Source organism: Chelonia mydas, chromosome 12 (assembly GCF_015237465.2).
Source record: "Chelonia mydas isolate rCheMyd1 chromosome 12, rCheMyd1.pri.v2, whole genome shotgun sequence".
Lineage (NCBI taxonomy): Eukaryota > Metazoa > Chordata > Testudines > Cheloniidae > Chelonia > Chelonia mydas.
In genome coordinates this window covers 16,569,559-16,713,737 of record NC_051252.2, presented here as the reverse complement: position 1 = coordinate 16,713,737, position 144,179 = coordinate 16,569,559, and the positions used below count along the sequence as shown (strand labels likewise).

Genomic DNA, 144,179 nt, shown 5'->3' with positions numbered 1-144,179 from the left:
GCTAGAGCAGCAGTGAGTCAACCATCTCTAGCAACTAGACTCATGTGGCCAAGCTTGCAAACTCACGGAGTGCTGTTCTGGAGCCATACATTTTGGGGGCCACATAGAGGGTTTATCTTAGATGTATGTGTGTATATATACACATTAACACTAGGGGTTGTATGATTTTCCATTGCCCTGCACATTGCACAGTCATTTACACCAGCATAAAGTGGGTATAAAATGCTATCAGGTCAGAAGGGTAGGCTTATATACCCACTTTGCACTGCTGGACTGGACTACAAGAGGTGCAGAACAATAGTAAATCAGGCTCATAGTATCTATATCTGTCTGTCTGCTGGGCAAAGGGTACAAACAAATTATTTGTCAAATGTATTTGAAAAATATCATGAAGCTCCTGAAATAAATTATTTGATGATGATTTGAACATCTCTACTTTTTATCAGAGAAAGCTTTGATAAAACTCTGCTACAGTTCCACAGGAGCCTGAGTACCTGTGCCTTAATTTTCTCATCATCCGATGAAACAGGGAAATGATCTCACCAAAGACCTCTTTCCTTGTACTGTTTTTCATGGTCTGCTTCTGTGTGCAACCTTCTTGACTCCCCTCATTCATCCTGCATAGAAATAAAGAACCCAAAGGACTGTTTTAAATGAATGGGCAAAATACATAATGCCTTGTCCAACATGTCAACAACATTACATCATCAGAGCACAAAAATTCACCTAAGTGCCTTCAACAACAAGCACCAAAACCTACCATGCCATTAACAATCTTGGACAGTGCAGCAAAGCAGAGACTGTACAGGCAGGCGCGCCCTGTGCAAAAAGAGCCCTGATGGTCCAGGGCGGACTTCCAAAGGGCAAGCTAGGGATGAGCACTGTGGAACATCATCTGCTGCTTCTCTGAACAGAAGCAACATGTATGGCCACCATCTGCTGGCTAGCACTCAGTGAGAACATCAGCTTGCATGGCTAGGCATAATGCCCTGGAGATATGGTGTGTTGACCAGGTGTCACTCCCAGCAGCCTCTCAATTATTATGAGATTATTTGGCCTGGCATCCAAAAACTCTCACACTGCTGTTGACACAGGGTTTTGTGGCTGCCCGCGCCCTTTATTTCCCCATGCATCAGTTGAAAGGTAAGATAGAGCCCTCTATAACTTAACTGGATCTATGTACAAGGCACATCATAATGAATGTCCCATGGATTCATAACATTGCTGGGAGGAATACGGCATGGTGAGCGTGCTGCTTAACTGGACACACTAATGTACAGTAATTGGGCAAAATGTGTTGTGTTCATCCCAAATTCCAAGGAAGACCTTTAAAAGCTGATTGTTAGCAACATATTTTTACTGCACTAAAACATCAGTTTGATTTCTTTGGATATTCCATGCTGGGCGAAGTGATGCCTACCATATTTACTATAATGGTAGCTTGCAATTCTGTAAAGCAAGTAACACAAGAAATAGTAACTCAGTCCCAGAAAGTCAGCCCTGACCCCATCCATGCGTACAACCTCCCCGATCACATCTCACCTTGCCTGCTTAAGAAAATATTTGGGGCCATCTGCCTGAAAAGTGGTGCAGAAATGCAAATTATCATTACTATTCTTCATAAGAAATGATTCACAGTTCACTGACTCTGAGAGCACTCAATGGTATCAAATAGAGCCTGGGAAAGCGCTCTCCCTTCATTTTATGTCCTGATGTGCACTGACTGGAAACTGCCCGTATGATCTAAGGGTAAATCTCAGCAGCATCCTGGAACTGTGTTAGGCAACAAGCAGTTGGAAATGAAACCTCTGCCGTATCAGCATATGGACTGCAATGTAAAGTAGGGGAGGCATTAAACAAATACACAGTGAGGTGACACAAACCCTTCATTGCCTTGGCCCATTTTTGATTGTGTGAACCTCACCGGAACTGAGCAACCCAGTCGAAAATAACCTTCACCCAAAATAATAATAACCCCACACCTCTCTGACTACCTGCATCAGTCCACCCAGCACCTCAACAAATGGCCTGGGAAACAGATGAGCTTTGCAGTGGGGCCCTCTAAATAACAAAGCCAAGCTCTGCCCAAACAATAAAGGAGTATGCTTCAGAGCCAAGGACCATGCACAGGCAACGGCCTGCCACCAGCCCTGTCCCTGTTAACACAGGGGCAGTTTGCTCTAGTACCTCTGCATGGCAGTGGTACTAAATGGAGAGGCAGCAAAGTGGAGAGCCCCCACTGTGGCCTATTTTCCCAATTTGAGCCCAAGTTTCATGATATGGTACTTTTTGAATGCTCCAGAGGCATGTAATTAGGGGAGAATCTAAGCTTCCATTTTTAGAGTAAGTTTCTAGCCCTCTTGATTGAGGAGGAAAACTTGAAAAACATGGCCCTTGAAAGCTACAACACCAAAAGAGAAAATACCCCCAAAAGTTACTTGTAAGTTAATCTCATGATTTTGGGGGCCTAACTCATTATTTTTGAACATTTAAACTTTGCAATACTAAACCCAGATTTGCTGAATGTGCTGGACTCATTATTTTACACCTGAAAGCCCATCAGAGAGTAGATGTTTTTCAGGTATCCACCGAGTAGCTAAAGAAACAGGTGCAAGGAGGAGTGCCACTCATCCTAAATGTCATGAGAACAACCTCAAACTGGGTGACTGATCCTAACCAACTACTTGGAGATCAGCATTTTCATCAGATCCCAGTGCTTAACAGGATTAAGCCATCGCTTGCTACACAATAAAAAGTCCTAAACTCAAAATATCTTTCAGAGTCACCATCACTTCACCGTTAGAATTGCACACGGGGATCAAGAGCAGTGGATGGAATTTAGAGTCAGAGTGGATATTTCATTTAATCATAAGTCCTGGTGATTGAGCCATTGAGCTAAATAGCCTTGCAGGGGCACATTTTCTAACATCAGTGGCTATGTTGCACTGCAAATTCAACACCCATCTGTGCACAAACCCCTGGCTTAGCATGTGCAAATGCATAGTTAATAGGTAACTGTTAGTGCAAGCACTTGTTTGGCAGCCACAAACTAACCTCTTGATTTGGAAAAGTTGTCCCCATCATTGAAAGTGGATATTATTTTTCCTACATACTAGAGGAAGCTGGTAGAGTCAGGAAAATATGGATACTTAGTCTCTTTCCAGCAAGTCAGTTCCTTACAAACTGACTAAGGCAGTATTCATTGAGAGTATTCAATATAGAACCAAGTCTAACAGGGCTACATTGTGACAGGTGATTCAGCAGGTTTGCAGGGGGAGAACATTCCACTCTGTTGTACGGTCCGAGCATGACCTGTCAGATTGCAGTCTCTTGGTGCACCGCAGGGGGAGGCAGGGAAAAAACATCCCGACCCCAAACTTTGACCTGAAAAGTCCTCATGGGAAGCAGGTCCCTTGGGAAGGAATTGTGTGTGTCCCCCCCCAGGCACTTTCTTTCCCTCGAGTCCCCATGTTGCACTGCAGCTCTGAACATACTGATCTCTGAATAGTTGGTCAGGATCAGGCACCCAGTTTGGGGGACTGCCCTTCTGAAGTTGGGATGATCCCATGACATTCAGGGCAGTGCCTAATGCCATAATCTGACCTACAATAATTTTCCTGGAGACCTATAGGGCAGATGCCCAGAAATCCTTAAAATGGAGGAACATACCCTAGGTTATATTGACAGTGCAGTATCAGACTCAGGGCAAGCTCTTCAGAAGTGAACATTAAGAGCGAGTAGTAGTATGTTCAAACCGGAATTTTGTATTAAGCTATCAGCTCACATTCAGTGGCCTGAGAGCATGTCATTGCAAACCTGGAAAATACCTGATATACTTCATTGCATTCAACCACACAGAAAGAACTTGAGACGAACACTTACCAGAAGGCAGAGGAAAATTGGTGCTTCAGTTACAGTTGCTAAACATCAACACAAACCATGTCAAGTCAACATCTACTTATCACACCTCCTTTAGTGTATAAATATAAACAGTAATGTAGGGTATAGCCTTCCACCTCTTGTGAATTGTGCATACACCACAACTATCCCTTCTTCTAAAAGGCTGTCTGCCGTGAGTTGCTTTAGCAGAGATGTCTCTGCAATCTCACAAAGATTAAAGTACTTCCAAATACAAGGTGCACGCTGACCCAGGAATAAGCTAGGTTTGTAAGCTGCTTCCACTGTCACTGCTTGCCATGGGAGTAGCACCATGTCCCCTGCCACATCAAATCCCATTTCTCAAAGCACCAGCTCCTTCAAAAAGGGGCTTCTGGAAACGTTTTTTCAAGGCTAATTTTAGAGTGCTCAAGCATCCTCTGTGGAAACACAGCCTTTCTGCTGCAGTTCTGTGCTCCTAATCCAGACATTTTACGGCAGGTCGCGTCTCTTACAGAGTTATATTACAGCTCCCCATATCTATTTATTAGCGGACAGGTCACTGGATTGGATCACAGAAGACTTGTGCGCTGTTCAGAACTCACTCTGCCACCCACCTGCTTTGTGACTGAGCAATCAAATGCTCTCTCTGCTTCACCTCCCATCCTTTATCAGTCTTGTCTAATGAGCTTGCAAGCTGTTCCGGGCAAGGCTGTCTCATTCTATATGACTGGACCGTGCCTAGCACCAGCGGGCCCGGATTACAGCTGGGATATCTAGGCACTACTGAAATACAAACAACAAAATAAAAATGTACCCATCATACATCTGTAAAGGAGAGTGCAATAGGCCCAGTGGGTTGGCAGCAAGGACTCCACTTGACACAGCACTGACCTCATGGGTTCCAGAGTAACCTGAAATCTTTGCTCCCTAGGGCAGCTCCAGGACATCACCTCCAGGCTGGGCTTGTACTCAAGGGGGCAAGAGAAGGTGAGAGCTCACTGGGTGTTCACTGCATAGTCACCTTGCATCAGATAGTCTGTACAGTAGTCTGCTCAAGCAAATTCCTGGTCAAAGATGGAGGGCCACATTTCCAGAGGCCTAGAATAAAACAGGGAAAAGCTATCGTCAGTGAATGAAGATGTAGCGCTCCACAGGCCCCACCCTAAAAGATGGCCCTGGAGCCAATGACCAAGCACTCACACAATCCTGGACAAGGGAGGCCCCACCCCGAAAAAACTGTGAATACATTCAAAGAGTTAATGCCTGTGTGCTAGAACAACAACGAAGAATGATTTCTCTTCCAGATCCAGAGAGGCCAATGCACTTGTTTTGGTCCCAGAAATGAATCACCATGTACAGAAAAAAATTCCTCAACACTTGTATGAATCATGCTCTCATCAATAAAATAGGAGAGAAAAGGAGTATTTTGCATTTCTGAAGACTTAAATGCTTGAGATACGTAGGTGTTTGTGCACGCACAAAGGTCCATTCAAGAAGCTAAACAACAGATGATGAAATCAACCAGTGGGAAGGTGCACTGACGCATCCATTTGCTCATACACAAATTAACGAAAAGCAGGTGAACAATGAGCCACCATTTTTCTTCCCTGTACATTTTTGCTGAAAAATAATAATAGCCAGAGTCAGTTCAGCAATTGCCTGCACACAGCTCAGCATGTAGTTCAGTGAATTATTTGGAACATTGCACATTCAGTAAGATCCAACCTGTTTTAGGCTAGGATTTTCAAAACAGCCTTAGGGAACTAGGCACCCAAAATCCATTGAATTTCCAGTATGAATTTTCCTTAGGATGTTCTGAAAACCCCAGCTTTAACTAATAGAAGGAATATTTTCACAATGAATGGTACCCTAAGTACCTGCCTTATCAAATGGGAAGAGTCAGGTTCTACATAGCTGTGGTATCCTTTACATGCAGCTGATGCTGTATTTTGCAAAAACACACATCTGGCTTGTTCATACCACTTTCTCCTTCAATTGATACTAAATATTTTTGGTCAAGTTCTGTGCTCAGTTACACCTGAACAACACAGTGAAGCTGAGGCTGTATGAGAATTTAATCCTTTGTGTTGCTTTAGTACTAAATAAAAAATTTAAACCAATTTTATTTTTTCATTTTACAGTATATTAAATTCTGTCAGCATATTAAGAGGACAAACATTGAGGTGGTGATAGCAAAAATAAAAGTTTTAACTGTTATTTATTTTGGTGCAACAGAAAACTAAAAAGTGTGTGCTACTCTGGAAAGCTGAAGAGAACAAGCCTGCTGTTTTTGAGGCACTTCCCTTGCTTTCATTTCCTAATTTATTTTAAAAGATTTGTTATTCATTTCAAATGTTCCTGGTATTGTGCAGCAATAACAAGGCGAAAACCATTTTTGCCAAATGTAGACCCTTGTTATGGAGAAAAATCCCAGCTACTCAGTTTTTTGTAGTCTGATTTTATACCAAACTCACCCTCATAAAAGCTACTCTTAGCACCCGAAAACAGTTGTCAGTTGAGTTAAACAAGTGGAAAGAAAGGACATGGCAGTTTCCATAAGGATGGAATGAAGGATTTTCCAGCATTTTTTCCCTTCAGTTTTGCTCTTAAATTTTTTTGGGGGGAAGACTACAGACAGAGAAGAGCACCATGCACAAATACACCTTACACAATAGGTACTTAAGAAAATAGCCCACTGTGTTTGGGAGAGTAAATGAGGAATAAAAATATTTAAATAATGTGCAAACAGAAAGTTAGAGATTGGCTCAATCCATAAAGTTCAGATCATGATCCAGACTTTCCCAAAGTTCAAGGATGTTCAGATCCATGTGATCTGGACTTGGGTATATCTCTAGGAAAAAGAAAGAATAAATGATCTCATTACTAGATCCAATACACTGAAACTCTCTTCAACACATAATGTGAACACATTTTATGTTTAGAAATCTATAAACCAGATCTAGTGTCCGTTGAAGGTAACAGAAACGCCCCCACTGACTTCAATGGGCTTTGGTTTCAGATCATGGGTTTTAATTCTCCCCCAACCCCTTCCCGCAACTAACAGAGAGAGGGAGACAGAAAAACGTAAGAGTTTGCTCCTCCTTCTTTGCAATATTCCTCTCCGGGCTACAGACCTCAGCAGTATCCACAAAAGTCTCCTTCCATCTTCTCCCATGTTCTTCTCTGATGGGCATTCCATTGAACCCTCCTTGTTGTTACTATACATTGTGGGCTCAGATGGATTTGATTTTTATTGTGTATGATTATCAACAGTTAATAACAGTGTTTACTTTCAAGCACTTCTTTCCGTTTTTCTGATGTTTTTTATTTGTATGAGGAAGTACCAAAAAAGGCTTGGATGTTCTTTTTTAATATAAAATCTAAAAAAGGCAGCTGTCACAATTCATAACAGATTTGAAGTAAAACCATAATATTGAATGACATATCTCATGATATCAATTTCATAATTGAGCATTAGATAGAACTGAGCACAAACGAATGCAACGGTTTTCCTGCATTCATCACAATAAAGACGATAAAAATCATAGACGTTGCACTTACATTTTTGAAAGTTTCAGTAAACAGTGGAAGAAACTGATGACTGCAGCAGGGCCAATTAAAAGCTAATCCTTCCCAAACCTATCTGTGTGATGCTGTGGGGGAAATGGGCACACAGGGAACCATTTTGAAGCATGAGGACAAAACATTTGTGATTTAATGTACGACCCTGGGAGAAGTTTTCAGTGCAGACTTCTTATGGTACCATGGATTCATTTTGTTTCATCAAATCCATAGCATGATGTCTAAACACGGTCCTCTAATGTATACAATTGCCAGGCAGGGTGGATGAAAACGAGAAGTGATGTTTATTAGGAACAGGGAGTAGAAAGATCATTTATAGGTTTTAAATGCAATGGATGGATGGCCAGTGAAATTATCCATTGCCAAGGCAATTTTCCTCTGCAAGGCTTTGTCCCTTTGAATAAAGACAACCAGTAAAAATGGAGGCAGTCATCCATGATGATACAGTGGCCATTCTTCTCTTTCAAACACTTGGGCATTTCCAGAATTGTAAATTGGTAGAGGCCAAAGTTTATCACGCTGTCATATTTGTACAGAGGAAGCAGAGTAACTGCTTTTTGTTTTCCTGCTCCCAGAAAGTTTAGTATGATTAAAATATAAAATGGTGCCTGGAATAGCCCTATAAAAATGTCCACTCCAATCAGCATTAGAAATGTTCAGATCAAATTTATTTAACACAGTCCTGGAACAACAGCTTCAAACCAGGCTTTCACTGATCTTTTCTCATCATCGTGGGAGTTACCACTAGCTCCATTTCCATGCTTTGACCAATTTTGAAACACTATAGCCAACCCTCTGTTGCTTGAAATACCTCCCTTCCCAACTGCTCAACCAAATGCTCCATTCTCTCTCTCTTGCACTGTTCCACCTGCAAGTGCATCCAGCCCTTTTCTTTTGTTCAGGACTGCTACCACAGCTGCTAACTTATTTAAGGAGCATTGTCTCTGCATTTTGCAGGAGAAAAGAGAGTGCAGAGTCTTCAGATATTACTGAATAACCTTTGGTTGGTTTCTTAAGAGACTGTGTAGTGTTATTTCCTTTACAGGCAGCCCCTTACCACTAGAATTTCTAAACAGGGAGGCAAATACAGACAGCATGTGCATTTGTAAGAAGGGACGCTTTTTCTGGTAAACAGATATACCAGGCAGATAGTTCAAGGATACATAGCTTAAGTAGCTGGATGGAGCAGGAGGGCCTTGATGATACTTTATTGGAGGTCTTCACACAATTTAAAAAATAAATCTGCTTTGAAAATTGCGGAATGTCATGCAGAATTTCTCTTATTTCCACCCATACTGCACTATTTACAATGACACATTTCAATAAACTCAAATCTTTGCAATTCTTCAGCATTAGAGAAACCTGGCTCTTCACTGAAGTCAATGGGAGGCTTTCCATTAACTTCAATGTGCATTATTGGATCAGGCCCTAAAGGATTAGTTGGATTTTTATATGGGGAGGGGGGAGGCCGCAAGAAAGAAAAATTCTGCTCTCGGTTACACTGATGTGAATGGAGCTACTCTCCATTTACCCTGCAGTATAACCGAAAAGAGAATTTAGCTCCCATTTAGAAAGTAACTACAGAATGGAGTTAAAGATATTTTTTTGAAGTGTGTGCTAACCAGTAAGAACCGCCACAAACAGAGCTGGGCCGGAAACTGTTCTCTCCTCTCACGAAACTATGAGATTTCAAAAACTGTCCCATTCTGCATCAGGATGAACTCAAGACCTTTCCAAATATTTAACAAAAACAGAGAGAGCCCAAGACCTACCTCACAACTGGTTATGGGAGCCCTGGTCAAGTCCCTGTTCTGCCTGATTTAGAACAGGACTTGAACCCGGGACTCCAATGTTCAAGGAAAGCGCCATAACCACCATATTACTGGGTAATCTGGGGAGTGGAGAGGGAAGGTGTCTTTTTCTCCTCCATCCTCTGCACATTCCCAAGGAACATTTCCTCTAAACTGACCTTTTGTGAGAAAAGTTTCCGTTTCAATAAGTCAGCATTTTCTAACCAAATTAAAAACAAAAACATTTTGAATTAGTTCTCAGCCTCCAAGAACTGGTCATTTGACCCAAAAATTGATGGGTAAAATTCCTGGTACATCCAATGAGAGGTCTCTGTGATAGAAGCAGCTAGAAAAGGACTGAAGCTTTTCTCCTTAGAACCTACAGCTACCGTGTACTAATAAAGGGCCTGATTCTTACTGGCCTTACTCACACTGTGTTTGACATCAGTGGGACTCCTTGAAGAGGAAAGTACTAACTGTTAGGTGCATGGCAGAATGAAGCAAATGGAATTGTGACCCAAAATACAGTATTACCAAACCAATAATAACCTTAGTAACCTCCCACTGGTTACACAACAGGATACAGATTTCCTGCAAAGAAATAGAATATACTCAAATAATCACCATGTGTTTAGATTTCAGTCTGAGAGACAGACAGTTTGATCATTTGCATTTGTGTATTAGTCTCCACTAAAACAATCAAAACAGGAAAAATAACAAATGGGAAGTTCTTGATTAGAACTCTTCATCTGGTCTTACAGCTGTTACACTAGCAGTTCTTGGTGGCTTTAATAGGACTATTCATGTGAGGTAAAATTACTGATATGACAAAGAGGTTGCAAGATCAAGCATTATATTGCATTTGTGTATTAGTCTCCACTAAAACAATCAAAACAGGAAAAATAACAAATGGGAAGTTCTTGATTAGAACTCTTCATCTGGTCTTACAGCTGTTACACTAGCAGTTCTTGGTGGCTTTAATAGGACTATTCATGTGAGGTAAAATTACTGATATGACAAAGAGGTTGCAAGATCAAGCATTATATTTTTAAAATTTTAAAACCAGGAAAATACATTCTGTTGACCTAGAAACCTTCAGATCTGGATTGGGATTTATAGGTATAGGGCTTGCTTTGGAAAGAATAGGAGAACTTTAGACTGAATGAAAAGCACTTGTGGACAGGAGTAATTTGCAAAATTATGCAACACTTAATAAAATTGCCAGGATTCTGTCCCATTTCCTCTAGGGAAACGTGCAGAAAACTGCACTGAATGGACCAAAAATTGTTCTCTTGTTGCCAATAATTTCCCAACAGACTATTTTATTATTAGATATGTCACATTCATTGAACATCTCTGCAATTTTTACATTTGCCCTTTTCACACACGAAGCCCAGGACTGCACTAACATGAAGACTGAACCATGCTTTCTCCTTTCAAATCACCACTAAGCTCAGCCACAAGGCAAGCACAGATACAGTTTGCTCTGTATTTGACTTGCTTGTATGGTACCTGGCGGTGTGGGTTAACAAAACTGACATGTCCTAGCATTTCTCAGCTAAAACACTGCATTTACTGCCACCTAAGGGAACTGAGTAAGAATAGGGTTGGAAAATAAGAGATCGTACAAAGCCAACGACAATCTTGTCTCTTTTTCTCTGACTGCACAGTCTGTGACTTGAACAGTGTATGTAGAGGTGGTCAAAAATTTTCCAACAGAACATTTTTCTTACAGAAAATGCTCATTAATTGATATGAAAAAGTTCTACAGGAACACATGTGTTTTGTCAACATTTCATTTTGGAAAAAAAATTGAATAGAAGCATTTGCATAAAGCGAACACTTGAATAAGAGATTTCCATTTGTCATTTTGAATGACTTGTTTTGAAATTTATTTTATTTGATATCATTTTATAAAAGATAAAATCAAAAATCAAAATAAAATAGATAAAAAGTTAAAATCAGAACAAAACATTCATTTATTTGACCTAACAAGAATTTTATTTATTTTTGGAAATGTCATTTAATAGGAAATCTCACAATTTTTTAAAATGTCAAAATTGCCCCAGAATGGAAATTCCCAGTTTTGACCAGCTCTAATTATATGAAATAAACCTTCTTTGGTATCTCTGGAGGAGATAAAGCACAGCGGGCTCACGTTGTTCTGTAAAGCTCAGATCAGTTTCAGTAACTTTATCAGCATGGCACATGTTGCTAAAGCTCATACATCATGGATGTACATGATTACGCCTGCTCTCACAATTTTAAAAGTTTGGGACCAGATACTCCCATGTTAGGACAGCTTTACACAACTCTGCTGGCCCAAAGCTATATTAAAGCTAGCTGAAGCTGCCCATAAGAGGATTATCTCATAGCAGTTCCTACACCAGTAGGGTTGCCAGTTTTGGTTGGATGTATTCCTGGAGGTTTCATCACATGACAATAATTAATTAAAGATTAATCTTTAATTCCTGGAGACTCCAGGACAATCCTGGAAGGTTGGCAATCGTATACACCACCAGTCCTTCTTCCTGTAGCCAGTAAAGGGCAAAGCTGTGGGGGAAATGGGTGTAGTCAGGTCATCCTGTAGTGGCTTTGGTGTTTGAAGGCTTTGCTGGGGTGGCTTCTTAGGGCTTCCTTTGACTATGTGCTTCAACCCTTCTTCTCTCTCTCCCGACCCCACCTCCACACACAGACACTTTAAAAACAATGGTTGAAAGCCATGCTTTTCCAGAGGTATAAGCTGTTTTAGTCACTCTCAATCCGAAATTTGGTGATACCACCTTTGCATTTCCACATTATGATGTCAGCTGTTCCCATGACATTGTTTTGTTTGTGCAGCAGGTTGATGATGCTGGTGGGGAGAGCTCAGACGTTAAATTATCCTGTTGCCGTAGTCTCAGACTATGGTCATCAGGCTTTCAGGGCTCCTAAAGCATTCCATTCTTGTAGGAAATACTTGAATAGCCATTGGGCCAGACACAGAGTTAGAACAACTCTGGAGCCCAGTGGTTAGGGAACTCGCCTGGGTTTCTATCCAAGGTCCACTGAATGCTGAAGTATTTATACAAAGGGGAACAGCTTCAACAGGAGAGATTCAGAGAGCCCCACCCCAGAATATCCTATAGCTTGGTGATTAGGGCACTTAGCTGGGCAAAGGGAACCCTGGGTTTGAGTCCCTGCTCTGGAGCAAGGATTTGAACCTAGACGTCCCACACCCCAGGGATGTGCCCCAATCACTGGGCTAAAGTTATAAGAGGGCACCACCCCACCACCACCGCTGCCTCCACCTCCATCGTGTGAGTCTTGCCCCACAAATAAAAACAAGACAGTTCGTTAATGTGTAAATGAACAGTTCTGACATTTCCAAAATTTTCTTTTTTTCGTTTCATATGAAATAATTGGCCAAAAATTGACATAAATTGGTGACATGTTTCAGTTGACTGGAATCTAAATTTTATGGCCAAAAAAAAAAAAGTTTCAGCTGAAAAATTTCAAACAGCCCAAGTCCAGGACACTTCTAACTAATCATGCCAAAACCCTGGCTCTGCTCCTCATGGTCTACATCCGTTTTACAGGCTCTGAGAAGCAGGGTACTGGGTCTTATGTACTTCACTTTCATTTGGCATGAAAGGAAAGGAGATTTAAATCTGTCATGTCTACAGTACCCACCGGATCGATTTATCGCGTCTCGTGTAGACGCGATAAATCGATCCCCGATCGCTCTGCTGTCGACTCCGGAACTCCACCAGGGCGAGAGGCAGAAGTGGAGTCGATGGGGGAGCAGCCACTGTCAATCCTGCGCCGCGAGAACGCGAAGTGATTCTAATTCGATCTAAGATACGTCGACTTCAGCTACGCTATTCTCGTAGCTGAAGTTGCGTATCTTAGATCGATTCCCCCTCCCTCCCGCCCCAGGGTAGACCAGACCTTAGTCTATGTTAAGTAACAAACAAGCTATTTGCCAATGTCAACAGCAGGGGGCCCTTGCAATCGATAAATCCGCAATCACACTTCATTGTTAAATCAAAGAAAACAATTTCAGTGCACGTTCTGTATATGGAAAATATATTCTCCTTAATGACTGCACAGCATCAGAAAGGCCTCTAGATTAGCATAAGATCCAGAGCAAAATCTCTCACTATCAGCTACTGAAATACTAACAACATCTACAAGGGGCTGGCTCATTTACAAAGGTGGCATATATGTTAATATTACTACATGTTACAAAGATGAACAGGGTCATTTCATACATACTTGGCCCGATTCGTTTTTCCATCTCTTTCAGTGTAGCTCAGGGAAACTCTAAATCATTTGACTCGCACTGGCGTAAAATAGATATTTAGTCAGGAGGAGAATAAGAATCATGCTCATTGTATATGGTCACTGATGCTAATGGATCCAGATTAAACAGACTTTCTGCCAGGTGTCTAGACTTCCCCTCCCGCCCCAGCATTTTTTTCAGTCTCCTGTAGTTTTACTTATTTTGCAGGTAAAATCTAACTACAGTACGTCGCCATTAGAAGAAAAATGCACAGAAAGGAGTATTCAGATTCAGCTGAATCACAGCTGCTCAAGTCTGCAAGCCACACATAGATGCTGCAAAGATCAGATACAACATAATATTAGCTGTCAAAGATAATTAAATCTCATGTGCAGGTTAATGCATGCAGGTCAAAGCCTCAATTGAAAAGAGAGCCTGAAGTTGCAACAGAGAGAGAGGAGCATACAAAGGTCTGTGAATGAAGGTATCAGTCATCTACGGAGAAAGTTTTTGAAACTTTTTGGCACATAGTTAAAAGAAGACAAAAGTTTAATAAAGACATGTAACCATTAGGGCCTACGTTTCAAAAAAATCCAAACTCCAGGCCATGAACAGAAATGTAATATACAGTTTTCATCCACAATCATGGTACCTGCCAGCTCAAAGTACTTCATAGTAAGTACCTGCACTGTGAGTGAAATTTACAGTTTCTGTGCCAGGTATATAATCTCTTAAATCCTAGTATTCTGAGATCATAAGCGGGGCATATGCCTCTTATGGGATGAATTCACACTGGAGTGAATTTCACACTTTGTATGTCTAGCTCTGTACATCAGATTTTAAAATTCAGGCCCTTCTAATATACATGAAGAGCCATTACTAGTATTAAAACTGTATGCTCTTTCAGAGGTAGGAATGATGTTCTTTAGAGGCATTGGGATATTTTGTGTTTTTTCCCTGATGGAATAAGCATGAGGGAGAATTTATATCTAGTTAATGCCCACACCTGCCAAACCTCATTCAATTCAGGTTGTAACTGTTTATCACAGATGTGATCTCAACAGGGAGTTTTGCTTTACTAAGGACCACAGAATCAGGCCCTTAGCTGAGTTCCAAACAGAATTAATCAAAAACTTACTTACCCACTTCTAGTCAGGAAAAAAGCCACTCACTTCTACAAATACCTTATTAAAGTTTCTCCACATTCAACAGGCTCTCCTCTCTCCCAGACTCATGGAGACCATTTGACAAATTGATTGCTAGAGAACAGCACCTTTCACAAGCATCAGGATAAAAAAAAAATAGAGAAGTAAACCCCATATAACAAGCAGATACCCTAAAACAATGGAGGGTCACAATTCCACAAGTGCAAGACACAAGGATACTATCCGCACAGACTGAGGACCAAGGCGTATTAACATTTTAAAAAAAAAAAACTTACACTGCTCAAAAATATTGTTAAATAATTTTAAGCTAAACATATTGAGTTTGGATTTTTAAAGAGCTAAGAGAGTCTGTTGGAGGAGGAGAATTCAAGCCATGTGGTAGAACGTACAGCTGAAGTGCAATTTAAGGTTGATACTCCCTCCCTACCCTCTGCTCCATCAGAGTGGCTTTTCTCTTAAGCTGTTCCCGACACTCGCCTCTGAAATGCTTTTGAAGAAAGGAAGAAAAAAAAAAAAAGTACTTGACAGTGCTACCAAGGAGCACAGCTCATGCTCAACTCCCTCCTCTTTGTGTCTGAATAACCTGGCTTGGCAATCCACACACACACACATATTTACTAGGAGCAAGGTTTCTCCTCATAGTAGGTACTTCCTACAGCCCCCATTACTGTAACATCTGTGTGCCTTACAGTCATTAATGCAGCTATCTTCACAATACCCCTCTGAGGTAGGGAAATGCTATGATACTAGCTGCTAGGTGGGTGAGGTGATGGCAGAAGGAATGGAGTGAGGATGAAGAAAAAATGCGGGTCGTCGTCTCTTGCCTTAGATTTAGATGGTAAGCCCTTGGGGAAAGGACCTTCTTTTTGTTCTGTGTTGTACAGCGCCTAGCACAATGGGGACTGGTCAATGACTGGGGTGCTACCATCATGCAAATAATAATAATAATAATGAAGCAAATAAAAATAATTGATAAGAAGTGTCGATGTTTCAGACTGGAACTGGTCTAGAAAGATTTTAACAGCTCAAAATATAAGAAGTTAAAGGGGCATTGCCCAGAATAAAAATGAATGGAGACAGAAATTTACTGAATATCCCTCACATAACCAGAAGTGCTATTGTCCAAATAATTGTCACATCATTGTGCACCCTTGTTAAGACTAAAATGGATTTTTTTCCAGCCAGCTCAGAGGTTTTTTCCTTTAGTTCCATGTGTAATTCTTTAAATAATTACACATGTAATAAATTAGTGAAAATCAAAGAAACTGCCCGTCCTTAGAAAACCAGCTTAATTTGGCATGCTCTGCTGCACGCTTCTAAATGCTCCAGTTCTTTCAGGCCCTGCTTCAACCAGCAGCCGCCTCTTTGTGCAAGTGATCTTTATAAATAACAGCAAATTGAATTTGGCATTAAGTGAGGTGTGAAATTCTTAAGCAGGCTCCTAAAAAAAGGAGACATCAGGGTCATACAGGGGCTGCCATCATGTTTCCTTCAAGCACATGAGCTGTATTTGACAAAGAAATCAATTACAAATTACCAAGAACACAGCACAGTGCAAATCCCTGATCTCTGTACAGGCCTCAATATGTTTTTTAACTGTTGTTTTGAAATCAACTCATTATGTAGATTGCGCTGGTTCTATTTAGCTATTTCAGTTCACCATCTTCACATGGCAGACCCAATCCTCAGCAAGGTGCCAACGCAGCTATGCTGATTTACACCAGCTGAGGATCTGGCCCAGTGATTTGCTTACCATTGCATGGTAGATCATTTTACAATGCTCTCAAGGTGTCAATTCTGGAAACAGAAAACGTTTTCCATTCTGAACACTCCACCGGCTTACTTTCAGTAAACATCTCCCACATATTCACATCACCCTCCTCCAATTCTACAGCAGTTGTGATTAACCCAAGACACTCAGGGAGACCCCTCGAGTATGGAATTTCCACCCCCTTGGTCAATCACCTGCGTTTTACTGACATACAGGGCATGCTGCGTAACCACTATGCTGACTCAGGCTTTTCCAGGCAAGAAGGTAGACGCTGAATGGGATTTCTTTGGCATTTATCCTGACCGCTAGAAGTCAGTTGGCAAACATTACATTTGTTTAATATTTTGCTGATGTTCTAGGATATGATTCATTAGTATCTTTTAATTTCTTTAATTTTTTCACAGCCTGTTGGTTCTTAAAGTATTTCCTGCCTAAACTGCAGCAATGTAGGAATGTACATGGAATGTAGGAATGTAGGAAAATGACACTTTTTCGTATGCTAAAAGCTTAATGAAATATTGCAATTGTAATTAAAAGTTGTATTTTAAAAATATATATCTCTATAGCTCTATAATGAAATATATAAATGAGAGAGATTAGCTAGCCAAATCTTCTGAAGTGCTATCTTTTCCCTAAATATGATTGTACCTCTCTGAGACGTTTGGACCATCCTGACTGACATTTCAAATCAAGATGAATATCTCCTTGGAGCCTGGAATCAGCACTCTGTCTGCACAGAGTTGATTTTTTGTTTGTTTGCTTACAGTAGTTAAGTATATGAACACCAGTGCCTGGGTCAGCATGTCCACTTCATTTCTGAAGTAGTCTGACAGTGGAGTATCTCTTAAATAATGGAACACACATCTGGCAGGCAATTGTTGAGGTTGGCTAAGTTTATACAAGGTCAATTCAACCTCTACATTTCTTTTTTATTTTAAAAATTAAGTAATAAGATGACATGGCTAACTGAATCCCCCGGATAGGCCTCCGGGGGGTTGTTTGAAACAGAGTGACCTTTTTTGGAGTTTTCTATTATTAAAAAAGTAAGCACTTTTTTATGGTATGAATCTGAGATACTTCCTCTTCAGAACATTGCAGTAGCTAGCTTGTGCTTACTGCAGAATACTATGGCATTTCTTTTATAAAGAGGTGGACAAACCGTAAGGTAACATATAATGTGAAGCATAAAGTACATGTCCCCTCCTTTAAACGAGGTAATATATCTAATCCAGTTCTGTATCTTGCAAATTAAGGCCTGATTATGCAAGTCTTCTTTGTGGAAGATTCCCTAATAGGAATAATGTAGGATCAGGCTCAAGAATATATATGGTTTGTGTTTTTTTACTTAGTTCCTTCCTTTCACTTGTTTTTATGGAAGGACAATATTTACAATGTTGAAAACACTGTCCAGCCCGTCAGTGTTCCATTATCTTCTTCTTCAAAACAACTGCTTTTAAAAGGATTAAAATCCAGTGTCTTACTTATAGGTGCAGCTACATATGTTAAAAGAATTGCTTTAAGATATTTTTATAAGCAGCCAACCCGAGAAATGTCATGACAAATCAGAAAGATTTAGTGAAAACTTCATTTATGGAGTGTTAAAATCAGCTTAATCCATACTATAAAAAGGTAGCAGCAGGGAAAAATCCGAAAATCCTAAATCTGCTTTATTCAAACGAGATGAACCTTTATCAGTTTTCATACATCTGTCCAAAGTAGATTGTTTGTGGCAGAGTTGGAAATCAACCCCAGATATCCCTAGTCCCAGTTCAGTGCTTTCAGTACAAGACAATTTTCTGTCCTTTGAGTCTTCAGAATTTAAAAGAGAAACTCAAATACTTTTTACAGTTTATTTTATTCTCCATTGTTAGAAGATTTAAACTATAAACATCCTTTTGCTGCTACTTGGGTAGTTTTCACTTTCTCCATTTGGCAAACATTGATTTTCTATTCGTGTTTCTTTCAGAACACAAGCCAGCTGCTATATCTGATGAAGTAGGTAAAGAAAAGAAAGAAAGAAAGAAAGGAAGAAAGAGGCTGCACTCAAAAGGATGGAAAGCAAACATACAACTACAAAAGTTTTTTTTCTCCTGCTGATAATAGCTCATCTTAATTAATTAGCCTCTTACTCCACCTTTTCATGTCCTCTGTATTATGTATATATATATATATATATCTTCTCACTTTATGTTCCATTCTATGCATCCGATGATGTGGGCTGTAGCCCATGAAAGCTTATGCTCAAATAAATTTGTTAGTCTCTAAGGTGCCACAAGTACTCCTGTTCTTTCTGTCAGCAGGAACAACAGCCCACTTTCAGACCCTCAGCTCCTGCTAGCTCATCCCACTTTGGACTACATCAAATAGCTATTAACTAAAGGGGTCAGACACAACACCATCACAGCTCTGTTGTGTTTTAGTTCCATCTTTGGGAATTAGCTTCATCAATAATCATGTGAGCAGAGATCAAGTAAAGAACAAGTTTTGTTCGTTAAGTTGTGCTCTGTTGGCCAGCTGGATGGCTCCTTCCTCAGCAGAGCACTAAACATTTTCGTTACCACAGACAGTAGCTTCTGTTCTCATTATTTCTTGGCATCAAAGCGGTGGAAGCTTTTTGTGGTGCAGTTTTGTTTTGTGTTTTTTAAAGAGACTTAAAATTCAGAGGACAATCCCAATAGATATCAACATTAAGGTACAAAATCCAAGCTGAGATCAACCAAAATGTTACTTGACAGTATCCCTTATTTGGCTCTCCCCAAGTCTAAAGTGCATCTCCTCAGCCAATTTATGGTACTACCTTGGAAGAAGATCAATCTCCTTTGTGCCAATATCATAATGAGGAAGCTAGCTCCTCCCTTTTTCCGTTTCCCACAATAACTGTTGCTTTCTGCACCAGCCAGCAACTGCCCAGATTATTGCCTCCAATCCAGCCCTTTTGTCCTCTGATTTATTTTAATAACTCTTTAACAAATGTAAAGACCAAAGTAAACATGCCTTTGTAGACCCTGTGGAAAACAGTGCGAGACTTGCACTAAGCTTTACTTACAAAGTATTGAAATACAACCTGGATGCTCACGCAGCCCAGAAAACCATTCTCTCACATATAATCTAAAGCGACCTCTCTCATTAGCTGTGTTGAGTAACACATCCCCAGTTATGCATGGGGAGTCAGGTAAGACCCTCCTTTCACGTGGGAATTTGAGAGTATTTGATACATCTTGTAACAAAAAGTTTTCTTAAAAAGAAAAGGAGTACTTGTGGCACCTTAGAGACTAACCAGTTTACTTGAGCATGAGCTTTCGTGAGCTACAGCTCACTTCATCGGATGCATAGCATATCGTGGAAACAGTTTTCTGTTATTCAAACCATATGTTGCCATGCAGAACAACCACCTTCAGGCATTGCTCACATTATGCTTCCTCCATTTGTCTGAGTGGCCTTGAGACACAGACAGTGCAATCTTCTGCATTTGGAAAGCACCTAGAACATTCATTTAGGAGTATTACTTTTCACTAACTCTATTCTATTCCAAATGTAAGAGAATGCTCTCCGGCAGTGCTAACCAGTTCACCCCATTTGCACCAACACCCAATTCCCTTCTAACTCAGCCACTCAGTGAGTCCAGAACTTTCAATTTGCTATCTTAAACAGGCAGATAAGTCCTTATTAACAAGTTACTTGGACACTCCTTCCCAGCTGACTCCTCCTTCCCAACAGCAAAAAGTTATTTGGATGTGGAATTGCAGGCAGAAATTTATATAATGTTGCTCCTTTGCCAAGCAATAGCAGAATTTGGGGCCTTGTAAAGTATTACATTCATAGTAATAATTCAAGGGAGTTATATTAAACACAGAAAATACTCTGTAAGGAAGGTTGCAACAAAACACTACCTTATTTCTTAAAATCCAGACTTTAAAACACAAGAACCGAGAGAGAGAGAGACAAAGCAGACTGCTCCCTAAGGCAGAGAGGCACAACTCACCCCACCTTGCTCTATGCTGGCTCTTTGTAGACTAACTGCTGCTAGGCCCAGGATGCAGGCTTCCCTATAGAGTTCTCCAGCCTACAAGCAGGACCAGGAAAAAAACCCATTGATTTTAAAGTGACAGCTCACAATTTTAACACAGTTTTCAATACACAACAAAAGGCCGATTGGAACAGCAATTGGTAACATGGAATCAGATATTTTCTTAGTGTAATTTGTTAATTTACAACATATACATGAGTCTGGAAATAAACCAAGGTGGCAACAGACAGGCAACTCCCTTCGGTGGAAACCTCAAGTGAGGCACAACTGCCCTGTCCCCAGAAACAGCTGTCTTGCTCCTCACTCTCTCTCCCAGGGCTCTCAACAAATCCCACCACCAAACCTTCTTGCTTAATGCACAGCCTCTTCTTCCTGCCCCAGGCCCTGCATTTTTCACCTGAGAAACTCCTAATCCAAGTCTGATTATTGAGATCACATGGCCTGGAAAGGAGAGCCTGGGCAGCTACCCTCTTTTTGTGTAAGCGGCTTTGCTGCACACAGCAAGCTGAAAGCCTTCACTGCAAGGGCACTTTAACCAACACAATATCCTTAACAACTCTCTGGCTGTCGATGGCATGTGACTATTTATGAAGAGTTTATTTCTTTGTGCCCACAGATCAGTGACCCCCTAGTGGAAAAGCTGTAACAATAAGAAATATGGCAAGTAGAATTAGAACCTGAACAACTGGACCTTTTTGTCACAGGCCCTTTAATGAGAATTATTTTAAAAACAAAATTCATATTTCAGTCTGGGGTAGCTCTTGAAATACTACCCCAGCTCTTGAAATACAACTTTTATATACTTATAAAGAGATTGAGGTGAGCATACCTGTAGTTATCAGAGTGTGGTCAAAAGGACGAAAATTAAAAAATAACCCAAGGGACAATGTATACACTGAGTTTATTAAAAACTTACCTGAAGTTCAGTCTAACTAGCTGTTTGAAGCAGCAGTTATTCAATAAATACTACGGCTGACATGTAAGTCAAGAGCAAGGGAGAAGCAGCAGATCCTAGTCTAGTTTCTGATCTGAGTTATGCCAGTGTAAGTCCTTTCAGTGGCAGAACGTGGCACTTTGTGCGTGTGCCTGTAGGCACGCATCTGAGGGCATGTGCACAAAGGAAATATAACAGTAGCACTACAATCTTCATCCTGGAATGCTCATGCAGACAAAATTCGCATTGTAATCAACAGGAACTTTGCCTGGATTGGGGCCACCTGGGCAAACCTAGGCACACCACATTCCCAGGGCCACTGTGGTTCTGCCTTCATGACCTCACCCCTATGTCATGGCCCTGCTCCCACTTGGAGGGGCAATGGCTCCTTCCCTTGCCCATGAAGCAGTGGCAGTGCCATGGGGTCCCATAGGAGTGACAGTAAGGACCCTGTACTGGGCCCCTCTCTCTCAAGGCTCTTCCTTGGAAATACTTCCATGTTTTTAGTTTCATCAAGTAAATGCACCCTGGATGCAGGAGCAAGATGGGACCCTTCCCCTTTGGAGAGGTATGGGTAGCAGGGGGCTATTACTTACATTCATGGGTGCCAGGTTTGTATAATTTTTGTTGGCACCCAGAACACATCCAAGCAGAGCTGTCCTGCCCATAGGATAGATCGGAACAATCGCCCCCGGCCCCACGCTTCAGAGGGACACGGGGGCCAGGGCAGCCTGAGGGGCTAATGGGGGGGTCTGATGCTGGCAGCAGAGAGCAACCCGGCCCGAGCCTGCCTCGCCGGCTCCCATCATCGCTTGCGGGAGGGGGTGGAAGCCAGAAAGAAGTGTGGTGGGGGCTTGGAAAAAAGGGTGGAATGGGGGCAGGGAGGGGACGGATCAGGGGCAGGAAGAGGCGGGGCGGAGGATTGGGACGGGGTGGGGGCAGAGCAGGGGTGGGAAGAGGTTGGGTGGAGCAGGGTGGGCTGGGGCCAGGTCGCTCACTGCTTCTGGTGCTAGGCCCCCTCTAATGCCCCAGAATGCCCTGGACCCCGCGTCCCCCTGAAACGTGGGGCCCAGGATGGTTGTTCCAGTTTGTCCTATGGACGGGACAGCTCTGATTAAACATAAGCCCAAACATTAGTGGAGCTGGGACCACGTTCCTGAATACTGGAGGAGCACGGGCACTACGGGCCCATATTACTCACTGCCTATGCTTACATCCTAGCTGCAGGGGTTCCTGGAAGGGTGGAGAGGCTGGACCTGCTTCATTCTTCTTGTCCTGTCACACACAGTTTTCAGGGGTGGTGGCGATGGTGCGGTCCCCAGAGCAGTGCATGCTGGAGTACACCATTGAGATGCATGGCGCAGTTCGCCCCACTCAGAGTTATTATTCCAGGCTGTCTTCAGACTCAGGCAGACATCACTGTTACACTCCACTCAGATTTTCAGGCTTTTCCTTGCAATTCTGAGGGCTAGAAACTTACTTTGTGCCTTGTTTGTTTGTTTGTTTGTTTTTTAATGTGGAAGCTGAATTTCTGGTATATTTACAAGACTTCAGGAGCCCTTGGCATAGGCCTGTAATGCCCATGTCTTGATTCAGCCCTGTGTATAAAGATTGCAGGATTGGGCTCTATATCTCCCTAGTCTAACTTGTTGGAAAGCAGTGTAGCTCATCGCACTGTAAGAGTCAAGGAACAGTCCTGAGCGAGAAAAGCTCTGGGTATAGCTCCCACTGGCAGTCTGCCCAGAGAGCAGCTTCGCTTTCGCTCCCTTAGAACGACAGTGACCACAAGAAACAAGACGTTTTGCTTCACTCACCGAGCAGAGCTGCAGGACAGCCACCGAAAGCATCTCAGGTGCTATCTAAGCTGCACAGGGCCACCCACCACACCCAGTGGGTGGCACCAGGACGCTGCTGGGTCTAGTTACAGTGCTGGGACCACCAGGTGGCAGGCACAACAGAACAAACTTAATTCCGTCTGCAGTGGATTCAGTAAATTACACTAATGACAGACACAACGAATAAACCCTCCAACCACAGTAGGAAGTGCTATTGTTGGTGGATTGTATCTATTTTGGACAGATACCTAAAGAGACGGGACCGTTATTTAACACCTGTATCTTACATTGCTTCTCATACCAATACTGAACTGTGGCCAAATGGAATTGATTATCCAGCTGGTCACATGTTAAGTATGGAATGTGACGCTGCAGTTAGACGGCATTGCTGCTCTGTCCCTGTGTAGGCCATTTCGGAGTGACATTGGCTGGAACTGGAAGAGAGTTGCTTTTCAATTTCATCTATTGGCCTGTAGCAAAGCAAGAAGGAGTAGAGCAGTGGTTCTCAACCCATGGTCCAATCAGCACACAGCTGCAGCCCAGGCGACATCCTCAGGGCCATACAGGTAGTATATATATTGTGTGGATGCAAGCCCACATAACACAGAGCGCTGTATAGGCAGCCCACAATGGTAAATAGGTTGAGAACCACTGGAGTAGAGGAACAAAGGGAAGTGGAGGGGATTATCAAGAGTTGATGAAGGTGGTATCACACTGCTATGTAGGGAAGCATGCAGAATGCAGGCTACCACCATGGAGACTTTATCCAGTGCTGCAGTTTTCTCTTTCAGCAGCACATTCATATTTCTCTCTCTTCCTTCCAGGAAAGCGCTGCTTAACAAAAAGCTAATTTTACACTGAGAGGCAGTATGGGCAGCCCAGCTGGCCATGAGAATAGTGACAAAGGAGGTATTAGATGCTATTGTCTCCTAAACTAGACTTGCCTATCTGCAGGGAAGAAAACAATTTTAAAATGTAGCAAAAGAATAAGCATCGTAGCCTATATCTGGAGGTTTGGTTTAGAATGACAGCCTGCTCCATCCAAGGATCTCACAGTGCTTTAACCAACATTAGTTAATTATCCCTTAACAAACATCCCTAACAGGAAGGTGTTATCCCCTGTATCAGATCGGGAAATTGAGGAACAAAGGTTCAGTAACTTTAATTCCCAAGGCTGTACAGTAAATGACTGGCAGAGCCAAGAACAACACTCAGATTTCTTGACTGCCAATCATGTACTCTAACAGCTAGCGGAGACTTTGGTTGAGGTTGGATAATTACCACTACAGTGGACTTATTAGCTCTAGAACAGGCCAATGTTTTTGCTGCTTTTTAATTGAAATTCAACTTTTCACTGTTGCATTAACAGAACTCTGGAACATTTTTCCAAAAGCAAACGACACTTTCTCCCTTTCTTCCGACCAACTCTGAATATGTGGATTGTATCCATACCTCTTGGATGGAAATCTGATAAAAACAGCCCCTCCCCCGAAATGATCTGCCTCCAGCTAGGATGGAAATGCCACAAGACTAGCCTTTTCCATCACATTTTGTCAATATTCCTCCAGACCCAACCAGGACTAAAAAAATACATCTTTGCATTTCAGTTAGTATTGAATTGAATTACAGCAGAACCTGCAGGTCAGGGCCTCGTTGTGCTAGATGCTGTATAGACATTTAGCCAAAAAGACAGATGGTTCAAAGAACTTGTGTGTCATGACACAATAGAACAAAACAAATGGAATGTGGGCGGGGGGGGAGGGGGGGATGAAGGTATGCATGAAATAAGCAGGTGTTGTGCCATCAGTAGTAGCCATTTCTTACCACCAGACTAGCAGTGTGGGAAACTGAAACACAGAGATGTAGGGAGTCAAAAATAATCAACGTTAGCCAAACAAGGTGGGTGAGGTAATACCCTTTATTGGACCGACTTCTGTTGGTGAGACAGACAAACTTTCAAGCCACACTGAGCTCTTTTTCAGGTCTGGGAATGGTACTCCCAGCATCACAGAAGAGCTCTGCGTGGCTCTAAATCTTCTCTCTCTCACCAACAGAAGTTGGTCCAATAAAAGATATTACCTCACCTACCTGGTCTCTCTAATATCCTGGGACTGACAAGGTTACCATTACACTGCAAACAATGTTAGCCAAGCATTTTCAATTTCAACTCCAAACTAAGGTTCAAGCCAGTTATTTAACTGAATGAGTTAATCCTTTCCACAGCATTTATCTGAAAGAGAAGGATTCTGCAATTCCATTACAAAGAAGGGAAGCATAGTGCATTGGTTAAAGCCCAAGACTGAGAAATGGAAGACTCTACTATGCCATAGACTCCCAATATGCATTTAAGCAAGTAATTTAACCTGTCTGTCTTAATTTACTCATGGGCACAATGGAAACACTTGCACAACTCATTTGTGAAGCTTAATTAAATGTCTGCAAAGTGCTTTGAAATCCTTGGAAGGAACGTTTTGCAGAAGGGCTATGGCTTGTCATTCTAAAGGACAAACATTGTGGCATTTATGGCTCATATAGTCATTGACTAAGCTCATCCTTCCCATTTTTAAAGTTTTAACTAAGCAATGTTTAATGAAATTTGCTAGACTAACTGCTTGTGTTGTCTCTGCTGGTAATGCAAAAGCAAACTGCTGTAAGTACGGTACCCTGAAGGCAGACATTAGGAGTTTCTCTGTTGAATCCAGCAGAGAAGTTTCTTGCATCTCTGTTGAATGCCATCATGCTGTGATTAGTTAATCATTAAGTACATAGTGCTTTTAATTAACTGCCAACTCTGCTTGGGCATCTGTTCTAAAAATCACATCCGATCATGCTTTTCCCACTCTGTGGTTATGGAGCTCTTCAATAATACAATTGTTGCTCCGTTCTTCAGCTCTCCCTGCTGCAAGAGATCTCGTGCCCAGAGAACACTGCAAGGAATTAAAATGTAAATTAGTAGTGGATGGGTTTCTTTGAAGGGAAAAGTAGTAAATAAAAATTTTAAAAAATTCTTCAGTAACTGGTAAGAGAAAAATAATTTTTAAAAGCCAATTTCGATTTTGGAGAGGTTCAAATTTTTGCTGATGGAAAATGTGTGAAACAAGACTTTTATATTTTACTCTCATTACACAATTTTTGTAAATACTATACAATTTTTTTTTAAATTAGGGAAAATTTTCTCTGTTTTTCAAAGAAGACTGATCACAAATATAACAACCTCTGAGCCACTTCACTACACTCAAAGAAAGGAACAAATGTATGGGTCACATGCACACATCCACCCAGTTTACTCCACATTCAGCAAACACACTTCTCCAGCAGCTTCAGCTACATCTTTGCACACTTCACTGTTTTAAAAAAGGCACGTTTTGAGGACATATTTAAAAATGAGTTGATCACACACAACACAACACACCTGGTGTAAACACCTTGGGGAATGATATGAATAGAAGAGGGTTTTTTTTAAAGAAAGCACATATTGGTTTAAAGGTAACATGAAAACTGCAAAACTTGGAGAATGAAAAAGGTTTGGGAAAGATAGCGAGATATGGAGACTTTCACTGCTGCTGTAGGTCTGGTTCAAATCTGACCCCAACTAGTAGTGTAAAAGCTGGCTGTGGCTATTTAACGGCATTTCTGAAATGGGAGAGGGGGGTCAGTCCATTTTCTTGTGGGCATGCATCCAGATTACAACTGGTTCTTAATGGAAGTCTCAAGGAACCAAGGATTTGTGGGTACCTAAACCAAACTCCACCTCTCTCCCCTAGAAATGGTGGGCCAGATTCAGGTGGTGCAAAGTCAACAGAAACTGACGCCATCTCCCTTGCTGAGGGATTCCCGCAGTGTGGTGTTATGGCTAGTGTAGAACCAGCCAGAGAATCAGGGCATTGCAGCTGCCTATCTGCTGTCACTGGACCCCTCCCCATGCTGTCCTACTCCCTCCAGCTCAGGATTGGTACACACCAGCTACGAATTTGGTCTGATAAGCGGTATAATTCCATTAAGCACCCACTTTCTCCAGCGCTGAGCTTGGCCCATGGAAAAGGCTCACAAGTGAAGTGGCCATTGCTGCTTCTCCCCATATTGTACATATTCCATGGTTTATCAGAAGGCAAGAGACACATCAGTATGGCATCCCCAGCACTAAGAACAGGAGGAAGAGGAAACATTATTAAGCTTTAAGAGATTTTGAAGGAGTGGAGTTTTGCTAGGTACATCTATTGTAACGTATAGTAAAACACCTATAGCGCATCAATAGCCAGTGTATAGCAAGTAGGCATGAGACCATTTTGGTTACTGTGACTTAAATGACTGTATCTAGAGCTATTTTTACATAAATAACGCCATTAGAACAGAAGGTCAAAGTATTCTCTTTCTTCTTTAAAATTATTTTTAAAATGTGTGAAGGGGTTGCATTTTACAGAGAAAAGAAATGTTTAGGAATTACATAGCAAACGTGGTTTTCTAATTGTTTCCTGTCTGAACTATATCAGGACGCAGCACTTACTGAGTTCAAGGTGTTTATTGGAAGAGATTGTTTTCTGATGACATCTTAAGAACACTGTCACTTAGGCAACTGAAAGTGTTACTATAGTAACTACATCTTTTACAGCTCTGCTATTGAAGGACACTGACCGAGACATTGAAAACGTGAGCTGGAGATTTGCTAGTTAAATGTTCGCTGATACTGAGCAAGCAGAAGGAATAAAGCCTATTTCAGACACACGCGGTAGCAAACCACTTTAGACCTTCCTGAGAGTTTGAAAATGGGCATTCTTGTATGGGTAATGCAGCTTTGCCTTCAAAAACTGTAATGTTCTTAGAATAGTCCAGGATTTCCAGCAATGGCATTAAACATTACCTCACCTTGAGATAGGCCTAAACCCTGACCTTTCCCCTAGTGAAAGGCTGTTAGGATCTGGGGGATTGCTTTAGAAAAAGCAAACAGCTGCTACATGTGCAGGTTATGAGATCTGGAATTTTGATTCTCTCATAGCTAGGGAGAGCCCATTGGTATGTGAGGACAGCAATTTGCATTCAGCTTGGTTCCATTCCGGGGTAATGCTCTGAAAAAGAAGGGAGTTTGATGTCAGCTGGCTGTGAAGAGTTGTGGAGATGTAAAAGGGGGCATAGGAGTGAAGCTTCTGTTTTTGTCATCAGCAGTGCTGTCCAGATTAGGATTGGGTTAAACCCTCCAGTTCTACACTGCTTATAGTTTAATTAAGAAGTGCCAGGTTTGGGGCAAATGGGTTTACACTTCTTACTAGGTCCAGTCAAACCTTGAAACTTAAAAAAACCCTGAGAATGAAGCCACTGAGTTTCACCATCTCCTTCCCCCTGCAGGACCACCAAATCATTTGCTATTCTAATTATGCTGGTTAGCTGTGTAAACCATATGGTATTGTTTCTGTTACCTGTCTGACTTATGCAACTAGCCAACAAAGCATGAATCGCAAAGTTTTTACAATCAAATACACAGTCAGTCAGTTCTCCTTTGGTAAGCATCCAAACTTAAAATTTGCCATTTGTGGATATTTGTGCTAATAAAGCTTGAACACTCAAATATTAGAGGGAAATATACAGGAAAGGGTCATGAACACAGTCAGATCAAAATTCACTCTTTAATCTGAGTGAACATTGGCAGACTATTTCTCTTTAAAATGCAACACTATAAGCTAGTGTTGTGGGTGGTCTACTGGTCACAGCATATGGCTATTAAGAATTGGGGGGAACTATGCAGAGTATTTCATGGAATTCTTGTTAATGGCAATGTGGTAGGGTTATTCTGAGGCCAGTTGAATTAAATTGTATAGTAAAAATAGAATGTGAGTGTGAATGTAAAAGGTGAAGGATAAAATTCTTCACAGTGAATCTACTGCCACATTTTGCACTAATTAGCCTACTTGCTGGCCGTCTCAGTAGAGAGGTTAGAACCAAATTACACACTTACCTCTGGAGGTGGTCTCTCAACAACAGGACAATGAGATGCAATGGCAAGCAGCAATGTTATAATAAGCCTGTGTTGTACCTTCCTGGGGAGAATGAAAAACTTCCATTTCCAGGGCTGTAAATCCACCACCTTGCCAAAGCACTCATTTAGCTACATTGATCTGAAAGAACTTCTTTTTTAAAAAGAACAGGAGGACTTGTGGCACCTTAGAGACTAACAAATTTATTAGAGCATAAGTTTTCGTGGGCTACAGCCCACTTCATCGGATGCATAGAATGGAACATATAGTAATATATATATATATATATATATATAACACACACACACACACACAGATACGTTGGAAGTTACCATAGGTGTTTCACAGGGCTCAGGCAGTTTTCTTTATATTGCCCCTCAAAAAAAAAAAAAAAAAAAAAAGAGAGAGATTCAGGCCAATGCTACTATTCATTTCCCTGCATTACACTGGGTATCTATTTCCTATTGGCAGTGCAGTGCCTTCCTCAGCAGAAACGTACAACTACCCCATCATCTGTAAGAACAAGGATGTAGAAAAGGCCAATTACCTTTTGAAGACAAGAAAATTACTTGCTTATAATTGAGTTCTCTGAATACGGTGTCCGCTATTAGAGCTACACACATCCTCCCACCACCCCTTGAGAGCTGGGGTTTTATTCCTATTTAAGTTATAATTATAATAATTAGTCTGAAAAGGATCTGGGAGTTGGGGGCTATGATATACCATGTAGACCCCTCAAGGCATATTTTTGTACTAACTCATTATGACCAGGTCCAAACTTTACCACTTAATCTAGTTATTCAGTATCCAAGGTCACACCAGCTGACCCACGAGCATGAATCCTTAGAGGCTCTCACCTTCAGAGAACTACAATTAAAAGGTAAATAATTCCCTAGCCACCCTCTCTGGGAAGCAATGAGATAAGTCAGGGAATGGGATCCAACCACATTCTCATTATTACTCTAGTAACTTACCTAATTGCAATGGTTACAATTTACCAAAACAAAAATGCAGGAGAAGTTACAGTTAATTTAGAATTGGACTGGGCAAGACTCAGCCATCATTTAACTGAGGGGTGGGGCCAACTGTCTGTGGGGGGGTGTCACTCAGACTCCAAGCAAATCTAAAGGTCTAAACCCTGAGAAATCAAATTAATCACCACTTCAAGGTTTGTAAAATTCATGCACTGAAACTAGGTCACAGCCTTCTCCATTATAGAGCCGATTTGTCTGGATATTTCATAATACATTGTATTGATTCAATAATGATTTTAAGTTTCAAAGTATTTGAAACAAAGCTTAAGTTAAAGGGGTTTTAGACAATTTTAGAGTCCGTTACCAGTTATCTAAACTGCAGTTCCTACATTAAAATGTTCTTTAAAATGACATCACGATCTGGGACAATAGATTCCAAGAAATTTTCCCCCACCTGAATTTCCAGAATAGGATCAGCCTCAAGCTGTGCAAACCATTGGAGCAATAACTTTCAAGTGCATAGTAAGGGAGCCTGTGTGATGGGGTCAGAGCTAAAAATAGTTCACTAGAGTCCTAAGGTAGTTAGGTTTCAGAGTAGCAGCCGTGTTAGTCTGTATTCGCAAAAAGAATGTTAGTCTCTAAGGTGCCACAAGTACTCCTGTTCTTTCTAAGGTAGTTAGAGCATCACTCTTAGTGGCAGTAAAATAGCGTTGCTCAAATTTCAAAAATATTCACTTTGTGACTGGAATTTTACAGCAGAAATTAATTTCACCTGCAAATCAGAGACCTCTACCAATATTTGTGTCAACAAAATCAAATCCATCATGCCATGTGTCAGCAATACATTCCATTGATTACAAGCACAAAATTAGAGGCTGGATAAAGGCCCTTTAGAATAGGTGGCTTTTCAAATCTAGATTAGAAGACGTAAGGCAGAAGAAGATTCTATTTTCTAGGTATAGAATATCCAGAATATATTTTATGTCTTCTAGAAAACCAGAGTTTGGTACATGTTGGCTTACGGTCATTATGATGCAATATGTCAAATTTCTATGAGGACATCATAGTACACATTGACATTGTGCTTCCAGATATCTCAAGAATTGTAATTCTTGGACTAACTGAGCACAGTGAATGTCGTGCAGCACATAACACACAAACACCTAGAAACAAAGCTATATGAGTCTTTTTGTTTTGCCTAGAAAACGACAAATGCTGATACTTTATGCTGAAGGTAACCTGAAGTCTTGGGAGCAGCAGGTCTGGCAGCCTCAGCTTGGTTCCCGGCTGCACCCAGTCCTTCCACCCACAGGACACAATTAAGTACAATAGGTAATCTTTGCTCTGAAGCAGGTCCGCAAAATGAATTCTTTTATTCCCAGCCAGGGTTAATATCACATGAGGGAGCAATAGGGAGAAGTCTGCACTGTTATTGTCTGAGCTATATGTTTGCTGGAGATAAATAGACTTCAATTTCTAATGTTGCTGGTTCTGAAACATCCCACTGTTTTTCTAAATTAAATTATAGGGGCACTACCATACTAACAGCCAGGCACATTAACCACAGAAGCAACATTTCAGACCATTTTTAAGTCCTTGTGCTGTGGAATTTGAGGGTCAGGAGGGGAAGCAATAATTTCAGACATTGGTATCTTAATTTGGACACTTAAGTGCTGATATGAATGTACAGTCTTGAATTTGGGTATGTGATAGGCTTTCAGGGACTCAGACCCTGTGCAAAGACGCAGAGCTATTCTGAGGACTCACCCTGGTAGCCAGATCAGGTGAGTCTGTCAACTTTAACGTCTGAAACTCAGCTCTTGCCCAGGGCCATTAAGCTTTTCCCACAGGTCCACTGACCCATGGCCCTGTGGGTGACACCATTTATGGGAGAAGACTCCTTCGTCTTTACCCTTTTGACGGAATCCTAAGGGTGCAGGCTCAACACACTGTTCCTTCACTGCCTATGAGAGGGTAAAGGTTGTTTCATTACCAGATAGTCTAAGACTCAAGTGGTCTAATTAATTAACAGGCAAATTTATTAAGGTGCCAAGTACTTGATTTGTGCTCTTGCCGGCAAATTGTCAATAACATGTCTAAATGGCCATTTGAGAGTAATAGTATGGTACTTGTGTGTAAAATTATAACTGCATCTTCAGGAGTTCTCAAACGTGGCTCTTACAGCAGATTTTTATAAATCAAAAAACATTCCAGGAGAACATATTCATACTAAAGTTTCCCTATGGTAAGTTTCCCCAGGATGATCTATTCTTGTATTTAAATGTCATCTCAGCCAAAGCTACAGAAATTCATGTCCAGATCCTCTCACTTATACTGCCTAGAAAAACCTATACCAGCTGATATTATGAAATACTGAGCATCTCAGACAATGTGATTAAATTCTCATTCAATAACAAATACATTACCCAATCTCTTGTTCTGGTATCTAGCACATCCTATAATCGTAAAAGACCACAAGTCTCTCCATTAAGCCTGCTTTCAGTACACTGCATCACCAACCATTAGTTAATTTCCTCATCCAACAGTTTTAATGTAGGCCGGTTGCTATCGATATCCACCTCCCAGTGGAAACACTTTCCTTTGAGTACCCTGTTTCATCAAGCTATTAGATGTCCTAAAATCCCTTGGAGTCCTAGATTAGTGAATTTGAACTTTTTTTGTATTTTCGTTTTGAGTTTCACCTTTCTGAGAGATGTTGGTAGGTGAATGATTTCTCTGCAGTTTCCAAAGATATATTGGTTTAATTTAATGCAGCTCTGAAAACAGACTCAGACTTCTTCCTTTCCTAGAACAGTTACCATTTGTGAACACTACCAAAGCTCCTACTTTTCCCTTGTTACCTACAATCCCTCATCTCTCGCCTTTCACCCTTCCCCCCTCCCCCCGCATAAAAACCAAAACCCCACACTCGTTATAATCAATCTGTAGCTATGAATTCAGCACTGCAGGGTAGAAGCTTAGAAGTTTGTAGGACTAGTGAAGGAGATATCTTTCCTGTACTTCTTCATTACAATCACAAAAGAGACTAAGCTCTAGTGGTTAGAGCAGGTGACTGGGTTCTCTTCCAGGATCCATCACTGCCTCACTCTGTGGCCTTTCACAAATCACTTAACCTCTCAGTCTACCCTTCTGGAGTACTACTTGTCTAGCTCCCAGGGATATTTTGGAACAAATTAGAGTTTATGAAGCTCCATAGCAAACACAGTGAGCATCATACATTGGAACCTAGACATGGGCCCAGGCCGGATCTTGATTAGTCTGGGGGTGTTTAGATCAGAGGTTTTGGTTCAGGCCCATTTCCACAGAAAACAACCTCTCCCCTCCCCCACAGCACACACACACACCTTTTTCAAGGAATATATTATGCAGTTGGGCTAATTTCTCTATACTTGCCAATGAGAGTTCATTTCTGATGCAACACCTTCTCAAGCTTGGGTTTTGGTCCCAACATCAACATTTGAAATCTGCACCTGGAAACTTGGCATTCATACCCAACTGTGTATGTTCAGCTGTTTGGCTAAGTACCTGATCTGTCCATGTAAGTGCCTAGATGTGCAATTTTTAAAACCTCTCTGAAAACTGGACCCTAAAAATGCAGAAAGTTGTCTATTTATCACAGCCAATGGGCAAATTTATCTTGTAACTTTATGGACACAAGCTATAGGAAAGAAAGCATATATGTGATATCCCCATGGTCGAAGGTGATATTCTTATGCCAAAATGGTGATTTACGGTAATTCAGCTACATGGAAGGAGAAAATGCTTCTAACGTTGTGCATATATTAGGGAAAAATGTTTTCCAGACTGGCAATGGTTCAGCAAGAGATGAGAGGTAAGAGAAAGGACCCACAGTATTATTTTGAAAAAGCTTTTACGATCACATAAACACACTGAGGTCTTTTATAGTGCCCCAAGTTTGCAGTCTGTAAAACACACACTAGTACCCTTTATTAAACAACAGAGTCAGTGTTGTTCTATAAAATATTCCCTTGTTTAAAATACTCTATTTTTAAATTGCCTTCAGTTTTTATATCAGTACCAATCAGATGAACAAGAGTACATTACAAAATTCCAACTGGGTAAGCTAGCTTTGCTCTTTTATTGAGGTCATTGTCCACGTAATGTTTTCACTCTGGTTGCCAGGACATCATTCAAAGGCATTATGCAAGAAAACCCACATTATTACCTCACAGTTCTGTATCCACATTCTGCATCCTCATTAACATAGGCCAGCAGTAGGTGTCTTTACATAGAATTGCTGAGTTTATTATAAAATGTAGGGCAATAACGCAAGCCATTTGCAGTTAATCTCTTTGCAGTGGCAGGCTCAATTACTTCTGAAAGCACACTAGGGGGCTCCCCCCCAGCCCACAAGATGAAAAATGGCTGAAACAAGCTGGAAGGCCATGGATAGTGGTGTAATGGACTGGCTGGACAACAAAAGAGCTAAGACCTTGAGGGTCTCCAATGACAGGGAGTCATTTCAGGTATGGAGAAAGAAAATAAGATACTTATTTCCCTTAAATGTCCAGGCAGTTCGTGGTACAAATTTGTAAGAAAAAAAAACGTTAATGGAGAGCTCTCTCTAAATTAGAGCCATGTGAAAATGGCAGCAGTTCAACAACAATATTCTTATTCTCCTAGACACCTAAGAAAGCTGCTGTGGATTTCTTACCTCTATGAAATAAGATAAAAGATTTAACCTCTCCAGTGAGTCATATAATTTTGCAATGGTTCAACTCTTCTCCCTAAATGTGCATAGACTGCTGACATAATTGTAGAAAACGAACTTGTTAAGGGTTGTGCAATTTCTCTCTTGTCATTCAGCTGAAAAAGATTCGGCGATCACTTGAGACTATGAAGAGCATGAATGATAATCTGATGAAGCAGGAAGAAAGAAAAGTGAAAAGATGGCTAGCAAAACAAGCTGAATTATCACCATCATCGTCGTTGTCATATAAGAACTTATACAAGGTAATGAACTTATTTTCCAAGGGACATATTGCAATACATAAAAACTATATAATAAAAACAAGAGTTGTGATTTCTAAATCAGTGGCTCTGCATGCTGCAGATGTAAGCAGACCATGCTGGTAAGGCAGGCCAGAGGTTGAGAGGGGAGTTCATGGCTGGGGAAAGCGGGACAAGTTAGGTTTTGCTTCATCCTCCAAAAATTCTATCCCACACAGCAACTTGAGTAGCCACCAATAATCCTTTGGGCCAGACCCTTGGCCACTGTAAATTGTCATAGCTCCGCTGACATAACTTGTTTCAATAGCCCCATGACAATTGGCTCCAGCTGAGCATCTGCCCCTCCTCGTATGACCACACTTGAGGATTTCACCAGTTTCCAAATAAATGGAAATTACATGAGCATGCCTCCAAATTCATGGATGCTAAAACACTGCAAAAACAACCATGCTTGGAGAAAGCAAACACTAGTGAATTTTGGCTTCCCATAAGCTTGGCTTGGACATGAATTTCTGGCAGCTGTCTCTAGTTTTGGCATTACACAGCAACAGAGGAGTTTCTCAAGTTTTACTGTATTAACACTACCACTTGGCAGAAAAAGAAAGACCTGGACCCAGAAGATATTTGCAAATGTTAAAAAGAAAAACACAAAAAAATACCCCTTGTACTCGTGGGTATTACTCATTCATCAGTGACTGAGGGGGCAACTGGGGCTGCACTGGGTCAAGAAGGTTTATAAGGTATTTTGTTGTTTTGTGGAGGGGGTCTGGGGGAGTTATTTTTGTGTGTCTACAGTTTATTGGCTGTAATTCGGTAGCATTTGTGGGTTTTAATGTGAATAAGGCACCTGGAGGATAAGACAGGTGCATGAAAACTGGATATAAATTAACAAACCCCTCAGACATTTGGAGACTTGCATGAGAAGAAAGGTTGGAGAAGATTTTAAAAGCAAAACCTATCATTATCCTAGCTTCCCCATCAACCAATAGCGGGGGTATGGAAGGTTATTAAAATATACCAATTAAAATAAATTGACACTTCCTTCTCCTCCATACCCCTAACATTCCACCCCCAACTGTAAATGGGTCCATCCTTCTTGGGGAAGAGTTAAAGAAACCGCTAATTCTTCCCCTTTTTGGCCACTTCATTGCGATTTGTGGGTTGGATTTCATCTGGCTCTAAAGTTTCTAACACTTCAGATCCTGGTGTCCTTAAGCAGTAGCTCAGCATCCCTTGGGAACTGTTTCTGGCATCTGTCTTCTACACTCTCTTGTGAACACAGAAGCAAAGAACTTTGTTGTTGTTGTTAAGCAATATGTCTACCCACTTTCTGTTAATGAAAGGAAGAACATGCCAAGAAGTTACATAGCTTTTCAGGGCCTATTTTTCTGCTATTCAATTTAAAATGCATACTAATAAGGATTATACATCTGTTACACTTATGTTTATCTTAGCTGATATTGGCAAGTTTAAGCACAGTCACTGTACCAGATTGCATATATTAAAGATACACACTGTATACGTTATAGGACATCTAAACCAGCACCATTTGCTAGCTGGGTCTACCTGGGATGAGTTTTTATTGAGAATAAAATAAGTAGCCTACTCTGGAGCAGACTACCCCCAGTCCTGAAAAACTAAACCACCAACTGGATATCGCATAAATCTACTGCGGGACTGTCCAACCTTTGCCACACACAAGGCAGCACTCATCATTATAAACATGCTGCCAGATAATACTACATTAAATTGGAGTTCAGGTTGAGTACGTATCAGCAATTTAAGAGTAAAAGCTATAGGGATGTTGTCATTATCTAAAAAGCCAAGCATACAAAACCGAGGTAAGGTTAAACTTACAACAAAAAAATCCAAACATCTTACAGTTCGGAAATGTACAGTGTAGGCTCCCAACCAACCTTATTTCTGCCCTGCAATAACCATACAATTATGATTAGTACAAAATAGGATCAGCATAGGGGATGAGCCAGCTTTTCTTCACTGGCAGTAGCAACGGTGGGAGAGGCTGACCATTCAAAAAGAAGGCATCTTTGCTGGTCACCAGCCATTGTCCTCCCTCCCACTGAGAACAATAGGAGATGGCAGACATTTTGAAAGAGGGGAATTCCTCATGGAAATCCATGTGGAAGAAAATTATTTGTCACCCTCTGCAGAAATTTTTTTTTGTTATTAAGAATTATGGCAAAATCCTTTTTTTTTTTTTAAAAAGAACACCTTAAAATGTTTCCTGTGCACAAGATCTTAGTGAGTTTTAACTGTATGGGAGCTTTGAAGGTTCTACATTCGACTACTATTAAGACCATTAGAAACAAAAAATGGTCCGACACACGGTGCTAAATTTCTTAAAGGAACCATTTTAAGTTAATTTTAAATTACAAACTAAATTCACTCTATGCTCATGAGAAAGTGCTGTAATTTGTGGTAGGAAAGACTGTAAGTGCAGAATTCAACCACCCTTAACTAAGGACTAGGTCTTCTGTAATATAATTTTTAAAAGTAGATTATACCCCTCTAAAACTTGCTTCTACTTGAGATTTCTCCTTGATAGGTGAATGTGAACTGGTTTTTTGTTTGAGTTCACCAGTAATTAGAACGTGCTTATCACTCAGATACCACTGTTATGAAGATACATATATTGAAGATAACATATTGCATCCCTGCTTTGTCCTGAACCTACAGCTAAAGAGAGGCCAATAATTTGGCTAATCATTCAGCATCTCTGATCTACACCCGTGTGCTTGACAGACGACTACTTGCACCAGCAATTAATATGAATAATAAATATTTATTTTACAAGATACCATCCAGTGAAGCAAACCAAGAGGCAAACCAAGAAGTGAAACAAGTCTCCGAGAGAGGCTCCACTGAAACTCCCTGGAACCAGTTTGGTGACCATTTGCCCAACTTTGTCAGCTTTCTGCGCCTACCAACAAAAAGACCAGGTTGTGGTAGGGAAGATAACATTCATGTCTTTATGAGGCTTGATTTTCTTTCCAGGTTTTAAGCAGCATAATCCGTTTTTCTTATTGCAATAATTAGAGTTTCTCTGACTCTGCTCAGAACAGTACTCCCTCTCTACTTTATTGGTGTAGCCCTGTGAATGGTTCTTTTAGAAATGCATCCCTGAACAGTAAAGTATTAGTTCTTCTTTTTCCTATCATTTAAGTATAATTAAGAGATAATGTCAATGGAACAGAGCCTGGTCACAGGATGATTTCCTGCTGATAGGCAAATGGCAAGGTGAGGAGGCATTTAGTGAAAATTATATTTTATATATCCATATTCTGTGACTTAAATTACTATTATAACTACTGATTATCATCCAAACCATAACAGACAGGTGCAGCAAAGCCAAAGCTACTGCGGGTAAGTCCTCATCAAGGAGAAAAACAATATTTTCATTGTCTTTGAAAATTAGCTTCCTTGATGCCCTAATCAATGAGAAATCTTTTCCCCTAAATGTAGTGCTTTACTATTACGAATAAAGAGGTTAATGGATTTAAATCGCAGTAGTTAAGAGTCTAAACATCAAGCAACTGATGTGGCAAATCCCAATTGTGTGTGTTCTAAAATCTGAAAGGAGAGACAGACATCAAGACGACAGGTGCCCGAGGCCTTGTCTACATGGGGAAGTAGATGTATCACAGACTGAATGACTAACCTATTAACTATATTTTCAGGATCACAATCTTTATACAACATTCACAAGTAACTGAAGCAGCATGGACCTGAACTCTTCTCAAATCCATTTTTTCCTTCTAAGTTTGTATCTATTTTTTGCCCTGGAGTTTTACTGAAAATTATGAGGTCTTCTTTTCACATGTTGTTTGGATGCCCCTTTTATTATTCAATACACTTAAGCATCTCTGACAGCTAATTTTGTCACAAACTCATTTTATTCACCACGTTTCACCACTCCAATTACTCTTCTTGCTAAATCCACCTTGTAAAGAACCTTCCGTATTCTTATAAAAAGCTGTTCAGTATATAGCCAGTTTATCTACAAATAGGTCCCAATATGAACACATTGTGTTCTCTCTCTTTTACTGGATGTACCCACCTATGAGTACTGTACAAAATGCTTCAGGTCCCTTTATGAAACCTGCCACTCAAACCCAATAAAGGAACTCCTAGTCTATTGCTCACCATCACTTAAACCAGTTCTCTCATAGGGTCTGATCCTGCAAGGTGATAAGTGCTCTCAATTCTCATGGACTTCAAACACCAATTTTGTGTGTTCCAATATCTGAATGGAGAAAAGGATATTCCAGTGATAGCACCTTGCAGGATTGAGCCCTTAGTGCACATATTCAAATCCCATTCACAATGGAACCAACTGGATTCAAAAAAGATTTACAAGCAAGCCTCACCCTCTTCATCTGACCTTCTTTTGTGCACTTGTAACTTCGCTCATGCTTATATCTGCACATACGCTTTTCAAGCAGTAACACTACTGAGTGCAGTAGAAATACTTAACATCTTCCTGCTGGGTTTGTAGGTGCAGGTTTTCACGCCTGTATTTTTCAGCTGCTTGTGGGTGATTGCACCGACAACACAGGTCATTTTTGAAAACCGGCCCAGAGTGTCCAGTCTATAGCTAAAGGGAACTGAGTTATCTTCGACGGACTGCATTTTTATTGGGCAATATTCTTTTATGTTTTCATCAACCCCCCAGGAGGTGATGCATAGTCAGCCATGGTCAAGCTGGCCGAGGATGTCTAAATCTGAGGGATAGCCAAGTCACAGGAAGAGCATACCAAACAGCAACGGGACCTGTTAAGACGGGAACTGTATGCTGTAAGCAACAGGCTGAAACTCTATTTAAAATATGCATTACAGCTTTAAGGAGTGGAACTAAACAGAACTTGTACAGGGGTGGGAGGTGCTGATAAAGGCAACAATCAAAATCTAATGATTGATGGTAGGTGGCAAATTGAGAGTATACAGCATAATATCAAGGGGGGGGGGGTCAGTGCAGATCTTGGATGAATATATAGGAGGACTGAGTAATGTACAATAGGGTGATAACAGTGCTTCTCAGTGCTCCAGCATGTAGACCCTGTATTTGGTTCAGATAGTTAGAGTTTAGGAATGGTGTTTAAAATATTAGAGAAAATACAAAGAAGGGCAACAAAAATGATAGAAGAATTATAGAATAAGAGATATGAGGAGAGACTGCAGGAACTAAACTTATATGGTCTCAAAAAGAGAAGACTCATGGGAGCGTGATCACAGTCTATAAATACCTCCAAGATAGTAATATAAATGAAGGAAGGGAATTCTTCAGTCTCTGAAGATAGCAGGACAAGGAGCAATGGCCTGAAGCTAAGGAAGGAAAAGTGTAAAACAGATTATAGCCTCAGCCTCAGTGGATGAATTCACTGTGGTAGGGAGCAATTGTTCTCTATCGACAGAAATGCACCTCCACCTCCCCACTCCACTCGATTTGTCAAGGGAGGGAATAATCACTGCAAAGTCCTCTCAGACTTTACCCCTGTTGCGAGAGTGAACAGCCCCACCGTGTGGGTGTGATATGTTGACTAATTTTTCTCCAGATGTGCAATCAAATATCTGACTTTTAATAAGAACTACATGAAGAATAAAGACATTGTACACGGTATGATTGCCATATGGAAATGTGTTAACACAGCATCATGAATTCTAGCAGAGAGGTAGCATTGTCTCCAAATAGAGGTACACCCTGTTTTCACACAAACACACTTAGATTTCTCTCCTCCTTCTAACAGTATTATTTCAAAGGATATTTTTGCACCTTCTGCAAACAGTGAATAAGATCCAATCCACATACTTACCCAGTGCACTGGGTGGTTTGCCTTCCATATATCTGCTTGATTCAACAGGGAATAAAAACTAAGGGGAGCTGCTCCAAATGAAAATCCTGTCATATGAGCACTCATTTGCTATCTATTTCAGAAGGCTCATCTACTAATCCAGGGATAGGAACAATGAGAATATGTCCCACCTCCTTACATTAGTTATAATTTTACAAGGGAAAGTTCTTTGACATTCAACCAGCCCTTTGTCCTGGGAAAAGCCCAGATGAGAAGGATTCTTTTTATGCTGCACTATAGACCAAATATCACATTTCAGGCGCTTGTGCCATCTTCTTGTCTTTCATCCTCTCTGACATTTGCAATGGTGGCACCCTGCAAGTCCTGTGCATTTAAGAGGAAATATCTACAGACTTAGAGAGGCATATGCGTCCATCAGAACAGAATGAGACCTGCAGGATAGATGAGAGATGACTGCAGAGACCATGATGGTGACCTGAAGTGGTGTGGCTGTCTACTGAAGACGGGGCTGGAGGCAGATTAACACATCAATCCAGAGAGGTGGAGCTGAGATACAGAAAGCCACAATGAGGCAGTGGATCACTATTGATATTCTGCAAAGTCTTCAAATCACTAAGAGTAAAGTAAATGTACGTTAAACCCTTAGACCCCCAAAGAAGTCCCAAGGGTTCAAAGTTGCAGGATGGTAGACAAACAAACGCAGCTTCTCTCTCTCTCTCTCTCTCTCTCTCTCTGCCATCAGAAAAGCACGCTCCCTTTTTCTAATGAGACCCTTCTAGCTTGCCGGAGTCTATATAGACACTTTAAAAGCCCATCATCACATTCCCTGCTTGCCTCACCTCAGTCACTGGCCCAAACTCCTCATTCTGCTCAGGTTGCAAGGTGCTGTTCCTTTTCAGTTATCCTGCCGACACTATTGGTGGGAGGCGGGTGGGATTTTAAGTAGACAAACTGGAATTTGATCCAGATATTGGGGGTAATACCAATGTGAAAAAATGGCCTGGAATCTTTACTGACAAGCGGCTTCCATTTCACCCAAAACTCCACCTGCAGGATCATGGTGCCAACTAGCCTCAGCTAATACGCGGCTCAGTGCTGGTTCAGAGATCAAGTTGCCACCTACCAGATCATCGTTTCAAACTGTTCCAAGGTCTTCCAGGTGTGCACTACCCAGGCCCGATCCTGCTCAAATTGAGGATTGGCTAGATCACAGCTGAAAGTAGTTTTGTTGCAGGCAGTCATTTGCTCTGCTCTAGATTTGCACTTTGTCTGAAGTCTGATTTCTTGCTTTATGTTCGGAACTTTGGTACAAAAAATTCCACTTTAAGGCCTCAACCAAGAAAATCGTTGTAATTGTTAAACAATTATTATTTTTTTAAAAATACCATCCAAACTGGTTAAGTTATAATAGTCTAAAATTAAAAAAATATGGCCAGACATTTCATGTTTGGGTGCTCAGCACCTCTGAAAATCAGCCCTCTTACTGAGGTGCCTGCACATGGATGCTGGTGTCCAAGTTTATAGGCAGCCATGTTTGAAATTGTCGACCTATTTGTTTAAGACTCACTGCCTTGTAAAACAAACAGCTAAACATTCCATTTAGTAAGCAATTAATCGACAGAATGATTCAATTCAGTTTCTTTTTTAAAAGATCCTAAACCACTGAGATGATACAGTAAAAAAAGAAAGATTTACACAATATATTTTGTCTACCCAGTTTTAAAAGGTGTTTTTATGGTTAGGATGCCCCCTCAATAAATTATTGCATGATAGAGCTGAACCTCTGTAAGACAGCAGTGGTTTATTTTTTAAATGTTCTCTAATCACATATTTACCAAACAGAGCACCATTGTCCCAAATGGGGCTCTTGGCTAATATGCTAATAAGATATGGCTCAAATCTGGAGCCAACATATATTTGATTGAGAGGCCAGACATCTTTGTATATACACTTTTTTTTTAAACCAAACACCTTATTTGTGTGTTGCCTATAGACTGGAATATCTTCTGGGCAAATAAGATGCATTTTTAAAAACTCCCTGTGTTCAGTATTTAACCAGAAAGATGTAGCCATTTTGGTCCCTTAGGGAAACAACATACATGTTTCATAACTTTAAAATAATGTTGTCTAACAAAATATTAGGAAATAGGACAACATTAAAAAATTATACAGTCCCACTCTGAGACGGGTTTCAACTAAGTCTCGCATTTGCACTGCAAAGGCTCTTGCAAATTAGGTAACTGCTCATTTAACTCCCTGATTTGCTTACAGAATGTTCACAGCTGGTAAGAAAATATGGCCCCAACGTTTTTCCCAAAGCTAACTTCTATGCTCCCCTTAACTTTATGAACCATGGGCCTTACCCTGAAGACCTCCCTCAGGCAAAGAGTTCCACTAATGTCAATGAGACTACTTGTGTGACTAAAGTCTTCTTGGATAAATAACTTTTACAAGATGAGCTCCTATGAGAGTTCAGATGGCAACATTACTCTTAGCACTGAATTTGCTTCTGTAGTTTTCATTGTTTTCCTACCACAAAGGATATTTTAGAAGGCAGAACTTTGTATTTAATGTACTCTATATGAATCAGAGAAAAATCTCCCGGTTTATGTTCAACCTTATATAGTATTACAATTTAGAAAAACATACTGTTCTTATTTACAAACTAACAGGTAATAGTGGTTACCACTAAAATCTCAGCATTTGCTATCGGATACCACAGCTTGTCAAATTTAGAACAGTAAATAAACAGTGATAATTCTGATATTTTTAACAGCAACCAATGTACATGGTTCTCTCTGAATTAGCAACAACAAAAAGCAGATTTTTTTTTTTAAAAAAGGAAAACATTTACTTGTCATTAGAGTTCTTTGGAGCCTTCATCCTTAAGCAGCTCCATTCCCAAGTAGTACAGATCCAGAAGACCAGGTCCAAAACTGATGCAAAACTAGATTCACTGAGGGCTTGTCTACACTTACCAGGGCTTTGACACATGGCAAGTGATGCATCCATGGTCGATTTCGCAGGTCTAGTGAAGACCCGCTAAATCAACCGCTGATCGCTCTCTCGTCAACTCCTGTACTCCACCTGAACAAAAAGAGCAAGGGGAGTCGACGGGAGAGTGTCTCCAACAGACATAGCATAGCGTGGACCCCAGGGAAAGTAGATCTAAGTACGTTGACTTCAGCTACGTTATTCATGTAGCTGAAGTTGAGCAACTTAGATCGATCTCCCCTCCATAGTGTAGACAAGGCCTTAGCCAATTTCATCCTGGAGATGGCACGCTTCAAACATCCAGACTTGTATTTTATTTTCAAAATATTTTATAATAGTCAACAGGCATCTATTGCCAAGAAATCTATAATCTACTTCTACAGCTCTACACAGCAATTACAATATAACAATGGTCTCAAAATGGAAAATATTTGTTAAGCAATAAAAGAGAAAGGATGGGCCAATGGTTAGAGTGCTAATCTAGGACTGCGGAGCCCTGGTTTCAATTCCTTGCTCCACAACAGACTTTCTGTGTGACCTTGGACGCATCATGTAGTCTTTTTATGCCTCAATTCCTTACCTGTAAAATGGAGATAGTCTTACTTCCCTACCTCACAAGGGTGTTGTAAGGATAAATACATTAAAGATTGTCAGGTGCTCAGCTACTATAGTAATAGGGCCCATATAAGCACCCTGAGTAGAGAGAGAGAAGCCGTTTAATATTTCTGATCTTTTTCAGACCAGAAACACTCCAAGGATTTCACACCCTTCAGTGGAACTGACTTGTCCATGCAGACAGTATCTGCTGGAACTTCCTATGGCCCAAGAGGCAGTTTTTACAATCCTCACCCAACTGCCAGTGTCTCCAAGAAGGACATCAGTGCAAGACAACTTTACATGGATAACAACAGTTTCTCCATGCAAGAGGCAATATCCGTGTTTCCCTCCTTGCAAAAGCTATCGGTAACAGGAGAGAAGTTCTCTTTTTCTAAACTTCATCTGCATGAAACAGCCTCTGGATCCCCAGCATTTGAAAGAAGGTTGAAGGGCATGCTTGAAAGAGCTTGGGAAGAGGAAAAATTCAGACAAACAGTGACTCTGCCACAGATCAGACCTGAAGAATTTTTGAGCTGCAGGTTAGAAAATGTTTTGTGAAAATAGCAAAGAGAACTCCCCCATAGTTTACAGATAAATGAAAACAGGTATAATGGGTATCATTAAGAAGTCACTCTCTCCCAACAACAGCTAGCATATAATGCTGCACAAAATATTTATTTTCTGGAGCTTGCATAGGAAATAACTGCATGTAGCATTTATGCTAGCTTTTGGCAAATGACCTTTTAATGGTGACTAGTAATGTGGGTTGGTTCAAAATGATGATGAATGATAATGAGAAATGCTTACTTCTTTTTAGAACCATTTGAAATATCAAATATCCTTAGTGCTAGAGAGTGCAATCCAGGGAAAGCTTTAAAACAGAGGCAAAAAATAACTTGTAGACATACAGAGTAACCATCTTAACCCTGAAAATCTGCAGTTTGCAAATTATTTCATTTGACTCTAGGTATATAAAAACAAAAATACAGCTCAATGTTTTGAAACACAAATACCTAAAATCAGAAACTTAATAGAGGACCTGATTTCCAAAGGTGCTGAACACCCATAAGCTCCCATTCTTGACTTCAAACCATTTTTACCTAGTTTTCAAAAGTTAGATTTATGTGCCTATTGCTATACACCGCATATGGAAATTCTGACCAAAGTTTTTGAGATACTTGCAAGATACTTTTGCTCTCTCTTTTTTCTTTTATCCAGATACCTACGTTTGTCCCAGAGCAATATTAACACCTTGCTACAGTTGTGTAAGGAATCAGGAGTTCACATAGACATTCATCCCCATATGAAGGAATCTGAAATCGACATCAATACTGTTCTCTCTTCAAACCTCAGTAGGGCAGTGTAGAGCTTAAATTCCCTACCCTAAATTTTACTGTCATTAGATCAGTTTGTAATTTTCCGAAGTTATGACAATAGCACATTAAATGAATTCCCATCTGTTGCTATCCTTTAAAGCTTTTCATGTTTTGATTTTTTTTTTTAAAAAAAATAAGAGAAATCAACTTACACAGTTTTTCAAAATGTTATGGTTAGTAAAAAAAAGACTAATTGGATTCAAAAGATGTTATTTGAATAACCAAAATTAGATCCACTTATTATAATATTGTATTTCACTTACTCCCACTGACTCAGACTGGATTCCAATTGGTTGTCGTTAGATCTAACCCCCTTTTACTACAATCGAATCTCTGATCAACACATTAATAACAAACAAAACCGTATTAGCAACACCAAGCCGTAAGAGGGAACCCTAAAGATAACTGTACCAACCCAGCCATCGGAGTTACACTACATCACACATTCACAATGGCAGAACAACATGCCTGTGGCCTGATCAGAAGCAGCTGAATAGCTTCAGCTCCCCTTTCTTGAACCCTCCGGATTTGGCCCTAATTATACAAAGAAACTAGTTTTTTTACAAAATGGTTTTGTTTTTTTTAATTTTAACTTCCCTCTTCCTCATAAATGTGAGTTATAGTTCCTCTTATACAATATTTTCAGTTTGCTGCGTGCACACACACAAACCACCAAAGAGTTTAAATTGTTGTATGTGAAATGTTTGTTAACATGGTAGGAAATAAAGGAAATAAAATCACCTTCAACAAACCACACTGTGTGTGTCATAAGGACCGTATTCTGGAAGGGCCCATCCTGGAATGTATCAACCTTCCGCTTTGTCTCCTACAGACTTTAACAGGAATCATGGGTGTTCTGCATCTCCCAGGAGTAGGCCCCAATAGTCATGTCAACCAATCACATATCAGTGTTCCTAAATCCTAGTAACCGGTTTCCTGGTTTTGCCAGAGTGGTTGTTCTGCCTCTTTGGGTGCAGATAAAAACCCAACACTCCAGCAGCAGTGCCAGAACCTCTCCTGCCCTGCCTCTTCCCCTCAAAGCCCCGCCTCTTCCCCGAGGCCCCATTCCATCTACTCCTCGTCCCCCCCTATCCTGTCGCTCACTGCTGTTCCCCTCCCACCTCCACACCCAGGTCATGAGGCACTCACCTGTGGAGCCGGGGCTGGGAGCGGCCCTGGCTGAGTAGTGCTGGCGCAGGTGATGACCTGGCACATCCCCCCCCGCAGTAACCAGACTTTGAGTGTCCAATCAGTAGATCTGACCAGACACTGTCAGGTCCCCTGTTCGACCAGATTTTCCAGTAAAATACCGAGCACCTGGCCACCCTACTTTCTATATGGGATTGTTAGTCAATTAACACTTTTAACTGCATGTACTTAGACTGAGCCTGTCAACTTGTTTATAGTGGGTAAAATTTTCCAAGGTGCCAAAGTGACATAAGTGCCTAAGTCTCACTGATTATAAATGGGACCTTAATTGCTTTTGACAATTGTAGCAAGTATTCAGAACAAGTTCACAATTTATATGGGATCATTTTACTGGGAAAAAAATCTTGCAGGACAACAGGAATAAGCAACAGACATTTTTGTTTCGTCTGAGACTTGGCTGCGGTCATGATCATGGATGGCTGGTGCCTAAAGCGAACAGCTGAATTATTACCACAAACCTGTATTGCTGAGGATTAGCGTTTAAGGAGAGGCAAAGTTCTTCACTGTTCAGCACTGTTAACCTAGCACCATACCATTTTGCAGATGAACACTATTCAGGGCTCTGCACATGAAAAAATCCCCTACTCTCTCCTCCTAATGATTTAACACATGCAAGAGTGCCCCTTTCCAACCAGTAGATCTCTGAAAATCTGCGGATAGCCGCTTTATATTGGTGGTGTCTGCAGACAATAGTTGTGGATCGGACATCAGATGCAAAGGGGCCCAACAATCAGCTTAGCTAGATTGACACACTAACATTTTGGCTCTTTCTGAATATAAATTCTGCCCCATTCCCAAGATATTTTCAAAAAAAAACATTTTGGGGGGGTTGGGACAGCAGGTGAAAGATAGATTCCAAGTTTAAGAACCAGAGACTGATTTTTATCTCATTTGTCTCATCAGGGTTCAGTCAGATACAATTCCATAGAAATCAATGGCATTATACCGACATATAAAAGTGTGAAACCAGAATCAGGTCAAAGACTCATGGTAAATCTGCTTCCTAGCATTAAAAAAACAACAACCCTACAATATGCCCCACTCGAGCAATTTGGTAAGGGGTTTTCTTTTGATAAGTATATTACAGATGGCTCTAAGATGCACATATTTCTCTCATTGAAATATGCCTTTCAAAAATCAAGACATTAATTTTAGTTAAATTAAGATTTCATTCATTCTAAAGAATTTAAAACCACAGTTACGGACCCCATTATTTGTATGTTGTTTGTCTACTCAAATCATAAGATCGTTGAGGTAGGCACTATGTCCTTGCGCTGAGCCTACAAAATGGAAACCACTAATTTGGAGTGGAGCCTCTGAAATATAAACATTTAACAACAACAAACAACAGTGGTTAAGACTTCCTAGTATTAAACAGTGTAAAAAGCATAATTTTCCAACCTGAGCTTCATTTCTTTTGGCGCAATTTTGTACCTACAGTAGATTGCCTCCACATTTTATACCTGCAGGAAAATAAATGAATGAACGGATTAAAGGGAAAAATTGAGTGAACAAATCATTGTGGGTTGCAAAACTCTGGCAAATGGAATCTCAGTTTAAAAATCATGACCAAAACACAGAAGTTTAAAATTCGGCTGTTTAAAAATAAAGATCTAGTCAAATTACTTTTTAGCCCTATACTGAAGCATTGCATCATGCAAATTAAACAATACAAACTCTTCAGCATACAATGGCACAAAACCAATTTATGTATCTTACTTACACTGAAGCCAAAAGGTACTTCATGTTAATTAACATATCTTTTTTTTCTGGGTGCATTTATGAAGTCAGATGCATTGTGAGTATCCACCCAAGTACAGTAACAGGATACAGAAGTCCTAATAAATACAACATCAGGCATAATAGTCTCTTAAAACCAATCAAGATTAGCAATTACATTCAATTATTGTATGTTCCAAATACCATTGTATTTCAACTCCTCAGGATATCCAAGCTGGCAAATCATCAAATTTTTCTGTGACATTGCAAGCAATGCTCTGCAGAATTTCAAAGTTTTCATAAACTCATTGTGCCAGAGGTTAAAATCCATGGTGCTAAAGAGATGCTTGTTTTCTGTAGATGACATAGTAGTTCTTTTTTTTTTTTTCCTTTAAGAGTGCTTTATTGCATCTTCCATGCCCACTGTAAATCATCAGTTCGAGGTTTCTGACCTGTTAATGCTTCTATGATATTTTCCATTTTCCTCCAAAATCTCATTCTGTCCAAGGGGTAATTTAGCCAGCCTGGAAGGGAAAAAGTGTTGGGAGTTAAAAATATTTTTTCAATCATGTCTCTTTTTTGTCTTTCCCCTTGCTAAAATATTATAACTTGCTAGTTACTGCTCTTCTTAAGCATAACCTAAGGCCATTGCCAACCCATACATTAATGATAATGTTTAAAGTACATGTCAAAGGACTGTTGCAAAGCACCGTTAACACCCTCTGCCCCCATTCTCTTTCTTCCGCCGCCGCCATGCATTCTTACATTTCTAGAGTATCACATCCTTGAGAAGACAAGCTTTTACTAGCCTGGGAATCGTTCTCCTGAGCTTCATTCACTATCTTTTATGCACCACTAGATCACTGTACTTTCAGATCCATGCATTCTGTTCAGTGCCCCAATCTCAATACTCCTTCTGTGGGCATTATAAATGCTTTCCACTTAAATTACCCTATGAGCTGTAGCTCACAAAAGCTTATGCTCAAATAAATTGGTTGGTCTCTAAGGTGCCACAAGTACTCCTTTTCTTTTTGCGAATACAGACTAACACGGCTGTTACTCTGAAACCTATTTGAGATCTATTTTTAAAGTATGGACTATCAAAACAAATTTTCAAAGGCATCATCAATAATGGAGTAAATTAAAAAAAAAAACTTAGTAGATGATTATGGATTCATTTGAAACAGTACCAAAGAATCATCAACACAGAGTTGGTACAAACTAACTTCACTAAATCATAAGTAGCTTCTATCCTTGAAGCCATGAGCAATTTAAAAACATATTTCCTTTTATAGAATTTCTAGTCGATTTAAAATTACAGCTAACAATTTACAGAGAAGGAGTTTTAATATAAGCACAGGTATGTTAAATAAAAATTTTTTTGACATTACTGCAATATTTGTTTGCCAATTATGTGTGTTACATTCAGTTATACAAATATGTTACTATCTGTGATACACACATCATACAATATATGAAGGGTTGAATGCTACTACATAAAACTGTTCCTGTAATACGACAGTACTGTATAACATTGAAACATCTCTCTCCTCTATGAGTAGAGTTTCTAACAGTCTAACTTAGCATGAAAGATAAAGAATTCTCAGCACTGCACTCTAGAAAGCACCAGATTTATGTATTTAAAACTCCAGTTTTAAAGTGAACACATCTTATTAGGAAGCAGCACCAAATGAAAAATATCCAGTGTGCAATAATCCATTCCGATAGCAATACATTTTTTCAACTTTCCAAATTCTTCCTCCCTCCCCCCATGTCACAACATGAGACATGTCATGGTTCTCAGAGTTTTTATTTTACCTGCAGTGATGCAAAAATAGGTTTCGTGGGGAGCTACGTGATGGATTCTGTGGTGGTTCCTCGGTAAAATGATGTGCAGATCTTGCAAAACTGTGACCCATAGAGGCAGCCCAAAGTAGGAATGGGACCACTTATGAATCTGATTAGTCACTGTGACAAAAATAGCTAGTGCAAACATAAAGCACTCCCAAGCATATGTCTGATGTATATATTCTGTACAGGGAAACAACCATTTGATTAGTAAGCAGTTTGTAAGACTTTATGCAAACACATTCAATTTTAAAAGCAAATTGTGCAAGAGAAAGCTAAGATTATGTCGTTCAGTAATACAGAGATATAGTTATAGGCAAGAGAACAGTTCAGACTTCAATAGCTACCCTTATACAATAGCGTCAATGACTAAACAATGCTTATGACATAAACCATAAGCTGCTTTTTCCTGAATAGATCTAAGCCAGAGTTGGAGAACTCTTACAGAGACAGCCAACCTACGCTATTTTCATTTTGGGGGTCCTAAGACATTAATGAAAAGCAGACATAACCCACAGACATAATAGCAGTCACAGCAACTACAGATGAGTCCATGCTAAACATCGCGTATTAACTTACACTGCGCAAAGTAAAAAGTGTGGTTTGGGGTTTTTTTAGAAAAAAAAGCTCAACAGTCAAAACAGCTGGGAGTAAAAAAAGTTGAACTCTGGCATGGAAATAGGTCTCACTGAGAAGTGCCAAGTGCTGCAGTGGAAAACTATTTCAATCTGATTTACTTACAATTCACCAAAACTCTCACTGCACATGTAGTTGATTTTACATGGAGTTTGTGCTAAGCTCCTAAAAATCCAGCAGCGAGTGCTGCATTAGGTCCCACTGCACTGAAACCAGTGCACCTCCCCCCCTCCCTTTTTGGCAAAGTGATGGGGGTGCTAAGCATGTAAGAACTGTGCATTGCAGGACTATGCTGCTGTGTGGATCCTCCTTTTCCCACCACTTCCACAGGGGATGGCATAAGTTCCCCATATAAACGACTTCAGCCATTCCTCTTCATAAAGCAGCCTCTGTGAAATGGCTCAGCAGCTGCTGAATAGCAAATGGGTATTTTGCCTCCCTTATGCACTGGATAATAAGGTGATACCACCTAGCTCTTATCTAATACTTCGGGCTGGATATTAGCCAAAGTGCACAGGTAAGGAAAATGTACTGTGTGTGCATAGCAAATTTAGTCAGACACTCAATTTCTTAGTCCCTTGAACTAACAGGAGCCATTTCCCAATGGTTTCGGTAAAAGGAATCCACATCCTGCCCCATCCCCCACTCCAAAGCCTACTTCATCAAAGGGAACATGCACAAGGGCAGGAGATAGGAAAGCCGAACTTCCGTTCCCACATCTGGCATTCTTTGCCCTTTACAAACTTTATTCATTCATTTGCTACCCTTTTATTATGCCTATTTCATATGGCACAGCTCAGCACAACAAGGCAACATTTACCATTCTGTGATACCCTACCCGTAACAATTTTTCTGTATATTTAGGACAGAAAGGAACTGTGGAATCCCTGACCCCACTGTGGAAACTGTTGACTCTAATCGGTGACTACTGTATGTGTGCCCGCAAATAGATAATGTGCGTGCATGCACATGCACATACACCCACAGCGCTCTGGCCATGTTGTGTAACAATAACTGAAGCACTGTTGCACCCGGTCTTAATAGAGGACTGCTACCTACTATCTTCTAGCAGCCAACTCGGGAGACAGTGAGATCCCCATTCTTTCTTTGTGTGTTTGTTTTTGGACACTGATGGGGGGAAAAGTCCCATGAAAGTGAAAGATTAGCGAGGAGCAAAAAGTGGGATAGCCAAGCTTTGTCAATTACATTAATGAGTCCACACAAATAATTTAATCTGTTTTCTGGAATATGTAACAACTTGTCGAGCATTTTTTTTTGGATCAGAGAGAGCGAAAAGGCTTCCTAGTCAGTGCAGCACAGGCAAGCAATGCTACAGATGACACTGAAATCTGTATTTCTCACCGAAGCGATCGTATTCACAAACCCTCAAGAGACACACACACACACACACAATTATAAAGACAATTATTTTAAGATATGACTATCAGAAAGGAATATTATGATTAAAAGTGATACTATTTCATTAGCCTCACATTTATTAGTTAAGACTTAAGTCTTTTGAAAAAAGGTTTGAACTCTTGTGTGAACAATCTCTCTCTGCCATTGCAATAATTTATCCGTTGTTCCCTCATACCACCACCAGATGGGGCTCAATTATAGCTGAATTAGTTTATCATTATATAATTTTATATTCTATACGCACACAATTTATATTAGACACATTATTACTTTTAAAATACATTATAGTTGCATACTCGCTCCTCTAACAAAAATACACATTTTAATTTCCAACATAACCAGTATTATACCCACAGGACTTTCAAAACTATTTGCGACATTGCATGCCCTGTTTAGATTAAGTTTGCGTGAATAAGAAGAGCAAGTATGTTCAAGAATTACAGTGCTAGTTTTGTAGCAGGCTTCTGCCTTGCTAGGATCTATAACATATGGAGTGTCTCACTGCCTGTTGTGAAATCACTACAAGTACTTTAAAGCGAGGTCTCAAGCCAGTGCCTTGTCTACTTCCGGGTTAAATGGTAGCAGCAGGATGAGATGAAATTTTATTAATTGTAGGTAGAAATCAATTACAATCAACCCAGAATTGTTTTTGCTTTATAAAAAGTAATTTTTACCTTAAAAAAAAAAGAAAAAGAAAAAACCTCGTCATACAGCTTCAAAATTCAGTAATGGAAATGTCCTATTTTTATCACCTACTTTCTGGCTTTCTGGAGGCTTTCCTTTTGATGTGCTGGTGGGTTTTTTTAAACTTCCCTCTTCGCAGTTGACACGAGCAATAATTCCCATAGAAAATAACTGAGCTTCCATTTTAGATACTCAAATGTTTCAGGGCTGACTTGGAGGGGGACAGAGCAAGAGCGAGGGCATTCGCCCACTTTCTCAGCCTAGGCAAGCCATGCTGGGCACTCTGGCCCACGTCAATCAGCAGCACTCTGTGCGTAGGATCAGCAGCAGCAGGGACCTCAAATATCTGTTTGATTAAGAGGTGGCACCATGGCAGCCAAAAACAAGTGATAAAAATCACAAAATGGTAGAAAACACTGTAAGTCCTACAGATGCTTTGCTAGAGTGGTGGGAGGGACACATTAAACATTAAGATGCATGCCCGTCAATCCATTCCCTTATTAATAGTTTAGAGCCATATTCAATATTTTAAAAGTGAATTTCTATGACTTCAGCTTTGCAGACTCCAGGGGGCTTATCAGGCCCAGCTCCTGCAGAGGCTAATCCTGATTCAGCAGCAAAGAGCAACACACCTCCCCTCATAGAGCCTCTCTGACTCAGGGGTTTGGCAGCACCCACTTGATTCACATGGGGCTTTCCACATCAGTATTTCCCGACAGATGTGGTCACAAGGGCATTTTCTCAAACAAGGATTGACCTAGCAATTGATCAGCCCTCAAGATACGCTGGCTTTTAAATAAAACCTGAACACAGAAAGAGGTCTCTCTTTATATAACAATAGCAACACATCATGGTGTGAGTCAGCCAAACACTGATAATGTGTATTTTATGCCAAGATTTTTATCAAAAAGGGGAGGGAGGGTGACTAAAGATGGGCTTCTAAATCCTTCTTTACCGCTGTAAACAAAACAGCCTGAACTTTTGTGAGCCCAGGTCATTTATGTAGGAGCATAACCCCACGCATCCATTTTTGAAAATCTTTGTCTGCATCTGCAAAACTTCCAAGCAGGGAATATAGGACTGTTTCCATGGCATTTTGATCATGGTGTCATTCCAACGTATTATTAGTATAAAAAAAGAACCTAAGCACCCTGCAACCACAAAGTTAAGATGAGACAGTCTCTTGGAGACCATGAGCTTTCAGGGCCCTTTTCTGACTGTGTGTCCTGATTTCCGTCTTTTGCCTAGCATTGCTACAGCTCTTTGGTATTTTAGATCTTCACTTCCACTCTGTGCTGTGGGTGCTTTTCTGGGCCAGAAAGGAGGTCAGCTACCTTCTCTAGCCAGCTCCTTGTACACATGCTGCCTCCATCCTTGTTCGGCATATTTGACTGCAGGGTCACAGCAGGGAGAAACATGGGCAGTGAGAGCAGAGTGGCCAGAGGCCACCAGGGAGAGGAGTCAGACAGTGAAGCCAGATATCTAGTGGGATTAGTACCATCAGTTCCCACCCGTTCTTAAGGCACATGATGTCTTTGGGTGATGGTCAGGAGAGGAGCAGAAAGGCTAGCAGATGTGAAGGGAAAACAAGGAAAAGAGGTAGAGAGGATGGAAGTCACGATTTCGGACAGAAAGGTGGTAGGGGAGGGAGACAGAAACGGAGATACCTCCTGCTGTCTGACTCCAAACATATTCCCAAGTAGCCAACCTGGCTACTAGTTCCACACAAGGGGAGAACAAAGGATAGAGAGGCCCATTCCAGGACTGTGAGAGTAAGCAGAGCATCACCACAGGACACGGGGTAGGTTTGTCATAGGTTCAAAACACTTGGGTGAGCTTGGTGTAAAAGCTTTAAGTGCTTATCCTACCAAGCCCAGTCTCCAAACCTTTTGAGCTTCTCAGCTTTTTCAATAAATCATTTTGCACATTCTTATGTGTGTTTTTGTCCAATTGAGCAGCTCATGTTTTTATTTCTCCTGCTAGTCCTAGAAGCAGGCCAAGAACTATTTTAAAAGGGAAAATTGGAGGGTTTTGGTTATTTGTTTTTAAACTAAACCACAGCAATACTAGTTTTAACTGTAGAATTGAAGAGTGCTCTATAAATTCCTACCCAGGCCAATCCATCTAGGGCATTTCAGTTTCTCACTGTCAGTGGAAATGAGCAGACAATACTTACAATGACCTTCCTCACTAACGTTTTACTACTTTATGTATTGGTATCACAATGGAATTTGGAGGGAGTAGGACAGGTTACCCTGTGGTAAGCACAGTAGCTTGGCAATGGCAGAACAGCAGCAATACAATAGTACATTTAGAAGTTTGTATGTGGGCATGTCCTAAAACAAACCCATGGAAATACTAGGTGTTTATGGTTTAGAAACAAAGCAATTTTTGAATTGTATAAATTCACCCTGTTGGCCAGTTGCAGTTCAGGCCCTGGTTAATGTAGCTCTGACTTGAAATCACTCTATACAGCTGTGAAAATACATTTTATACCAGAAGGAAAATACGTATTTAACTCAATTTAAGTTTCCTTTTCCTTTCTATGTCCCAGAGCCACATTATACCTACAGGAAAATAACACCTCTGCAGCATGCCTAAATTTATTCTGGATTACTCAGACTATGTCTAATTTGAGACCAGATCCAGTTTCCCCAGGTCCCTACTCCAAAAAATGTGAGCTCAACGTGCTCCTGGCTCTCCCAGCTGACAAAGTTACCTCCCCCACACAAAGTGAATCCCAACACTCCCTCTACATGGATCCTAGGAGCCAAATGTTGTGGCTCCACAAGTCCCCCTCATCCCAGATCCACAGACACTATCTTAATCTATTCTTGCATGGATTAAGCGTGGAAGCCAGATCCAGGACTTTCTGTATGCTCTGAAGGCACAAAGGGACTTGAGTTCTGGTGGATCTGGCCAGCTAAGCATTTCTAGTTCCCAGCCTGCTGTATGGGGGTCATGGCTAGGAAGAAGAGGAGTAGCTGAAGTACCTCTACATGCCAGCTGTTCCGTGAGGCTGGAATGTGGCTGTGCGCAGCTAGGCACAAGTTAAACCAGTCACGTGGCAGTTTTAATTACCTCCTAAATCCAGGGAGTTCGAAAAGTGGCATAAAGACACCTTTGCATCTATATCCTGCCTCCCCTGGGTTCTGTGCAGAGTAGAGCTTGGTCCCAAAGAGTGAGAGAACATTCTGAGCCCATCAGACTCCCTTTACTAGACTGACCCTGCGTGTTCCCCTGTACTTACAGTGCCCAAAAGCCTGCCAGATGCTGTACAGAAATGTATTAAAACACCTGTTCCTTGCCCCAAAGAGCTAACGTTAAATACTGACAAGACAGGGACGGACAACGAGGGGGGGGAGGAGGAGAGAAGGGGAGGGTTCAGGTGGAAGAGGAGAGGCAGGGAAGAACCATAGTTATAGGATCACAAGGCAACTTCATTTTGGCACATGCACAGCTTGTCATATTCCGTGCGATATGTTTGTTGTTTTTTTTTAATTACCACACCTGTGGGTGATAAGGCAGAAGTGAGTTCACGTAAATGGGGGCAGGGGAAATTAAATGGTGGATTCAGAAAGCATGTTTCGTGCATAGGAAAGAGGTGCAGCTGTGAGAAGGAAACAGAAGGGGCAGGGGGCAAGAAAATGCGATGGGTCAGGGAGGCAGGGCAGAGTGGCGGACAACTTTGGAAAAGTGAGAGCGAACAACAGAGTAACTACGGAAAAAGGGGATAAAAAGGTAAATTTAGGAAGTCACAATAAATAAAGTATTTAAGAGCCAAGTACTGAAATATGACATTTGTGCTGAACCCAAATGTCATAAAAATTTAACATTTTAGTTTGAACAGATGCTTAATTGTAGGCACTTAATGAACCATCATAAACCAAAAAAGATTCCTGATATGGTTGTAAGCCAGGTACTATACTGCATAATGGCAGGGATAAATCAAGGAATCTCAGCCTGATGGTTTGGTAGTCACAATGAACAGTGTGTAGCAGATATAAAAACAATGTGCTAAATTCCAAACCAATTAACTCTAAGTGCTTGATTTAAAAAAAATAGATTCTATTTAAAAATTAAAGAGACAAAAATTATCCCTGTAAATGATGGGTAAGGACAAAAAGTTGAGTAGCCTTCATTGAGGATCATGGAGTTAAAAATTGGGCTTCATGTTAAGCCTTACAGAATCCAATGATAATACTGAAGTAACACAGAGGGTCATAAAACCATAGATCCTTAGTGGGGATTTTTAATATTCTAATGGTGAGGAAGTTCTAGTCTCATTTACTTCCTCAATCACACGGCAAAACATAAAAAGGAGGTGAGATCTGGGGTTGTTATAAGTCCAGTAGGCTCAGCATCCATAACATACTGCACACACGGCTCTTTTCATTTGCACTAAAAACGGAAAGGAGAGTGATTTATTTTGGTTACCAAAAAATGCCCCAAGACTTGACAGGTTCTTCCCAAAGTTTCCACGGCTTCTCTAACATTTCCTTAAGCTAAAGAGCTAAGCCTGAACTGCCAAGTTCTGATCTAGAACTGCACTTCCCCAGAGTTTGAGGGGGTTTGGATCTGATGTTTTAGTTCAAGTTCATCTCTATTAAATATCCCTTGTGGAATGTGAGGTTAAATGTCTCTTCTTTATTTGCACTCATTTCACACTGTCCCTTTTTCAGCCTTTGGACTGGTTTATCAACAAATTAACATGAGATGTTCGGAAGATTTTTAATGACTGGTATATGTTCCTAACATTGTTGCCTGCAGCCTCATGACAGACAAACTGCATAAATGTGAATCCAAGATTTTCAGCAGTTAACTCTTCCACTTGGAGCAGCAGCTGCTCAGATACCATCAGCTAGCTAAAACATGGCAAAAGAAGGACATTGTCAAAAATCTTCCAAAGTGGCCAACAAGAATACCCATGACTGCTATGTAAAGGACACTTGGGGGGAAAATGAAGATTGCATGCCATGACTAGATTCTCTTATTAAGGCCAGGGTTAGTTACGGGTACTCCACACCTTGCAAGAGTGCTCAACACTTTGCAGGAGCAAGCCATAGACCAAATTACCTACATCTGGTTTGCATATGTACATTCTAAAATACAGTGCTGATGAACAGAGAGGTGAATTGATTATTCAGTTAGTGTCTGTCTCCCTGACCCCAGATTACAGAAGTTAATGTTGCTGTGGCAGGAATATAAGCACACTGTGGATAGCTCTGCAAATTATTTGAAGGAAAATTAATAGGAAATCTACACACTACGTTTATTATTTGTTAAATGCAATATGCTTGGCGCTGTACTAGATAGACAAAATCCAGAAAGCCCTGCCACAAAAAGCTTTGAATTTAAGCATTATATAGGACATAATTCTCAAGGTACTATCATTCCTCTCACTTGAAAAGTTATCCACCTGTGTATTTTATGAAGTCTTTTATTCCATTTTTTTTAAAGGATTCAGCTACGGCACCACATTTTGTCAAAGTGCTCTTGATCTGCATGTTTCTTCCCCCTCTTAAATGAGTTGTTAGTGGGAACTGAAGGGTCTGTTAAACCTAGAATACATTAACAAAATATATATAAAGCTAACTTGTGATATGCACTTTAAGAAACGGTTACACTGCATGTTTCCCAGCTTCTAGCTTCTTGATGCTCTCTGCCATGCTGTAGGTGGCATCCAATCAGAGAGACCGCCACTGAGGGCCAGGGAGAAGGGCTGCAGTTTTTTTATTTTATATTCCAGCTAAGTACAGGGAATATAAGACAGTAAGGTGTGTATAGCACGAATAATGAGTTGTGCTAATTCACAGAAATTCATTTTTTGCCATCACACACTGCTCCTTTTTCTATAGACCAACACTTTGAAAGTTCATTTTTATATGTCATTTACTTCCCTAGGGTGTAATGCTTCCTAAAAATACGGCCATTTCTTAGGCTTTGATAGAAAATTATTTATGTTAAAGTGGATTCATTATTCTGGACACACTGGAAGTGGAAGGTTTTATTTTATTTTTTAAATTAAGGTGATTTCAAAGAGACACATACAGCAAAGACCAATATTGTCAGCAGAGGCTGAACCTTACACATGGGTCTTCTAAGCACAGAAGGGATATCAGGAGGTTTATTAAATGGGGGAATGCTAGTCTCAGTTGCACAGGTCACTTGATTAAAAAGCACAAAGGAAAAACTGATTAAGACAACGAGGTTGCTGTAAGCAGTTACCCCACTGAACCCCAAAGAAAACAAAAACAGATCTTTGTGGTGTAAAAAAAGAGTAGCAATTATAGCTGCATAGCAAATATGAATGTGGGGGGAAGCCTGACAACTGGCATCAAGAGGTTAACTCTTCCATTCTTTTTAATCAGTAACTAGTTCTGTCATCTTTTGGTTCAGTGCAAAACCTCCCCAGAGAAGCACCTACATTCTTTGAATGTCCATAAGGCAATTACGTTTTACATTTTAAAACTGAAGGGTTTTACAGGATGAGCCAATTTATATGTTTCCATAATAAGAAAAGACTCAGGGCTACTGAAGGATCTATTACAAAATGGCTTAGGTAGTGCATTATTGAATCATACAAAGCCAAGAAGCTTCCAGGTCCCAAAGTCTTTAACAATCATTTTGTGGGAACCACTTGGGCAGAATACAGAACAGCTTCATTTTTGGAAACCTGTAAAGAAGCCATTTGCTATTTGGAGTTCCTTCAGCATGTGCAGTACAAAGCACTATAAACCTGAGGGTCAGGCTTGAACCCAGGCAGCGTTTGGTAGAAGGGTGCTGCAATAGCAGTGGGTTGTTAGGTTTCTTAGTTCCTGAGCCTTTTTATTGTCTTAATAATGCCAGTCAAGTCCCAATAATAAAAACAGTTGGGTGAATATAGCTGTGAGCAAAAATGGGTGATAGCTTTCAAACTGGAAAATTGTAACAGCTGTATCTACCAATTAAAGCTGTTCCATGAACAAATCTGATGATTAACTGGATATGTAATTAAGCCTTTATTATTAGTCTAATTGGATGGTTAGGGGAATTATTAAGGCTGTTAAAAGAAAAGGAGTACTTGTGGCAAAAGATTCTCTGCAGCAAGCTGGCTGTGCAGTACAGGCAATATGAAATTCAGCTCATTATTAGCAGGGCCAGGTGAACATGTGAGTGGAAATTCGGGCTAGCCACACCCCAGCCTTTCAGACCTAAACCAAATAACCCTGAACACAGAGTTCAGTTCAGCAGAGAATGCTGTGATATTCCACTGCAACTTGTATCAACTGGCCAAGCAAAGACTCACCACCGGGTTGCAGACTAAAGGGAGGAGATTCTCAGACACTGGCCCAGGACAGCCACAGTCTTGGACACCAGGTCCTTGAAGCCTAGGTGGTAAGGAGCTCTTGCGACATAGAGATGTGGTTAGTTAAGAAGCAGTCTGCACTGCTGCAGTCCTTCTCCCTGAAGTGTGGAGAGGAGGAGAGAGCAGACTGATTCCCAGAAGAGTCTGGCACTCCAAGACTCAGTCCCTGGAGCACAAAACAAAGGAATGAGATTGGTTTCAGATTCTGCAAATTTACCAATCTGTGTGGCTGCCTGCAAAACCTGAACTTTCCCAGGCTCACTTAGCCCATGACCCTTGGATCAAGATTCTCCTTGCTCCATGCCTATACCTGCGACAGCAGTCAGTACATTTCAGCACAGACTCTGTGGAAGAGGAACAGCAAGATACAAGCTGAGCATTAACGACAAAACATACCTCCAGCCCACACTTTCAGCTGCCGCAGCTTGTGACCAAGGGACTGCACTTTGGAAAAAGACAATCCTCACCTTTAGACTCTCTCAGTGGTAAAAATCACAGGCCTGATTTCCCATTGCCCCATACCTTTTTTCATCATTTACACCTGTGCAGAGTGAGTGGAGAATTCCAACCTGCAAACATTAAAACTTTGCAGTGGCGTCAATGACAATACAAGTTGCAAGGCAGTAGAGAACCAGACCTCAGAAGTCCCTTGACAATGACCAGAGGTGCTCACCCCTCTTTGTCCACCAAGAAAAAAACAAAACAAAACACAAGCTTACCTGGTGTTTGAGAGAGGAATTTATAGAACATGAAGGCCAGTGGAATTATGGTTATCAAACAGTTATCTCCATTGGTCTCAATGAAGTCATGTCTGGTTATTGCTGTTTGATCAATATGATGCTCTCTAAATGGCCTGATAAATGCCTGTTGGTAGAAAAAACAAGATTTATTTTAATTATTTTTGCAATGGTCCTACAGACTCTCCCCCAAGTTTGTGTGTTCAGTGTGAACATACAATCCATTTTCCTACCAATATGAAAAATCTTGAATTTAACAAAGGTTACTAAAAGTATGATCTTATCAATTAAACGTAACTTGAGAGCATTAAAAAAAAAGTATAATTTATCAACAGAACGCAAAGTGTTCACAGTGAAGAGGCTTGATGGAGCCCAAGAACTGTGGTTGGCTGATGGTGCAGGAATGCGGACATTTTCCTAGTTTGCATACCCATCCAGAGCCAGCCACAACCTACCCAATACAGCAAAGGAACCTTTAGTGTTACCGCCAACACAGATACGTGACACAGATGCCATGCCAAACACAGCAAATAGCTTTATGTACTAATAGGCCGGGGTATAACAAATCTAGAGGACAAAATGGGCCACATTTTAAAAGACCAGTTCTAATTTTTGTGTCCACAATTAATATCAGTGGAAAAAAATATTAATTACAGTTAAGTGGCTAAAAATACTGCTTAGGGATAACCAGCCACAAGTAATCAATGGTGTTACACTGGAATGGCATGTGTGTGTGTGGAACACGTATGAATTCCCTAAGGGGTTGATTGTGGGTCTGGTATTCTTCAGCATACATTAATATCTTGGATGACAACACAAATCAGAACACACAAATTTGCATATGACACAAAAACTACAAGTTACAGAAATCACAGAAGTTTGTGTTTTTGTTTGGATGTAAGTGCTAGCATTCCTGTATGAGAGCTAGGTATTGTTGTTATTATTATTGAACATCATCATCTTGGTGAGAATCTGCTACTGGAGCAATGCCATAACTTGTGACCATTTAACATCCCAATTTTCTGTGTGGGTATATTCTATTCAGACAAGACACTGGCACATCAGATGTCTGTGGAATGAAAACAAATATGGGATATCATTACCTCGGGAGACTGCGAGAACTTTATCTACACTGCTACTGTTACAGGTTTCGTATGTTCCTCTCCTATAACCACAGAACTGAAGCAACATTTAGAAAAATGGTTGCTTTGACAACTAGCTTTTTTACCAACTCGCATGGTTGTGGAGGTTTTGTAATTATATCAATTCACATGCTAGATTAGCTGCTAGCAGGTTCATTTGTTGTACTGCAGCAAGCTAAGAAAGTAAAATTGTGGGATTAAAGCAATCATTTAAAAAAAAAACATGGTAAAAATTCTTTTGGATCCCCACTTCTATACAGGAAATACTTACACAACAGCCTAAATGACAACAGGAGTTTTACAACACAGAACAGATAGTTCCCACTAGAAAGACTTTCAAATACTTACTTTTCTGTATAAATATCATGTCACAGGATTACTTCTCAAATTCTCACAATGAATGGAATAATTTACTTTAAAGAATAAGCAAATTCTAAGTAAGCCAAACTCCACAAACAAAACTAAGGTTTACTTAACAAAACTAAGGTTTACTTAACACAACTGCAAAGAACCTTAGAGACATTTCAATTACAACTTCTGCATTTGAATTTCCAGACCAAATGATTTAATATCAGACTTTTACACCTACAAGATTTTACATTCTATGGGTACATGGATATTGACTGATACTACGGAACAAGGAAGGAAGAAATTCATTAGAGAAAAGACAATATAAGAAAGAGAGAGAAACTCTGGTACAGAAACTAGATTATTAAAAAAATAAGTTAACCAACCTATAATTAGTACAATTCAAAGTTCAAGCAAAGTATATTTCCAACAAAAAGTTGACCAGCAACTACATTACCTAGGCCTTGTCTACACTGGCAGCATTATGTAAGGTACATATAGCTACACTTTATATAGGAAAGCAGGCTGTAGCCACACTGTGGTATGTAGCTACATGCAGCAGTGAAAAGCTCTGGCTGGGGAGAGGTAGCGGGAAAAAGCTCTGGCAGTTCCCCACTGCTGAAGCCTTTCTCTGTGACGGGAAAAGGCTCCAGAAGCAGGACGCTACATGCAAAATATAAGAGCGTAGACAGGAGTGGCACTGCTCGGGCATGTAGAGAGCCATATAGGGTACATACCCTAAGGTTCTGGCATGTCTTTGCTCTACTCACCTAGCAATGTGGATGGTGAAGCACTGCTTATTTATACCCATGCTTGGGGGGTCATGTAGAGTCTGTACTCTTCATGCCACCACAAGTGTAGGCATAGCCTCAGACAGATATAGAACATCAAAATATCTCATTGTATTGATGTTCATTAAAAAAAGCCATACTAATCTCTGCATACTAATTCTCCTTCTTGTCTATCAAGCACCTAGAACATGTTTGGGGCTGACTAGTGAACGAGTAATCACTCAATACAAATAATCATAAAAAGAAGGCTATCCCAAGTAAGGGAGAGTTAATTTGTGCTTGAGGTATAAACATATCTTGGATCAGTAAGTTGTAAGTTTCCTCTGATTGTTGCTAATCAGTCAATTTATTTTAATTGCTATATTTTTATAAAAACAACGAGGAGTCTGGTGACACCGTCAAGGCTAACAGATTTTATTTATTTTTATAAAAAACTCTTACAATCTTGTACACAAAATAAGTAATAGATTTGTGAATGACAGTCACTGTCACTAGGTTAATTATAACCGTATACTGAGTTCTCCCAAAGTAAATTGTTTCCAGTTACTAGTAGACTCTAAAAGAAAAACTGCAGGTGGACAAATGCACTGTATTACTTTTTGAGGCCCTGATCTAGCAACTGACAGCACACATGCACAGATGTGCGCCCAGACAGAACCCCATCCGTTGCAATGGGGCTCAGAGAAATCACAGTGGTGCATCTGCATGCGGTCAATTGCAAGATCAGGGTCTTAGCTGGTAGAAAAAAATTCTGGTTGGATGAAAGATAATTTTTACATTTTGATGACAAGTTTATTATCTCGTAGAAAAATGTATTTCTTAGATCAACTTTCAAGACACAAAAGTGAATCTGAAGACTGCTATGTATCTTTACAAGTTGGCACATGACTTCAGAAAAAAGAAAATGATCCCAAGAACCTTGAAAGAAGGAAACACCACTGGTTCGAAGATGACTTATGGAATATTTTGTAAAATTTCTCAGGAGAAAGGGAAGCAAAGCTGCTTTTTCCCCCATATGAAAAAGAATGAAAACCTGTCATTCATCAAAGTGGGCTGCTGAAAGAAACAAAGAAAGAAACCCTGCAACATTTAAAAGACTGCAAAAATTTCTGAATGTCATTAGAAACATCACCAAATTTATAGTACAGCACAAATAATACACTTATGTATGCATAATGATAGAAGCAAATGGAAGGGAATAGCACCATGTTAAGGTTCTTGCATGGAAATGGGATTACAACACATGTCCAATTCTAAGAGACAAATCCCATGCTTTCAGACCAAATGGGAGTACTGCACATATAAGGAGCTATTTGCTTTCAGGAGGATCTAAGAGAAGAATTTTACATGGTATTTCAACCATCTGTATCCACAAGTGCTTGAAAAGGGATTCTATGAATAGTGGAACAGCACTGGAACAAACGCCATGATGAACTGAAAATACTGCCAAGCAGCAAATAGTGACTTTTTAAGTGGTACTGTAGTTGCCAGCTCATTAACAAAAAAGATAATGAATATCAATTGCACAAAAAATATACTATTTTTATATTATTTAAGAATATTATTTGAAAGTTAATGTATATAAGTCCATAACAAACATTCTGATACTAAGCACTGCTCCAGGTAAAATAAAAACCTGATATATATCTGACCCATTACCAAATTCTAATCCTAATTTTTACGTATCCAGATAATGCAAAGGGTCACTTTAGTATGGAAGGTCGAGATGAACATTGGGCTGAGGCTGACAGGGTACTATGTTTGCTCAGAGACTGGTGTGTGAGCGTGGGAGGGAGGAGGGGAAATCTCCTGCCCTGGGTCTGAGGTGAGGCAGAGGAAGCACTCCATCATAAAACCTCCTCATCTCACTCTCCCTTTTCTTCCTGGCCCTGCTTTTCAGGGCTAAACAGAAATTGTACTCCTGTGGAACATATGTTTCTCCTAGAGAACGAACGTACCAGGAATGCCAGTCACTGACCAGGATCACTTCCCAGCAAGTGAGACAATATCAGAACCCTGGTGATCTTGGCATATCTCCGAGCCGAAGGAGAACCTCCAAGAAGGGGGAGGGGAATAAAGACAAGGCACAATCCTCTTACAAAAACCAACAAATTCAACATTACTAAACACTAAACTAATAAAACTAACAACTAACTAAAGACTAGTTGAGGCAAGCTTGACTGACTGAAGTGGGCATGTTGGATGCGCCGTCTCAGGCCAAGGTGGTTGAGAAGGCACTGAGAGGGATTCATCCATGCAGCCCTATGTAGCCTTGTTGCATGGCATGAGGATGAGTAGGGTGCATGAGTGCACCAAACGGGCATTACTACCAAAAATCTCCAATCGAAAGCACATACACGCTTGACATAGAGCATCCATAGGGACACTACTCAAAGATCTGTGTCTTTTGGAAAGAATGTCCCTTTCTTGTAACTCATGCTTTGAAAACATAAGACAGTCTAGCCTCAGACCTAGAAAGATCCTACATTACGAAGAGATTATGGCATTAAAAGATTTTGTTATCTGGTGTGTAAGAAGCAAGGAATTTCTCAAAGAACTTTAAAAAAACCCAGCATGTTTAATTGGAGAAATGTGTCAATTTATTTTCCTGGTATGGCTAATAGGGTAGTAGCACTTTTTGTTCTTGCAAATCTCTGTATTCATTATGCTAAGGAAGTACAGAAATCAATCTGAGAAAAGAGAGCTAATGGGAAGTATTCAATTAAGCACCAAACAATCACCATGAAAGAGCACATATTGAAATAATTGCTTAATACAAGAGCAATGATGCTGATGTGAAGTCCTGCAAGTTACAAGCAAGCACTGATCTATTTTCAATAGAACTTTCTCTGTGGGCGGATTTCAGAGTTCTTACACTTCCAAAAGGAAGCATGAGAAAAGTGAACAATAGGAACAAGAAAGGAAACATAACAAAATAGCATTCATTTGTTTGAATAAATAATCTGAAGTAAACTGAAGACTAAACTGATTTACACCAAGTAATTATTTGGAATTCTACAATAAGAAATTTAAAATACTCATATCCTCCACAGCTCCTCCAATGGACTTATAACAATGCTATTTATGTAAAGAAGATGTATAGTAGCCACTTAGCAGAAGATTAAAATAACTGCTGCAAAAGGAAAATTATGTACTGAAGCACTATTAGAACTATACCACCTCCTCCTAAAATAACAGCATTAATGCACTGGCTCTGGAAGCATGGATGGATCGATCTGTGGTCAACACTAACCACCGGGCTAAAAATATCTATCACACAGCAAATGATAAAAATGACTGGTAAGACTATACTCTGAATAAATACATAAATTTGAGAACTGTAAACTTGTAATCTGAATAGCTATGCAGGAGTCAAACTTCAGAAATAAGATCACTGATAGCTATTAAGTGGGAGACATAGCTTCAATGTGTTAAAATAACTAATAAAATCTCTTGGCATTTCTTTTGGCTAAAATACATGGCATACAAAATGACAATTGTTATGAAAAGTATGATGGCACAATACTTTCTAGCCTTTACAAAGAAAGGATTTTTGCCTTTAAAATCTTTTAGAAAGGCCATTCAGAAGGAAGATTTTCAAAAGCACCTAAGAGATTTGGGAGCACAATCCTCACTGACTTTCACTAGGTCTTGTGATCTTAAATCTCTGCGGTAGCTTTGAAAATTTCCCCATTAGCTACCCTTGGGAAGTCATAGGTGAGTTTCAATTCATTTTTTTTTTTAAAGTAAAAGAGAAACAGTAACTTGCATTGTTGGGACCCAAGGCCCTTTCCCCTGTTTACTGGAGTCGTGTTGGGTCCCTGTAAAATAGGATCTGGCTGGTGCCCTGAGAAGATGCAGGTGACACAGTGAACAAACAAAATGACCAAGGAGCTGCAGGAGAAGTAATCACTAAGGTAAGATGTGGTAGGGGGACAATCTTGCTAGGGCAAGCAAAATATACAAGTGATATTGTGCTGGCAGGAGACTGAAATTCCTCTTGTAAGACATAGCTATGTGACAAAGAGCTGTATTTGTTAAAACACTGAGATTTCCATTCTGGAATCTGCAGGATGGGTAGTTCCAGAATGCTTCTGGCTATATTGCTAGAAAATGGGTCAGGGTGTGGACACCAAGAAACTATACTGCACCAGAGAACACTGGGGAAAGATTGTGCATCTGCACCTCTGAAAACCAGACCCCTAATTTAAAAGGACAAGTTAGAACATTTTGGTCTCCAAGTCCATCTTCGGGACCAGATTCCTTCCATAATTGCTCATCTCGTTGTTGGCAACTGTGTCAGTACATCAGCCAATTAGAGGGCTAATTTCCCGTCTGCAATCTGAAATTATTGCTATTGCATGTGCACTTGTGTGTACAGAATTATGAAATTCTGGCACTAAATCATAGACCTTCACCCTGGCCTGCGTGTCCAGTATTACTTCAGACTAATCCTTTGATGCTTCAGGCAGGAGTCTGGGAAGATCTTTTGTCCCTTTGTTCAATGTGTCTTTAAGGAAAGTCGGAGACCTCTCTCTCCCTGCCTCTGTTCTATGTCAGTTTTTCAATCCTATTGCTAAATGATGCCCGCCTCTGCACAATGACTTCAATGCGAGCAGTAGAAATGGAGTACTTCTGGGAATCAGGCCTCCTTCCTTTAGGTTCCAAAACACGGATTTCGGTGTTAACCTTTAGGCACCCAAGTCTGGAATGTTCTATAGTTATTTGCCTTCTTCTAGTTTAAGCCTGTTATTAGCTAGATCCTAAATATGTTGTTATGAGTGGGAAAATGGTTCAAAAATAATATCCCATCTCTTTCTGATAATATTGGTATAATACTTCCTGTAATCTGATGTGCCTCCCCAGAGATATTAGTAAAATTAATGGTTGCAATTCTGGCATTATGTAAGAGAGAAAGATCCACCCTCAGAAATGGGTAGATTGACATTTAAGCTTCATGTGTTTGTACAGTCTTAGTATTACAGCTTCACTGTAAATTTCTTTGCTATGGAGATTGTTACTAATACGTGAACAACAAGTCTGAGGGTAAGCACTCTACCTTGAAAATGAATAAAATATAAACATTACAGGAAAGAAAGACCTTGCAAGGTCAACTGTAGAGCAAGGGCAAACCCAGAAGCTACACACAGAGGCATCAAGCTGCAGTATGTGTGGTTCACAGACAGGACTCTAAGGAAACTCTGAAAACAATGGGTCAAAGGAGAAAAGGGAAGAAGTATTACAGCATCAGATAGGTCATGGTCTTAGCAGCTCAGCAGCAAGAAATATGTGAGGATTGCTGCGAGTATGAGAAAAATCCAACCACTCTGCCAGCCTCTCAAATACAGTCTCAAACCGGTCACTGTCTTGTGACTGATTTTTAAAGAAGGAGGTAAAAAGCGCTTAGCAACCACAAGCTCCAAACACAGCCATGAAAGGTCAAGAAATATGATATAAAAATAATCACCTAAATGTAAAGGGCAAATTCCCACCCCTCAATCAAGAGCAGTTAAAATAAATGCACAGTTCAGTCTCAACTATCCAGCCTAGGGCTATCTGAAATTCCAGGTTAAAAACAATGGTACAGCTCTTTCATATAGTTATGCACAATGCATTTCTATCCCTTTTATACAAAAGCCTATCTTCCAAAGACTAAAGAAAATTTGGAATATAATAGGGCAGAGGGGAAAAATCAGGGTTGTACTGCAGAATTTAGGAATAACAAGTTATTTTTACATAATCTTTTCATACTTATCTCAAAGCACTTTAAAAAGAAAAGCAAATATAATCTCAATCTTACAGATATGGACACTGAGGCACAGAAAGATGAAGGGACATGCCCAAGATCACATAATAAGTCAGTGGAAGAAACAGAAATAAAACCCAGCTCACCTGATTCTCAGTCCAGTGCCCTGATTACACTGCCTCTCAGTTTAACAGATATATTGTACACACACACACACACACACACACACACACACTTACTTTCAAAATATAAAAAGCTTGATTTTGCAAAAAAGTGGTAACCCAACCACTCCCCACTGACTTCAATATTCAATTTTACCTTGGCCTAACAACTTTAGGGACTTGAATTCAAGGGGAGCTGTGAATGCTCTGCACTTTTGAAAATCTTGGCCATTGTTGAAGACACACACATTGCTCCTTCAATACATACAAAATGCAGCTGTTAAAGTCATCTCCTTTGATCCAACTGATGCGCATGTCACTCCCCAGTATGAATTCCTTCCACTATTGCATCAGATATAAGCTCATCATCTATTTCAAGGCTCTGTCCATTCCTAATTATCCACCTATATCAAGTTTAGCACTACCCCCCAGACCATCCACTCCATCAATATTCCTTCTCATCTCCAGCCACCTGCTTCTCACAAAGTCACCTGACCTCCATAACATCTGCCATGCAACTATCTATGCAGGTAATTTAAGCTAGTCTGCAAGGGCCCTTTCCATGTCCAGAATTAAGACCCATTTCTTCCATCCTTCCTATCATGAATCTAGTTGACTAATATAAACATTCTTATCTCCCTCAACTTCTTGAATGTCTGGAAAATACAGTAGAGAGACAAGGTGGATGTGGTAATATATTTTATTGGACCAACATCTGCTGATAAAAAAAGAAAAGCTTTCAAACTACACTGAGCTCTTCTTCAGGTCTGGGAAAGGAACTCAGTGTCAGAGCTAAACACAAGGTGGAACAGATTGTTTAGCATAAGTAGTTAACACAAATTCTGAGGGACTTGCCTCTTCCACCAACAGAAGTTGGTCTAATAAAAGGAATTACCTCACCCACCCCCCATCTCTCTAATATCCGGTTACCAACCTGGCTACAGCACTGTAAATGGAAAATATACTGTGAGTGCTACCAAGTAGCTAAATATAAATAAGTAAATAAATAATATGCATTTAAAAAAATTCACCAGATAATGTTAGAGAGGCCTGACTTTAGATGGAGACCCATAATTAATTTAATTGTACCATTTCTGCTAAATAAAAAGGTAAAATTATTTTAATTACAAAACACTTCTAAAGTAGTTACATTATTACATATTGTTCCTGGCTGTTGCTAAATTGCAATTAATAATTTTGAGACTAGTCCTTTAAAATAATCCACTCTTTCTTAATGAAAACTAGAAGCATTTATATATTGGAAATTCAGATCAGAAGTCAGAGTGGAGAAATGAAAACATAAATATGCACACAAAGCCTAATATCTCTCTCATATATATGACCAAAATTGTTGATATCTAAGAAGTGTGTGTACCTGTGTGTAACACACACACACATACACATACTTGCACTTTATTTATTTGTATACACCTCAGATGTCACCATTTTAAGCCCATGCCTCATTTATGTCTATTAATAATTTGTTTTGTGAAAGGCAGGCATATATGCTATACCACATACAAAATTAAGTGAGGATAAAATGGAGCTTTTGCTATGTATATCATACAAATGGTCTCATCAACCATATTATTTTCATATTACACAGCAGCTTCTCATATAGTATTTCAATGACCTGATTAAGTGCCAGATTTGGCAAGTGTGCGCGCACACACACACACACACACACACACACACACACACACACAAAAATGAAGATAAAATGGATTCTTTTGTCAAAGATGTATTTGAGATTAACGGCAAGCTGGCAGATTGAATGTGTTACACTGCACTGAGGCAATTACTGTAGTAGGTAAAGCAAGTGATAAAGATTTATTTAGTACAAGGCTGATATTCATTAATCTCTTTAAACCCCATGTTAAGGTTGTTTAAAGCACTGTAGATCTTCTCTGGGAAGGTCTGTTGAATCTATGACAGAAAAGGCAGACCTGCATAAATGCAGTCCAAGTCTCCATGGACTATGACATTTCTATACCTCCACAGGGAGGCCAGTATTTTAGATTAGTTTGGTTAGCACTGCAGATGTAGCATGCTGATTTACTAAACTCTGATGCAAGTACCAAAAATAATTAGCGTATCAAAGATCACTTTCTTTCCCCTCTTTTATTAGTGTGCTAAATATGGCATTGTCACAAGGAAATAACTTATTTCACTGGTGTTCAGACTTTAACTGCAGACTTACAAAAATGTACGTTTCTTATAAGAGCTGTTTTTTTCCAGTGCTGATTTTTTAAAAATGAACATATTACACAATTGCACAAAGGTCACTCAATTACACCCCTCCTTCCACACATCTCAGTATAAGGTACTAATAAGCATTTCTAAAAATTAAACAGCTACGTTGGTGCTCGGATACTGTACTAATAGGCACAGTAGAAATACCTAGATTTAGTGCATAAGCTTTTCTGAACTGCATTTTGTGTGTCACAGATTAAACTTGTTCAGTGGATAACCTGAGCACTAAAATTTCATGCTTTTACAGCATTTACTTTATAAAAAAATAATTCTTATTGGGTAGGTACAGTGTTCCCAGTGTTTAAGTGAGATCCATTTCTCAATACATAAGAAAGAATGAACACTGTCTCAAGAGTTTTGTGCAAGGTTCCCAGATATTGCTGGTGGATGGGTGCGTAAAACCAGAATCACACCCGCAACCCTTCCTGATTTTTTATCTTCAGAAAGCATATTAAAATGATTTATTTCTAGTCTACTGCTCATACTGAATACAAGTCAACTTCTCCTTACCTTGCCAATGACAGGGATATCAACGGAACCCCAGGTATCAGCTCCCCAGTGAACCATGCCTGAGGCAAAATCAGCTGTAATAATTCCAGCAACTGGAAATAAAAAAGAATGTTAACACTAGAAGCTAATCTACACACTGAAGTTACATCAACCACTTTCCCTATGCAGCAGATAAAATTAAAAAAAAAAAGTCACTGATTTCCAATGCAAAACTACTTTTTATGAGACAACATAAAACTAGCAAAATTCAGTTTAATCAATTTCAATTAAAAGAAAGGTAAAGTGTACATTTAAAAACATATTAAAAAGCTGCTTCTGGAATCATGCAGAATCAGAAAATCACTTTTACATATAAAAATCCAGCAAGTCAGCAGGTGCCAACTTCATTTTAATAGTAATCCATTAATCAGTTTTTAAAGGTTTCTCTATTGTAGGTTTACTTAACCCAACCTAGCACAAAATAAGGGGCTAGCCCAGTGTTTCTCCAACATTTTTTCAACCATATTCTTCCTTATCTCTCTCTCTCTCCCCACCTTTCTCTATGTGGCCTATACAGTTTTGTATCTTCATTGAAATACCTTCCCGAAATGCCCTTCATTCCAGCAACATAAGATGGTTCCATTGTGCGGAGAGCCTTTTCCAAAAGAGCAAAATTCTCCAGAGACTGCGGTTTCCAGATCTGAATGCTTAATTTCATATTCTAGCTCAACAAGGGCAAGGATTCAAAAATACTGGATCAGGGGTTTATTGTGATCAGACTACAAGAGCTACTTACACTGAACTATTCCCTCATTTTCAAATGCTAGTTCAATATTAACATCTAGCAAAAATGCTGAAGTTTTATATTAATATTTCATAAGCTTTATATACAGCATATCAGTAACTCAATCCACTGTCCATGAAACTCTATTCTAGTTATTAAAATACAACTAAAAGGAAAGGATTTTTTTAAATGGGCTAATTATCTAACTCCAAGATTCATGATTTGCCTGTCAAACTAAAGTGAAGAAGTTAATTCAAAACAACTGCCATACCAGTTACATTTCCCCCATCAATTATTAGCATTGTCCTCCTTAGATACCATGTAAACAAACTCCCCTTCACAGTAAATAAATTCTTCATGCAAACCATCTTTGTCCTGAATTTAAAAAAAATATTTGAAGTCAGTATGACATGTTGTCACAGCAACAACTAGATTTAATAACCACCCTGAACTTCTATTCATAGATTCCAAGGCTAGAAGGGACCAGTGTGATCATCTAGTCTGACCGCCCATATAACACAAGCCATTTAACTTCCCCAAAATAATTCCTAGAGCAGATCTTTTAGTAAAAATATCCAGTCTCAAGTTAAAAATTGTCAGTGATAGAAAATCCTCAAAGACGCTTGGTACATTGTTCCAATAGTTATTACTTTCATTGTTAAAAATGCATGCTTTATTTCCAATCTGGATTTGTCTAGCGTCAACTTCCAGCACTGCATTACATTATATCTTTCTCTGCTAGACTGAAGAGCCCATTATTAAATATTTGTTCCCCATGAAGATATTTATAGACTGTAATCAAGTCACCCCTAAACCATCTCGTTGTTAAGCTAAATAAATTGAGCTTCTTGAGTCTAACACTATGAAGCATGTTAGTATTCAGGATTTTCCTAAAGTCAACCGCACTTATCCTAATATTTCAAATGGGCCATTAATTTCATAGTCTATTTTAACGGCCAAACCTCAAAGTCCGATGGATTTTCATAGGAGTTTACTTGAGCATGGGCTGGCATAAAAACAGAGCGAGGACTTCAGGATTTCTAATAGTGTCGTCTACGTTACATAAAATATCTCCCCCTCTTTCTGGGGATCTTATTTGTCAAAATCCAGAAATGTAGATAATTTCAGTGGGAGCAGGATTATACCCTTAATTCAATCTTCCTCTAACATGCAAACTGGGCATAATTCACAAAAATAGCATTATAGTAACAAATGTGACAGTTAATTATGTTTCACGGACTGACTACCACCGGTACAGACAAATGGGTACATCCTTGTCTTCTGTCAGGTAAGCGGTGGTGCCCACATGAGGTACAGAAATTTTTATGCACAGCTCTGCCTCCTCTTCCATGCAGGCAAACTCCCCAGCTGATGACTGCAAACTCTGTATAATATAGGTTAGTCTGCCTTGACTTCCTAATTTCAGTTACTCAGCCCAAGCTATACATCTGATTAGACAGTTTTGTGGGCATCTGTACCTCTGTGGTCATGCCCTGGAAAATGTGATGTACAGAAAATGTATGAAAATGTAAAGCTAGCATTTTAATGCTCAGGGGTTTCCTGGTCCTGCTTGCAGGCTAGGGAGCTCTGTAGGGAAGCATGAAGGCAGCAAACAAAAAGCCTAGAGTAAGGTGGGGCAAGTTATGCCTCTGTTTTAGGGAGCAACCTGCTTTGTGTTTCATCATTCTGAATTCTAAGAAAAAAGTAGCGTTAAAATACTCTTTATGGAAGGTTGCAGTGTATCTAACTTCTCTGTTGGTATGCTGTTACACATACCAGAAAACCATCAGGATAGTCAAAAAACTAAACTGGTTTTTGCAACACAAATTAAACATTTGAAAGTTTCCAAATATTTTTTTCCATTTCTGTCCACTCCCATGGTGTGACTGTCACTGCCTTACACAAATAGGTTTGACTAGCAATAACCTCAGCTCAAAAAATAGACCATTATTTTTCTGAGTTAGCCCTTTGCAAGAACATTTGAAGGCCCCACTCCTGCTCAGGAATCTTTCATTTGACAGCGGAGATTTTGGAAGTCAGTGCCATACGAGAAACCAGATAGGCCCACTGGTCTGGCAAGACCTTCCAGAGATTTAGTGATAAAGGAATAGGGTTGGGACAGGGAGAAAGCAAATCTAGATCTGGGAATCAAAGTCTACTTCCCCTCCTTAACCAGTTTATCCCATTTAAAGAGGCAAAGGAGACAGCGAAGTGACACCCATGACAGAGAAGTCGGGGACAAGATCGGAAGCAGACAGGTGAGACAGAGAGCTGAAAAGGGGCCCTCAGTTAGGAAGATTTTAGGTGAAAAGAGAAAAGGCCACCTGTGAGGGAAGCTCCATATGCCTAGCTGATACAAGTAATGGCCTCTGGAACCACATGTTTTCCAAGTGGGGGCACAGAAAGGGGTAAAAGGATCCCCTTACCTTGGGCTGGACAGCCTCCTCCTTGACACTGCTTTCCTCCTCTTTCTTCTACCTCAGGGGCGGGGCAGCTAAGAGATTTGTCCAGCTCCGTGCCAAGTGTCTGAAGCCCAGTGAAAGTGCCCTTATCAGCCTTGCCTCGGGTGAACCAGTGACCATCTGCGAAGAGGACTCAGTGCCTCATGTTCATACAATGCCCACAACAAAGTGCTGGAGAGTAGAGTTGCAGTCAGCTCCTGGCCAACTTCTTTTTCTTTCCCAGCTGAAGAATGAAGCAGGTTGAAAAGGTTCAAGATGCCACCTCAGCATGAGGCACCTGCTGCTTCTTCAGCACAGGCAAGAATCAACTGGGGAGTCTGGCTGCAGGGAGGTGAGAAGCAGCTGGAGTGGACATGAAAATTTTTGTATCCTGACTGAGTACCCCCAGTCTGATGCACAGATGATAGAAACACACGGGGTGTTTAATTTGTAATGAAAGAGGTGCCGGAGTTCAAGCAATTTTTTTTATATTCCTAAGTGATGCAGCAAGCGCAGAGGTGCCTGGCTATGGACTGCCATGCCTAGAGGTGCTGGAAACATGCCTATTTGCCTGTATCAGTGGCAGCCACACCATGGGAAACAGAGAAGGCATGATGGTGTAGCATGAAGGTTGTATCAACATCAACTTGGGATGGCCACATTACTTACAAGTGGTAAAGGCACATGAAAATTATTCAAATACATTAACAGTGCTGGTACAATCTTTATACCATACAGTCACATATTCTATGCATTCCACATCCTTTACAGAAAAAACATTTTAGAAACTGTTTGAAGGAGTTTTTCAAAATTTTTATATCCCTCAACTTGTAAAGTCAGATTCTCTTTGTGCCTTAATCCAATGATACAGGCCTCAGAATGATAGAAAGATGTTCTCAAATACATTTTAGAAACCTCTAAAATGTGATTACAATAGATTGTCTATGCAGAATAATGTGATTTTTTTAAGGTTTGCTCTTAAAGGACTCAAAGCAAGTTTTAATATTTGGCATCTCAGAGCTAAAAGCCAGTGGCTTACGCACTGGAAAGCTGGCAACATCCCCATTACGCTGGCTGTTTCATTTTCTAGTCTGATGGGTTTCAAGATAGATATCTGACTTTAAACTTGTCACTGTTCCTAAATTGTTCCTATGCTTCAGGCAAATGTAATTCTGTGGGAAATTCCACATTTATGAGACAGGAGGAAACAGGCAAGTTGTTTAAAAATAAAAATAAATGGCAGCTGTCTGGAGGGGTTTGAATGTTTGAAGTAGTCCCAGATGAGACTGATTAGTGATGGTGAGTTGGCCAGAGGTGTCTGATAACCATTATCACACAGCCTTTCCACTTACCACCACCACGTGTGTTATAGAAGGTATTATCATAATTGTGTTTTGATACTGTTTAATTCTTGCACTATGCATCTATATTGTAAAACACACTATTTGGAGATTCATAAGTGATTGGAAAAATATTGTTTTTTTGAAATAAATTGTACACGTATATATTTTAGTATATTGGAAGTTTTTAAGTACTCCATTTAAAAAAAGATAATGTTTAACAACAGTGCAAGAAACTAAAACCCCCCACAGGCTTTTGGGTTTAACTCTCAAGGTCAACTGATATCATTAGACTTACATGAACTCACTTAAAGTTACAGCAGGGAAATCATGTTAGGAAATATGGGTCAAGTCATCAAGCAGTAATAAAGCTGTTACCTCCAGACTTAGTATTTGAAACATTCTTTGAAACCTGTCATAGTTTAGTATTTCCATTATTAGAATGACATTTAACAATGAAGTATATCATTTAAATGACTTTAAAAAACCAAAGGCCACTTAAAATGAATATCAAGTCAAATGTATCAGGAAAAAAGTTACAGACCAAATAACGTCACATTTTATTTAATCGATAGCCATTTTGTCCCTATACATAAGACATGAATGAAAAAAAGTGGAGAAAACTTCTTAAGCTTCAAGGTAATGAAATAACGATGCTATTTAGAGAGCTTCAGAAAGGTTTTTGTATGGCAACTGATATGGGCCTACATTTTGTATGGCAACTCATATGCAGCATATGAGTACCAAAGAATAAATTATATGTAAATATGAATTACAGTGCCAAATCCAAATCAAATGGATGAAGTGACATCATCAAGCATCATCAAGCAGATGAACTGACAAATGTAAGTCACTCAAATAGCACAATCATAAGCATGGTATAAAAATTTATGTTGTGATATCCTCAAATGTATATTCTCATTTACAGTTTAGGGAGAAAGAAAAGGAGGACTTGTGGCACCTTAGAGACGAACAAATTTATTTGAGCATAAGCTTTCGTGAGCTACAGCTCACTTCATCGGATGCATTCAGTGGAAAATACAGTGGGGAGATTTATATACATAAAGAACATGAAACAGTGGGTGTTACCATACACACTAGGGAGAGATTTTCAAAAGTGCTCAGCTTTTGACTGACTAACTTTGCTCCCGATTAAATCAACAGGAGCTTTATAACTGATTTGAAAGGGAGCTGGGTTAGGCCAGTGCCAAATGCTTTTGAAAATCCCACCCTAAATTGTTTTCATGAAGAGAATTTAAGCTTGTGTGACAACTTTGGTATTCCAAGTACCTCCATGTGCTTCAAAAAAGGAAAGATTAGATACAAATTGAATACTCATTATACTTGCACAAACCCTTGGCATTAGAACCTGTTTAACTAAGCACAAGAATAGGTGCAACAATGCTGGCCCTTATTCTTTTCAGAAACTGCCAGCCGTCCAGATGAACTGATAAAGACAATCACCAGACACTTCCAGAAGGGATTAAAAGGCCAAAAACCCATTCCTATCAACTGCTGATTCAGTGTCTCCCCTCTGTCTATCTTCTGCTCCTGATTTCACAATCCAAACACTCCTCACAGTGCTTCTCGATGGATCATTCTTATATGGATCATTATTAAATTCTAGCAACCCTGTTACCCTCTAGCCCCTGCACAGAATTAGATGGAGCTACTACAGAGGCAGCTGCGCAGACAAGCAGGGGACAGCCAAAACAGATCTCTGTGGCTGCTAGCAGGAATAGGCACACACATGCTAGAACATCCACATTGCCTATATGCTGTCTGGGTTACTGGGGACCCAAACAATTTTTCAGGAGGTAAAAGGAAAGTTTCTGAACACCTTCAAACACTGTTTTATCATATAATGTATATATTGTTTCAAACAATCATAAGAATCAACCAAAGTGGTGTCGCTTTTTGTACATTTGTTTTATTTCTGGATTTTTAAATTACATTGAATTCAGTAAAGGTGTTATATTTCATATATACAGGTATTCCATACATACTAAATAAAATTTACATTTCCATAAGTTAAATTTGGGGCTAAAAAATAAATGGTTGAGTGTCCTTTTAAAGAGCTAAGTAGAATAGAGTACAGTTTAAATGAATAATGCATTTTTTAAAAAATGGAACAAAGTAATATAAGTGGGGCACATTAATTCCCAAGCACATTAAATTTATTGTCATGTAGGTGCCCACTGGGAATAATTTATGCAACTTCTATTAAGAAAATATTTTAAATTTAAATTTGCATATTTTGCTCATTGGGACTAACCTTGCCAGGATCCTTTTTGGAGGTGCCAAGCCCTCTGGTGTGGACTTTATAAAATGTCCACTTAGCAGGAAAAATAATGAAACACATACATGGGTGTTTTCCAAAGAGAAAGGTTCTGTGCATACTGGGCTTCTCACGTGTACTTTGTAAACTCAGCTTGTGAGTCTGCATACCAGCTTACAGGAGTCTTATTTTGCCTTGTACGATCAAAATCAAGTAAAACTCACTACCTCTTGTTTCAGAACCTCTTCACTCAAATGCATTAAATCAAACCAAATCAATGGCAATGTATTAAAGTACAAAATAAGAAGAAAACTTCACAACTACAAACTACCAGGGTCGAAAGGAAAGGAAAGGAAAGGAAAGGAAAGGAAAGGAAAGGAAAGGAGCATTCACTTACAGTACATACAATATTCCTAATAACCTAATCTCTCTCCATCATCTCTCATTACGAGGGAATGCAAACAAAAACAAAGAGCCCCAAGAAATGTATTTCAGTCATCACAGGTCTTTGTGAGAAGCACAACTATTGTGAAATGCGAAGGTTTATAAAACAGAACAGATTTTTAAATCATTCTTTATTAAAGCACAGCCGAAGTCGATGTTAAATCTTCTCTCTCTAAAACATTCAAAAACACTGATGCTTGCAAGGTGTTAATAAAGCAAATCCATTCAGATCACAGTAGTTTGCCTCGCTAGAGTTAAAAGCATGACCCCGAGACAGACTCCAATGCTCTCCTCACCTCCTGCAGGGAGGTGGGCCATGCATAAGAGAAGATAGCAATGGAAGCCTCCCACTCCACATATCAGCCTCTCTCTTCTCTGAAGAAGATTCATGTGGACACTCTGCCACGCAGGACAAAAACAGGACATGGCTAGGATTGGAGAGGTAGGGGGTTGGGGAAAAGAGAGAGAAACACAGGAGAGGTATATTCCTCTCCAGAAACTACAGAAGGATATACCACTCTGTGACGCTCCCACACCCCTCCAAGAGTTCACAGTGTGTTATCAACAGCTGGGGTACAGTAAAAAGGGGAATTACAACCAGAATGAGCCAGAAAGGTCATATTGGGATTGTGACCCTAGATATCCATGGATCCCTAGCTTTTTCAGTCTGTGGCCTCCCTATACCCTGATGGACCCCCCCCACGCTGAGTGAATGAGCTGACCCAGAAATATTGCATTAATGAGTTCCACTTCTTGGGTTTGAGAGGAGGGCTCAAAATACTTCACAAAACAGTAAACCTGGAAGCAAGACGTACAAGAAAGCATTTATATAAGGGTTTCCCACTTATTTTAGATGGCTTTAGAAATGTAGATAGTTGGGATAAGCCTCCAAGCTATTCACCTATTAGCAATAATTACAATTGATTTAAAATATCTTAAGACATTCCCATGCTTCACCTACAACGCCTTCCTATAACTATAAATGTAGATAATTGGAAAGAGATTTAAATAAAAAAAGAAAAACAAACATGAGACCAACAGTGGTCATACTAAAAATACCTTTGGGGAAAAAAATTAAGCCATATATAAACGGGGAAGGACTAGCTGAGATAGATGTTAGGGGAAAGGAAATTCCACATCCAAAGTCTCCGCACACAGCAAAGACCAACCCAAAAAGCAACAGAGTGGGAATTCTAGAGCACAACTAATCAATAAAAAGGAAACTTCAACAAGACTGTTTTCAATATAGCCAGGGCCTATACTATTAAGGGAATTAGAAACCCAGGGGCCAATTTAAAATTAATCCACCACTTTATAGGCAGCCAATGTAAAGAACAAAAAGATGGACGGGCATAATATGATTGTTCAAAACAATGAGCAAGGATACTGCTTCAAGCAACAGAGAGGCAAAACTGGAAGGAGTCATGCTATTAGGGAATTAAAGACACAAGCCTCATGGGCAGGGGGACTGCAAAGTATTAGAAAGCTAAGACAACCTGCACATATTATGTACAAAGGTTCCCAAATAAGCAAACTCACACACTCACTCATCCCACACATGGCTTTCCACAGTCAGATCAGTGCTTGCTTTAACGATAACTGAGATGAGTTACGTCTCTAATTGGCCTCAGTATTAACACTCCTGTATGACCACATAAAATCACTGTACAGGCAATGAAATTCCAGATAACCTCAGAGACTTTTGTAGTTTATATTTTTTTAAATCATGGTTATCCTTTTAAGAGCTTCCTAAAGCAAGAGGCCATATTAAACTCCTAGTAGCACTAAACCAATTGTTCTATAAAGTCAAGTAGAATTACGATGGCACATCAGTTCCACTACAGCTAAAGACTAGGTGGACTTTCCAGTACAAATCCTTTATTAGTGCTTCAATCATTTCAAAACAAGTCAGTTGTTTTACAGCTTATTTCCTAGGGAGTATTGCCAATTTCTAAGGGAAGTGGGTGGGAAAGACACTTTTAAACAACCTGGAAAAGCTGGTGATGAGCAGTATAAGTAAGGGCAGGTCTACACTACCGCTTAAGTCGATCTACCTTATGTTGCTCACGGGTCTGAAAAAGCCCCTCCCTGCCTGAGAAACGCAAGTTTCGCACTGTCCACACCGCTCTCCCACTGACATAGCTTCCGTTTCTCACCGAGGTGGAGTAATTATGCCAATGGCAGAGCGTTCTCCCATTGGCATAGTGCGTCTTCACCAGACATGCTACAGCAGCGCAGCTGCATCGATGCAGCTGTGCCGATGTAGCGCTGTAGTGTAGACTTGCCCTCAGTGACATGTAATGAGACTCCAAATACCACGGCACTCAACTGGATTACATGAGACCGAGTGCGTAATCAGTGTCAATTACAGATTGAATGGGAAAAATTCATTTTTAATTTATATTTATACGGTTAGGCCCCCTGCACTTGAATCCATGGAGCTGGGCCCCTATGACTGCAGGGAGACCCAGCAAAGTCACTGGGGCTCTGCTGCATGGATCAGATTGCAGGATCAGGGCTTTAGTCTCTGAAAGCTAACAAGTGCCTTCAGAATATTTCAGGAAATGAAAACTGGAAATAAAATCAAGAATGCCTTTATAGCTGTTTGAGAATTAGGTGAAGAGAACGCATCTGAGCTGTTAAAATATTTGTATTATGGTTGTGATAATATGTCCATAAGGTATTCATCAGAAAGTACTCTCATATCCGTACTTCTCAAGACTATGCTCTCCCGTGTATAACACTCATGGAGTGTGGCTGGAACAAACTTTTGTACAAGTTCCCCTTGTGAATTAAATTCATACTAGCAGTACAGGAGCACTACATTATCCATAAAGTGCTCCTATCCCTGCCTCATATACCCAGCACTTGAGAGGCCTTTTGTGGGGTACAAAGTGAATAGGGATTTCAACTGAATCTGGTCCTAAACTGTTTTTCCACAGCTCAATTGGCTGAACAACCTACCATTGCAATTGCAAAGCCAGTCGGCTTCACTAGAGAGGAATAGCTACTGCTCTAAATGGACACCTGAAATGAAATCTGTATAACACCCTGAGAATGCCTATGTTTGTACGTCAGGTTCTCATTTACAGTTGAGGCATTAAAATAGACTTTGAGGTTGATTGGTTCTTCTAGACCAGTGGAATTAGGCACTCTAAGTACCTTAGTATTTGGAGTATGACAGTGCAGACAGTACAGATGGCAAAACAATTAATATAGATACAAATAAATTGTGATAAACCAATTCTTTTTATTTTTCAGTGCAAGTTTTGAGTTTGTGTTGCTACAGACAGACTTGCCATAAATTTGTTGCTGCATTTATATTTAATATGTTTAAAAGAGGGATGAAATAGACTTTAGAAATGCTGGTGAAATATTTATAAAACCACAAAGAAACTATGTAACTGGAAGAGAGGAAAAAAACATAGCTCACACATGTTATCAAATATACAAGTCTACCTTTTAACCTGACAGTTTCCCCACAATGCAATTGAGTACACTGCCAGCATGTCACAGATCTGCAACACCTGAGATGGCAGGGGGGGAAAAAGTGATTAAAAGAGGGTACAATAATGTAATTCTGTCCTTAACATGTTCACCCCAAAATACTCTTGCACATCTGTTCCACACAAAGGCATCCTCTACTACACAAGAGTTTCTAACAAGTTTCTCCCCTTCATGAAAATATCAGCAAAACACTTTTTCAAGGATGGCACTAAAGTTCAGGATTTCTTCCCTCCTTTTCTCATTATTTCAATATATTCAAGTGCCACAGATGAAAATTTCACAAACCATATGCTACAAAGAGCAACTTAGACGTGGCATTAAAACAATGTCCAGAAAGTCTATAAGCCTGTGGTAATGTCACCAAGTGAATGCTAATTATGGTGGAAAAGACACTATATATGGACACCAATTCATCTGAATAGTAAATGTGATAATAGAATCCACTGTTCCTTTCTCAGTGTTTTTAAATATACACATACATAAGTTAAGCACATAACTGCTTTGCTGATTGGGGCCTATAATTCTATATCCTGCTATTTCAAAAATACAAAACATAGGAGCTTATTCAAATCCTCTGGCCTAGAACAATACTGCTATATTGCTGTGTATTGGGGTAGTTGCAGTACCAACCTTAGTTCTGAATTTCTCTACATTTCTGATTTTGCCATTCTTACAGTTAATTAAAAACACATTTACAACAATATCTGCCACATTGCTGCAAAATGTGAAGCTCTGAACTGTGCGTATTGATCATTTTAAAATATGCTGAGGGTTAAAAACTGAAATACTTACCTATACCTGCTATTATTTTATAAAGATGATTTGCTGAAAAATGGATTAACAGGAGCAGAAAGTCAACTGTGACCAAGATGATGCAAAGGATAACAGAAATCCATTCTTGCAACCGTTTATCTAAAAAAGAGAAAAAATAAGAAAAAATAAATTTAGTGCAAACTGAATGGAGAGGAGGAAGGAGAAGAACACCGCGGAAGAAAGTGGTGGGAAAGAAGTAAAGGAGGAAAAGAAGTAAAGGAGGAAAAGAAGAAAAAACTACAAGTATATTACAAACATTATTTGTCCTACTAAAAAACTATTTGTCCTACTACTGTGATTCCTTAATAAATCTTGCCCAGAACATAGATGTTAAAGGTATGCAAGTGAGTGGATCAGAAGAAAAAGAAATAACCAATTGCAGTCAGCAAAGTCATCTGCTCAAGGTCTAATGTTTATAACGAGGAAAATAACGCTTGGGTATGGAACCTGACCATTCCAAGGAACTCTCCCATCTTGAAAGCAGTCAACTGCTAGCCTGCATAAAGAAAGGATTAAGCAGAGCTGAAGTTAACCTGTTATTCACTGAGGAGCAAGATAGTGCTCAAGCAATCCGTCAGAAAACATAGAATAAGGCCTCAGTCTTGCCAAGGGATCCACTGTACTTTTTCTATCTTAGAATCATAGAATATCAGAGTTGGAAGGGACCTCTGGAGGTCATCTAGTCCAATCCCCTGCCCAGAGCAGGACCAATCCCCAACTAAATCATCCCAGCCAGGGCTTTGTCAAGCCTGACCTTAAAAACTTCTAAGGAAGGGGATTCCACCACCTCCCTAGGTAACACATTCCAGTGTTTCACCACCCTCCTAGTGAAAAAGTTTTTCCTAATATCCAACCTAAATCTCCCCCACTGCAACTTGAGACCATTACTCCTTATCCTATCATCTGCTATCACTGAGAATAGTCTAGATCCATCCTCTTTGGATCCACCTTTCAGGTAGTTAAAAACAGCTATCAAATCCCCCCTCATTCTTCTCTTCTGTAGACTAAACAATCCCAATTCCCTCAGCCTCTCCTCATAAGTCATGAGTTCCAGACCCCTAATCATTTTTGTTGCCTTTCGCTGGACTCTCTCTCCAATTTTTCCACATCCTCCTTGTAGTGTGGGGCCCAAAACTGGACACAGTACTCCAGATGAGGCCTCACCAATGTTGAATAGAGGGGAACGATCACGTCCCTCGATCTGCTGGCAATGCCCCTACTTATACATCCCAAAATGCCACTGGCCTTCTTGGCAACAAGGGCACACTGTTGACTCATATCCAGCTTCTCGTCCACTGTCATCCCTAGGTCCTTCTCTGCAGAACTGCTGCCTCGCCATTCGGTCCCTAGTCTATAGCGTTGCATTGGATTCTTCCGTGCTAAGTGCAGGACTCTGCACTTGTCCTTGTTGAACCTCATTAGATTTCTTTTGGCCCAATCCTCCAATTTGTCTAGGTCCCTCTGTATCCTATCCCTACCCTCCAGCATATCTACCTCTCCTCCCAGTTTAGTGTCATCTGCAAACTTGCTGAGGGTGCAATCCACACCATCCTCCAGATCATTTATGAAGATATTGAACAAAACCGGCCCGAGGACCGACCCTTGGGGCACTCCACTTGATACCGGCTGCCAACTAGACATGGAGCCATTGATCACTACCCATTGAGCCCGACAATCTAGCCAACATTCTATCCACCTTATAGTCTATTCATCCAGCCCATACTTTTTTAACTTGCTGGCAAGAATACTGTGGGAGACCGTGTCAAAAGCTTTACTAAAATCAAGGAATAACATGTCCACTGCTTTCCCTTCATCCACAGAACCAGTTATCTCATCATAGAAAGCAATTAGATTAGTCAGGCATGACTTGCCCTTGGTGAATCCATGCTGACTGTCCCTGATCACTTTCCTCTCGTCTAAGTGCTTCAGAATTGATTCCTTGAGGACCTGCTCCATGATTTTTCCGGGGACTGAGGTGAGGCTGACTGGCCTGTAGTTCCCAGGACCTCCTTCTTCCCTTTTTTAAAGATGGGCACTACATTAGCCTTTTCCCAGTCTTCCGGGACTTCCCCTGATCGCCTTCAGTTTTCAAAGATAATGGCCAATGGCTCTGCAATCACATCGCCAATTCCTTTAGCACTCTCGGATGCAACGCATCCGGCCCCATGGACTTGTGCTTGTCCAGCTTTTCTAAATAGTCCCGAACCACTTCTTTCTTCACAGAGGGCTGGCCACCTCCTCCCCCCATGCTGTGCTGCCCAGTGCAGTAGTCTGGGAGCTGACCTTGTTCGTGAAGAGAGAGGCAAAAAAAGCATTGAGTACATTAGCTTTTTCCACATCCTCTGTCACTAGTTTGCCTCCCTCATTCAGTAAGGGGCCCACACTTTCCTTGGCTTTCTTCTTGTTGCTAACATACCTGAAGAAACCCTTCTTGTTACTCTTAACATCTCTCGCTAGCTGCAACTCCAGGTGTGATTTAGCCTTCCTGATTTCACGCCTACATGCCTGAGCAATATTTTTGTACTCATCCCTGGTCATTTGTCCAATCTTCCACTTCTTGTAAGCCTCTTTTTTGTGTTTAAGATCAGCAAGGATTTCACTGTTAAGCCAAGCTGGTCGCCTGCCATATTTACTATTCTTTCTACACATCGGGATGGTTTGTCCCTGTAACCACAATAAGGATTCTTTAAAATACAGCCAGCTCTCCTGGACTCCTTTCCCCCTCATGTTATTCTCCCAGGGGATCCTGCCCATCAGTTCCCGGAGGGAGTCAAAGTCTGCTTTTCTGAAGTCCAGGGTCCGTATTCTGCTGCTTTCCTTTCTTCCTTGTGTCAGGATCCTGAATTCGACCATCTCATGGTCACTGCCTCCCAGGTTCCCATCCACTTTAGCTTCCCCTACTAATTCTTCCCAGTTTGTGAGCAGCAGGTCAAGAAGAGCTCCGCCCCAGTTGGTTCCTCCAGCACTTGCACCAGGAAATTGTCCCCTACATTTTCCAAAAACTTTCTGGATTGTCTGTACACTGCTGTATTGCTCTCCCAGCAGATATCAGGATGATTGAAGTCGCCCATGAGAACCAGGGCGTGCGATCTAGTAGCTTCTGCAAGTTGCCGGAAGAAAGCCTCGTCCACCTCATCCCCCTGGTCTGGTGGTCTATAGCAGACTCCCACCACGACATCACCCTTGTTGCTCACGCTTCTAAACTTAATCCAGAGACTCTCAGGTTTTTCTGCAGTTTCATACTTGAGCTCTGAGCAGTCATACTGCTCCCTTACATACAATGCAACTCCCCCACCTTTTCTGGCCTCCCTGTCCTTCCTGAACAGTTTATACCCATCCACGACAGTACTCCAGTCATGCGAGTTATCCCACCATGTCTCTGTTATTCCAATCACATCATAATTCCTTGACTTTGCCAGGACCTCCAGTTCTCCCTGCTTGTTTCCCAGGCTTTGTGCATTTGTATATAGGCACTTGAGATAACCCGCTGATCGCCCCTCATTCTCAGTATGAGGCAGGAGCCCTCCCCTCTCACACGCTCCTGCTCGTGCTTCCTCCCGGTATCCCTCTTCCCCACCTATCTCAGGGCTTTGGTCTCCTTCCCCCGGTGAACCTAGTTTAAAGCCCTCCTCACTTGCCCTCTTCTCAATATGTGAGGTATTTTCCAAGAAGCTGTGAGAAGAGAGACATCTTGTTACTTTGTTCCATTAGACCTTAAGAACCCCTCATAAAAAAAGTGGACTAACCTCTGCCTTCAGTTTATCATCTCTCTAAGGAGGTCATGGGAGGAAAGTGCTAGGACTTATTCATTAAAATTGTGTTTTCTAAGTTTTCTACTCCTTTTAAATAATTTAAATCCTAAATAAATAAAATGTAGCATGTGAGACAGTGCATCAGGTGCAAACCCAAGTGTCAGTGTCACCCACACATGGGGTCTTCTGCTGTGTCATGGTACCAAATCTTGTCCTGCCACAGTTTAGTAACACCTCAGATTACCTATAGCAGAGGCAAGTGCCACAAGCTTCAGCTGTAAAGGCTCTAACACAGTGGTGGGCAACTTGCGGCCCGTCAGGATAATCCGCTGGTGGGCCACCAAACAGTTTGTTTACATTTGCATGGCTGCCCGCAGTGCCCAGTGGCTGCGGTTTGCCATTCCTGGCCAGTGAGAGCTGCGGGAAGCAGCGGCCAGCATGTCCCTGCGGCCCGTGCTGTTTCTCGCAGCTCCCATTGGCTAGGAATGGTGAAGTGCGGCCACTGTGAGCTGCGGGCAGCTGTGCAAATGTAAACAAACTGTCTGGCAGCCCACCAGTGGATTACCATGATGGGCCGCAGGCTGCCCACCACTGCTCTAGCACCCGGCTGACCCCAATATACACTCTTCCACTGCCTTCAACTCAACGTTCTGCCCTGGGCCACAGACATCCTACTTCTGAGATTCACTTCTCCCACCTGGCCTCCTAACGGCCACAGAATCTCCTCCTGGGTTTATGGCCCATCTTCCTCCCCAGCTGGAAGTTTAGAGCAGCAGAACAACCACCATTAGCAGGCTCCCCATACTGCTGTCTGCTGACCAGACACTGCTCTTCAGCTCACCAATCCACAAGGAGCCCAACCCTAAACTTCCAAATTCCACCTCTGATACATCTCCCAAGCCATTCAAGACGACGAAGCTAGCCATATTAAGGCCTGCAGTCAATTTACCTGATTTAAATTACTTAAAGGGGGCACAGAATTTAGAAACTATCCACAGCTGGTGTAAAATCATGTAATCTTTGAACTCAATGAAGCTATCCTGATTTACAACAGCCAACGATCTGGCGCCAGGATTAAATCATCAAAAATCTTAATTCTCAGGCAGACTCAGAGAGAGATGACAAACTGAGGGCAGACGCTAGTCTAGTCCTTATAATTCAGGTTATGTAAGGACTAACTGCCTCGACTAACAAAAACATCTCTTCTTGCACCTTCTGGAAAAATCACCACACAGGCTGAGAGTACAGGAAAAGTGAAACTATTATTAATTAATGACAGTATTGACTTTGAAGAAGCGCACAGAAATTAGTTAACTCTTTTCAGAAGATCTTGCACTGACTTGCTGGAAATGTAAGTGTCCATTTAGCCACCTCTCCTTATTACAGTGCCACCAGCTGACTCTTTGTAAAACCCTAGTTACTGAATTCAGGCTATATAGTTTTGCTGAATTTAAAGAAGCCTTCATAGAAATTGAGAACTTGATTCTGCTCCCATTGACTTCACTGGTGCATGACTGAGTGTTTTAAGATTGCCAAGTTAAAACATCAATGTTGCAGATATCTATTAAGAAATTTAGAAGCTTTTAATTGCATAAGAACCTACAAGTATAGAAAGCTGGCATCATAAACATCATGCTAAACACAGTGTAGTAGAATCAACCTTCAAATGCATATTACATTAGTTTTTGGATTTGGAATTAAGTTCCAACATCACATATAGCATAATATTAAATCTCACACAGTGTACTATACGCAATTCTCTACTGGCCCAATCTACTAAAATGATTTATGCACAGAAAGTTTAACTGTATAGTAGGGAGACTGCTGCACATTTGCTCCTTCACAAAGAACTCTTGTCATGCAAGTCACTGGTATAAATGCTGTTTGGGCAGATTTTAGACTGGTAAGAGATTTAGAATTTTAAAATAAACCCACCTTCTTTCAGTGCAAAAGGACAACAAACACACTATATGGAATGTATACCATTTCTTGTGCACAAACAAATATATTTTATGGCAATCACATCGCAAAAAAACCTCACCAGCATTAAATAAGAGACCTGCCATAACACAGCCTGTTACTCCTCAGAGTACCGGGTAATTAAAATATGATTTTGCCATACTGAAGCACTTTCACCCCCTCGCAGTCAGCAACACCTTCCCTCCTCACTGTATTCATGATGTTTGTTTTAACAGATTACCTGCACGCCTGTCAATACGTTGATGAACAAATATAGGAGCACTTATGATTAAGATGCCTCTATTCTACCACATAAAAATAAATACTTACAAGGAAATGTGTTCAGGTTTGTTTTGGTTTCTGCTCTCTGTTTCGTTCGGGAAAAGCGTAAATAAAATTACTGAAAACATTTTTGTGTTTCCTACTTGCGAATATAGAAAAACTTTTGTTTGAAAGGCCTGATTCTGCAAACGGTCTGCCCTCAAAACTTCCCACTGATATCTTGATTGGATACAAGCTACTCATATGACCATTTATGGCTGTAACAGAAATTCAAGAAACATTGCTAGAATGAGCAGATACCAAAAATATGGAGTTGTTTGTTAGCAAGTAGAATTTATACCAATGAAGAAACTATCTTCCACCATTCTGTACATTTACGTAAGCTTGAAACATTCAGTAACTTTAAAATTAGAACCTGATATTTTCCATTTTATTTTGTCTAAGCACGTGTTTCTCTCTCATTTTAGAGTCTCCACCGATTTTCATAAAGTTTCCAATAAAAATGATTTTGTTGAAGCTACAATAAAACAGGGTCTCAAACCCACAATTTAAAGCACATGGAATAACAAAATTACATGGGATTCCAGTATAGCTGTGAAAAGGGGACTGCACAATTTGCTACCAAGCTCCTTTCTCTCACCCCTCCAATCCTGTACCCTTTTACCCTCAGCATCCACCCTCTCCCCTGTTGAAATCAAGAATGCAGAGTAGATATTAAAATTAACTAATACAGTAAGTGAAGTGAAGAATTAGTGCCAGTCTAGCAAATTAAACAAGGGAATAACCTAATTTTCCCCCCCATTTTTTCCTTTTTTATTACCAACAAATTAGAGGGGCTCCAGTAGATTTTATCAAATACTGAGCTCTCCACTCTCTTTCTCAAGCTGTATAAATGCCTTGAACTCCCAAAAGAACATCGCCATTCCTTAGCCCCATGTAGCTCTCTTTCATTTACCCACTTCCACAGCACCATTTTCAAAGATTTGTTACAGCCAAAGGGAACAAAGTGGAAATCCTGAAAGGATCTCTGCAGATTTTTCCAGAATTTTTACTCTGCCCCCTCCACCAACTGTCCATAAGACCTCAACTCCCCTGCTGCCTATATCCTTTATGGATGACTCCTAAGATACTTAAAGATTAAAACAAAGGACAAGCCTCACAAGTCTTCCACAGAAATGCCAGCCATAATAGTTTAGTCACACTATCTGAACACAAAAGGGAAGCCTTACCTTACCTTTGAAGTTGCAAGCCTTAGTCAAGTCCAGAAAACAGAAGATAGGCACGACAAAAACATTATATAATTTGTTTCATTACCTACACCCATGCAGACTCATGCTATACAATCTGAGCAGACACACTAAATAAAAAAACAGGTCTCATCTATTAAGTTCAATATATTTTATTTAAAAAAATAGTATTAAGCTATGCTAAAATAAAATTTATAAACATCTTCATGGAGCAACATTGCAAACATGTAGGAAATAAGAAAAATGTCTCTTTAATGCACAAGCCTTTCAAAACTGGGCCCCAAGTGTTGTGAGAGGCTAACTACAATAGATAGCCTGCAGGCTCCTTTAGAACTGTACAGGCACGGAATGTAAAAAAGAACTACAGTGCTTCTATAGCAGCATCAATTCCAATTGAAGCAAAATAATAGGAAAGAGCACAATATTCTACACTTGTATCACAAAAGGCTAAATTTCAAATATTTGTGTACGGTCACTCAGCCAGATGCTAAAAAAACAGTCATATGTATTTTTTAAATATGATCAAATTTTGCAAACTGCAGACTTCTAATTCACATATGTCTAATTGATGTCAATTTTTTTTCCCCATTTAAGATACCATTTGCTTTGCTTTCAAATGAGCCACAATTTCTAACTATTTCTGTGGTGCATTTTAACCTAAATAAATCTATGCAGGTATACTTTTGTAATCACTTAATTTGCAGTGTACTAACCTCTACTATCAATTGTATATAGATATGAGATTCCTCGGTGCTCTGGCACAGGACTGTTTTCTTTGAGTAGAACTATGCCTACAGGGCCATCTCTGTAAGGGTTCACCACTGGTAGATGCTGTGGTCATTATGGTCACAGAACTACAATGACTGTGCCGTACTTAAAGCTTTCTCTATGTGAACGAAGAGCAGATATGTACAGCGATCACAGACTGAGGTGCTCCTAAACAATGGGCCAGTGTCACAACTGGACTGAGATCAGAAGGTAGCATACAAAGTCATATGGATGCAAGCCTCACTAAAATGACTGGTCAAAACCACCAAGTCCCAGTGTCCTTTATGGAGCCAAACTAAATGCTAGAGATTGCAAGAAACTTCCTAAACTATGAAAGTGCAAAAGTTGCTTAAGATCCAGTCTCCTCCTCTACTGTGTGAGGGAAGAGGGTACGAATTACTCTATAGGAGGAAGCAAAAAGATCACTGAAAGCAGAAAGCCTGGGTGAAGGTCCAAGACACCAAAGGCTGTCTCTGAACCTCAATCTACAGGACAGAGAAGCATTCTCTCTCTCTAAGGCTATGTCTACACTGCAAATTACTTCAGTATAATTTACGTTGCTCAGGGGTGTGAATAATTCACATCCCGAGTGACATAAATTATACCAACCTGAGTGTCTGTGTAAACAGTGCTATATCGGCGGGACAGCTTCTTCTGCCGATATAGCTACCACCTCTCACAGAGGCAGGAGTTATTAAGCAGACAGCAGAACTCCCTCTAGTTGGCTTAAAGCATCTTCACCAGAAGATCACCTAGTCTGACCTCCTGTATAACACAGGGCACAGAATTTTACTTAGTAATTCCTGCGTCGAGTTCAGCAACTTTTGGATGAACTAGGATATCTTTTAAAAAGGCATCCAGTCTTGAAGTCATGATTTAAAGTGACAAAGAATCCACCACTTCCCTAGGTAAGTTGTACCAATGGTTAATTATCCTGCGTTCATGACTGTATGCAGGGCAAAACTATTCTGCTCAGGAGACATACTGAAGTTAATACAGAACTAAAACAGTCTAATCTGCCAGTTCCAGCTGATTTTGAGAAATAAATTTATACTAAGGAGATATGCAAGGGAGTATGTTGTGCCCTAAGAGCAGGAAGTGATATACTGTCTCATATTGGTGAATGTTACTACCTATTTCTCTCTCAAGATCAATGGTGGGCAACCTGAGGCACGTGGCCCATCAGGATAATCCACTGGCGGGCTGCGTGACAGTGTTTACATTGACCATCTGCAGGCACAGCCGCCCGCAGCTCCCAGTGGCTGCGGTTTGCCGTTCCCGGCCAATGGGAGTTGCGGGAAGTAGGACAGGCTGCAGGGATGTGCTGGCCGCCGCTTCCCACAGGTCCCATTGGCCGCGAATGGTGAACTGCAGCCACTGGGAGGTGTGGGCGGCCGTGCCTGCCAACAATCAATGTAAACACTGTCTCACAGCCCGCCAGCGGATTACCCTGACGCGCTGCAGGTTGCCCACCACTGCTCTAGATTCTTATATCTAACACCACAGGATAGACTTTGATTCCTTAAAATATGTGCCCATTACTGTGTCCGATAGGCATCAGCCACGTAACCCAATACAAAGTGTCAGGTTTGGAAAGAGTACTTTTTCATGTTCATGTACTGGGTGTCGCAGTGAGCTGAGACACAAGTAACAAATAACACGCAAACACTAACAAATGAAGACCAAGTGACATGATGTACAATACATAATCAAATTCTGTAAATTAATGATAGTGTGTCTAGAATATACTGCACTTGAAAATAAACTAAAATAGGTTTAAAAACATGAATTTTCAGCCACGTCTTTTAAGATGCCAATTGTATGAGACTACCACTACACAAAATATAATAAATATCTAACAAACCTCTTGTTAATTGATTTACCCACCTTTAATCTTTTAAGGCTAGACAATGCAATGAATAATACATTCAAAAAAATATAAACACTTTTCATCCGAAAGTACTTTAGAAACTTTGATTGTTGTAAAACAGGGATTCTCAAACTTCATTGCACCATGACCCCTTTGGACAATAAAAATTACTATGCGACCCGAGGAGTGGGGATTGAAGCCTGAGCCAGCCCAAGCCCCCCAGTGGGGAGGGGGTCAAAGCCGAAGCCCAAGGGCTTCATCCCCAGGCAGGGGGCTAGGGTTGCCAGGAGTCTGGTTTTCGACCGCAATGCCCGGTTGAAAAGGGACCCTGGCGGTTCCGGTCAGCACCGCCAGCCAGGCCGTTAAAAGTCCAGTCAACAGTGGAGCAGGGTCCCAGGGCTAAGGCAGGCTCTGCATTGCTCCTGGAAGCAGCCCCCAGGTCCCTGCGGCCCCCTAGGTGCTGGGGCAGCCATGGACTGGGAGGTTCCACACACTGCCCCCGTCCTGACTACCAGCTCCACAGCTCCCAATGGCCAGAAACTGCGACCAATATGCACTGTGGGGGACGGCACCATGCAGATCCACCTGCCTGCCCATGCACCTAGAGGCTGCAGGGATCTGGTGGCCACTTCCTCAGAGCTGCAGTAAGCTCTGCTGGGACCCCATACCCGAACCCCCTGGCCCAACCCGGAGTCTCCTCCCACACCCCAAACCCTTCATCCCCAGCCCCACCCCAGAGCCTGCAGTCCCAGCCCAAAGCTCATATCCCCTCCTGCACCCGAACTCCCTTTCCCAGCTCAGTGAAAGTAAGTGAAAGTGGGGAAGAGTGAGTGACACAGTCAAGTGAGGATAGAGTGAGCGGGGGTGGGGCCTCGGAAAAGGGGTGGGGCAAGAGGTGGGCCACGGGTGTTCGTTTTTTTTGTGATTAGAAAGTTAGCAACCCTACAGGGGGCCTGTAACAGGAGTCCTGATGCCCAGGGCTAAAGCCCTTGGGCTTTGGTCCCAGGCCTCAGCAATTCTAAACCAGCCCTGGCAACCACATTAGAATGGGGCCGTGACCCACTTTGGGGTCCCGACTCATAGTTTGAGAACCGCTGTTGCAAAAAAATGACTGAGTAGCACGAATAATTTAACCCAACTGTGAAATGCAGTTCATTTGAGTTCAAATTCATTTGAGTTCAGACTTAGAAATACTGGACTTTTGAAACAAAACCCCCTTTTAGGAATACAGTCCTACGTTAGACATGGGTGAACTATGATTTTAAATTGAGATCAGATGTTGGCATGGATAATTGGTTCAAAACATGTGACCAAAAAAGAATGAACTCATGAGAAAGGGGATTGTTTGTGTTAAAATTGTAGAGACCCTGGGAATATCGGTGTAATCTTATTGAAGGTTTGGGTATAGGAAATAGAAATTTAAAAAACTATGGTTAATTGGGTACCCCCAAGTGCAGTAAAAAATTGGTTTGTTTAGTTAGGCAGAAATATGGCAAAGTTAGACCAGAAGAAAATCACAAAGAGAGCAGATTTCCCTGTTTCATCTGGTCTTAGTTAATAACTAGCAATGATGGTACTTGTTTGTTATAATGTAAAAAAAGCAAGGTTTTCTAGGGGTTTCTTTGTCAGAGCTTTTCCTTACCCCTCCTGAATCACACCATGATGGGAAGGTATCTCCCAGACCGGATCCTGTTGCAACTATTTTGGCCAATACTTATAACAGTATTGTGGCTAGGATATAGAATAAAAGACTGTAAGTATATATTTATATTGGTATTTTGGATGTAATCAACACTTGGTTTTGGACTAATAAAGGAATACTTGTGTGGAAATTGAGTCATGGAAAATCTTAATAAAATTATTAGGAAAATTATTTCCAGCACTTAGGTCAGGTAGACTGGAAGGCACAATTGCCTATAAAAACCTAGTCACAGTAATGTTTAAGATGGACTTTCAAATGACTAATTCACCTTCTTCCCCAAAAGCAAAAGCAACCAGATTTTAAACAACATCATAATATATTTTTCTGACAAGACTCAACTGAACATCTGCATGTCAGTTAAATAAAAAGTTTAAATACATTTGAAACGATATTTGGTTAATTTATAGATAACTATACACACCCAAAATACATGTCTATATCCCCAGAATGGTTAACCAAAGTTTAATCAGTTAAAATACTGTAATATTCTAAATTTCCACATTAAATCTGAAGCGGTCTACATTAGAGAAATTTTCACTGAAGCAACGATTGATGTAGTTACACTGATGCACATCCCTAAATTAAACTAGACACGTAATTCACACTGAAGTAAAACCAGCTTTATACTAGTGAAACATGTCTATGTTGGGGAATTACATTAGCCTAACTGTACCAAATTAGCTACAGAAGAGCAAATTTCCCTAATGTAGACTGGGCCTTATTTACTCCTCAAAAAAAAAAAAAACTCAGGGAAAAATAAAATCTACCACATAACAGAATACATTATAAGATCCAAACACCAGATATGCATCCTTACCTGGTATAAGTTTTTATTCAACACGTAGTGTTCAATATTGATCTTAGATACATGGGGGCGCATCTTCAAACATCTTGTAACTATTGTCATAGTAGCTGATTTTGCAAACTACGGTTACACACCAGTATCTAATGTCAACATTACGCATAATGTACTTTTAAAAGTATTCGCCTCTCTCTTTATATACTATCTTTTTTCTCCATTAAACAGATGTGATCCAGAATTTAGGAGCTTTGCATTCATCATGATTCAAAGCCCTCATTTGTTTAAGAAAAATCTCTCTATGTCCATGTGTTTCTTTAAAATGCATGTTCTAATAACCCTGTTTCCCAGGTAGGAGACAGCTGAATTGGCAGATGAGATTTTTGTGAAATAGACAACTCCAGAAGAACTCAGATCTGAGGGAATACCACAATTTACTAACTCAGATTGTGAAACATTACATTTATTACTCTTCTATCAACACGGAGCTGTTCCATAAAGGTAAATTTGGAATTAGAAAGCTGTGTTAAAACGGCAGCTGAAGGAAGTTTAATGCAGTAGATCATAAAATTGTAACATGTTTACTCAATTCCAAAGACTTTCAAATTTACTTTAATTAAAAAAAAAAAAACCTCCTCCCATGCTTCAGCATCCAACTTTGACGTTATCAATTCAAAAACTAAATAAAAATATATATTTGAAAGATTCTCTTACAACTGACCAGTAAGCAACTCAGTGAACATTGCTGGCTTTCAAATGATATTTAAGTCTTGGAGAGAAAAAACTCTTTCAAAGAATAATAGACTTTTTTTATTTTATCTTCAATGGTTGTATTTCCATAATATGAACTGCTTGATAGTCCCTTTCCCTTTAAATTATTTTTTAACCATACAGGCAGTCACATCTGATTTTCGATTTTCCTTACCTTACTTTTCCTTTCAATTACTTCAGTTCTTAATACGAACAATAAGAGTGCTCATCGCATGTCCTCTGTGGGACTCCTGGAACTTAGATACTCTATAGACAGGTGCATAGACAAGGATTCAAAGTCTTTGTTCCACTGTCCAGACAGAATATGTTTAATCTTTTTTCTACCTTTTCTATGCCATTTAAACTTTAACCTAGTAGTAAGTTTTACTGCCTTGATTCACAATTCAAAGGTTTAAAGATGAAAAGTCCTTGCCTTGGAACATAGCTTGAAAACTTCATTCTTAGTCTTTATTTCTTTTGAACTTCTTCTTGCAGTTTTTGTCTTTATTTTTCCAGGGTTCCAACTTTACAGTATAGCACTTTCCAAACCTAGCAGCAGGGCTACTCAGAGGGAAGAAAAGTGGAGCAAAAGTCACTGGAACCAGCTCACCCTAATGGAAAAATATTTAAATTGCTGACTGAGGCTACATCGTTTCTGATGTAGAGGGTTAGTCGGTGCATTTGTTTTTCTGTACAACAAGCTACTGCAAGTCCCTTATATACCAATTACATACATACATCTTAATCTGCTAAGGCATCAAATGTGGGACAAGGACGAAAACAAAGTAGTAGTGGAACCACGCTTTGCAACATGCCCAACTTTTCCCATAAATTCATTATTTCATTATTCACAATTTTGAAATAATAATCAACTCGCAAATGTGGAAGAACAGCAAGTTTATATGTATCAAGCTGGTTGGGTGTCTGATATGAAACACCCCGTATAAGGAGGAACCGTTCAAAGAGTTGTTAAAATATACTTGCATTCAGTGCAGCTAAAACATCCAGGTTCTGGAAAATTCAATAACTTTCCTGGGGTGTAAATGGTGTTTATGGAACACATGTGCCTCTAGGATGTTTGCAGGACCTACTTGTGGGCTGAAAGCAGCAGAGGGAAATGTCTGGTCTTATGGGACATGTAAGGTAAAGAGACTGAGCATAGAGTCATTCTGCTCCAAGAGTATTTCTTTCTATTTATTATCAGTGTAATAGGCCTGCCCTGTGCACAGGTAATTCAACAACATCAACAACCCCTCTGTTACATGGGTAGCAACGGAGGGCTCATATATAAACCTCCCAACCCATTAAAACAGCCTTATTCCCAATTTACAGCCTATTCCTCAGGCCCCTTGTGTGGCTGCACAGGGGATCTGTTGCTACTGTGGTCCTAGGCACTATAACTATTACTGCTACTCACCAGAGATGGGAGCTCTCTTAAGAAAAGGGAGGTTTCCCTACTTACCCCCAACCTGTCTCTTCACCTGCACATTGGTTTAGGGAAGAGGGAGTGCTGGAGACTGTATATTGCCCGCTTGCTCTCACACAATGAATTCCCCTTCAAAACGATCAGCTAGGAGACCTCAGTTTAAGGCTTCCTCAACAGACTTAGTCAGCTATGAAAACCAGTATTCCCTCCCCCACTGCTGGGAAATCTGTAAGGCCTGGAGAATGCTCCCCAAAGTGCAATTACCATATACAGCAGTCAGAGTAGAGGATGTGCAGTCTGCACTTCAGGGCATGGGTCTTGCACAGGTGACTACATAAAAATAAAAACAGCTTTATACAGTGAGAGACATGGGGCAGCAAGTTGCTTGGAATAAGAAGCAGCCCCCAGAGCCAGTGTTCCAAGGCAGGCCATGGAGTTTTCAAGGGCTCTACAACCTTTAAAGATAGAGCCCAGTGCTGGCCAAAACTATCTGGTCTCTATCACTAATAGCCTTCACATCCCATCACACTAAACCCAGATTTGACACCAAACCATTAGAAAGGTATTTCTAACCGTTCTGGTGCCATTAAATTTTCACATCAAAACCATATCATATTTTTAAAAATATTTTCTCAAATGTAAAAATGCAACATTTTAAGAGTGGCCTCTAAATTATACCACAACTTTATTAAAATTACCCTCATCCATGGGTACTTCGAGATCAAGAATTCACGGGCAGTCATAAGATGCTTCAAGAAAGTAAACATTGCTTGTAGATGCTGTTACATTTTCTCACATTGTTCAAGTTATTTTAGTGTTACTACGTACTCTTTGATAAAATTATCGCTATCGGTTAAAAGGGAGATCTAATGAATGTCCTCTTCAACAAGGTGAAAGCCATCATGAAGGCAGGATTACAGCACACAGACTGTCAGGTAGCAATGTGATAAAGCTACTATTACAAGCACAAATCCGGAAGCTATAAAAAGCATTTAAAGTAATTATGTAAAGGATATGCCCTCACACTCTGCCATTTAAATACCATTTAACTCATCATTTAAATTTACTAACAGATGTAAACTCGGATCAAACACAAAAACGATGTCAATCAGTGCATTCTCTGTTCTTTTCAAGAAATTTCAATTTTAATTTATTCAGTCAGCACAACCTTCTAAAGTGCTTCATTCACTATTAAATTTAGATTTACAGCCAGACAATTAAAAATGTAAAGGGCATATGTACACTATACTTAGTCATAGTATATTTTTTAATTGGAAAAGTTGGTAAAGGTCTTCCTAACCCTCAGGAAGGAGGCCCTTGAAGAGTGGAGTGGAGGACCAGACAAAAGTACAATAGGATTGTGTTTTGGGAGGGCGAGCCAAAGGTGTTGTCCAAACTAGAACAAAATTAGTTCTCAAAAATGGTTCAAAGTCCTTCTCAGTCCCTTTTTCGGCCTATTTTTGTGGAGCTTTCCATATGCTGAGCAGTTCACCAACATTATCTCCATGCCTTTTGCATTTTCACTATTTCCCCATGAATTGGATCGGTCTCATTTAGGGCATAATCCAGCAAATACCTCCCACTAGTCCCATGTTCATCACTGTATATATATGTATGGGAGGGGATGGTGCAGCAGGTGAATTAATAGGAAACAAGGTGAGGCAGGAAGAGACAGGGGACATTGAAAAGGAAGGAAAGGGAGGGAAGAAGACAGGAGAGATGGAAGAAGCATGGAGTCTGGCAGTGGAAGGATTGAATCTACCTAGAGTTTTATAGTGCCACCCATCACTGGTATCCAAGCACCTTCCACATAATAGCAATAGCTACGGACTTCATTGAGTCTCTGACACGTCTCCCTTTCCAGGGTCAAAACTCTTCTTGAGGTACAGAGACTGTGAGGGAAGAGATCAAAGCAATCAGCCAATCAGAGGAGGAAAGAATAGCCAGAGTCCACACTGGAGAAAAAAGGTTGTGATCATGTGTAGAGCCCTGCAAATCCATGAATATCCACAGTTGTGGATCTCCATGGAGCATTTTTGCAGATCACAGATTAGATGCGGGTACAAGTTTTGTATCTGCACAGGGCTCTAATCACGTGCATCCAGACCTTTCTGAATACACCCTTGTGCTGCTGCCACCTCCACTACAATCCTTTGCTCACCTCCTTCCCCCCTCTAGGACTTTTCTTTTAAGACTAGCACAAATAAAAATAAAACCAAGATTACATGATTCAAAGGAAAGATATCAAGACACTAACAAGAAAGAAAAAAAGAGAGAGAGTGCCAGATGGGTCATTGCCATGCCTTAATCACAGTGCCATAACTCTGCTCATGGACCTTAACTACACCTCTGACATAGGTACGCGCACCTCACTTGCGCCTTTACTACATCAGCTGGGTTCTAGACGGCAGTGTATTTTTATACTGTTGTGCACGACATAATCCACAGAAACAGAGCCTGTGAGTTTCTCCTCCAGGGGCTGTAAGATTAGCCGAGGAATATGTAAACGAAAGAAAGACTATAGAAATATACAAGATGCCGTTTGAAAATCCTGCAGAGAGATTTTTTTTCTTTGCTTATATATAAAAGAAGGCCTGATGGGTCTGAGGTTTTTCCTGCTTGTTTTATACTGGAGAAATATGAGATACCTCAAGTCCGTTCTTCCCAGATCTTGCTGAATGACCTATAGGTCATATATTTTGAACTTTAACACTTTAATGGAAGGGTGAGGAAAATATTCCTTTCTCCCAATGTCAGCTGAAGAATAAGTATTAACCCCACACACAAAAATTTTAACACAGCAATTTAAAATTCCTTTCCCCTCTCATTTCCTCTGCATTCCTTCTCTTGGCTCTTGTGTTGTCATCATTTCACTAGTTCTCTCGTAATCATAGAGTTTTCCAAACACAACATGACTCAAATCTCCAGTGTAAAAAACAAGCAGAAAACAAACCTTTTAAGCACCTTCTACATTATAAAGCAGCAATAATGGGCACAAACTGATTTTTTTCACCTTGTAGGTCATTTTTTAACAAAAAGGAGACGAGTTGAATCGTGAATGATGGAGGCATGATGTTATGAGTTTTCATGGTATTTGAGGATTTTCTCATCTTGTTGCTCTGGAAGCGAGGAGATAGTATATAGAACTCACTACACAAGACAGAGAAGTCACTCACCTTGCAAAGTAACTGGAGTTCTTTGAGATGCATGTCCCTATGAGTGCTCTACTTCAGGTGCACATGCACCCCAGGCGTCTCTGGTTGGAGAATTTTGATAGCAGTGCCCGTTCGACCTACACATGTGTCCAACTCATCCTCATGCCTTGGACCAAAAATAGAAAGGGCTGCACGGGCAAACTTGCCCCAATTCCTTCTCCACCATACAGGAAACTCTGATGCAAAGGAGAAGGAGGGAAGGTAGTGGAGAATCCAGAAGGACACACATCTGGATCTCCAGTTACTGCACAAGGTGAGTAACCACTGTTCCCTCTAAGCTGTGCGCGTGCACGCTCGCACACAGATTCTAAACCCCACACACACGGGGAAACACTGCGCGCACATTTGTCTCACGTTCTGACCACACATCGGTCAGGACACCCACTCACCATCACCGCCAAAGTCCCGGGGCTGGCGTGGCGGCACTTCCTGGGGCAGCTCCCGGTGGCACGCTCGCCCTCTGGCAGGAGCCTGCAGTGCAGGCGGCTCCCTCCTGCCCAATCAGAGCTGCAGAGGCGGGGCTTGCAGGTGCCACCTCCCCCCCCGACCCAACCAGATCCGACCCTAAGAGCCAGAGGGACCTGCTGGCTCTTAGGGTCTCTGCATGCTGCCAGCACCTGCAAGCCCCGCTCTGGGGCTCCGGCAGCTCCCATTGGCGCTTTTCCCAGCCAATGGGAGCCCCGGAGCTCACACTTGTGGCGGGCACAGCACATGGAGAGTGGAGACCCCACCCCTCACCGCTCTGACCCTAGGAGCCAGAGACCTCCAGCAGGGCTGGTGAGTGCGGCCAGGGAAGGGGGCAGGGTGTGGTGGAGTGAGTGTCTGGGAGGTGTGTGGGAGGTGCTGGGCTGTGAGGGTGTGGAGGGCGCTGGGCAGTGGGGGAGGTTTGTGTGTGTCAGGGCACTGGGCGTCTGTGTGGGGCATTGTTTAGTTGTGGTGGGGGGGCTGTGGGGAAAGCACTGGGAGGGAGGAGAAATCTGTGTGTATTGGGAAACTAGCGAGTGGGGGATTCTGTGTGGGGTGCTGGGCAGCTGGGGTGTGGCGGTGTGCACAGCCCTGTGCATTTCTGTCAAATATGCAGGGTTGTGGGGGGGCTCTGGACATAGTGGGTTCAGGGGGTGCAGGGCAGGGGAGCTGTGTGGCTCTCTTCTCCCCTCCCCCCTGCTCACCCAATGTGTCCTGAAATTTCACTCTTGCGATCTGGTCACCATATTTACGGGCGACTTTTGACATTGTTCGCCCGCTATCTATCAACACAGCCAGATTCTACTAGCCGGCAAGGGGGGGAAAGGGAAAGGAGGGCAATGAATCGTACCTCTCACCGCCAGCATTTTTAACATGGAAAGTTGATCACGTCGGGACGGTCGGGAGGGGGGGACCCACACATCTCCTTGTAGTCTGTTCATTTGGCTGTGTACAAACTCAAGTACGTGCGAATAAGTCAATATGCCTGGCCGTAGTTGCTAAGGAACTGCAAAGATTTCCCAGAAATGAACAAAGGTAAGTGTTGTTTTCATGACTGAAATCTTTCAAAGGCATTGGACTTCATACATTTACTCATGATGTTTTACCATTTTCCCACTTTTTTTTGCCACAGATACATGGATGTGATCGGAGCTATGCGCAAACTTCCGGTATCCTGATCTGAATGATCTCCCGTTTGCCCTTTTGTCGAGTCATGCTGTTAAGCGCATTGAAATAGTAGCCATATAATAAAAGTATTAATTTTAAATAAACCAATCTGGTAAAAAAATCAATCCCAAAATGTCACTGTCTAGAGGTCAAAAGCGTAAAAGAACAGCGACTTCATTTAAATCTGGATGGCTGGATGAGACTATAGAGACAGTTACACCAAAGTCACATAGTGTAATGCCTGTTAAACTTTGTGAAATATTCACGTATGATGAGGACAACGAAGTGGTTTGTGTATATTGTCGAGATGCCAGAGCTCTGGAAGAATTTTCAACAGGAAGAATGTGGAACGATGTATGGAAGTTGGATTTCTTAAAGTGTCATCTGTCAAATAAGTCTCATTTAGATGGTGTAACAAGACTTAGAAACAAAAACCCTTCCTTCCGGAGCGGATTGCTTAGCATGATTCTTGAAAGTCCAGCTGAAAAGCAGAGGCGGCAAATTCATCTTGAACGCAAGCACTCAAACCCAGAAGAAATCAAGGTACTTACTGACAATGTGTTGTTGGCTATTAAAATGAACAGCTAAATGCTTTCTGTTCAGGATATTAATGACCATATGGAAAAGTATGTGCGCACACCAGCGAGCTGGAGAAGTAAAAATTATGCTTTTGAATTTCTTGAAATTATCAACTGCATTGTCCAAAACAACCTCATGCATGAAATAGCATCAGCAATGTGTCATACTCTAGCTGTTGATGAAAGCATTGATATATCCACTAACAGATACTTGATACTCTACTTTAAATATAGATCCATAAATTCTGCAGACTATAAAACTTCGTTTGTTGGACTATTACGATTGCAAGAATGTGATGCTGTTTCAATAGTGTCTGCAATCAAAGACTTTTATAAAAAACACCAACTTGATCTAATGAAAATGGTAAGGTTCACATCTGACAGTGTCTCCGTGATGTTGGGCAAACTCAATGGCGCAGCGGCTCAGCTGAAACATGATATTCCACACTTAGTCCAGCAACATTGCATTGCACATCGGGAAGACTTGGGGAATTTCCGATGCATGGAAAGAGGTCAAGCTGATAAGAGACATCGAAACCTAATGAGAACTGTCTACGTGGTGTTCTGTCAGTCATCCAGGAGAAAATGCAAATTTCAGGAAATAGTGTATGCTTCTGAATGCGAGTCAGTGGCTTTCAGGCCACTCAATGAAGTGCACTGGTTATCTAGGCACTTTGCACTTTGAGCAATTATTCGCAACTATAATCCTCTTCTGGAATATTTTGAGCAAGACAAAGATACTGATCCAGTTTCTAAATACTGCCACAAAAGCTGAATACCATGGAATACCGAATAACATTAGACGTTTTGAATGATGTTTTGTCGAAGCTGGCTTCACTATCCACGCTGCTCCAGAAACGGGGCCTTACACCTCTTGAAGCATTTCACCTTGCCCAAGGTAAACTGTACAAGAGCAGAAGACAGTACCTTGGAGATTCAGTCTTATGGAGTGACAAATTTAAGGCTCTCTTAGATATGAGCTCTCAAGAAAATAATGAAACTGATACCATTTCCATAACAACTTTCATAAACATCTTGTGTGCACATTTGACAGATGGGTTTCCAGAGGATGAAGTCCAGGAGTGGTCCGCTTTTGATTGTGCAGCAATAGTTAAGTGTGATTTCAATTTTGGAATTCATCAGGTCAAATCCCTATGTTCAAAATACAAAGACTTTCTTGCTGAAGAGATTGTTATAGTCAGTCAGTACGACTTCAAGTTTGCAGTAGCCGAAAGAATCAAAAGCCAATTGGTTTTAAGTTTTCCGGATATGGTGACAGTTGCTCACCAGAACGAACAGTTTCAGGATCTTGCAAAGTTGATGGATATTGGAGGAACATTCCTAGCATCAAGTGCAGACTGTGAGCGTGGCTTTAGCTTAATGAACACTCTAAAAACCAAACTATGGAATCGTTTACAAGTAGATCATTTGGACATGCTGATGTGTATTAAGAGTTACCAGCTGGATGGAGGACTGATAGATCTGGACAGAGTTTATACTGAATGGGCAAATGAAAAAGATCGCAGGGAAAAACAGTAAGGTTAGTTTAGCAGTCTTTGACATTTTGACCAATAAGGAAATTAAAATGCATTTGTAATTACATATCTTATTCTTGGCTGATAATCATTTATTGATATTTTTTAAGAAAATTTTAAATTTAAAACACAAACTCTTGTTTCTCTTTTTTTACTTATGATGTCTCTATCTGAAAACCCATATAAATTGACACAAATTGAGAATTAAACTTTTAAAATGTATAAGCATTTTACTTGCTTGGGCGCATTTGCCTCATGGCGCACAAATTTGCACAGAAGAAATTTTTTGCGTACACGGCCTGTCAAAAATTAGAGGGAACATTGTGAGTAACCTTGTCTTCTTCTTCGAGTAGCATCCCTCTGGGTGCTTCTCCTCAGGTGATTTCCAAGTAGTATCCATGAAGTAGGGAGCTTTGGATCAGAGTCCAGTGCTGAAGCCAACTCTGCACTCCCAAGGACTGCATCCGACCTAGAAGAATGAGCCACTACATAATGCTTGGAAAAAAGTATGTATCGAAGTCCAAGTAGTAGCTTTCACATCTCAGCAATGATAATGTGTTTAAGTAATACCATAAAGGTAGACAGAGACCTCGTGGAATGGGCTAACACCCAAGGAGGAGGTTGTATATCGGCAGATGCATAAGAAGAAATCATACGCTCCAAAATCCACCTCAAGCGTCATTGGGAAGAGACCGTGGACCCTTTGGATGTAACAGAAAATGAGATGAACAGCCTGGGAGACCTTTTAAATGATTTGGTTCTGCCCAGACAGAAGAAAAATGCGCTCCTGACATCAAGAGCATGGAAGGCAGCATCCTCCCTAGTCTGATGTGGCTTCAGGAAAACAAAAATGGAGATGGATGACGTAGTTGATGTGAAACAATACCTTCGGGAAACTTGGGATGTGGACATAACTAAACATCGTCTTTGAAAAACATTGTTTAATGTTTTCTCTGAAATGCTTTCACCTGAAGAATAAATGTGCTTTCTTATAAAGGGCTGCCTGGCAACTTATAACTGGCAATTGGTTATGGTTGGCAATTATGCTGTTTGTAAGATTTCTGAAAGAAACCAAAGCACTGGCCCGTTTAGACAGTCTGGCTTGGTAGGAATAGCACAGTGTAAGCAGGGAACTATGCAGCCTGTCAGGAGGGAGAAAGATGTGGGTCTCCGCCCAAAAGAGGTGACAGCTAAGGATCCAGGAGCCTAGTGTGCGTGTCCTCAAGAGACCATGCAGGGGGAATACAGGTGCAGTTGCCCTCTACTGAGACAACCTCAACAAGCTGATTATCGGTCTCTTACTATGCCACGTAAAATTTCTGTAGATAGTCAAAGTGGGAGGATTTGCAGGAACTGTAACACTCAAGGAAGATCATTCATTTTTACCAAGTTGACTCAAGCAAACAAAGAAAAAGCATACCATTTGAGGGTCACAATGTAAGGTATATAAAAGGGGTTGTAGATTTAGTGTTATTAGTTTGGTTAAATTGGGTGAGATTTGTATCCCGAAGTGTCCAAATCCCTCAAAGGGTGGGAAGAGGATTACTGACATGAAAAATTAGAATATGCTGAATTAGTACCTAATGGTTTCACCTCAGCCTTGGTTAAATATACATGGACAGTTATAGTGACATAGGCCTTTAAGATACTGAATAGAGGGTGTACTTCCAGACATAAAGCAAGAGGTCACATCTGGAAAGGACAATTTATGTTCTTTATAGCGGCTTGGCATGGCCTGAGTCTCAAGATAATCTCTGATAGCTATTGCAATTGGTTCAGTGGAGACAGCAAAGGGAAGATGGTGGCGCTCTTTAAGAAGAAAGCTTCTGATGTTATGTGCCACTCAAATGAAGGAAAACTGTAGAACAGTTGGACAAAGGTTATAAACTGATGTCCAAAATTCAATTTCTCTACTACTACTGAATGATAGCCCCAAAGAACCCTGTTGAATGTCTTCTCTGCATCTAATGCTAGGAGGCAGCCACATTAATTCACGTGGTTAACTTGATCAATATGCTTAAATGCTTGTTAAACTGTTATGAATTGTGCCTGCTCATTGAATAAAGCCAGACTGGTCAGCACGAATGAGTAGTGGTAGGGCAAAATAAAGTTGGTTTGCTAAGACTTTCACCAGTATTTTATTCATCAAGATTAATTAATATATTAATCCTTGGAGCCCACTTATAGAACCTGCACAAAAAATGTGGCATTATGTTTAAAAGGGACGATGAAAGAGGAATCTTTGGTCCTCCTGCATCACACCCATCACCTGTCACTTTCACTCCTCTACAACATTCCACAAGACTAGAACATTTCCCTTAAAGCACCCCCAATATGAGAACAATAAAATTAGCTTGCAGGGACACAGTATAAGCACAACAAAGAATCTCAAATGGGCTGTGCAGATTTGTGCAAAACATCTTCTTTCCTTTGGGGCGTAGCCTCAACATTCACGTTTTTCCACTTTTTTCTTTCATCTAATACATGGATAGTTCTACTTTCTACACCCCTATTCTTGTTGCAGCCACCACTATTGCTCCCGCATCCTATTTCTGCTTCCCCCAACCATCTGACTAGTTTGCTGAACATGTCCCACGGTCTTCTTTGACAGCCAGTGACTTCCCTACCACTCTAGCACACTTACTTGAGTGTTGGAGGCAATACCTACCCTTCCATTGAGAGAATATGCCTGTCTTTTTTATTCAGATTTGCAACTAAGGATCCCTCTTGAACCTGCGGATGCTATTGGATGTACAGTGAGTGACTGTGGCCAAGTATGCTTTTTGAATCTGCAGTTGGCAAGGAGACCTATCCTTTCAGATATGAACCTAGTCATCAAAACTCATCTTTGTCACCTCCAAAACAAATCACCAAAATCCATTTTATATGGGGGTACACCTGGAAGCTTCCTGTAGCGCAGAATGCAGTTGCCAGCTTACTTTGAAGGTATTTGCACCCATGCTCCAGAAGATGCATTGGCTGCTGCTTTCTTTCCATGTGCAATTCAAACCACTACCTTTGATCTATAAAGCCGTTTTCATCTGGACTCTTAGTATCTGTAACACCCCCTCTTTCTGGGTGGTATCTCAACACTTGAGATCAGCTGCATAATTGTTCATCTGGGAGCTGTGGGCAAGTCATTCTCAGCAGAGGGCCCTTCACTCTGGAATTTGCTTCCTGGCTTAGTCTGCCGGAGCTTGAATCTATTGACCATCAGGACACATTAACAGTTTTTTCTTCAGAAGGATGATTGGGAATAAGAAGGCTTTAACATGATGGAGAATCTTAGTTGGGGCTGAAAGATTGTAATGTTGGTATGAATCTGATCACCGCACATGTTTTTAAAAGTTTGAAAAGTGCCTAGGAAGTTAGAGATAGTTGTAGTGTATAAACCAAAAGAATTAATAAATAATGATCACCACCCAACCACTTCTGCTTTAATCACCACCAGAGCAGCAGCTGTTTGAGCAGAGGCCAAATACAGCAAGTTTCCAATTGGCTAAGCCTCATCATTTAAAGGTGGGACCTCAATCATGTGAAATCTAACACAGGTTACCATCAGAGAGTTTAACACTGCAGTCCATTATATTAAAAATACATAGCTTTTCAGCAGAAGGAAGGAGCCTGTCACAAAAACTGCACGTAAAGGGGGAAGCCCCTCTATTGTTCATCGAATTGAAAGAAAATTCAAATCAATACTTCTGTATTTCTCCAGCCACTCACCCATCAGTGAATCTCAAGGCCTTTTGCAAATGTTTATTAATTAAACCTCACAATGCCCCTGTAATGGTAGGTAAGGCACCAGATACAGGAATCATTTACTTCATCCACAACTGAATTTCAGCCATCCCTAGGGTGGAATACAGCAGCTGTTTAATGACACACACAGCAGTACTACACAACTCTTTAGGGCAGAAAGTGAACAATACCCACCATATCCAATCAGAACTTTACTGGGGATTCAAATAGATGGCATGTAATTATCCAAGCTGTAATTTGGCCAGGACCCATACTCCTCCAAGAAGTCCCACAGGATCTTTTAATGATCGGGCAATCTCTTTTGTGTCCCATCCAAAAGAGGACACTTCCAGAAGCACAGAGAAAAGCAACATCGGCAGAATCACCAACACCTTCCCAGAGCACCTGTTTCTTAGAGGTCTCCCCTGCAACTACTGACCTGATCTATGAGATCTGGTATAGCAAAAATGGCAAAAGTTATGCTAGAATGTATTTCCTAAAGAATAGCTAGGAAGCTAATCTCCATTTGTTCCTGAGAAAGAACACTTTTAATTTTTAAAAGTTTGCATTTATAAAGTTGTATGCTTTAATTTCAGACACCTGTTCTCTGCCAGTTTCACACAGGCCCAAGCCTTGAGATGTTGTGAATGGAAAAAAGAAACTTTTAATAAAATTTCTCCATGCTAATTAGCAGGAAATGGAATAATATGATGCAAGGAAGAGACTACATTGAAGCAGGTAAAGCTTTAAATTAAGAAAAAGAAAAAAAAAACCAACACATGGACCTAAAAAGTGGGGAGAAGAAAGCTAATCTTAGGAAAAAAAGAAAAAAAATCTAACACATTTTAGAAACCTAAAACCATAAAACAATCATATAAGAGAAAATTGAAAGTATGAATAAAAAAATTGCAATATAAAAGCTTAGGCAAAGATGATAAAAGATGGTAAAAGATCAAAAACTAAAGTCATATCTCAAACAAAGACACTAAAGATAAAGAAAAGAGAGTTTGTATAAGAGCTAGTAAGTGTTCTTCAAAAGAATTGTATTTTAACTTTAAGGAAGATTTTGCCTTCTTAGAAGAGAGCCTTTTATGTGATGCTCCATTACTAAGGGTCATCAAGAGAATTACAGTAAAAACCTAATCTTTCCATTACATGAAAAATCAATCTAGCATATTTATTCTAAAAAACTATTAAAAGAGACACAATCACATAGTTAGGTTCTAACATTTGGGTTTTGTATATGAAAAAAATAAACAAAACACATAAACACCAGAAACCACAAGATAAAAACTACTTTTTTTGCTTTAAATTTAAATATGTCCCTGCCATGTTTGCGGCCCAAACACTGTATCAGAGAACTGAGTATTTCCTTGTCCTGGAAGAATGAATTGAAAAAAAAAAACAACAGAAGTCGTAAAGTGGTGAAACATAAATTAGAAATTAGTCTTAGAGGTCCAGATCCCAGGCTCTGGCCAAGGCGCAGACACTAAAACTCAGGAGAGAATTGTGCAGACGACCGTGTGCCAGCATAAGATAGAAAAGCCTGAAGACTACTCTAATTTGCACCACTGCCAATTGCTCCAAGGGGCCAACAGAGCAGCTAAGGAACAGCAAAGCACAGGGAAGTGCCAGACAGAAACCCTTGCACCAGCCACGCCTCCTACAGTGTCTGCAGGTGAGGGATAGCGTAAGGGCTGCTATATATCTATCTATACAGACAAGCACACTCAAATTTAAAACATGAGATTCAATACACACATATTGTACCCCTAGGCATCTGTGATAATGTGGGCATGCATCCCCAGGGGAGGCCATATGCCGTTCTCATGGCTGCCCTTCACACTGGTTCTGCATTTTTCACAGGAGCCCAACCAACAAAAGCTGCATGGAGAATATACTGACTCAGCAGCATTCAGCCAACCTGGCCATATCACCTTCTGAACTGTGCCATTTGCCTCCCTGACTCCTTCTGTACCACCAGAGTGGGCTTGCTACTGGTGGGCACCCCTGCAGGCAGTTTTTTGCTAGCAGAAGTCGGTGGAAAACACTCATGAATGCGTCCCAGGATTGTAACCCTCCAATACCTCTTTAGCAATCTGTGTACTTGTGCAGTCCCTGTACATGAGATCCTCCCAAGCACATTAAAACCCCTATTTTATGAACTAATTGGAGACTAAGTTCATAAAATTCAATATCTCAAAGTTACGGTAGGTACGGTGCACACCTGGCAGTCTGGTGCACTACTTTGCTTTCTTTTTGTCCTTCAAACCATGTACTGGATGCTCCCCTGCTGCAGACCTCCTAGGTCTCTCCAAGAAATATTTATAAATCTATTTTATGGGTCAGAGATAAGACTATTGGAATGCGTAAATCTTACTGCTGGTAAGCAAATGTATGAGCTGCGAAGTATTACAATATGCTTTGTAAATGACCTTAACGCATCATTTTGATACTTTAACGTTTAGGTTTGTTTGAATTGTTTTTGCATAAAGGCTTAAAGTACTTACTGAAGCAACTGTAACTTTAAATGAAAGTATTTTATTTGAGAATATGATAGCTGTGCATTACACACACACACACACACCCCTGAAAGATGATACATTTAAAAAAAAAGAAACCACCACAAGTAATAGAACTCTCGGAATTAAAAAGTTTAAGCATTTCTCTCAAGCAGAAGGACACATCTGGCTAGTGATTGTGGATGCGATTGCACAAAAATCAGTATTATGGAAAGAGGGTGGTGGGGAAGCTAATAATTGGACCCTACTGATTCAATGTATAAGCTTTCCAACCTTAAGCAAGAACTCTATGGGAGACACCCACCACAGAGCCAGATCTGTGGACTTCTGTACCACAAAAGTCTGTGGTTCTTTTCTGTTGAACAGAGCCCAGTGAGATTAAGATAAAATGCTTCCTCTCTACATGGCTCTTTTAACAAATCAAGGATTTTGCATGTGACAATGGACTGTGTTAAAGCATTTATTTTCCCCTTTTTATTACATCTTTCAGTAAATTAGGATTTTAATATTGCCAAAAAAATTGCAGAAATATCCCCTTTATGTGAGAATAAGTATACTGAAAGAGACAACAACTTCTTAAAAATCCATACATAATAAGGAATAAGGGAACAGGCTATTCAGCTATTCATTTAAGACGCTCTCCCCTTCACAAAATAATGCTAACAGTATTATTTTATTCCCAGACTCCCAACAATGCCTAACCCTCCTCTTCATTTCAGGGTTCCCCACAATGAATGTAGCAAGCAGGATAATACAGAGTTCCCTACAGAGGTCCACTACTTAGCAGGGAAGGAAAGCTATTAGTGGGTAACATCATGAAGGCTGAAGTGTTTAATGCCTGTTTTGCTTCAGTCTTCACTAAAAGGGTTAAATTGTGACCAGCTGCTTAACACAGTATTAGCTACAAGGGTGAAGGAACCCAAACCCAAAACAGGAAAAGAACAGGTTAAAGAATATTTAGATAAGTTAGATATATTCAAGTCAGCAGGGCCTGATAAAATTCATCCTAGAGTACTTAAGGAACAAGCTGAAGCAATCTTAGAACCATCAGCAATTATGTTTCATAATCCATGCAGGATGGGTGAGGTCCAAGAAAACTGGAGAAGGGAAAACATAGCACCTATCTTTAAAAAGAGGAATAAAGAAGTCCCAGGGAATTATAGACAAGTCAGCTGAACTTCGATGACTTGGATAATGAATTGGCGTGAATGCTTATAAAATCTGTGGATGACCTCAAGCTGGGAGGGGTTGCAATCACTTTGGATGACAGGATTAGAATTCCAAGTGTCCTTGACTAATTGGAGAATTGGTCTGAAATCAACAAGAGCAAAACACTTCAGTAAGGAAGGAAAAAAATCAAATGCACAACTACAAAATGGGGAATAACTGGATAGCCAACTGAACTGCTGAAAAGGCTTTCAGAGTTATAGTGTTTAATCCCACAAATTAAATGTGAGCCAACAACATGAAGTTGCGAAAAAGGCAAGCATCATTCAGGTTATATTAACAGGAGTGTCCTATGCACAACATGGGAGGTGAGGCCTCAGCTGGAGTACTGCACCCAGTTTTGTGCGCCACACTTTAGGAAAGATGTGGATAAAATGGAGAAAGTCCACAGAAGAGCAATAAAATATTTTTTTTTAGAAGATGTGATAGATGAGGAAAGGATAAAAATGGGCATGGATAATCCTGAAAAAGGAAAACGGAAGGGCAACCTGACAACAGTCTTCAAATATGTTAAGAGCTTTTTTAAAGAAGAGGGTAAGCAATTGTTCTCCATGTCCACTGAAGGTAGAACAAAAAGTAATTGGTGTAATCTATAGCAAGGGAGATTTTAGGTTAGAGATTAGAAAAAGTTTTCTAACTATAAGGATAGTTATGCACTGGCTTCCAAGGGAGATTGTGGAACCCCCATTTTTGGAAGTGTTTAAGACATGTTGGACAAACACCTTTCAGGGAAGGTCTAGGTGTATTTAGTCCTGCCTCAGTGCAGGTGGATGCACTAGCTGACCTCTTGAGATCCTTTCCAGCCCTACATTTCTATTTCAAAGGAAAACTGCGAAGTGTTTTTTTTTTCTTATACAGTGTCTGTACAATCACAAAGCAGAGGCAGCTCAATGCATACTCACCCCTCCTTCCATTCTCCCAAGCAATGACATATACTGACATAACTCATGCATCCTTGCAGCCATTATCAAAGACATTAGCCCAATTGGTGGGATTCATAGAAGTTTTAAACCTTGCCCTTTGCGGTGGGAAACCACCTCTCCTGTCATCTGTGGGGACGGCACCACCTAAACAGAGTCTGACCACTATATCTACAACTCAAGATCGCAAGGTTAGGGAGTTCTGGTTTAATTTAACCAACAGAACAGGAGCAGTGCTACTAGAAACAGTGAGGACTTGACTCCAGGAGATAAGATCACCTTTTAACCACACTAGCTTGATGGGGACAGGACAATGCACAGTATCTGGATACTATAGTGAGGGGCAGAAATGTAACACACTAACACAGTGTATGATAAATATTCTGATTGGCTCCTGGAAAGAAATGGGGACAAATGGCCCTATAAAAGCTGTTCTATATCACTTGATAGAGGGTACGAAACAGAACAGCTGTGAAGCACTGAGGAAAGTGTTACAGCTGACTCTTAATCCATTTAGGGTATATATATTTATTGGGTTATTAGAAGCAGGAAAGAGGAAAGCATGACAGAACAAGGGTTATTGTGCCAGTTAAAAACTACACCATTTTACACTTTAAAATGGCTTTCTCCTTTAACAATAGCTTCGCAATAACAACCCAAAGAACAGTTGCAGCTCATAACATCTACAGGAAGTTGGAACTGCAACATGCAGTCAGGTAGTAATTGCAGGGCTTACACAGAGTTACAAAGATGGCTTGGTTAGAGCAGTTTGTCTGCAGCCTTGTCATGTGACTGCAGAGGGGGTGGTGACAGTGTCACAAAAGAACTATAAATTAAGCCTTAAAAATTCTATTATCCCATTTTACAGATGGAAAAGAGAAGTTATTTGGCACATAAGAGTTATTTTCCTGAAGTGACACAGACAGCCTGTAGCACAGTGGGCAACAAAACATACACCTCCAGAATCCCTATGTCCTAGTTTAACTACAGTACCATGTTACAAAGATCATGATATAATATGTCAAAAGCATTATTTCACAATTACTCAAATTTTACAATCCAAGGGCATTATTTTGCACAGACACTCGAAACTACAGTTTCTATTTGTTGCACTGTACTTTTAGTCAATAAAAGTATTATATATATACACATGTATAATTTGTAAAGCATTCACAAAAACAGCATGAGTGTGCTGTATTGATTCCTTTGCTTGTCTCTTATCATGAACAATAGTCTATTGGCCAATCTCACTATCTAAAAATTGTCATCACTGTGGTATCTGAGTGCTCTATTGTCCAGCTTTCTAGCAATGGCAGAGAATAACAACAAGTTGCATAGTGCTGTTTACTCAGAAAAACAAAAGATGCAAAACATTAACTCAATTGTTATTTTAACAAAAACAACATTCCTGCTTTTATGTCAAATGGTCAACACCTACCAATGTGGATACATCTTACATGCATTACATGGTCTATTGCTGGTGACATTAAGTATTCCTCTCAACCATTTCACAGCTGGAACTATGTTCTGGAGTTGTTCTTTCATTAAATTTCCCATGAAAAAGTGTTTTAAAGTAAGGGGGAGGGAGGAGTTTACAAAACTAAGAAGTTAGTAGAATCCATTGGTCTCTTGGGTTCCATATATCTAGTATACTAAAATCAAATTCAGGCACTGCGATAATAATACAACCTATATGGTCAGCTCTCATGGGGATGAAAATAATAGAATTACCTAGAATAGCCAGACATTATGTACCAACAGTCTTTGGGAGGGGTTTACAATGAACAGTGTGCGTGTGTGGAGGGGTATCACATAGATAGTACTAAAGCGTGATGAGCTAGTTTTGCTAAGAGATGTCAGTGCTCCAGTTTGAGAGAATTGTGTCATGTGGGAAAAATCTCCCAGGAAACCTGGCCTTAGGAAAGAGACTGTCACTAGGTTAAGTTTGTTAAAACTATGCAACTGGAAGCTCAAGACAATACAGAACATGCTGTCAGCATAAACTCTTAGTGAAGCATACTTGGACGTACCACATTAAAAGCTCAGGATCCTAAAGTTACATGGTAGTAACCCTCAGTTAATTTCAGCATGCTGAAAGCACAAATTGTAAAAGCAAATTGACATGGGACCTTGCCATTCCTCGGTAGTTTCAGAAATACCCCTGTAACTGGTGGGAAGTCACACAAATGAGATGGATTGAAGGTTGTTAAGAAAGACTACAGGAAGTAAAAAAAGAAAGCAAACACATAAAAACCCCACCAGTTCACTTTAGTTGTTAGAGGACATTTTTAAAAGTCTTCGGAAAAAAATTAGAAAAGCTGTGGAAAATGTTTTAAAAAAAAAGCGGCTTGACGGAATCAGTAGGGGATGCTCTGAAACTAATGAGAAAATGCAGGCAAGCAAGAGAGGTAGATCAGGTCAGAAATGCCAGATACGATGGAAGAACTGTATGATGTGACAGTGGAGGCCCTGGAGACAACAGACAAAGACAGAAAAGCAGAGAAAGAAACAGTGCTCAAGGGATGGTACCGAGAGAGAAAGAAGCAGGTTTTCTAGCAGAGAGGTAAAAAAAACTTGAGAACCCACAGAAAGCCAATATATAAGAACCAAAACTGTTTGCCAATCCTATTTATTCTGAATTAATCATGCAGAGTGACAGAGCTCGAACTCGGGTGGGGGGGGGGAATACTGAAGATAAGAATAGTAGAGACAGTACATTGGTAGGTTGCTTAAGTTTTTGAAAGAGTGATTGCATAAGCCGTTTTAAAGAAAGGTGGCCACCATATGCAGCAGAGATCTTCTGAAGGATGAAAGAGAGAGAGAGCGAAGCTGCAGATCATGCTGATGCCAAACAGACAATGAACATGGAGAGAGCTGCAGCTTCCAAAAAGCTACAGAAAGCACTAAATCCAAAAGAGGGGGTGGGATAAGAAAGGCCACCCAAGAACATGTGGAATCAAAGTGGAGGTACTAAAAGGACAGCAGATTAGAAGAAGAGGCACAGCAGACCAGTGGTCAGAAGCAGAGAAATCTCATTTTATAATCTGTGCAGCGTGAAGGGCAAAAAAAAAAAAAAGTAACACAGAGCTGGAAGAAAGCAGTTGTTATACCATACAACAAGGAAATCATAAAGAATAGTTAAGAATGTCCATGAAACAGACCTGCCAAGGGTTCCAAGGAAAATGTAAAACAGGGTACAGGGTCACCTGAAATAAGTAAGAAACTGAATAAAGTTAGCACCAGGAAAGGCAAAAGTAGTACTTAGTTAAATTTCCACCTACAACAAATAACAGAGAAGTACCAGAAATTTGGATCTGACCTGTAGGCGTGTTTTCTGGACTTTAAACATTCATGGATTTTCTTTGGTGAGAGGAAGCTATTGGAGTTAAATGGTGTGCCAAGGAAGATCACACAGTTACTCACACAGTTAAACAAGGGCACTAAAGCCTATGTTAGGGTTACAGGATAGAAAGTGCTGAATCTCTCTTACTTACTCTTTTCAACATTAATGAATCACGTACTGAGGTCAATGGGAAACACAGAATAAAGTTGGAAGGAGCATCTGTTAGTTGATCTTGATTAGGAAGATTATGATACTGTACCTCGTTAGGAGAGAGGTTAATTGAGAGAAGAACTAAAGCAAGGAAAGAATATACTAATTCCCTTAAAGAAAAAATTAACGCTTGTGGGAAAGCAGGCTGAGATGCGAGTAGCTCTCTCTTTTAGACCAGAAGGAACTAGAGAAAGTAAGTTATTGGATTCATTTTAAAAACATGTGCCAAGGACAGGACCTAAGTGAGAAGGAAGTAAAGTAAACATTTCTTTTGTGAAGCATGTTAAATGGGTTTTAATCCATTCTCTTATACTTTCAAACATTTGAGGCAGGGAGAGGACTGGGTAGGATTGTTTTTGTTGTGAAGTGCTGTGAGTTGAGCATGAGTAGCATCATATCTGGATTTTAGGACTATCACTGTAAGGAGGCAAAAAGCTAAATCCACATGAGAGGCAGAAGAAAGTAATCCAGTAGGTGTTTATTGGTTTGCTGTTGAACAGCAAGTGACAAGTGACCTCCTGAGGTCCCTTCCAACTCTGATATTCTATGATTCTAAGAGAGTTTGAGCAATTAATGCCAACAGGTACTTTTAACAGAACTCAGTCCACCCAGTACCAAGGTCCAGAGAATCTGTAACCTTTGCTGTCACACTGAATATCACTTACCACCCATAGTTAATGGAAGTATTTTTGTACAGGAGAATTACTCAGTGTGAGCATGTGTCAGAGAATCAGGCCCTCACTGAAGATGTGGTGATATTTAAGCTACAATAGTGAAGAATTTGCAGTGAAGATTCAGAGGTAAATACCCGGATCAGATTGAAAGAGTTACTTCCACGAGGTACACAAAAACACATGCATGAGGAAATCAGGACAAGGTGCTGGTGATAGAAATATCTCTGTGCTGTTTCTGACTGACTGACTGAAACAGATATGCATAAAACTGTCACAGGGAGTAGCCAGACAGGATTTCCTTTGTATGAAGTTTTTTTTTTTTTTAAAAATACGCAAGTTTTTCTGCATTGATTGAGTCATTGTGTAATGTGTATGTTATCATTTCTGAGCAACATCCAACCAGCGTCAAAATACCAGTAGATCATTTATTGAAATTATTTACTGCTTAAGGATCATCACTTTTCCTGATGTGATGCAACAAAGCTTATTTTAAGCCAGCTGTGCAGCAGTTTTTAATAGATGGAAAGAGACTGAAAGGTAACTTTGATGTGTAGGCTCTAGACACTCATTTGATAATTATACTGACAGTGCTTTGTAAAGTGCTTTCAAATCTACTGATGAAGGTGAGATATTGTTATAACCATTTGTGTCTGCACATGGAGGAAGGTGTGAGGGTGGAGGAGCCAGCTCCACTTCCTTTGTCACACTGATACCAGCAGAAACTTCTCCAGCATGAGGGGAATTCTCTGCCTGATGGCTATGACCAGAATCCTTCCACTTGGTGCCACCTGAGCAGTGCAAAGTAAACGTAGTGGACCGGAAATTCCAAATCAAAGATCAAAGCTTTGGTATATTGGTTCTGAACATAATTGTTTGAATGAGTATCTTCTTATACATAACAGCAATAATATGCATGCTGAAAATGAATCCAGGTCAGTCCTTGGGGTCCACAAAGCTTGCAACTCAGGCTCCCGTGGATTGAGAGAGAGAGCGTGTGTGTCTGTGTGCATGCAGAACATGACCTTGATTCCACAAACAGGTGCACTTGCACTGGCCCTTTCACATATATTGAGTCCCACTGGCTTCAGCAGAACTTAGCATAGGTGTAAAGATCTGTACCACTTATCCATTTACAGACTGGGAGCCTGCATTAGTAAACTGGGTCCTAGCTCCGTGGAGTGCCGCACCTTTTCTTTGAGACCTGCAATTGAAACAAATTCCAGAACTGTGACACCCCATCCCCCCGATCCAAACTGCATTTTTCCAAGGAGGAGGAGGAGTACCATTTCCAGATTATGAACGTAACAGTGGTATTAAACAAAAATACAAGTTACACCAAAAACTTCAATATTCGAAGAGAGACTTCACAAAATAGCATTTTTACCTTATATTTATTTAGCTGCACATGCTCCTATTCTGGACATACATTCAACACAGATTTTTAGCTGCAGAAAGAACTTTTCACCATTTCTTGATTGTTAGGGCTCACTTTTTATGTTTTAGTTACAAACATGTTGAAATTACAATTGTATTATTTTAAACTGTATACACAAATTAGTTGCCACTCTGAAGCCTAAAAATGTCACTGTTCAAGGCTAATTAAGAATGATTTTACTAGTATATAATTACATCTAAAGAATTTTTTAGGAAAACGGGCATAGATATAGTTGTGCTATTCACATTAACATTAATGGAAGTCATGCGGCTCAATCTGTGACACACTGTGCCAAAAATACCCCGTAATGTCCATCCACAAACATGACCTTTTCATTGTAAAATACAAGGTTTCAAAACCAGTTGAAAAATTAACCCTTCAGACCCCATCTCCATTAAAATTACAAACATCTTAGCAATTTGCTTTTCATGAAATAAACATATGGGTACTCCACCAGATGGGACCTCTTTTTAATGAGTAACATACACAAACCTCTTCAGAGGTTGGCAACAATGTCAAATTCAAGGCTTTTGCTTTCTCCATATTACTGAAAGTGTCATCATTGTCTCCAGTGACCAATTCCTAGACAAATCCAAAGGTCTCTTCACTCTATTCGTTCTCCTTGACCTCTTACCTACCTTAACATCACGGATTGCCCTCTTTACAAAGACACTCCCCCCTCCTTGGGCTTCCAGCACAGTGTGCTATCATTCTACTTTGGGACTACTCTTTCCGCATCTCCTCTAGCTAGGTCTCATCTTCCCATCTCCCCATATCTGTAGGTAGCCCACAGGGTTCTCACGTCGGTCTCCTCTTTCAAATGCTAATTACTGAGGTGACATATCCACAGTTAAAACACAGATACAATACTTGTGCCACCAAATCCCAACTCCACCTCTCCCCATCTGTCACCAGTGACATCTTTCTGGATGTCCCGCCATTATCTTAACTCACTATGACAAAAGCCAAATTTCTTAGCTTCCATCCAAAACCCTCTTCCTTATTGCACTACTTACTTTATCACTGTTATTAAAACCACAACTCTCCCTGCCATACAAGCTTGCAATCTTAATGTTCTGTTCTTCTCCCTGCTGTCTTTCAGCCCATTTCCAGAATCATGCTCTTGCCAAGTCCTGTCACTTCTTCCACTATATTTAAATATCTGACCCTTCCTCTCTGTACATTTTATGACAAACCCAGTCCACATTATGATCATCTCTTACCTCATGATCTGCAACTGCCTTCTGTCCTCCTACTTCACTAGTCTATCCAAAACACTGCAAGCTAAAACACCATCTGCCATTCCAACCACTTTGTCCCTGCTCTCAACTAACTTCGCTGGGCCTTCCACCTTTCAATCAAACATATGCTCTTTATTCTCAAATCCCAAGTCCTGCTCTAGCTCTGCTTGAGCCTACTTCTCAGCACTCATTTCCACCTCCACCCCAGACAGAAGCCGGAATACCAATCAATCCTCTCTCTCTAATGTTCCCTTTGTCTCTTCCACTTGACCTTTCTATTATCATGCTGTCCCCTCCACTTTGAGCAGCTTCCCTCTTCCCCGAAGCAAGCACCCTCACTCTTCCTCAAATTCCTTCTCAGTGCTTACTTCTTTCACTTATACTTCAAAGGCTGCTCTCTTCTCCAAAGCCCTCAGTTCCTGATCCTCTGTCATTTGTGTGGTATCTGCCTAAATTAGATTAGGAGCTCTTCAGTGAAAGAGCCTAATCTTCCGATGCAACTGTAAAGTGGTATATACAACTAATGCACCATATAAACAACAGTAACTTTTCTACATCTTCAACATATTTGGGACTGTCTGGAAAAAAAAAAACACCCAAAAATACTGGCCACATAAAACTTGAGCAGGTGTAACACTTAACTTGAAAACAATTTATGAAGAGTTTATTAAATACTGATCTGTTAGAACAAACAGTGATTTGCTAGTAGAGTCCTCCTGAGGCCAAAGGGGGGGGGGGGGGGAGGCTGTGTCAAGCTCTTTGTTTGATCAAGGCCAGGGTACACCACCACATCAATAGGCTTCACCCATGACTCCGGGAGCGGACCGGATTGAGACCACAGTTCAAGCTCCATTCAACCCCATTCTCTGTCAAGACTGCTGACAAGGAGACCAATTAGTGCTACGTTTGTCATGTGGACTCTCATTCAAATAGATTGAGATCACTAACTCATTTCACGTAGGCCACCGAACAACCTGAAGATGGTAGCCACCTCCAGTCACAACCAACTTGTCTCACATTGAAGGTGGCAAAAAGTGGGTCTGGTGACTTTTGGTAAGAAAAAGGAAATGTTAGACAAAACGCCATTTGAAGAGTGTCTACTACACGTATGCAATATCAAGCTACCATTCAGCCCCGCTGATCTGAATGAACATTCTATAGAAGACACAATGTTAGCAACACTAACATTCCTAGAACCAAAGTAAATGCGCCAGTGCTAGACCAAGAATGGAAAAAAAATGCCTAAAATTTTCAGTGTAGATGCAGTCAAGTGGTTAGCACACTAACATCACTCCACTGCCCGTCTAGTCAAAATTTTCAAGAGTGATTAGTGATATTGGGTGCCCAACCTGAGATGCCTTAAATGAGTGTGATCATCAGATAGTAGGAGCTCAGTCCCCTTCAGACAATCAGTTTGGGCACCCAAAATCACTGGTTACTTTTGAAAAACATAGTCTGTGGCTAGACGCTAAAGGTTACTATCACAGAAAGAGATTACAGGGTGAAAAATATGTAAAATCTATTTTCCAAGAGAGTTTACTTTGTGCATTTGACATCACTTCTATGCAGCTAGTCAGTTTCCTCTCTAGTTGCCTGGCCCTGTCAGACAGCACAGAAAAATGTTTTAAAAGATTAGAAAACATGATTGTAAAACCACAAAAGTTAATGGGGGGCTCAGAGGTGGCTATAATACCCCAAACTACTTTTGACTCTTTATTTTTAATTAGATTTGGAATCCCTCTATCCCGGGCCTGGACATCCATCTCTAATGCGGTATTTAAAATCTTCACCTTAACATTGTCACTTCTTCATATGTTGTTCTATTACACTTTTACAGAGGACATGCAGCAATGCTGCCCTGTCCATCTAGCTGTTATCTTGAGTGTTTCACTCCCTCCATTGAACTAAAAAAGCAGCCATAGTCACCCAAATGGGCTTGGACGGAAAACCAGGATATTAGATTATGAAGCTAAAAGGTGCCAGGGCGAAGAAGAGCCCCAGTTTGGGCTGAGGGAATGGTTAGATCAGTGCAATCTATATTGAACACCGCGAGAAGTACGCAGCACCTGGGGCTTTGGAGCCAGGGGATAAGGCCCCTCCACTTTCCGCAGCTGTGGAAATCAGTGCGATGGGCGCGAGGTCCGGGACCGCCATATGCGCCCTCCCTTCACGCCCCGTATCTGCGGGGCTCTGGGCCACTTTGCACCGCGCTCGCCTACGAACTGCATGAAGCAGCAGCAGCAGCAGCAGCGGGGTGGGGGGGAGGCCGAGGAGGATTAAAGCGCCTCGGCAAGCCGGGACAGGATGGCATTAGCCCCTCCCCCCGCGCGAGGTCCCTGCGGGCGGGCCGGGGGCGCGCGCGGCTTACCGGGCGAGTAGAGCCGGGCCAGCTGGCGGGCCCCGGCGCGCTGCGGGCCCCAGCCGGGCACGGTGCGGCTGCGGGCCGCCGCCCGGTGCTGGTTGCCGTTGGGGTCCTCCTCGGCCATGGAGCGGTGCTCGATCTCCAGCTCGCTCAGCCGAGCCGCCGCCATGCTCCCTGCTCCGCCGGAGAGCTGGGCTCCGGGCAGGCGGCGGCGGCGCCGCGGAGCAAAGCGAGAGGCGAGCGCACCTGAGAAGGCGGCAGCCCGGGCGGGGAGCGCCCAGCCCGGCGCAGGGGGTGCCGCCCTCCCCGCAGCGGCCACGCGCCCACACCGGGCGAGGGGCGTCAGCCCGGGGGAGATTCCCGCAGCTCCCCCGGGGTCCGGCCCCGCACACAGGGGAGCCCCGCCGGCTGCACGCGGCGCCAGCCCTGGGCGAACTCGCTGCAGCGCCCGCTCCATGAGCAGCGCCCGCTCCGTGTCCCCCGCCCGGGGCGGCGGCGGCAGCTCCCTCCCCTGGGGGTTGGGGGGGGGCGAGCCCGAGGGGAGCATCGCGGGAGCCCCCACTGAACCAGTAGGCCAGGTCCCCCCGGGGCTCCGGCGGAGACTCCGGGGGAGCTGCAGCTGGGCACGCGGGCAGGAGACGCGGGGCAGTGGCTGCTCCCGCTCCAGGGCGTCTCCACCCCGGCCCGCGCCCTTTCGGCTCCCGCCGGGAGGGAGCGGCTGCTGCGGGGGCCTTCAAAGCACGCGTCGCCCCCCTCCGGCTCCCCCGGGCTTACAGCTGCCTGGGGAGGAGACCGGCGCCCACGGCTACCGGGCGGCTGCGGTGTCCCCCTTCCCTAGTTGGGGATGGTCCCCCGCCCGCCCCTCACCTGCAGTCCGGCTGGTGGCCCCGGCGTGCCCCCGCTGGCGGAGCCGCCCGCCGACACCGGCTGCGCCCCTTCCCGGCCGAGCCGGGCCGAGCCGTCCTCCCGCTGCTGAGAGCCCGGCCGCCGCTTGGGACGCGGCGGGGCTGCCCCTCCCCTGGTCCCGCGGCTCGCCCGCCCCTCCCCTGGTCCCGCGGCTCGCCCCACGCCTCCCTGACCAGCTGGCTGCTGCTGCTCCCCTGAGCCTGCCGGCCCCGGGCCCGGTTACCCGAACCGCCCCGCGCTGCCGGGGTAACAACCCGAGTCTCCGCGTGCCCAATCCCGCCTGGCTCAGGACTGGAGCGCAGGGTAGGGTTAGGAAACGCTCTGACTAGAGCTCCCGCGCTGCTGTGTGGGGACCAGGTTGTGGGCAATGGCCTGGCTAGGGGAGGAGATGAGATAGTAGAGGGGGGCCTGCAGGGACCCCTGTATTTGGGTTACCCTGTATTTGGGTTACCCAGCATGGTCCAGTGTAAGATTCTTGGGACCATATTCTGTGTAGCTCTGTCACCCCCCGTGTTTGCAGCAGGCCTTTGAAATATGGCAGTGGCATGGCCTGGGGGTTGCGGGGGGAGTACCTTTTGTTGATCACCTGTACATCTGTTCAGATTTGGGAGTGATTATACACTATTGAAACAACTCTCTCTTGTTCTTAGGAACCACAGGGCTCCTCCTTGTGTCATAGGCATCCTCCAGGTACTGATTTAATTCAGGAGATCACACAGTTGCATTTTTCCATGCCAAACGCTGGACACTCATACTTTTCTCTCATTCACATAATTCTTTGCTATGATTACTGGGGACTTGTATAAATAGACCAAAACCAGTGATCATTACTTAATACTTATCGTGGACATAGTGCTTTCAACTCCTAACTACTGTACAAACATGAACTAATGAATTTTAGCACTTCAACAGTCTCCAGAGCCACCTGGCCTTCACCATTTCCCATACTTTCAGAAAAGCTGCAGGCTCAAGATGTTTAATGTAACAAGCCTTAAATTCTCCTCTCATGGCCACTCTTCCTTCTGCAACCAACACCTTTCCCTAGTCCACCTGTGCCATGCCATCAGTCGGACAATGGATGGGATATTTACTTAATTTTTGAAGCAATTAGCCAAAGATAAGGTCCACATTAGAATAATGGTAACTCACCTGGACCTCAGTAGTCATCTCAGATCAGCAGCAACTGAACGATAATACAGACAAATTGGTCTGAATTTGACCTTTTGACTAAAATCAAGTGTAGTACTATCTAGTATCAAGGGATTACATTTTATAATGTATTGTATTCTGTAGGATATTTCCATACGGAAAATCAACGGAGAGTGACCTTTTAAACCAAGTCGTTCCTTGCTCTCTTACTATACCTTTATATATTAGCTACTCCTTTTATTACTTTGCCCTTGCACCGTAGGGTTTCATCCTCCTTTTCTCTGCATAGTATGTCACAGATTGCAGTACTCCTTAGCTAAGATTTAAAACATTTTAACTACATCTCTGTTTCTGTGCTTCTGAATTAAGCTCACATACATTACATTCTTTTATTCCTCCTACGAGTGGATAGCAATACATCACAGGTGATCAAATATTTTCATTCATTGAGATCTCACCGAGTTCTCTGAAAAAATAGCACTCAATCCTAAAGTCAAGGGATTGTACGAGATTTAGTGATTTGATGCCCACAGGAATCAATGGCCGTTTTGGGGTTTAAATCGTGTGCAATTCAGGGGCCCAATTATCCTGGCAAGTTCGTATGCACTACTTCCATTGCCTTCAGTGGGAATTGCACACATGCAACTAACAGAATAATCAGGCCCCTGAAAATTTAAGCTGGTGTCCCTAAACACATCTACTGTATTTTTAACTCATTCAGTGTTAGATGCATATGTGGCATCAGAGCAACAGCTAGAAGCAGGCACTGGCACTCAGAAGGGATTTTCTCCTAGCGAATGCTCTCTGTTTCAAATGGGATATACACCAATCTATAACCTGCATTGTCTGCATTTAAAACATAAACTTAGACATAATATAAGGTAAGTATTTCTGTTACCATGACATCAAGCAAGAAAATAAACATTACTCTCCACAGAAAATGAAATGCATGGTAACAGAACATTTTAGCAAGTCTAATGACAGAACTCGGCACCATCATAACAGATTATAGGAGACAAATAAAAAGATTGCTTTTGATAATCTGAAATGAAAAAAAACTTAAATATTTTGCATACAGAAGGGGAGAGAGAGAGAGAAACCATTTTCAGATAATCTGTCTTTGTTCCAAGCAAATGACAGAAATGGACTAATTTAGTTTTTTACTGTAATCTCCTTTTTCTCAGGAGCTGCTTTTTGTGCCTGAATTCACAAACTGTGGAATGGGGCTGGAAAAGAAACTCTCTCTATATTTCCTACAAATCAAGTTATTTCTTGAAACACAGGAACAAAGAATCCAGATTACAGAGAGAGGTATTGTTTATTATCAGTAAAATATGTATTGTTGTGGTTCTCAGGAAAGAGAATGTTAGTTCAATTATTTCATACCTGATATTCGTAGACATTTTAAACCCCAATCCTTCAAGTTGGATTTACTCAGCCACCCACAGAGGTATGCAACAAAATATATAACAATAAAATAACTAGAGCCCTGTGCAGATACAAAATTTGTATCCGCATCTGCAAACATGGTCCATGGATATAAAGCGGTTAGCTGCAGCTTTCCAGGGCTCTAGATATAAAATTTGGATCCGCATCCATCCGTGATCTGCAAACATGGTCTGTGGATATCCGCATCCATGGATACAAAGTGGATATCTGCAGATTTGCAGGGCTTTAAAAATAACTTTGCCTAAAAGCTAAAGGTTGCTTGACTACATTTGTGATTAAAATTACATAAATACATATGATTCAATGTAAAAAAAAAAAAAAAGCTATAAACCAATATTCAAAGTGAACTCACATAACGACAGAAATCAGACATTTCAAAGGTATACCCTAAAGCAAGCTAAGCATTCCAGAATCAATCTATCAAAGTCTCTTATGTTAGAGTAGATGAGATAAAGTCATTGATTTGCAGCTAAAGAGATTCTAATTCTAGTCCTAGCTCCTGTACTTGTTTGTAACAGATGTTAAATAACTTCTAGTGATAATTCAGTGGAAGTCCTGCTATTAGATGGATATAGGGGATAAATTAAATATCTTAGGCCCTGATTCAGGAAAGCACTAAAGAACATAAGTACATCTCTATTCAGGATAGCAATTAGGCCCCAGATCAGCAAGGTGTTTAAGCATGTGCCCACCCTTAAACACATGACCTTGCTAAATCTGGGCCTTCACTTTAGGCATGTGCTTAAGTCCCATTGTCTGTAATTAAGCATATACTTAAGTGCTCTCCTGAATAGGGATGCTTTCCTGAATTGAGGACTCCCTTCCAGACCTGAACAGTTCTATGATTTTCCACACCCTGCTCACTTGTAATATTACATTAAGCAGGGCTTTCCAAGCTTCTTTGGTCTCATTCTGTAAAAGCCTCCCTTGGGCAGACAAGAGTCAGAGACATTATTTTTAATGAGTCCCTCCCCCTCCACCCAAATTCTGTCCAGTTCAACAAAGTAAAATAGAGTCAACACCACACAAGCTGATTTGAATTATTTATTTTTTAGCGGTATCTGTCTTAGAGCTGAATTAGTGAAACACATCTTTAACTGAGCCAGGAGTCTGGATTGTCATGTTGACATTCTCATTGGGGAATGATGCTGTAAACACCCATACTTGATTCACATGCATGGTCTCTTGGTTGCCTAGAGTAATGCCCATCTGTTTGGATGGCATCATGCCCACACAAGTTGCCCCAGAGAATACGTGCTGAGCAATGATTGGTTTAGGTAAGTGTTTCTCAAACTGGGTCGGTGTCAACCTCTTTTGGGAGGCCTCAAGAGAAATGAAACAAAAAGAAATTTTATTTTTTTATTTTCAATGGATTGTTTTCATTTAACATTCAGCAAAAACATCACCATGTATTGAATATTAAATATTTAATATTCAGTAGATGGTTGTGTTAATTCCTAGGTAAATATGGCCCAACAGGAAGAAAAAATGAATAAGCACCCCTTTCCCTATTTATAAACACTGCACCATCTTCTTTTTCCAGGGGAAGGTTTTCTCTGTTCCTTTTGCAAAAGCCTTTACATCAGGGAAGGCTGAATATTTTGCCATATTAGGGATAGCATGCTGTGCAATGTTTGAGAAATCCCACTTTACATTATCATTCTGCATAGCACTGCAAGCACCATCCCATCTATAGAAAAGAAACCAGTCTCAGAAATGAAGCCATGTCACCAGCTGACAATTAAACCAATCGCTTTTGTTGATACCTAGTAGTATGTGCCCAAAAAATGATACAGAGTATAGTGGCAGGCGACTTTTGTGTCTCCAAATTATGATTCAGAGCCAAACAAGTACCACTTCACAAACATAGCCCCACAAAAAAGAAATCACACACACACACACTCATGCCCTTTATGTGTGTGGTGTCATGAAAGACTTAAAGCCCTTTTAATTTTATAACAATTGCCAGTTCCCAGAAGCAAAAGAACTTTCATATAATGACATGGACTGTACAGTGACGTTGTTGTCTGTCACAGTGCTCTATAATTCAACGGGGCAAGAGGGAGGAAAGTGTGTCAGCCCCCTTTTTAAATACATTGCATTAAGAGAAGCTGCTATTACTTAAAAAGAAAAAGAAAATGATCATGATCTTTTTCATTTGAGAGACAATATCCTTTTCATTGCTGCATCCATGATCTCTGACTCTACTGTGTTGACACAGTGTCAAGATGCTCCCTCTCTTCTCTAAGTCTCAGATCACAGTTGGAGTGTCTTGATACAGTGTTGAATCAGGAGTGGCAGCAAGTATCAGAGCAGAGTCAAAGAGCCTCAATGCAGCACTGGAGCAGGTAACATCAGTGAGCCCTTTCCCCTCAACTAAAGCAGGGAGTGGGGGAAAAGGAGAGGTGGTGGTGGTTCTTTTTTATTTTTTAAACTGTTTATTTTGTTGCTCTTTGACGCAGCAGCGCAGGGTTCATACATGTAACCACATGCCCTTTGCAATAAGATGCCAGAAATATTATTCTCCCAGCACCAAATCGCTGTTAAAAAGAGTGGAATAATAATTATTCTCTGAAAAGGATTAAATGTAGAATAGAAACAGGAATCAAGGCACCAAGCTTCTAAATACCAGCCAGCATTGCCGGAATGCTGCATTAGCAGGACCAGATTGTGCCTTGGGGCACTGGCCCTCACTTGGGGATTGGGAATAGCTGCACCACCTCAGGGGGAGCTGCAGGGGAGATTGTGCCTCAGGAAGTCCCTCCTGGGGCTCCCCAGTGCAAAGGGGGACTGACCCATCCCTTCCTGTTAGAAGCCCAAATTTCAATCCCCCACAAACCTGACTGAGAATGTGAGTGCACAAGGGCAGCTTCATACTAATGACTGTGAGATTCTACACCCATTTCTAGATGAAGGACAAGAAATCTGTGATTGTTCTAAAATGGTGACGCTGCTGAACGGCAGCTCACCCTCTGCCGACAGCATCACAAAACTTGGCATGTGGAATATTAAGCACCAACAACGACATGGGGTTTGATTCACCCTCAGAGGAGGCGCAGCAGCTACTGACCCTCTTCAGCCCCTACACAGGACCAGTTAGTCTCATGTTCTTTTTTCAGAGTAGCAGCCGTGTTAGTCTGTTTTCGCAAAAAGAAAAGGAGTACTTGTGGCACCTTAGAGACTAACCAATTTATTTGAGCATAAGCTTTCGTGAGCTACAGCTCACTTCATCGGATGCATTCAGTGGAAAATATAGTGGGGAGATTTATATACATAGAGAACATGAAACAATCGGTGTTACCATACACACTGTAACAAGAGTGATCACTTAAGGTGAGCTATTACCAGCAGGGGGGTGGCGGTGGGGTGGGAACCTTTTGTTGTGATAATCAAGGTGGGCCACTTCCAGCAGTTGACAAGAACATCTGAGGAACAGAGCGGGGGGGGAGAGATAGTTTTACTTTGTGTAATGACCCATCCACTCCCAGTCTCTATTCAAGCCTAAGTTAATTATATCCAGTTTGCAAATTCATTCCAATTCAGCAGTCTCTCGTTGGAGTCTGTTTTTGAAGTTTTTTTTGTTGAAGAATTGCAACTTTTATGTCTGTAATCGAGTGACCAGAGAGATTGAAGTGTTCTCTAATCACATCAGCCACACTATCAGAGGCTCGTTCACCTGCACATCTACCAATGTGATATATGCCAGCAATGCCCCTCTGCCATGTACATTGGCCAAACTGGACAGTCTCTGCGTAAAAGAATAAATAGACACAAATCAGACGTCAAGAATTATAACATTCAAAAACCGGTCGGAGAACACTTCAATCTCTTTGGTCACTCGATTACAGACCTAAAAGTTGCAATTCTTCAACAAAAAACTTCAAAAACAGACTCCAATGAGAGACTGCTGAATTGGAATTAATTTGCAAACTGGATACAATTAACTTAGGCTTGAATAGAAACTGGGAGTGGATGAGTCATTACACAAAGTAAAACTATTTCCCCTTGTTTATTCCCGCCCCCCCCACCACCGTTCCTCAGACGTTCTTGTCAACTGCTGGAAATGGCCCACCTTGATTATCACTACAAAAGGTCCCCCGCCCCCGGCTCTCCTGCTGGTAATAGCTCACCTTAAGTGATCACTCTCGTTACAGTGTGTATGGTAACACCCATTGTTTCATGTTCTCTCTGTATATAAATCTCCCCACTGTATTTTCCACTGAATGCAGCCGATGAAGTGAACTCTCACGCTCAAATAAATTTGCTCGTCTCTAAGGTGCCACAAGTACTCCTTTTCTCATGTTCTTGTAAGCGTGAATCCAGTTTTACCTTCCCCATCCCATCCCAACAGCCTGTTCAGAGGCTCTGTAACATCCCAGGGAGCTGGAGGCTTCTCTGTGCAGCTGCTGCACACCCAAACATCTCCCATAGAGGGCATAAGTGGTGCCAAGGAGTCTATGAGGGCCCTCCACACCAGGGTGAGATTCACCCCTAGAGAATAACGTAAGTGCCATAATCAGCATAAGGAACGAAGCATAGTGGATGAACATGATTATGTTTTATGTGATGAGTTACAGTATTAGAGCAGGAGGGGATGTAATTGATGTGATATCTTTAGACAGTAGTGACACAATTGATAAGTGACTCAAAATCTTGGCAGAATTATTTCACGTTGACTTGGATCTGGATGCTGCCATATATGGGCATGAAAAATGGCTGAGGATTGCAGACAAAGGGTAATGAGGCAATGCAGCATATTGGGTTGGCAAGGTGGCAAATAGCGTGCTGCCGGGATCAGTTGTAGACAAGGTGGGTTTTTTGTTGTTGTTGTTTTTGGTTAAAATCATTGTTAATTATCTCGATGAGATAAACACCATGGTAAACAAATGCTTATTTGACACTAAAGAGGTGCCTGTGAGGGCAGAGAACTAATGGAAAGGGACCTAAAGACAGATAGAAAATGGGATTTTGTCAAAGACGTGCTAGGCCATTGTCAAAGACTATGTGCTAGGCTATTGTACAAGCAAGGCTCACACAACCTGTGTGTATTCCTGTAGCTGCCTGACCTTCCTCCGCATAGCAGCCATCTGCAAGGGAGGAACTTCCTTTTCTAAGAAGCCTTTTTAATCTGAGTAAGCTAAAACCCTAAGCTAAAACCTTGGTCCATGCCTTAGCTGCAGCTCATCTTAACAACTGAAAACTCCCCTCTGGTTTCCATGCATCTTAGCTCTCTCCTTCCAATCAGCCCAAAGGGCTGTCACTTAGACCAACTTCCTTTTATGCCCTCTACCCAGAAATCCCTTCACTGGATCAACTGCCTTCTGATCTTCCAAATTCTGTAGAATTCCACCCCACGTTACGCGATACCTCTGCTGTCACTTAATACTTCACCTTTGTACCCCTTCTGCAGCCTCTGCTAAATGCACCCTTTGGCCTTGACTCTCATCTCATTCTTGATGTACACCAGTGTGCATAACTCCAGTGAAATCAATGGAGTCACACTGGTGTGAAACCAGTGCAAGGGAGATCAGAATCAGGCTCCTGCCTACTTGGACAGTGTTGTACTTTTTGTCAAGCTGCCTCTACACTCGGAACAGGCTGACACGCCGGACAAGCCACGCTCTCTCCCTCACCTCCTTCAAACCCCTCTGACCTCACTGCGTCTGTATACCTAATTGCTCTTTAACTGTTATCCTGGGTATTGTGTTTGCCTAAGTAAAACTGCAGGCCCTTTAGGGTCAGGATGCTGCCTTCTCTTTGTTTGGCACAGAGCAGTGTATGTTCATGGTGCTGTTTAAAAATATTTACTGAATGTACTTTAAACATACCACCATTAGAAAAGTTTGCCAACATGCAGCTTTCAGGATAAAGAATACACACTACTGGCTGACTCTTGGCCAGGACTTCATATATGGAGAGAGAAAGAGAGAGAGAGAGTGTCAGTCAATGGGAACGAGCTACGCAGAAACCTGTAATGCTGACAAAAACCAAAGGGCAGCAAATTGTGTGTCAGCTTGTAGTACAACGTTGTAGCAAAAGAGCCAATATGATTTTGTGGGCTGCATAAACAGATGGGTCATGGGCCTGCTCTTAGAAAAGGGGCTGAAAAATGCTGAGCTCCAATATTTTCAATGGGTGTTGAGGACATGCCACTCCTTGAAGGATTGAGCCTTGTGCCATGAATAAAGGAGGTGATAGTATCTTATGTACTACTGAGACTACACTGGCTTCTTGGTACCAGAATGATATTAGTATCTGGGGAGGAATATCCGGATGCAATAATAATCCCTAGTTTTTATATGGCATTTTCATCAGTAGATCTCATGATGATAAGATTGATTTATGAGGAAAGATTAGGAAATCCGAATGGTCAAATTCAACATTGGTGCAACATTATTGACTTCAGTGGAGTTATGTGGAATTTACTGTGTCCAGTTTTGGTCACCAGCGTATAGAAAGGATGTGAAGAAACTGGAAAGAATCCAAAGGTGAGCGACAAAGAGGTGGAAGGAACTGGGTATGTTTAGTTTGGAAAAGAGGAGATTGAGGGTGGACGTAATAGTGGTCTTCAAATACTTGAAAAAGATGGAGAAAAGTTTTTCTCTCTTGCCACAGAGGGCAGGACAAGAGGCAATGGGTTCAAACGACAGCAGAGCAGATTTAGATTAAATCTCAGGAAAAACTTCCTAACTGTAAGAACAGCAGGACAATGGAACAGACTGACTAGGCAGGTCATGGAAGCTTCTTCACTGGAGATTTTCAAAAGGAGGCTGGATAGCTACCACTCTTGGGTGGTTTAGACACAACAAATCCTGCATCTTGGCAGGGGGTTAGACTAGATGACCCTTTCGGTCTCTTCTAACCCTGTGATTCTATGCCTGCCTACACCAGGGAGATATGTGGCCACAGTGTATGAACTGAACCCGTTCTTTTCATAATTGGGTCAAATTCACTGAAATCACTGTTACAGAAGGGATGAATTTGCCTTCTGTGTTTTATTGTGCTTCTCAATAGCACACAAGTATGTTAACTATTAAAGCAAAAATAGAAAAAAAAATACATATAGGTACAGTAAATGCTCATGTATTGGATTTGAATCAAGTAAAATACAACTGAGTTTTAAAAACATGTATTTTAAATTATATTATTTAAATCTATTTAACAAAACAGTAGTAGAGAATATAGTCTAGTGGTTGGTGCAAGTAAATGGGAAATGGGACTCCTAACCATTTTGTGCCTTAGTTTACCCAAATGGGGATAATTACCTTCCTGTGGAATTATGGTGCTTAATTAGTATGTGTAAATTCTTTGAGAGAAAGGTGCTATTGAAGTGCAAAATATTATTATTAAAAACCCCAGCTTGATGGTTGTGAAGGATGACTTATTGGAGGTGTCTTTATAGTGTTGGTAGAATCCCGTGGTTTACCCTTCTCTTTCATTATGGTCTGCCCAAAATTGTCTATTCAGAATTAGTCACACTCGTCTTTGGTGGCAAATTATCTTTGGAAGCACTTGCCCTCCTGCACCTTAACAAGCAGTTAAGCTCGAGGAGGAAATGGAGGAGAGAGAAATTAAAGAATGCATCTTCCAGCACACGAATTAAAATCTTTACAAGTAAAGACCGGATAGAAAGTCTCAGAATAGAATGAATTATGTATTTGAACACTTAAGATTTTCTTGCTTTTATTACAGCATGGGGTCTGAACTCTGTTTTCTTCTCTGCACTTTATTACATGGTTAGAAGTCCCACAGTATGAAACTTGTCGTTTGAATTTTGAAGCACCTATATTGTCGTGCTTTTTATTTTAATATTTGTCACCGACAGTGCCGACAGCTAAAAAGTGCTGGCTCCCCATGGTGTGATGTACGGGATTTTCAATAGAGCTACACAATTGCATTTACTAAGTGCTTGCGGGGCTCACAGTGCCAAAGCCCGCAAATTGCCGCATTCATTCCACTGTGCAGCAGCCAGCCCTGCACTGAGGTGAACTGCACTGGAAAAGGGATTTACCTGCAGGAGGGACATTTGCCTAAATGGCTGATTTCTTTTTAAAGTCCTAAGCCATTGTCTTTAGCCATTTCTACCACACAATTCTATACTCGCAACTTTTAAGAGCTGGTGGGAACTTCGGTGTTGTTTACAGTTTATTTTATTTATTACGTGTGATTTTAAAAAAAAATCTGTGTTTTCCCATCCCCAAAATTTACTGGCCAAAGAATTCATGGAAGTAAATGGCTCTAATGACAGTACGGAATCTACATGTTACTCTTTTCTCTCCTTCCCTCTATATTCTTTTATTTTTCCAATTCTCATACTTCTGTCTTAATGTATGGCAAACCTTTCTTGTTATTTGTGATCTACCTTCAAATCAATACTATTGTGTAAATCATTTGATGTGCACAGCAATGTTACGCACTGTGACAGTTACGCTTTGGGTATCAGGGGAGTCATTTGTATCCCCTGCCTACCTCCTTTGTCTTATTCACATGTCAATTAAAAAAAAGATGATTCCAACAAAAAGGTCCATGATGATAATTGTCAGAAAAAGACTTGGCTGAGGATTGGTTTAATGACAGCTGAACGAATCATTGGGAAATGCTACTTTTGTGGAGTCTAAGTCGTACTTAATGAGCCAAATTCATCCCAGGGGGAGCTCCACAGGCTTTAGTGGAGTTACTATAGGAATGAATTTGGCCCACTCTGCACATCATTGCAGAAAAGACAAATGATTCTGAAATGGCTGCACTGCGGAGCTTTGGTGTCCTTTATCAGTGTATGTAAGAGGCATCAACTCTTCCTGCATAGACTTCGTCTGCCTTTACTTTTGCATTCTGCAGTTACACGAGAGGGGAATTCTCCAACCATTTTATGTATTTTGTTTCTGTCATTGAAGGAAATGAATTCTATGAAACAGATGGAAGTATAGGCCCAGCTCATCTTCTACAAAGGAAAATGCCCGTCCAGGGGACTGAACAGGCAGGGATGCTCCATTCACAGAGTTTCCTCTCTATTTTTCCATCTGGGATTAGAGCAAGGGGTTCTTCTCCAAAACCTGCACATTTTGGACATCTGTCAGGTGGCCTGTGTCTCTCCACTTCCTCCAAAGTGGTCTTTGATTAAGAGGAACTCAGCACCTGCAGCTCTTATGGACTTCAAATAGAATTGTGGGTGCTTAGCCCTTCTAATAAAATCAGACATTAGGGCACCCAAAATCATCTTGGGCACCCAGAATTATTGGACATTTGAAAATTTACGCCTAAGTGACTTTCCCATGTCAATATCAGAGACTGAGCCCTGATCAGAAATCAGGAATTCCTGCTTCCTGATGCTTAATCCACTAACTCTCACTTCCTGGACTTGGAAAGGTTGGTTGAAACCTTTCAACAAAATACAATTCCTACTCAATGTCATCTGCATTTCTGAAAGACAACTGCGAAAGACATCTCTGGAGAAGACTCCCATTACCAGGGCTATGCAGAAGAATAATGAGAAACTTGCATCTGGTTTGAAAGACATTAATGAGTCTCTCTTGGATTCAAAATATTTGTTCAAACACCCTTATGGGCAAAGTAACACAAATTTGAGCAAAGCACTGTCAATGGGGAGCTCAGAGTGAATGAGATGCACCAGTAGGGCTCAAATAAGGACCAAAATGTCATTTCTGAGCATGAAACTGGGCAGGAAGCAGAGTCAGTTTTTCAGGCCCAATTTGCAGCTATTACGAGGTAGGTACAGGTATGTGTGTCAGCATTACTCTTAATATTTATTTTCCATATTCTTGCTTCTTTCCCTGTTGTTCCTTTGGGGCATTGTACAATGCAGGGATGTTTTTGGTTCATCACATAGTTTGGCATCTCCTCTTGTTTTCATTTTCAATAGAAGAAATATTTTACACCCTTTTAAATGTACTAAGAAAACCTGTAGACAGTTTAACCTAATTTTGCCCCGCCAAAAAACCCTGCAGCACAAACCAAAACAAAAATTCTCAACATATTTCAGACTTAGTTTTGAGCAGACTAGATATACAGTATCATTCTCCAGCCTAAGGCTCTGATCCTGCAAGCAGTTACTCATAGACTTGGCTTTATGCATGTGAGTAATTCCACTGAAGTCAACAGAACCAGTCGTATTCTTAGAATTGGAAGCATGCACGTGTTTGCAGCATCAGGATGAGAGATGCAATTTGCTGCCACTCCCGGGAGAGTGGGGGGAGGGGGGCAAAGAAAAGGAGAGAGTGCCCAGAAAGCGGATGAATTCAGTATCTTAAAAATTGGAGCTACCTGCAGAATGAAAGCATCAAACATTCTTTCTGCGAGGCTAATACACAGAAGAGTTTAGTTTGGGCTTATAGTTTGTGCCCTATCTTAGTTCTACACACCTTAGAAAAAGGTTGTTCAGTACTTTATGATACATTGGACTTGAATTTGCTGAAGAGAGTAGGTGCCCTCTTCTATCATCAAGGCTCGCTTCCCCTGCGGAGATGGATGTGTTAAAACCGAGTCTCTGCTTTCCCTCTTCCCACCCACACGCCCTAGCCGTAAAGATCACAACAAATGTGGCCAGTGTGAACTCGCAAGTCCTTCTCCTCCTTTCCCAGACAATCAGCCCAGATACTCTGAACAAAAGGAGATCACTAATTCTTAACCGAGGGCCTGTGCTCTTGGCACAGACTCTCAACAGAAACATTGGCTAACCACAAACCCCGTCACACATGAAGATACCTTCGTTGGGGGGAAGTTGGAAAGGAGTAAACACAGCACTGGGAATGAAACACATCCAGCAAGCACAGCCACAGGCACCCTGCCCCAAATGTCTCTCAGCTGCCACCACTAACCAGGGTCCCTTTCTTTTGGGAGTGGTCCATGCACTCTGACAGCAACCCAGGAAATCAGGCAGCTGGTCTTCCTCCAAATCGTGGAGAGCTACAGAGCTGTTTCATCTCATTGTGTCTCAGCCAGTGAGTAGCACCATATGTGCCGGTGCTGCAATGCCTAAACCTGCAGGAGGTAAGTGAAGAACCGAGTGGCAGCCTTTAAATGCTGAACTGGCCTTGTTTTTGTTTGCTTTAGTCAGAATTCTACCATGGAACTTGATTGAAACAAAAGATGTGCTGGGTATTTTAAGCCATCATTTCCATGACAGTCACCACCAGGGGAAAAACTCACCATGGACTCCCCAAACATTCCTTATTCAGGTGAAATGGGACAATGCAGATGTTGTCTCTCTCGCTCTCGGTTTCACTCATCGTCCTTTTTCCATCCATCATCTGTTAGACTCCATTTCCTGGCTCTGCCAGCAGAAAGACAGGAGGCAATACATGTGGTTTCATTAGGCCGCAACTTTATTCATTTCAAATATCTGGGAGTACCCAGCAATACATTGCACAGGGCAGGTCATCATCATTTGCTTCATAATTTCCACATAATCCCCAACCTGGTCCCAGCCATCCCCACATATAACGTAAAAGAGGGCTACAAAAGGAAGGGATTAGCTCCCCACTGTACCAGACATAGGAGCCCCAACCCCCCCTTAGCTCCCTTAAGAACTCTCTTTCCTTTATATCCTTTTCCAGTTCATTTTATCTGGTAACCGTAGCTCTTCCATACCAAGTACTCACACTGGACATCTGCCACAAGTTCTGCATACTAAGCTGCAATTTTATAACTTAACCCCTCCTCCCCTAAACCCTGCCCCGCCCCACCAAGTCCCAAACCCGCTGTGGGGAAGGTGAAAAACTCTACCCTGCCTCAGCTGATCTTGTGGTGTAGGAAAAATTCATTTCCAGCCTCCAGGGAAAAAGAGGGACTAGTGTAATGCCCACACTGGTCCTGAGGTAACCCAGTCCTTTTGCAACTTTCATGGGTGGGTGGGTGAGTATTGCCAGCCTGAGTCAGGTGACAGAGAGCTTCTCTAGGGCTGCATGGGGTATAATTACCCCCCCCCCCCCACACACACACACACATACCCACTCTCCAGGCCAGCAGGAAGTGCAGTGCCCTCCCCTTGACATTGAGCTGTGGTGAGCACAGTACGTTCTGCAATAAATGTAGCCCCCGTCTTCAACTTCTGAATGTTTTTAGCACTCGGCATGAAATGCAGGAGAGAACATCTGATTAACCCTTAAACCACAAGACACCTCGTATGGAATGGGGTTCACTGTATCCTTCAATTGAGTGATTGTTTCTGCAGTATTAGTAAGGCAAAGTGTTCCTGCTACCTGGTACAAATGGAAGCTATTTACCATTTCCCTTAGTCTCATTACAATAGCAGTAGCTTTACAGTATGGTCACTTGCACACTTCCCTTAGCCCTCTTCTGTGGCAAGGTTATATTAAGATCTTTTGTGAATAAGTCAGAAAACGTATAGTGGAAGCTATATCTTTTGCAAACAACATACATATTTAATAGCTTTCATGCCCAGAAGCCAGTTTCTTGAGGATACTGTCCATAAATTGCAAATGAAAGAAGAAGATGCACTTCTTTATTACATTACTTCCAACCAGGAAAAAAAATGCTGTCTCTAATTTAAATGCCCAATGAAAAAATCAAACACCTAGAGTATGTTGCTCAGACACGCCAAGTTTTGAAGGCTTTCCTGCTTGAGTATTTATTTGTGATGTAAGAATGATGCTGGGGACTCAGGTACCTCTTCAGCTCACATAAGGTTTAAGAGATAGGGCAAATTAATTGGTGAATTTCAAGGTGACTATTTGAGCTTAAGTACAGTGGTTGTACTTAAATTTCTTCCAGTTTGAGTTACATTACCGGTTGTAGCAGTATTTCCCACAGAGAGCATAAGAGATGTCCCTGGAACTGTTAGAGCCCTAGTCCATATTTTTTCATATATTATTTGTTAAGTGTGAAGGGTGTGCTCTGTGCTGCACAAGACTCTAAATACCAATACGCATTCTGGGGCACCAGGAGCAACAACATTTAGCAAGTGAATTCTTGCATTTTCCCAGCTACTCGGCAAATGTATTTGCATCTTTTCCCCCCTTTTTAAGTCACTTTTAATGCAGAATCTCATTATTAAACATCAAGTGCGTGTAAATTAGATCTGGGCATCACTAATGAAAATCTTTGCACAAAATTTCATCACCAGCTGGCTTCATGCAGTCCGTAGGTGTAGCCAATGGCTGGACAGTACCGGCACCATATGTATGTTTTCATTTTCTGAATTTCTGTAGCCAAAGGACATTTTCCACAATCCCTATATAAGGTGATATTACTGGGTTTCGATGCTGGAAGGCCCCCTGAAAGGGAGGGTGATTGAAAGGTTCAAGTCTGGCCTTGCCTTAGGAATGTGGGATTGGAGACAATACACTATTGGACTGATGGATTAGGGTGCTGGAGGAAAGAACAAGCAGATGAACTGCTCTGTATCAGAGAATAGCTGCCTGGAAAGGGGGACAGATGGTTTGGAGAACAGAAGGAGGGAGAGCAAGCAGCAGGGCAGCCTGCCATAAACTTGGAGAGACAGAGAGAGAAACAAAGCTAACGGTGCTGATGTGGTCATTGACATGTAAAAAGAAAAGGAGGACTTGTGGCACCTTAGAGACTAACCAATTTATTTGAGCATGAGCTTTCGTGAGCTACAGCTCACTTCATGTAGCTCACGAAAGCTCATGCTCAAATAAATTGGTTAGTCTCTAAGGTGCCACAAGTCCTCCTTTTCTTTTTGCGAATACAGACTAACACGGCTGTTACTCTGAAATTGACATGTAAGATTACCATGAGTGTCCCTGAGCTTTTGTAATTTACACACTCATGGCCTACATTACTGTTGTTATTTATTGGTTGTGTTATAGTAGTGCCTTGGGGCCTGTAGCGAGGCGATGACTCACTGGCACGGCACCTCCTGCTGGTCATCTGGGAATTAGCTCTTTTCCAGCTTACGGAGCGCCCTCTGCAGGCCAACGTCTCGCTTGCCGCAGGCCCCGTGTTCCTCCCAGACCCCGGTGCCCTTTTCCCTGGGGTTCTGCCCACCGCAGTACCCCCACACTCTGGGTCTCCCCTCCCAGGGGACCCCGCCAACCCTCTAAACCCACCTTGCCTCAGTGGCTACTGCCAGTCATCATCTAGCCCCCGCTCACTGGGAGACTGCAGTCTTTAAACCACTCGTCACGGGCAAGGGGGGTTTGGACCTGCTGCCTTTCCCTGCAGCGCAGTGCCTCTCTTTAGGCCTTGCCAGGCTGGAGCTCTCCAGCTCCTCTTGCCTTTCCCCAGCACTTCTCAATCTCTGGTATCCTGCTCCCAGGCAGCTAGGTCCTCCTTTCTCCACCACTAGAGAAAGACTCCTCTAGCTTCTGGCCCACAGCTCTCTTATAAGGGTCAGCTGGGCCCTGATTGAGCTGGTCACAGATGTGGCTGCTTCCCCACTCAGCTTTTCCCAGCCACAGCCCTCTCCAGGGCTGCTTTTAACCCGTTCTGCGGGAGTGGGGCCATCCCACTACAGGACCTAATCAGGGACCTGCACCCCATTGTGCTAGGTACTGTACAAACATAAAACAAAGAGCTGGTCCCTGCACCACAGAGCTTAGCACAATTTCTGGCAGTGGCATCTACACAAGGTATTGTAAACACTTTGCTATCTTTTCTCTCTTTTTTTAAACAGCATCTTGCTGAAACACAGCTCTGATTGGCTAATACTGAGGTGCTGACTATACATCTTGGGAAACTAGAAAGGCTCTCGCCCTGAGAAGGAAGAACAAACGAATGACGCTTAACTGCTCAGCAGTGCCAGGGGCTCTCAAAGAGGTGCATGGGGGTGTGTGTGAAGTGCTCAGTGTATGTGTCTGGGTGAAATGCCCCGTTACAGTAGTTAACGCACACAAGACAGTTTCTTGAGGGTATTATTTAAAACAGTATTTCCAGACAGGGAAAAATATGCTTTCCCTAATTTGGAGACTGAACCAAAGGCCACTGAGGTCAATGGAAAATGCCCAGGCCTTGATTCAGCAAAACACTTATGCACATGCTCACATCCCATTGAAGCCAATGGAATTTAAGCATGTGTTTAAATTTAAGCATGTGCTTGAGTGCTTTGCTAAATCAGAGCCAATCTGACTACAGTGGGACCAGGCCCATAAAACCAAGGAAAAATAAATTTCTGTCCAGAAAATTAAGAAAAAATAATGGTTTAATAAACGTAAAGGAGTTCATTAATAAATTGACTTTCCTAATCTAATCTAATCTGTGTTTACTAAGTAATACCATAGTAACAAAACATAGATGAAATTCACATGCAATGCTTTCCCAAACATATCCAGCTATACTTTCTTCACGCGTATCAAATAAAAACTGTCCATGTAGTGAATGTCATAATAAAAAAATCATTTTGATTCCGTACTGAGATGCTCTCAAGCGATTAAATTACAGTTCATTAATAGGGCAATGAAGATTCATACTTTGTTAAGAATCCTGTAGGTGATGTGGTAATTATTTTATCTTACACTTGGAGTGCTTGATTATTTTTTCCTTTGGATGCTTTCTACAGATAGGCATATGCTAGCTCTCTCTGTCATTTTATCTATTAAACTTTAGAAAAGTAACAATAATTCCTTTATAAATAGACCATAGGTCAGGCTGTGGCTGGTACTATAAGAAGAGGATCTTGCAGTTAGGAGGACAACAACAATTAAATGAAAGATAAGCGAAACTAAAGAGCACACAGAATTGCAAGAAAGGAGAGTTTGGGGAGAAAAGAAAAGGTGCAGAGGGGAAAAAAAATCAGGAAGAGGAGATATTCATGTTCTGCTCAATTTAACTCCAAGGACCTTGTCTAAATTAAGGATTTTGGCACCCGGGTAAACACCCCAATGTAAATCTGCAGCATGAAATCGTGCCTCATTGAAGTCAATGATAAAACTCCCATTTGCTCCAACAGTGATAAACTTAAAAGTGGAGGATAAGAGAAGGGCTGGAAGACCCAAAACTAAGTGGATGGATGTAACACAAAAGGATTTGATTAGCCATGGAGTTTCCAAGGAACTGTTTCAAGACAGACTGGAATGTAGGAGGACTCAAAGAGCCAACCTGGGATGGGACTGGGCTAAGGCTAGAAGAAGAAGATAAGCTATCAGTGAAATGTATGAAATATTTAATGTTAAGGATTAGTCAACAGACAAAGATCTGAAGTTGTGGTCAGTCAAAACACAAATATATGTATATATGTATGTATGTATGTATACAAATATATGTATGTATGTATGTATGTAAAAGGTGATTGTACAGACACTGTAAAAATTATGTCCTGCAACATAGTTTAATAACTTATGATTAGTTCAGAGTATTTAACTCTTCTTTTGACATGGAGGTATGCAGACACGGAAAATGTAAAATCATTCAATATATAAATGGTAATCTGTTAAATTGTTACAAATGTATTGGCTTCATTGAACTAAATTTACCAGTAATCTGTGTGTCAATGTTTACCTCGACTTTTATATACAAAAGAGCAATAAAGTTTTTCTTTATACTCTCATAGCTTGTATCTCAATGTCCCTGATACCACTCAGGTACTTTGAAGGGTGGTTAGTCTAACGTGTTTTGTGAATTCTCTGATACGACCTCATCTTTATAGACCATCTTGCTAATGACGCTCCCACTTACCGGTACATCTTCCACATTAACTGGAATCTGAACAGAATCCTCCTGATCCATATGAGCAGCCACCAGTTTGAAGAGTAAATTAATGTTACATAGACAAGTAGATAAAACTTTACATGGGGCTTTCAGAGAGCATCTCCATTCAGTTTGACATGTTATAGATTCAGACAACCTTCCAGGCCAATATATCTCCTTTTGGCCACAGGCAAAAATGGGAACAAGACTCAGAAATTAAATTTTCCAGCAACTGAAACCCCTCTGTCTGCACCTGCATAGCCAGTGATGAGAGCCAGATGCAGTAACAGAGGAAACAGCATCTACCAACAAAGGGTCTGATAGGTGCTAAGAACTATTGTCAATAGGAATGGCAGGGGTTTGGAACCTCACAGGATCAAGCCCATAGAGAGAAATCATCACAGTAACTGTGAAAGCTGAACACTCTCCTTCCATTTCCTAGCACCAGATTTCATTTTCATATTCAGAGAAGGCTGAAATTCATAATTACTTATTAAAACAGCCCCAGCCATTTTGCCTACATCGTCTTTGGCTCATAAGCAAAGCAGTAACTGAGGCGGCAGTATCCTGGTCATTGTGTGTGCTTTCATTAAGTTCTTTTTTTTATAGACGCTGGGTATGGCAAATATTCCACAAAACAAGTTGCTAGACTATAGTTTACATTAAATGTCACTGGACATTTGTAGGTATGATCACACTGCGCTGGAGTGAAAGATTCTTAAAGAAAAACAAAAGTCAGCATTTGCAATC

General features: G+C 41.1%; 1 protein-coding gene across 2 annotated transcripts; it reads right to left on the bottom strand.

The window, feature by feature from the left end:
• Nucleotides 1–49,281: 49,281 nt before the first annotated feature.
• On the bottom strand, nucleotides 49,282–123,549 carry LOC102929896 (plasmanylethanolamine desaturase). Of its 2 annotated transcripts, none has more exons than XM_043526349.1 (6): nucleotides 123,309–123,549; nucleotides 84,095–84,214; nucleotides 72,530–72,621; nucleotides 61,561–61,705; nucleotides 50,725–50,937; nucleotides 49,282–49,430 (listed from the first exon to the last, which is right to left on the bottom strand). In XM_043526349.1, the coding sequence occupies exons 1-6, from the start codon at nucleotides 123,469–123,471 to the stop codon at nucleotides 49,309–49,311; spliced, it is 855 nt and encodes a 284-aa protein (XP_043382284.1). In that variant the 5' UTR covers nucleotides 123,472–123,549; the 3' UTR covers nucleotides 49,282–49,308. The 2 variants fall into 2 exon arrangements, with proteins under 2 accessions (XP_043382284.1, XP_043382283.1); XM_043526348.1 differs by lacking the exon at nucleotides 123,309–123,549 and adding an exon at nucleotides 123,007–123,172.
• Between the last annotated feature and the right edge of the window lie 20,630 nt (nucleotides 123,550–144,179).

Excerpts from the sequence above, each read along its gene's own strand:
- LOC102929896 (XM_043526349.1), bottom strand. The coding sequence starts at position 123,471 with ATGGCGGCGGCTCGGCTGAGCGAGCTGGAGATCGAGCACCGCTCCATG. Across the intron at positions 50,938-61,560 it reads ATTCCTCTCTCAAACACCAG|AATATATACATCAGACATAT; the intron begins GTAAGCTTGTGT and ends TTCCCTGTACAG. Across the intron at positions 49,431-50,724 it reads CTATTTTTGCATCACTGCAG|GCTGGCTAAATTACCCCTTG; the intron begins GTAAAATAAAAA and ends TTTCCCTTCCAG.